Source organism: Neofelis nebulosa, chromosome 3, assembly GCF_028018385.1.
Source record: "Neofelis nebulosa isolate mNeoNeb1 chromosome 3, mNeoNeb1.pri, whole genome shotgun sequence".
NCBI classification, from domain to species: domain Eukaryota; kingdom Metazoa; phylum Chordata; class Mammalia; order Carnivora; family Felidae; genus Neofelis; species Neofelis nebulosa.
Genome location: NC_080784.1, coordinates 103,258,675 through 103,402,031, shown reverse-complemented (window position 1 = coordinate 103,402,031; position 143,357 = coordinate 103,258,675). Strand labels below are relative to the sequence as shown.

General features: G+C 35.8%; 2 protein-coding genes across 5 annotated transcripts; one reads left to right on the top strand and one right to left on the bottom strand.

The window, feature by feature from the left end:
• Positions 1-22,133: 22,133 nt before the first annotated feature.
• ADAD1 (adenosine deaminase domain containing 1) lies at positions 22,134-125,416 on the top strand. 4 transcript variants are annotated; one of them, XM_058721455.1, is made up of 13 exons: positions 22,135-22,235; positions 22,794-22,973; positions 23,703-23,891; positions 26,914-27,081; positions 33,226-33,294; positions 37,517-37,642; positions 45,078-45,201; positions 47,774-47,944; positions 49,753-49,982; positions 57,569-57,806; positions 62,548-62,680; positions 71,860-71,965; positions 125,078-125,416. In XM_058721455.1, exons 1-13 carry the CDS (start codon positions 22,184-22,186, stop codon positions 125,176-125,178), a joined length of 1,887 nt encoding a protein of 628 aa, XP_058577438.1. In that variant the 5' UTR covers positions 22,135-22,183; the 3' UTR covers positions 125,179-125,416. The 4 variants fall into 4 exon arrangements, with proteins under 4 accessions (XP_058577441.1, XP_058577440.1, XP_058577438.1 ...); XM_058721456.1 differs by lacking the exon at positions 22,135-22,235 and adding an exon at positions 22,272-22,447; XM_058721458.1 differs by lacking the exon at positions 71,860-71,965 and having other exon boundaries at positions 22,134-22,235.
• IL2 (interleukin 2) lies at positions 94,625-99,517 on the bottom strand. The gene is made up of 4 exons (XM_058721459.1): positions 99,361-99,517; positions 99,211-99,270; positions 96,910-97,056; positions 94,625-95,066 (listed from the first exon to the last, which is right to left on the bottom strand). Exons 1-4 carry the CDS (start codon positions 99,505-99,507, stop codon positions 94,956-94,958), a joined length of 465 nt encoding a protein of 154 aa, XP_058577442.1. The 5' UTR covers positions 99,508-99,517; the 3' UTR covers positions 94,625-94,955.
• Positions 125,417-143,357: the final 17,941 nt, after the last annotated feature.

The window sequence follows — 143,357 nt, the reverse complement described above, 5'->3', positions numbered from 1 at the left end:
CACACACACACACACACACACACACACACACACACAACGGAGTATTACCCGGCAATCAAAAAGAACGAAACCTTGCCATTCTCAACTACATGGATGGAACCAGAGGGTATTATGCTAAGCAAAATTAGTCAGAGAAAGACAAATTCATATGATTCACTCATAGAAGGACTTTAAGATACAAAACAGATGAACATAAGGGAAAGGAAGCAAAAATAATAAAAAACAGGGAGGTAGACAAAAACATAAGAGACTCTTAAATACGGAGAACAAACAGAGGGGTTGCTGGAGGGGTTGTAGGAGGGTGGATGGGCTAGTTGGGTAAGGGACATTAAGGAATCTACTGAAATCACTGTTGCACTATATGCTAACTTGATGTAAATTAAAAAATAAATTTAAAAAATTATGTTGCACTATTCTGTAGTGTAGCAAGTGTATAATACCATTTTCTAAAATATGAGCAAATCTCAGCAAGTTTAAGCTTTTTGGTTTGTGGAGGGTCTTGCCTTGATGTTAATGGTTGCTGACTAATCAGGGAAGTGGTGGCTGAAGTTTGGGGTGCCTATGGCAATTTTTTTTAATTGTGGCAATTTCTTTAATAAGACAACAATGAAGTTTGCCACATCGATTGACTCTTCATGAATGATTTCTCTGTAGCATGCGATAATGTTTGGTAGCATTCTGCCCACTGTAAGAACTTAATTTAAAACTGATCAATCCTCTCAAATACTGGTACTGTTTTATCAACTAAGTTTATGTAATAATCTAATTTCATTGTTGCTATTTCAGCAATCTTCATGGCATCTTCACCAAGAGTATATTCCTTCTCAAGAAACTACTTTCTTTGCTCATCCGTAAGAAGAAATTCCTCATCCATTCAAGTTTTATCATGAGATTGCAGCAATTCAGTCACATAGTCAGGCTCTACTTCTAATCCTAGTTCTTTTGCTATTTTCAGCACATCTGCAGTTACTTTCTTCACTGAAGTCTTGAAACCCTCAAGGTCATCCATGAGAACTGAAAGCAACTTCTTCCAAACTCCTGTTAACGTTGATATTTTGATCTCTTCCCATGAATCACATATGTTCTTAATGGCATCTAGAATGGTGAATCCTTTCTAGAGGGTTTTCCATTTATTTTGCCCAGACCATTGGTTGAATCTATCTATGGTAGCTATGGTCTTACAAATGGATTTCTTAATAAGACTTGAAAGTCCAAATTATTCTTTAATCCATGGGCTGCAGGACAGATGTTGTGGTAGCAGGTATAAATACATTAAACTTGTTGTACATCTCCATCAGAGCTCTTGGGTGACCAGATGCATTGTCAATGAGCACTATAATTTTGAAAGACTCTTCTTCTCTGAGCAGGTCTCAACAGTGAACTTAAAACATGTTGTAAACAGATGTGCTGTCATTCAGTCTTTGTTATACCATTAATAGAGCACAGGCAGAGTATAGTTAGCATGGTTCTTAAGGGTGCTATGATTTTTAGGAAAGCAAATGAGCATTGGTTTCTTTTTTATTATTTATTTTTTAATTAAATCAAAATTAGTTAACATATAGTAAGTATAATAATGGTGTCAGGAGAATTTAGTGATTCATCACTTACATATAACACCCAGTGCTCATCCCAACAAGTGGCCTCTTTAATGCCCATCACCCATTTAGCCATGCCCCTACCCACCTCCCCTCCAGCAACCCTCAGTTTGTTCTATGTATTTAAGAGTCTCTTATGGTTTTCTGCCTCATTTGTTTTTATCTTATTTTTCCTTCCCTTCTATGTTCATCTGTTTTGTTTCTTAAATTCCATATATGAGTGAAATAACATGGTATTTGTCTTTATTTCACTTAGCATAATACCCTCCAGTTCCATCTATGTTGTTGCAAATGGCAAGATTTCATTCTTTTTGATCACCAAGTAATATTCCATTGTGTATATATATACCACATCATCTTTATGCATTCATCAGTCAATGGACACTTGGGCTCTTTCCATAATTTACTATTGATGACAGTACTGCTATAAACATTGGAGTGCATGTGCCCCTTTGAATCATGAGTTTTGTATCCTTTGGATAGATAACTAGAGTGAAATTGCTGGGTCATAGGGTAGCTTTATTTTTAATTTTGTGAGGAACTGCCACAGTTTTTCAGAAAGACTCACCAATTTGCGTTCCCACCAACAGTGCAAAAGGGTTCCCCCTTCTCTACATCCTCGCCAACATCTGTTTCCTGACTTGCTAATTTTAGCCATTCTGATAGGTGTGAGGTGGGATCTCACTGTGGTTTTGATTTGTATTTTCCTGATGATCAGTGTGATGTTGAGCATCTTTTCATGTATCTGTTAGCCATTTGGATGTCTTCTTTGGAATAATGTCTGTTCATGTTTTCTGCCCATTTCTTCACTGGATTATTTGTTTTTTGGGTGTGGAGTTTGATCAGTTCTTTATAGATTTTGGACACTAACCCTTTATCCAATGTCATTTGCAAATATCTTCTCCCATTCCATAGGTTGCCTTTTAGTTTTGTTGATGGTTTCCTTTGCTGTGCAGAAGCTTTTTATCTTATGAGGTCCCAATAGTTGATATTTGCTTTTGTTTCCCTTGTCTCCAGAGACATGTCAAGTAAGAAGTTGCTGCAGCCAAGGTCAAAGAGATTGTTGCCTGTTTTCTGCTCTAGGGTTTTACTGGTTTCCTGTCTTACATTTATGTCTTTCATCCAGTTTGAGTTTATTTTTGTGTATGGTGTAAGAAGGCGGTCCAGGTTCATTCTTGTGCATGTCGCCGTCCAGTTTTCCCAACTACATTTGCTGAAATAAGTGTTTTTTTCTATTGGATATTCTTTCCTGTTTTGTTGAACATTAACTGACCCTACATTTGTGAGTCCATTTCTGGGTTGTCTATTCTGTTCCATTGATCTATGTGTCTGTTTTTGTGCCAGTACCATACTGTCTTAATGATTATAGCTTTGTAATTCAGTTTGAAGTCTGGAATTGTGATGCCTCCAGCTTTGGTTTTCTTTTTCAAAATTACTTTGCCTATTCAGGGTCTTTTCTGGTCCCATACAAATTTTAGAATTCTCTTTGATAAGCTCCTTTCCCTTGGCTTCAATGTCCATTATGAGGAACTTCCACCAGAATAATAACCTACTTTTCCTCCCATCACATGGTTTACTCCTTCCCAGAAGTTACTTAATCTGTGTTTGCTCTGGAGACAAGAAAATAAGCTTAGCCCTTTCTTCTCTTTTCATCTTTTAAAGCCAGCCTGCCTGCAAGGAGGATGCAATTCTGATTTCCTCTCTTGTGCATGCTGTAAGGGGCAAGCTGAATTTCTCCAGCTTGCATTGAGAGAATGTTTGTGTATTTAGAGAGCATTAGCACCCCATTTGGGCACACAACTGAGCCACATCTTCCAATATAGATTCTTTAAGCAATAAATTTTTTTTTGGCCTCCATATCTCTGATATCTGTGTCTTTCAATGAATTCCAGCCTTTGGAAAGGAGGAAGGAGATGTTTAATGATCTTACGCATCAAACACCAATAGTAATAGTGTTCTGTCTAAATAATTATTCTTTACTATCATGGTTTTCTATTACCAAAATGAAAATTAAACCTACCTTTAAGTGAAAAAAAAGTTGATGCCCAGGGGTTTCACTAGTTTTATCACTACCCAGATGCAGCTATACTTATAACAGTGGAATAGCTTACTAAAGATTCAGTGATTCCTTGGTTTGAGCAAGGTATAACTGGGGTGTTGCCCTGTAGGAAGTAGCAGATGTTCTAAACTAGTGATCCGTATCTCATACTATATCTCCCATAAACAGAATACATGGGTCCAGTCACTGAAGGTTGAAAGAGGAAGTATCACCTCTCATTATTATATCTAACAAGCTCCTTCAAAATATATGCTTTCTGTCCAATTCTGCTGTCAAGAGCTCTTAATATCCAAGGGAGGACTGTTTCCACTAGAAACACAGTATTTTTGTTAAATAAGAATGTGAGGCTGCCACCTAGTCACTTGGGCTTACAGGTATGAACTGGTTGAACTAATACAAAGGTGTGGCTATAGTGACTAATTCTAATCACTGGGGAAAACAGAGTTGCTGCTACACAATGGAGGCAAAGAGGAATGGAAATGGCTCCCAGGTGAAAAGTCTCTTAGTGCCCCTAAATTAGTTGTAGAGTAAAGCAACTTTACATATTTCCATTAGTGCTCAGATCTCTCAGAAACAAAAATCAGATTATGTTGGAAGGTATTCACAATGGGTCTCCCACATTTCTGTGTGCCTTGCAAACACATCTAACTACTCTTTAAGGACTATATTTTCAAGGATATTTGTATAACAAAGAACCTTGGAAAACAGAAATAGTATTTACTCTCAGTGCAAGGGTAGATTTGCTTATAGCCCTTGAAGATATAGTGACTCCTCTGCCCATTATAAAAAGTTAGAATTTCCTTAGCTCCAAGTTCTACTCTAACACACCCCTGCTGTGTGTGCAGCATTAATCTAGATGCATACATGCTACCTCTATGTGATCTGGGGACAAGTAGAACTATATAGACATGCAAATGTCTACACTGTGAATAATAAAGTTCTTAGTATCTGACCCAGGAGTCTCATGTCTTCTGTCAGCATCCATGAAACTGGGGCAGGCTAACTTTAAAACTTAAGTAGAGTAAAATCTCAAACCCTTCACAGTTCTTGACATACTATTCCACTGAAAAAGGAGTCTTAATCATCTGAGAGACTGAATGAAGGCAATAGACATGGAGTGGTGGTACAAGAGATAAATGACAAAGTCTAACAGCCTTATGACTAGTTGCAGAAATGAGGGTTCTTCCATATATTTTTCTGTCATGGAAATTATATGTGTTAAATTCTGTAGCAAACATTTAAAAGTTATCTTTAAAACTTTAGTACTTAATTCATATGTGAAGTAAAATAATAATACCAAGCATTTACTGGGGAGGAGGTACTATGCTATTTATCACTTAAAAGATTCCTCCCAATGAAGTAGATGATAATATGCCTATTTTGCAAACGAAGAAATTGAGACTCAGGGCCCAGGTAATTTGGCCAAGGTTAATTTTAATTTTCTTCAAGGCTTTAGCAGTAGTCTTCTCAGTGAGGTATTCTTTAAATACCCTATCTGAAATTTTAATCCTTTTCTCTATAAATATGATACATCTTCCTTCTCTGTTTTATCATCCTATTTTTTCTTTTAACTTTTTAAACTATAGTTAATATAGAGTGTAATATTAGTTTCAGGTGTAGTGATTCAACACTTCCATACGTCATCCAATCCTCATTACAAGTGCACTCCTTAATCCCCATCACCTATTTAAACCATAACCTCACCAACCTCACCTCTGGTAGCCTTCAGTTTCTTCTCTATAGTTACGAGTATGTTTCTTGGTTTGCCTTTTTTCCCCCTTATTCATTTGTTTCTTAAATTACACATATGGATGAAATCATATGGTATTTGTCTTTCTCTGAATGGCTCATTTTGCTTAGCATACTACTACTCTCCAGCTCCATCCATGTCATTGAAAATGGAAAGATTTCATTCTTTTTCATGGCTGAATAATATTCCATCATATGTGCATACCACATCTTATTTATCCATTCATTAGTCGATGGATACTTGAGCTGTTTCCATAATTTGGCTATTGTTGATAATGCTGGTATAAAAATCAGGGTGCATGCATCCCTTTGAAGTAATATTTTTGTATTCTCTACGTAAATACCTAATAGGGCAATTGCTGGGTCATAGGGTAGTTTTATTTTTAACTTTTTGAGGAAACTCCATACTGCTTTCTAGAGTGGCTGCACCAGTTTGCATTCCTACCAGTAGTGCAAGAGCGTTCCCCTCTCTCCACTTCCTCGCCAACACTAGTTGTTTCTTGGGTTGTTGATTTTAGCCATTATGATAGGTATGAGGTGATAGCTCACTGTAGTTTTGATTTGTATTTCCCTGAGGATTAGTGATGTCGAGCATCTCTTCATATGTCTGTTGGTCTTCTATATGTCTTCTTTGGAAAATGTCTATTCATGTCTTCTGCCCATATTTTAATTGGACCATTGTGTCTTGGGTGTCAAGTTGTAGAAGTTCTTTATAGATTTTGGATACTAACCCTTTGTGAGACATGTATTTGCAAATATCTTCTCCCATTCTGTAGGTTGCCTTTTAGTTTTGTTGATGGTTTCCTTTACTGTGCACAGATTTTTATCTTGATGAGGTCCCAACAGTTCATTTTTGCTTTTGTTTCCCTTGCCTCCAGTGATGTGTCTAGTGAGAAGTTGCTACAGCCGATGTCAATTTACTGCCTGTGTTCTTCTCTAGAATTTTTTGTAGTCAGGTCTCACATTCAGGTCTTTAATACATTTTGAACTTATTTTTCTGTATGGTGTAAGAAAGTAGTCCAGTTTCATTCTTTTGCCTATTGCTTTCCAGTTTTCCTAACACTGTTTGTTGAAGAGACCAACTTTTTTCCATTGTATATTCTTTCCTGTTTTGTTGAAGTTTAATTGACCATATAGTTGTGGGTTCATTTCTGGGTTTTCTATTCTGTTCTATTGATCTGTGTGTTTATTTTTGTGCCAGTACCATACTGTTTTGATCATTACAGCTGTGTAATATAACTTGACAGCCAGAATTGTGATGCCTCCAGCTTTTCTTTTTCAAGGTTGCTTTGACAATTTGGGGTCTTTTGTGGTTCCATATAAATTTTAGTTTTTTTCTAGCTCTGTGAAATATGCTGGTAGTAGTTTGATAGGGATTGCATTAAATGTGTAGACTGCTTTGGGTAGTATAGACATTTTAACAATTTTTGTACTTTCAATCCATGAGCATGAAATGCTTTTCCATTTTTTTGTGTCATCTTTAATTTCTTTAATTAGCATTTTATAGTTTTCAGAGTACAGGTCTTTCAACTCTTTGGTTAGATTTATTCCTAGGTATCATTGTTTTTGGTGCAATTGTAAATGTGACTGATTCCTTAAATTCTCTTTCTGCTGCTTCATTATTGGTGTAGAGAAATGCAACAGATTTCTGTACATTGATTTTGTATCCTGCAACTGTACTGAATTTGTGTATCAGTTCTAGCAGTTTTGGGGTGGAGACTTTCAGGTTTCTATATACAGTATCATGTCATCTGCAAATAGTGAAAGTTTGACTTCTTCCTTGCTGATTTGGATGTTTTTTATTTCTTTCTGTTGTATGAGTGCTGTGGCTAGGATTTCTAGTATTATGTTAATAACAGTGGTGAGAGCAGACATCCCTGTCTTGTTCCTGACCATAGAGGAAAAGCTCAGTTTCCCATTTAGGATGATTATTAGCTGTGGGTTTTCCATAGATGGCCTTTATCATGTTGAGGTATGCTCTCCCACAACCAACTTTGTTGAAGGTTTTTATCATGAATGGACTTGACAGAGTAAAATATCCAGACAATGATTTTTTTTGGATTTGACACCAGAAGCAAAGGTACCAAAAGCGAAAAGAACCTGCATACAGCTAGAGTGTATTATGCTAAGCAAAATAAGTCAGTCAGAGAAAGATAAATATCATATGACTTCACTGATATGTGGAATTTAAGAAACAAAACAGATGAATGTAGGGGAAGAGAAGGAAAAATAAGATAAAAACAGAGAGGGAGGCAAACCATAAGAGACTCTTAAATATAGAGAACAAACTGAGAGTTGCTGTAAGGGAGGTAGGTGGGGGGATGGGCTAAATGGGTGATGGACATTAAGGAGGGCACTTGTTGGATGAGCACTGGGTGCTATATGTAAGTGATGAATCATTAAATTCTATTCCCAAAACCATTATTATACTATATGTTAACTAATGTTGATTTAAATACAATTTTTTAAAAATTTTAATTAAAATTGAAAATAAAAAAATAAGCAAGTGGGACAACATCAAACTAAAAAGGTTCTACAAAGCCAAGGAAACTATGAACAAAATGAAAAGGCAACCTATAGAATGGAGGAAATACTTGCAAATCATATATCAGCCAAGGGTTAGCTAATATACAAAAATATATATAGAATACAACTCAATAACAAACAAAACATCAATCTGATTAAAAAATGGGCAGAGGATCTGAATAGAAGTTTTTCTATAGCAGATGAATGGTTGGACAAGAGATATGTGAAAAGGTGCTCAGCATTACTAATCATCAGGGAAATGCAAATCAAAAGCACAGTGAGATATCACTTTATAGGTGACAGAATGGTTATTAGCAAAAAGACAAATAGCAAGTATTAGCAAGAATATGGAGGAAAGGGAACACCTGTGCACTACTGACGGGAATGTAAATTGGTGCAGCCACTATTAAACAGTATGGAGGTTCCTCAAAAAATTAAAAATAGAATCAACATATGATCCAGCTTTCCACTTCTGGATTGTTGGGTAAGTCATCAAGAAGACATGATGGCTTCTTGACCCATGAGCTAGACCTGGGCAATCAGAGGCTCCTCACTCCCTCTCTTGTCCTGGAGTATGAATTCCACTTGCCTTCCCCACTCCCAGAACCTGACCCAAAGATACAGCCTTGAGATAGTGAGGTGGGGCTGAGATCATCTGGATAGTGTATGTGACTAAACCCAATTAGTGTCACTATACAAACTTGTAGGTGAAGAGATCCACTCATCTTGTCATCACCTAAGATAAGCCTTATATGTAAGTTCCCTTTGCTTATTAAAATTGCCATCTACCAACCTAGAATGACTTGACTCTTTGCTCTCTCCCTGCCCTTCGTGTATGGGGACCAGTTTGACTGGTTAGCCAGCCAGAAGACTGAAGATATGGGTTTTGGGAATGAGGCATCCATGGAGGAAATCCTGAGTTGGCTATCCTCTTCTATGAGGGGAGGGATGGACCATATGTCAGATATCTGTGGACTGTCATGTGAATATAGGAATAGCCCAAAAATGTTGGCTGTTTTAATGGGCTTGTGTGAGGAACTGCACATATTGCACTCTGGCAAAAAAAAAGGAAATAAATGGCTACCACAATGCACTGGTCTCTACTGTGGGTAGTTATTGATGCCCAACTACAGGCTGAATCTTGAGTTTGAAAGTTACAAGAGCTGAGCTTATTGAAGAACATGTGAGTACCCACTACTCTCTGCCAGTTTGGGGGCTGGCAGACAAGGTAGGAGAACAGGATAATAAATGAGAGACCTTAGTGTCTTGTTTGCAAAGCCAGAAGAGCACAAGAGGCCTCAGCTTAAGATCCAGGTACTTGTGACAAAGCCTGATTAGCACACTAGGAGCTGGAATCTCTGGGAAAGTGATCAGCATGAAGAGGAATTTGTGGTGACTAACAGTGAAACAGACAAAATACACTATGCTGTCCAACCCATAATACAGAGTAAAATTTTAAACAGTTAATTACCCCAAGGGGTGCCTGGGTGGTTCTGTCGGTTAAGGGTCCAACTTTGGCTCAGGTCATGATCTCACAGTTTGTAAGTTTAAGCCCCGTGTCAGGCTCTGTGCTGATGCCTCAGAGCCTCAGAGCCTGGAGTCTGCTTTAGATTCTGTGTCTCCCTCTCTCTCTGCCCCTCCCCTGCTCATGTTCTGTCTGTCTCTCTCTCTCTCTCTTAAAAATAAACATTAAACAAATTTTTTTAAATACTTATTACCCCAAAATTTCTAGAAAACTTGCATTATTTCCCATCCTTCATAAATTTTATCAAATTGTTGAAATGTAAACACCACAGATTAACTGAAACATTGCCCACAGAAACTGAAGGAAAAAAAGCAAGGTATGGGAGGGGCTGCTTTTTAAAACAGACTGCTGTAGAAGTTCCCTTGCCCAAAAATCTAGTCCACAGCCTCCGTAAGATCACAAATACCAAAAAACCCCCAAAACTTTAGCCATGTGAGAGGGTACCTGATTCATGACTAGAGTTACAGATGAAAGCTATGGGGTTTCTGCTTGTGTCTGTATCTTTGTGTATATATATGTATATATATATATATATATATATATATATATATATACATATATATACACACACACATACATATATGTATATATATATATATGAATATAAACTCATATATATATATATGAATTTGTGTACATTAAAAAATCTATGCATTCAATGCAATCCCTATCCAAACAACATCAGTATTTGGGGCGCCTGGGTGGCTCAGTTGGTTAGGAGACTGACTTTGGCTCAGGTCATGATCTCATGGTTCGTGAGTTCAAGCCCCACATCACGCTCTGTGCTGACAGCCTGCTTCGGATTCTGTGTCTCCCTCTCTCTCTGCCCCTCCTCTGCTCACACACTCTCTCTCTCTGAAAAATAAACAAACATTAAAAAAATTTGTTTAAAGAAAATAACATCAGCATTCTTCACAGAGCTAGAACAAACAATCCTAAAATTTGTATGGAACCACAAAGACCCTAAATAGCCAAAGTAATGTTGAAAAAGAAAAGCAAAGCTGGAGGCATCACAATTCTGGACTTTAAGCTGTAGTAGGATAAAATGAAAATTTTAATATCAAAAGTGCATTGTTGCAAAGTTAGATTTTGGTTTTCTCTCTGTTAAAAGAACAAAATTTTCTTAGGTTATTGCCTGCTCTTAATAAGAAATTGTAAACAAAAGTTTTTCTTTACCTTTAATGTAATCTGCTTAGAAAGCAAAGATTGTTTTGTCTTTATCAGGTCTTTAATTGCTTAAGAAAGCTGAGTCTTCTCTATTAAAAGAGCTAAGTTTTTTTACAACTATTTAACATTGTATACATCAAATCTCGTAAGAATCATTACCAAATAAGTGATGCTAAACTTATTGTGTATTTGCATGAAATTCCTAAAAATCTGGTATGTCCTGGTACAATGTTACCACTCATAATTTTAAAATGTATGTCACAGAAAATTCCCTTGTCAACAGCATTATACTGAGCTTTTGCCTGATCTTTAACCATGGCCATTTTTAAGTCTTTTGTCATTTACAGATAATTACTGCTTTACTTAGTTGCTTTGTTAAAAGTGTTCTTGCAAAAGTGCTCCATCTTCAAGGAGATTCATGGGAGACTTTGATAAGTTTCTGATAACTAAGATCAATCTGCCTTTATCTGAGAAGGACAATAAGGAGCCCTTTGAGTGCTTCCCCAATGTTACCTGCATAACCCAACAATATGTCATTCAATGGTAGTCCCAGACCCATCCCTGTTCCCCTCCCCCATATCAGTAAAATAAGCCCGTCACATTGATGATATAATGTTAACATGAATGTTTGCCTCTGCTGCAGGATACTCTGCAGGCTTTGCTGAAACATCTGCAGAGGAGAGAATGGGCAGTGGACCCACAAAAATTCAAGGACCAGACACTGCTGTAAGTTTTGGGAAATCATTTGGTCAGGTAAGATGCACACTGTCCCAAAAGCTACGATTCATAAGGTGCCAGTGTATCCAACCCCAAAGAATATGAAAGAGATACAGCCTTTATAGGGATTTTGGAGGACTTTTAATCCTTACCTAGCACAGTGTCCCCATCCTTTATAACAGCTGGTTAAAAAAGTTGGGTGTGGGGCATGTATGGGAGTAGAGATCAGAGCAAAGTTCCCTTTGAACTCTGGGCATCTCCCCAGCAGGGCTACCATCCGAGTTAGATGTGTCTGAGACTTCTCAAGTTATGGGTCAGGCACTGTAGCAGAGACAAAGAGAGTACCCTTAGGATTTTAGTCCCAGCTCTAAAAGGGGGCAAACCCCCCATACACCCCCATACAGCAACTGTTCCTAGCAGTGTTCATAGCACTCCTCCAAGGACAGCCTCTCCCACAGCAGCCAATGCATCAACCAATGGGCTAAACTCAGAGTGGTTTGACTGGTGATTATTCATGAGCCCTTGCCATTAACCCTCTGGATACAGTTGGGCCACTTTAAAGAGATTAACCCTATGGCTTGGACAATGGAACACCGAGAGGTGGATAAATCATGAGTGGGCCCTTTTGGGTTCAGGATGTGTGTGTGGGGTGGGGGGGGGGGGGAGACACCTGGGTTCATTTGCAACAGCGTGAGGCAGTCCTCACTGTTTTCCATGTCCCAGCTCATAAGGTACTGACAAACCCCTGACAATCAAGAAGCTGATGCCCTGGTTCAGATATGAGCCCTAGCAACTGATTGTTCAGTAGACACAGCAGATTGGGTACACAGAAAGTGTGACTATCACAGTGCCCAGGTGGGAGGACATATTCCAAGGATCCCTGATTCCAAGGATACTGCCTTGAAATACAGTAAATTGGTTAATGCAGTAACAGCATGTCCTGTGTGTTGTAAACAATGCCTAAGGCAACTGCCAAAGGAGTCTGGGGCCATCCACCAGAGTTCCCCACCAACAAGGGACTGGCAGACTGATTATATTGGTTCCCTCTGAGTGAGGGTTCTAAACATGCCTCGGTTTATGTGGACACTGCATTTGACCTAACACAAGCTTTCCCCTATCACTATGCAAACCAGTTTACCACCATTAGGGGATTAAGAAAGTTAAATACCATGTATAGATATCCTCATCAACTAGATATTCATCTGGGGGTCATATGTCAAAAGTCATGATTTGCAAGACTGGGCAAAAGAACATGACATTGAACACAGGTTCCATCTCCCCTATAATCCACATGCAGCAGGATTGGTAGAAAGAAAAAATGTAATATTAAAACAGCAGATAAAATTCCTACCAGGTAAACCCACCTTGGCCAAGTAGATTAAAGTACTGCCTCCAGACTTTATTACCTTTGAATGATTAACTATTAGGGCCTATTGTTCTATGTGCAGGACTAGGTACCTCTGCCAAGGCACCCAATATCATAAAGGCATGGACGTCTCAGGAAACAGCCATTGCCCTCACCTCTCACTATGGATCAATATGCTGTGCTGCTGAGAACAACAAACTCTATCAAGCCTAAGAAAGGAGTTATCTATTGAAATTTACATTGGAATGTCCTTCTGGTTGGGGTTAGTTACTTCACACCCCTGAGTGAGAGGAAACTTTGTCTTACTATAAGCTGGACCAGTTAAAATGCACTCAACCTGGCCTGGAACATGCATGATTGGAAGAGGGAATATGGGAGTCCTGGTCTTGTATATCCTATCCCCAGACCATCTCCTCTTGCCTGATAACCAGCCAACATGTATAGTATGTACAATCCAGTCAAGTTTCTGAAGCTTCCAACATCCCCCTCCTCAAAGCCAGGTGAGCACGTTTTTTTTTCCACTAGTATGGTCATTTGGCCACTGTCTTTGTTCCTTCTATTGACTTAGAGGACATTATAGCATACACAGAAACCCTTACTAAATTCACAAAGCAAACCCTGAATGATAGCCAACAAAGCCTGGCCTGACTGAATACTAAAATGTCTCTAATGAGAAAAGCCATCCTCCAAAATAGAATGGCCTTGGACATTACTACTGCCTTGCAAGGAGGCACCTCTACCACTATGCAAGCAAAATGTTATGTTTTCACACCTGATGAACATGCTAACATATCATCTATATTTAATCATATGAGGACACAAATGAATGCTGAGTGATCTGATCTCTAGACTAGGGGACATAAGTCAGTGGTTTGGATCATGGGCTCTTAGTAGAAAAGTTGTCACCGATTTTAAGAATCATTGTCTTAATCTGTGTTTTCCCTTAAATTTATCCATACTGTTGCTGTGGCATTTGCCTCCAATGCAGTCAGATAGCCACCAAAGGAGCCACCTCCATGCTAGTGAAACCCCTTGCTGGCCCAACAAGGCAAATTGTGAAAGAGGGAGGTATATGAGACAGTCAGAGTTGATCATAGGGGGTGGAATGTTGGAGGTCATCAAGACACGATCACTGGTTGACCTGTGAGCTAGACCTAGGCCATTAAAGATTCTTACCTCCTTCCCTGTCCTTGGAATATAGGTTCCACTTGCCTTCTCAACTCCCAGAAGCTGCCCCAATGACACAGCCTTGAGACAGTAATTCTGAGTAGGGTGCTGAGATCATCTGGATGATATATGCAATTAAGCCCAGTTAATGCCTCTATATAAACTTTTAAATTTGACAGGTGAGTGCAGAAATCTACTCACCTTGTTGTCACCCAAGATAAGCCTTATATATTAGTTCCTTTTGCTTATTAAAAATTGCCATCTACCAACCTGGAATGACCTACCTCTGTCTTTAGTCTCTCCCTGTCCTCTGTGTATGAGAATCAGTTTCAGATTACACCCGGGAAGCTCCCACACCAACACATTGGAGCTTGTGAACCAACATGGATATTAAGCTTGAGGAAATGAAGATTAACTCAAAGAGATATCTGCACCCCCATGTTCACTGCATTATTTACAATAGCCATGATAGGAAACAACCTAAAGTTCCATCAATATATAAATGGATAAAGATGAAGGGCACCTGGGTGGCTCAGTTGTTAAGCTTCTGACTTTGGCTCAGGTCATGATCTTGCAGGTCATGCTTTCAAGCCCCATGTGGGGCTCTGTGCTGATGGCTCAGAGCCTGGAGCTTGTTTCAGATTCTGTGTTTCCCTTTCTCTCTGCCCCTCCTCTGCTTGTGCTCTGTCTCTCTCTCTCAAAAGTAAACAAACATTCAAAAAATTTTTTAATTAGATGGTTAAAGATGATGTGATACACACATGCACACACACAACAGAAAACTATTCATCCATAAAAAATAAAATCTTGAGGAGGAGAAGTTAAGATGACAGAGAAGGAGGACCCTGGGCTTTCCTTACCCCTAAAACACAGATGTATTGAGGTCAGATCCCTTGGAACACCCAGGAAATCAATCTGAATACTGGCAAAAGGATCTCCATGGTTAGAGGGAGATAGCTTGGCAGGTTCAAGGCTTATTTTAACAAAAATATGAAAGCACACCTAGTTAAAGTTTCAAGCACTCCACCACTGCAAGCAAGGAGAAGCTCTGCAGAGGACTAACCAGTGAGAAAGAGCAGCTAAAACACAATAGCAAGAGGGCATGCACACAATATACACCAGAAACACTTCCTGGAGTGCCAGGCCCTAGACAGTGTATGACCCCCTTTTTAAAAAAATTTTCAAAAATGTTTATTTATTTTTGGGAGAGAGAGAAGGAGGAAGAAAGGGAGAGGGGGAGAGAGAGGGAGAGAGACAGGGAGAACAAGCAGGGTAGGGGCAGAGAGAAGGGGACAGAAGATCCAAAGCAGACTCTGCATTGACAGCCCAATGCAGGGCTCAAACTCATGAACCACGAGATCATGACCTGAGCCGAAGTCAGATGTTTAACCAACTGAGCCACCCAGGTGCCCTGTATGACTCCTTTTTAATATAGCATTACTCTCAGGTGTAGGAAACATAACAACCTTTTAAAACTTGCAAAACACAGAAACTTAGCCAAAATGACAAGATAGAGGAATTCTCCCCAAAAGAAAGGTCAAAAAGAAATCTCAGCCAGGGACTTGCTCAAAACAGATATAAGCAATAAATGTGAACAAGAATTTAGAACAACAGTCATAAGACTACTAGCTGGGCTTGAAAAAGCATAGAAGACACCAGAGAAACCCTTGCTACAGAGATCAAAGACCTAAAAACTAGTAAGGCTGAAATTAAAAAATGTTATAACTGAGAAGCCAAACTGACTGGATATAGTCACAATGAGAGTTAAAAAAGCAGAGGAGAGAAAAGGCGATACAGAAGATAAAATGATGGAAAATAATGAAGCTGAAATGAAAAGGGAAAGGAAACGGTTACATCACAAAAGGAGACTTATGGAACTCAGTGGTTCCATAAGGCAAAATAATATCCATATCATCGAAGTCCCAGAAGAAGAGCAGGAAAAAGGGGCAAATGGTTTATTTGAACAAACTTTAGCACAGAACTTCCCTAATCTGGGGAAGGAAACAGGCATTCAAGTCCAACAGGCACAGAGAAACCCACCCTCAAAATCAACAAAAACAGGCCAACACCAAGACATATCATAGTGAAACTTCCAAAATACAAAGATAAAGAGAGAATTCTGAAAGCAGCTAAAGACAAAAGGTCCTTAATCTACAAGGGTAGACACATATGGTTAGGAGAAAACCTGTCCACTGAAACTTCACAGGTCAGAAGGGAGTGGCAGGAAACATTCAATGTGCTGAATGGGAATGCAAATTGGTGCAGCCATTATGGAGAACAGCATGGAGGTTCCTCAAAAAAACTAAAAATAGAACTACCCTTCAATCCAGCAATTTCACCCTATGATCCAGCAATTAAATACTTAGGTATTTACCCAAAGGACACAAAAGTATAGATTCAAAGGGGTACATGCACCTCAATGTTTATAGCAGCATTATCAACAACAGTCAAGCAAACTATGGAGAAAGCCTAAATGTCCATCCAATGATGAATGGAAAAAGAAGATGTGGTGTGTATATATTATGGAATACTACTAAGCCATCAAAAAAATTGAAGTCTTGCCATTTGCAATGATGTGGAAATAGCTAGAATGTATTACACTAAACAAAATATTTGAATCAGAGAAAGACAAGTATCATATGATTTCACTCATATATGGAATTAGAGAAGCAAGACAAATGAACACAGGGGAAGCTGGGGGGGAGGGATGGAGAGAAGAAAGGGAAACAAACCACACAAGACTCTTAATGATAGAGAACAAACTGAGGGTTGATGAAGGGAGGTGGGTGGGAGTTGGGCTAGATGGATGATGGGAATTAAGGAAGGCACTTGTTGTGATAAGCACTTGTATGTAAGTGATGAATCAATGAATTATAGTTCTGAAACCAATATTGCACTGTATATTAACTAAAATTTAAATTAAAAAAAAGAAAAAGAAAAAATAAAATTTTGCCATTTGGGACAAGATGCATAGATCTTAAGGGCATTATGCTAAGTGAAATAAAGTCAGATAAGGAAACACAAATACTGTATGATCTCATGTAAGTTTGGAATTAAAAAAAAAAAAAAAAGACTCATAGATAGAAGAGATTGGTCATTGCCCATGGCCAGGGGTGTGGGGATCAAAAGGTACAATCTTTCAGTTATAAGTCCTGAGGATGTAATGTAGAGACCATGGTGACCATAGTTAGCAACACTGTATTGTATAAAAACATGACTCATTCTACTATGTTTTTGCTTTATCTCACTTTGCAGATATTGCATTTTTTTTTTTTTATAAATTAAAGGTTTGTGGCAACCCTAAGTCAAGCAAATCTATTGGTGCCATTTTTCCAAAAGCATTTGCTCACTTCCTCTGTGTCACATTTTGGTAATTTTCACAATACTTCAAACTTTTCAATTATTACTACATTTGTTATGGTGATCCGTTATCAGTGATCTTTGATATTACTGTTGTAATTGTTTTGGGGTGCCAAAACCTGCACCCACATAACACAGACTTAATTGATAAATGTTGTGTACGTTCTGACTGTTCCACCAACCAGCAATTCCATTCTCTCTACTTGGGCCTCCTAATTCCCTGAGACAAAACAATCTTTAAACTAGGACAATTAGGGGTGCCTGCATGGCTCGGTCGGTTAAGCATCAGACTTCGGCTCAGGTCATGATCTCACGGTCCGTGAGTTTGAGCCCCACGTTGGGCTCTGTGCTGACTGCTCAGAGCCTGGAGCCTGTTTCAGATTGTGTCTCCCTCTCTCTCTGCCCCTCCCCTGTTCATGCTCTGTCTCTCTCTGTCTCAAAAATAAATAAACATTAAAAAAAAATTTTTTTTTAATTAAAAAAAAAACTAGGACAATTAATAACACTACAATCGCCTCTAAGTGTTCAAGTGAGAGGCAGAGTTTCTGTCTCTCACTTTAAATCAAAAGCTAGAAATGATTATGTTTGGTGAGGAAGTGTTGGAACTGGAGACCGGCTGAAAGCTAGGCCTCTGGCACTAAACATTCAATTTGTGAATGCAAAGGAGAAGTTCTTGAAGGAAATTAAAAGTGCTATTCTAGGGAACACACAAATGATAACAAAGTGAAGCAGTCTTATTGCTGATATGGAGAAAGTTTCAGTGGTCTGGATAGAAGATCAAAGCAGCCACAGCACTCCCTTAAGCCAAAGCCTAATCCAGAGCAAGGTCCTCACTCTCTTCAATTCTATGAAGGCTGAGAGATGTGAGTAAGATGCAGAAGAAAAGTCTGAAGCTAGCAGAGGTTGTTTCATTAAGGAAAGAAGCCATTTTTATAACATAAAAGTACAAGTTGAAACAGCAGCAAGTTATCCAGAAAACCTAGCTAAGATAATTAATGAAGATGGCTACACTAAACAACAGATCTTCAACGTAGACAAAACAGCCTGCTGCTGCAAGAAGATGTTATCTAGGACTTTCAGAGCTAGAGAGAACTCAATGCCTGGCTTCAAAGGAGAAGCTGACATTCTTAACAGCTAATGCAGCTGGTGATCATAAATTGAAGCCCATGCTCATTTGCCATTTTGAAAAGGGTCCTTAAGAACTGTCCTAACTCTACTCTGCTCATGTTCTATCAAAGGAACAACAAAGCCTGGATGACAGCACGTCTGTTTATAACATGGTTTACTGAATATTTTAAGCTCAATTGACAATGCACTTGATCACCCAAGAGGTCCTATGGAGATATATAATAAAATTAATGTTACCTTCATTCTTGCTAACACAACATCTATTTTGCACCCCATGGATCAAAGATTAACTTTCACTTTCAAGTCTTATTAAGAAGACTTAATTTTTAAGGCTATAGCTGCCATAGATATGATTCTTCTGATGGATATGGGCAAAATAAACGGAAAACCTTTTAGAAAGGATTCACCGTTCTAGATGCCATTAAGAACATCCATGATTCATAAGAGGTCAAAACATCAACATAAACAGGAGTTTAGAAGAAGTTGCTTCCAACTTTCATGGATGACTTTGATGGGTTCAAGACTTCAGAGGAGGAAGTGATTGCAGACATGGTAAAAATAGCAAGAAAACTACAATTAGAGGTAGAAACTAAAGGTGTGATTGAATTGCTGCAATCTAATAATAAAATTTGAATGGATGAGGAGCTGCTTCTAATGGATGAACAAAGAAAGTAGCTTCTTGAGAAGGAATCTACACCTGGTGAAAATATTGTAAAGAGTGTTGAAATGACAACAAAAGGCTTAAAATATTACATAAACTAAGTTGATAAAGCAGCAGTAGGGTTTGAGAAGGATTGATTCTAAATCTGAAAGGCATGTGAGTAAAATGCTACCAAATAGCATTGTGTGCTACAGAAAAATCATCAGTGAAAAGAAAAGTATTGATGCACCAAATTCATTGTTATCTTAAAGAAATTGCCACATCCACTCAACCTTCAGCAAGGCCATCCTGATCAGTCAGCAGCTATCAATATCAATGCAAAACTCTCCACCAGCAAAACGATTATTACTCAGATGATGGTAGCATTTTTTTTTAGCAACAAAGTATTTTTAAGTTTGTACATTGTGTTTTTAGACATATTGCTATTGCACATTTAATAGACTACAGTATAGTATTAACATTACTTTTATATGCACTGGAAACCAAAAAACTCATTTGACTTTCTGTATTGTGACATTTGCATTATCACAGTGGTCTAGAACTAAACCTGCTACATCTCTGAAATACACTAAAAGTTGCTAAGAAAGTATATCAAAGTATATCTCAAAAGTTTTTGCCACAAAAAAAGAAAAAAGATTTGGGGGATGGATTTTAAATCGTCTTATTGTGGTGATCAATTCATAGTATATACAGATAATAAATCATTACACTGTACACCTGAAACTAATTTATGTCAATAGTATCTCAATAAAAAGGAAATTTAACTGAGAAAGCATATTAAAAAAAAAAAAACACCAGTGATAACTGCTTGAGGCAAGATCCAAAGATGAATGAAAATTAGTGAAACTCCAGGGTGAAACAAGATATTTGCATAACCTCAAAATATCTCCTTCAAAATGTTTATTAATATGGTGGTTTTAATATATGTCCACAAATTCTGTGATACTCCTCTCTGGGATGGAATCCTTCTAACAAAGAGTACAGAAAAGGAAAAATGGTAACTTTACAGAAGAGAAACCGGAGACACAACCTTAACCAAGTCATCAAAGTTAATATCAGCAATAGCTGCTAACATCATGTACTCCCAAATATGCTATGAGAAGTGAACTTCATCTAGTCATCTCCCCAAATACTCTTAACTCTTGCATAACCATGAGAAAACATTAGGCAAACCCAAATTTAGGGCCATTCTACAAAGTATTCAATCACTACTCTTCAAAAGTGTCAAGGTCATGAAAAAAAGCAAAAACTGAAAACTATCACAGGCCACAGAAGACGGGACCACTAAGTGCAATGTAATATCCTGGATTGAATCACGGAACAGAAAATGGACATTAATTGAAAAACTAGTGAAATCCTAATGAAGTGTATAGTATAGTTAGTAGTGTTGTATTAATACCAATTTCTTAGGTTTGAAAATTGTGCTATTGTTACATATAATGTTAACAATAAGGAGGGGCACCTGGTGGCTCAGGTTAAGCGACTGACTTTGGGCTCAGGTCATGATCTCACGGTCTGTGAGTTCAAGCCTGTGTTGAGCTCTGTGCTGACAGCTTGGAGCCTGGAGCCTGCTTCGGATTCTTTGTTTCCCTCTCTACCTCTGCCCCCTCTCCTGCTTGCCCTCTCTCTCAAAAGTAAGTAAACATTAAAAAAATAATGTTGACAATAAGGAAAACTGAATGGAAGAGTATAAGGAAATTCTGTGTTATCTTTACAATTCTTCTGTAAATCTAAAATTATTTCAAAATAAAACATTATATACACTTTAAGAGTAATTTTTATGCATTCCTTTAACTTCTTGGCCCTCTATTTCCATTCCATGTCCCTCCTCAAATTTGATCCTAATGTAATTACATGTTTTTGTACTCAGAAGTTTTATTCATCCCTATCATACTTCTTGGCAACACCATTTGAATTTTTTAATTTCCTGTAAGCAAAAGTCTCTAAATGTTAAGGCAAAAGAATTCTGCTTTGAATTATCATTACAATTATTAATGGGCATTTGATCAAAGCGACATATCAATACATTTTGGTAATCACTAAAGAAAAATATGCCTTTACTGAAAATGCATTACTTATAAGAGGAATTAAGGGGTTTTTTTTTTCTTCCAATTAGCCCACGTATTTGTGGACGGATATTACTCCTTGCTACAATGAGGTAGAATACCATCAATTCTATTGTTCTTTTTCTTTTAAAATGATTTAACCCTTGAGAAATCTTGCCTATATAAAAAAAATAGGGGAGCATTTATATATTGTAATAATTCTATCACTCAATTCTTCAATTCCTTCTGCGTTACATGCCAAACTCCATTGGTAATTTACTAAAGAAAAATAGAGCCAGGCATTAGCCAGAAGGTAAATTAAGTAGTCACAGGTATAGTGTGGTCTTAATATTCTCCTTAGGAAAGAGGGGAGGGCTTGAGTCTTTACAAGGTGATTCTTTTAAGGTTATTTCATTAAAAAAAAAAAAAAATCAGCTCCCTTGGATTTGGGCCAAAATGGACTTAGCATACATCAAAATCCTATCTACAACACCATAATGTATATAGATTAAAAAACAAATTGCCTTCATGGGTAAATTTATTTAATTTACCGTCTGTCAGCTAACACCTCCATTAGGGTCTCCTTCAACCTTCACGAGTGCAAAGAATTGAAGAAAACACCCACAATGGGTTTATCACTCAGATATTACAGCCATTAGCTTTCAATGTCCCCACCTGTTTTCATGATTGTTCATTGTTTGGTACCAGCAGTGAAACTAATGCAAAGTCCAAAGTTTTTTTTTTCCTGTAAACAGTAAAGGCACTGTTGAGGCCAATCCTTGTCCACAGGGGCCTTCTCAGCATAACCAGAGATAAAACGAAAAGTTTCTTTGAAACCATCCACACATTGATACCCCAGGGACACCCCCAAGCACCCCAGCTCTAACACAGTGCTTCATGAAAATGGTAGCACCAGGTGTGTGGAGGGCATTGGGTACGACAGTAGAAAGGCCTGGCTGCGCAGCTTTACCTGACTTCCGTGGTTGTGAAGGCCCCTTAGGGGGTACTGGGTACCCACGCTCAGAGAGAACAAGGTCGGCATCACAGGACGTCGAACGCGTGACGCCTTACGTCTCTCCGTTTGTTGACGCAGGCCGCACAGCCCAGAGGGCACCGCCATGGCGCTGGCGCAGGCGCGAGCGCGGGGGCGGGAGCACAGCCCCGCAGACGGTTGGTGATTGGATGAGGAGGGTTGTGGGGTGTTAGTCTGCGTACTGCTGGGACGCCACCAGGCAGCTTTTGAAAGATGTAATTCTGGCCTCGTGAGCCTTGAAGCCCGAGATCGAACCGGGAGGAGGAAGCAACGGCGGCGGCAGCTGCGGCTGGCGAGCCTCCGGCCTGCCACTAGGTCTCTGACCTACAGGGCAGGAAGGACAATTTTGGTGGGTGGGAGTTGGGCTGGAATCGGCCTTTGAGAGTCTTATGTTTTTATGTTTTCTTTTCTGTTTTTCTCTGACCCCCGGGTAGATGTAAGGGCTTTTCCTGCCAACTGTTTTGACTCTTCGTTACCCTTTTGTAGCAGCACTTAGGGAAGGGCTGTAGGTGGGACGAGCCCCGTGCCTGTTAAAACTCTAGTTACAAAGCAGTCATGACATAAGTTAACGAGATTTAGTTCTATCTCGTGTGTGTTCAAGCCATTTATGGGAATATACATTATTTTTAATTTCAGATTATTTTTATCTAGTACTTTGTTTTTTTGTTTTCTGCCAATTTTCGTATGATTTATAGGCGAGAAAATGTCTGGCAACAATGACTGGTTTCAGAGTTCCCGGGTCCCTAGCTTTGCTCAGATGCTGAAAAAGAACTTGCCAGTTCAGCCATCAGCCCAGACGGTAGCTACACCCACAGGATATTCTTCAGAAAGTTACAGCCTGTCGAATATGGCATCCAAAGTTACGCAAGTGACGGGTATGACTTCTTTTTCATTTGCAATAATGTCTGAGTTAAGAATCCGGGATGGCCAGTAAGTATTGTTGAGCCTCCAGTTTAAATGTTCCCTGACTATATATCCATATACCAGTGGCTGTGTCCCATCTGGAACTCAGATTTGACTCTGAACACTGAAGGAGGCCTGTAGAAATCCTTCCCCTTGCTATGCAATTAATTATTTTACTATTTAACCACTCAAAGGGTGTCTTGCTTTTTTGAGGTGCAGTTGTGTTAGCCCCTTCAGGGAAGAGACTGAACTTACACTGGTTTCTATTCCATATATCACTGAGATTAAGTATAAAGCAGGGACAAACACCTAAAGTCAATTGAATTCGAAGTGAAAAGTAATATAAAACAGTGAATGGGAAACAAACTTGTCTTAGTCCCAGGACTATGTCCTCAGTCTAGGTCTTAGTGACATCATGTGTAAAAAAATGACTTTTGAGAGACTCTGAAAACCTTGACCTCACTTAATGTTATGACAATGATAGTACTTCTTTGCAAATAGTTTGAGTACTCCAAAAGGTATTTGCTTCAACAGGTTGCACTTGTCATGTGTGCCAAAATTTTTTAGTAGAAACTTACCTGTAATGAAAAACAATTAGATATATCAGGGACAATCTTCCATTTTAGTGGAGGATTTAGTGCTTTTACTTTTTTTATTATTATTATTTTACAGAACTGACCACTGTAAACATTTATTTTTAGGTAATTTTCCAGAACCATTGCTTTCCAAAGGTCTTTCATCTACTTCAAATCCTGTCCTTCCTCCAAAAAAAATACCCAAGGAATTTATAATGAAATACAAACGTGGAGAGATAAATCCTGTGTCAGCTTTGCACCAATTTGCACAAATGCAACGAGTTCACCTTGACCTTAAGGAAACAGTAACAACAGGCAAGTGGAAAGTTGTATCTGGTTATTGCAGTACTGGAAAATACTTTCCTATGAAAAGCATAGCAAACGGGCGCCTAGATGGCTCAGTGGATTAAGTGTCCAACTTCAGCTCCGGTCATGATCTCATAGTTCATGGGTTTGAGCCCCATGTTGGTCTCTGTGCTGACAGCTCAGAGCCTAGAGCCTGCTTCAGATTCTATATCTCCCTCTTTCTCCACACCTCCCCTGTTCGTGCTCTGTCTCTCAAAAATGTTAAAAGAACATTTTTTTTTTAAAGCAGAGAGTACAAGTGGTACTAAATTTGGTTATTTTCTATATTCATGTAATGTTGGGGTTAGGTAACTAGTATGTTTTGACAAATATACTTCAGAAATTTTTATATTCATACTTTTCTGCAAATAACGTACATGTACAAAATTTTTCTAATCACTGAATTTTAATTTTTTGAGTGTGGCTAGTTGAACTGAAATCCCGTTAGTGAAATTCAAGTGAAATGAACTGAAATTCAAATGAAATTCTGAATTTCACTTCTAAAAGTGAAACTAGGACTTGGATAGTATATCGAAAATAGTATATGATGGATACCCTTTCTGCAGATGTGTGTGACTATTTTCTCCATTCTCGCTTAAACCACCTCCCAACCAGAAGGATCTTTTACCACATTGTGCCTGTGGAAGGCTGCAGGAGTAAAGATCAAATAAAACGCAAACAGCAGCCCCTGCTCTCTTTACCTTATGACCAATGATTAGATAGAACTTTCGGAAAGTAGAGGGATAAAAAAATCAATGCTCTTGGGGTGCCTGGGTGGCTCAGTTGGTTGAGTGTCTGACTTCGGCTCAGGTCATGATCTCGCAGTTCATGAGTTCAAGCCCCACGTCGGGCTCTGTGCTGGCAGGTCAGAGCCTGGAGCCTGCTTCAGATTCTGTGTCTCCCTCTCTCTCTGCCCCTTCCCCACTCATGCTCTGTCTCTCTCTGTCTCTCAAAAATGAATAAATGTAAAAAAACTTTTTTTAAGAAAATAAATGCTCTTAACAGGTATTGACAGGCTAAAAGTATGAGTCAAACACAATCCTTAAAAATATATATATATGTGTACACATATGTGTGGGTTCCTATGGGTATTTGTATATAAAAACATTATTAAGTAGCTTGGTTTTTAAATTTTCTCTTACTGATACTAACTTTTGCCAACATGGGTCTCAAGGTATCTTTGCAAAAGGATTTAAAGTTTTTGAGATTTTAGCAAAGATTGTCATAGTGAAGTCAAGTTTCCAGTCTGTTGTTTTGAATGAAATAACTGGTAAACATGTGACAAAAATAGAGTCTTAATATCGCAGGTGGGAGTTTTCCAAGGTCTAGTCACTGTAGGTGGGATTACTTCATGACTGGTACTGTGGACTTAATTTTTGTGTCACCAGTTGTATTTCCCTCCATTCTTCTCAGAATGCTCTTAGAAAATGTAAGCTGTTGGTCATAGTAAGAAAAAAAATGTGAGGGCAAATCTTCATTGAACTTAGTAAAAGCTGCTCACAACTACAACCCATTGATAAGTAATGATATTTACTTTATGTGTATACTACTAGTTGAATAATCTGAATGAGTAGGTTTAGTAATGACACCAGAGTATATTTTAACAACTCTACAGGTGATTTAGATACATACTAAAGTTTGAGAACCTGAAGCATGATGGGATGAAGCTTAAAGGCTCAGTACTCTGACACAGAGGTCTTATTCACAAATTTGATGGGTCATATCTCACACATAATAATCTCACCCTTGTTAAATAAATATACAAAATATTACAAGGTTTAGTAAGTTGGGACGGGAACCTAGGTGATCATAATGAAGGAATTTGGGAAACTGAAGTCATAGATGGTGGGAGGAAAGCAATTTACTCAAGTGTAGTCAGGAGTTACTTGTAAAACTTTGATATATATGGAAACCCAGAAGTTAGTGTAATATGTAAGGAAGTAATAATAACAGTGATGATGAGGCTTATGTGGAGTGACGCTGTACCTAGCCATCCATAACGAGTAGAGACTTGCATTAACTAGAGAACTTCTAAAGTCTGAATACCAACAAGTAAAACTTGAGCTGGAAAAATCTTTGGCCTATAAATTTAGATGATTCCACTTCAGTTTTCATTAGGCAAATATGAAAACTAGGTAAAAGTAATTGTGTAAAACTAATCCTTCTAGGAATTTTGGATGACTGGACATTCAGTATAAAACTGTTGTTTGTTTTGGTTTTCCTCGTGAATTCTCTCCCCTCCACTTGCCTTTAAAGTTATGGTGGTTTGAATTGCTTACCATGACACCCTGATTGGTTCACAGGATTTCTTCAAAGGGATATTTTTGTTCTGGGGCTTACAAGAGTATCAGAGTACTCAGAAGGTGGGAGAAGAGAGATGTTGCCAGAGGCTCCACATTTTACCTCTTGTTGGTCATTCAGTAGATATTTGGGTGCTTGCTATTGCCAGGTATTTCTTTATACAAGACCCTGTCCCTCCATGTATGATCTATACTCTAAAGCTGGCCCTACTGTTCATGCTGAATTTGGAGCTAACCTGGCTGCTTGATGAATTCCTCAGAACTGCTTTGCTTTTAACCTGCATTGGCTGTGGGGCATCTGGGCGTCTCAGTCAGTTAAGCGTCCGACTTGAGCTCAGGCCACGATCTCACTGTCCATGGGTTTGAGCCCTGCATCAGGCTCTGTGCTGACAGCTCAGAGCCTGGAGCCTGCTTTGGATTCTGTGTCTCCCTCTCTCTCTCTGCCTGTCCCTCTGCTTTGCATGCTCTCTCCTTTGCACTCTCTCTCTCTATCTCTCAAAAATAAAGAACATAAAAAAAATATTTAACCTGCATTGGCTGTAATAAATAAAATAAAATAAAATAAAACACAAAACTAATAGGCCAAGATAGTTTTCCACAGTGTTTGTACTAGGATATTTTTCTTTATAAAATGTCATTTGCAAGAACATATTATGAATTGTTGCAGCATTCATTCTGACTTCTTTTTCAAGGTAACATTATGGGACCATATTTTGCTTTTTGTGCTGTGGTGGATGGTATTCAGTATAAGACTGGACTGGGACAAAATAAAAAGGAGTCTAGATCCAATGCAGCAAAATTAGCTCTTGATGAGCTTCTACAATTGGATGAAACTGAGCCAAGAATTTTAGAAACATCAGGTAAATACTCTTGATTATAAAGTGTTTGTAAAATTAATCTTTTTCCAGAAGGAATCACCGAAGGATTTGTTAAGAATTATTTGGCAACTACAGGAGAGAAATGGCAGAATTTATTTTCTTCCATTGCTGATTGCTGACATATTTAATATTAGTTAAAATGCTCCTGTATAGGGGATTGAGTACACCCGTTGTGATGAGTACTGCGTAACAAACGTATAGAATTGTTGAATCACTATATCATACACCTGAAATTAATATAATGCTGTATATTAATTATACTTGAATTAAAAACAAAATAAAAATAATAGCAAAGGAAAGAATACAAAGATTTTATATAAAAGAAAAAAATACTCTTGTGTATTTCAGCACCAAATTATATGAACATGTTGGCTGAATTATCTGATAATTTGTCAGATTCTCAAGAGCTTCATATCCAGAAATTTGATTTTCTCTGTAGTTCATTGGATTCTTATTATGCACTTTAATACTGTGCATTTAATGCTTAGAATTTTTAAATGCAATTTTTGTGAAGTTGGCTTATATTAAATTCAGTGATGGTAGAGTTATTGGAGAAAATAATGGCCTAAAGTAACACAGCAAATAGGTTAAGTGTAAATTCCAGAATTAATTGCTGAAGTTGGAATATTGACTCTGAACAGACAAGTTATTTGCCCTCTAAATGCAAGCTTTATCATTTAAAAAGGGAGGACATTAAAAAAAAGAATAAATAAAAAATAAAAAAAACATAAAAAGTGGGGGCACCAATAGTAACTACCTCCTATGCTGTTATTAGAATTAACTAAGTAATGTATGCAAAGCCCTTACCTAGTGTTTAGTGAATAATTTGTAATAAAATGATGGTAGCTTTTATTACTATTAATCAATTTGAGGAATATGTTACCATGTTATATATGCTAGCATAGTAAGCAAATTTTGTCATAGTGAGCAATTTTTGCTCATTTAACGGTAGATTACATTTTGGTTCATCTGTAAATGATAACTTTAAAAAAAGAAAAATCTGATTTAAACAGTGATCATAAACTCATTCTTTTTAAATACAAATCATCACTTTATTTATTTTACTACTGGGCTTTTTTTTGGTTTGTTTTTAGTCTATTCATTTTGTCTTTCTTAATACTTAAACTTTTTGTTCTATGTTCTTCTTTCATGTATCTTTATTTTTGTTGTTTAAAACTAATAATTAAAAATGATTTATTTTGCCACATCTTGTGAGTTTTGATGTGTGGTTTTTTTCGTTGTTTTCAAATAGTTTGTCATACTTTGGATTTATTAAGTACTTAAGAATGTACTTTGTTAATTTTTACGTTATTTTCTCTTCACTATTTTTCAGGCTTATTAATTAAAGGGCTAGGTATGATGATTCTGGTATATGTCTTATACATGCTGGCACTATAAATGTCATTATCCTTATTTTATTGAAATGCTTTCATTTTTACATGTTATTTGACCTATAGAGCAGTGATGCAGTGATTTCATGTTGTTACAGTGTGTATTTTTTTAATTCAATATAAAATAACTTTTTTATCTTGTATATTTTATGTTATATATGTTTTGGTCTTGAATTTTTTAAAATTCTCAGATTGATACTTTGTTACATTTTGTATTGGTCCAGTGTCTTTATCCTGTTGTTTTGTTTTTAATGATTTTCTTTTGTGCATAAAATTAGATTTTTTGACCTAGTCAATAAATATTTCAATAAAAAGCTTTAACATTTGCACTTATTATGAATGTCTGATGTCATATTATGCATTTTTTTCCTTTTGTCCTGTGGATAATGTTTTGACTTTTTTTCTTTTAAATATTTAGAAGGTACTGATTTTAACCTAGAAATTCCTTCCTAATATTAAATCACTTTTGATAATTTTGAGTTCTGATTTTATCATTTGATAATTTTGTCATCTTTACTAGTATTAGTTTTTGTCCATCATTCATTTATCCATTCTCACACTGCTTTATGCCCTGAGTGAACAAATTTTACTCACCTAGAGCTTAGTGTGACAAGTGATTTATTTAGATTTATTTTTTTATAGATATGCCTTTGCCTTTCCAGAGTCTTTAACAAATTAATGTAAAATGTAGAACCTGTGACAAATAATATTCTTAAGACATTCTTTCAGTTTATTTATTGAAATCCTTTATATGTGATTATTTTATCAGCTATCAACCCATCTAGGTACGTCCCCAGCAATATTTTGCCAGTTTCCTTCCAATAGTAGCATGCAGCAGAATGAATAAATCAATAAATGTTTTCAGGATGTACTATGTTCCAGGGCCTGTGGTAGGTGCTGAGGATCTAGAATTACATAAGACCTGTCCTCTACTCTCAGGGAGCTAAGATGTAAAATGCTTTGTTGAAATTAAGTTAAAATCTATCTACACAATTTCCCAAGCATCTAACTTAATCATCGGAAAATGTTTATGGTTAGCTTCTAATGATAAATACTTCAAAATGCTTATTTAGGGCTAGCAAATGTTTTGCCTGGTGGGATACAATTTTTAGTTTTTAAATATTTATCTTTTCCATTTTTTGTGAAAATTAAAACATTTTCCCATCTCCACTGGTACCACTTTTATTTTCAATACCATTGTTTTCTCAAAAAGTGCCAATAGTGCCTTAATTATGACTGAAAGTTTTTAATAATGTATTTTCTGTGGTCACAGAGCCTGGTAAAAATTTAATTAAGTCACCTTTTTCTTTACAGTGAGTTACATTTTCTTTAAAATGTCCTAAACATTTAAAAACCATATTTTTAATTTTTTCAAAATTCTGAGCTCAAAAAAATTATTTTCCACGTATTGCTTCTTTCATATTTTGTACATGGTGTTTTTTAAGTATAATCATAATTGTTAATTGACTGTATAATGTTGCTCTAAGTTTTTTCAAGGACAGTGTTATTAATAATACTCTGTTAGGTTTTGAAAATCTTAACACTTTTTATACAATGATTTAAGAATCTGGTTCTAAGTTTAGCTTATTTCAATACTGCTTTTTTAAAAAATTGAGGTTTTTAGTGTGGTAAAATAAAATTTTGTACTGCATATATATAAAATATAAATTTTAGTATCGTAATTAAGTGTACACTTTCGTGTTAAATATATTCACTTTGTTGTGTATCCAATATCCAGAGCTCTTTTCATCTTGAAAAACTGAAATTCTATACCCATTAAAAAATTACTCATTCCTTCCCCACCCCCACTCCACACCAAGCTCATGGCAATTACCGTTCTATTTTCTATGTGAATTTTTCTAGGTACCTCAAATGGAATCATACAGTATTTGTCTTTCATTGCCGGCTTCTTTCACTTATCATTATGTCCTCAAAGTTTTTATTGTAGCATGTATCAAAATTTCCTTCCTTTTTAAGGCTGAATAATATTCTCTTGTATGTATATACCATATTTTGTTTATCCATTCATCAGTTGATACATACTTGGGTTGCCTCAAATTTGGCTATTGTGACTAATGTTGGTATGAACATAGGTGTACAAATATCTCTTTGACATTCTGGTTCCAATTCTTTGGGATTTATACCCAGAAGTGGAACTGCTAGGTCATATGATAATTTTATATTTAAATTTTTAAGAGCTGCTGTACTGTTCTTTATAATGGCTGCACTATTTGACATTCCTGCCTACAGTGTGGAAAGGTTCCAGTTTTTCCACATCCTCACCAATGCTTGTTATTTTCTGGGTTTTTTAAATAGTAGCCATCCTTTTGGGTGTGATGTGGCATCTCATTGTGACTTTGATTTGCATTTTCCTACTGACTAGTGATGGTGAGCATTTTTCATGTGCCACTTTGTATATCTTCTTCAGACATATGTCATTCTCCATTCTTTTGCCCATTTTTGAATTGGGTCATTGGTCTTTTTGTTGAGTTTTAGGAGTCCTCTATCCAGTAGTTCCCTTCTTTATTCACAGTTTCACTTTCTGTGGCTTCACTTACCTGTGGTCAACTGTGGTCTGGAAGCAGATGATTCTTCTTCTGACATGTCATCAGAAGGTCAATAGTAGCCTAACACTGCATCACAATGCCTGTGTCATTCACTTTACTTCATCTCATCACATTTTATCATCTCCCGTTGCAAGAAAGGTGAGTACAGTACAATAAGATATTTTGAGAGAGAGGACTATATTCACATAATTCTTATTACTGTATGTATATTCTATTATTAATTTCTTACTATTATTAATTTTTTTCTAGTTTATAAATTAAACTTTATCATAGGGATGTGCATATAATATACATATTAAAACATAGTGTGTTTGGGGCGCCTGGGTGGCGCAGTCGGTTAAGCGTCCGACTTCAGCCAGGTCACGATCTCGCGGTCCGTGAGTTCGAGCCCCGCGTCAGGCTCTGGGCTGATGGCTTGGAGCCTGGAGCCTGTTTCCGATTCTGCGTCTCCCTCTCTCTCTGCCCCTCCCCCGTTCATGCTCTGTCTCTCTCTGTCCCAAAAATAAATAAAAAACGTTGAAAAAAAAATTAAAAAAAAAAACAAAACATAGTGTGTTTGTGTGTGTGTGTGTATATATATATATGTATATATATATAGGGTTCAGTATTATTTGCAGTGGAACTAATCACCTCAGATAAGGGGAGGACTGGTGTATATTCTGGATGTCAATGCCTTATCAGATATGTGAGGTACCTATGTTTTCTCCCTTTTTGTGATTTACATTTTACTCTGTTATTAGTGGTTTTTGATTCACAAAAGTATTTAATTTTGATAAAATCGCAGGTTTTTATTGCCTGTACTTTTAGGGTCATATCCAGGGAATTATTGCCAAATCCAGTGTCATCATCAAGCTTTTCTCTTTGTTTTCTTCTAAGAGCTTCATGGCTTTTGCCCTTATGTTTGGGTCTTTGATCCATACTGACTTAATTTCTGTATGTAGTGTTAGGTAGGTGTCCATCTTTAATCTTTTGCATGTGAATATCCAGTTTTTACAGCATCATTGAAAAGATTGCCTTTTCTGTTTTTGAATGATACTGGCACCCTTGTCAAGAATCATTTGACAAAATAAGTGAGAATTTATTTCTGCATTCCCTGTTCCATTGGTCTGTATGTCTTTATGCCATTACCATACTGTTTTTATTTACTGTCACTTTGTATTAAGTTTTGATATAGGGAAGTGTGAGTCTTCCACCTTTGTTCTTTTTCAAGACTATTTTGCTTATTTATGCAGTGCCTCTTAAGATCCAGTGCAACTGGTACAGTCACATTTTCTTTATTGAAATTATTTGTGCTTGATAAATAGGATTTAATATCTGTGTTTTTCATTCCACTTGTGCCTAGTGCACTAGTAAATGGAAAAAAATCATCTTTCTTTGAGTTTTTAAGGTTCTGCTTTTCTAAAGTCCAGAGTGTATATATCTATAGTTAGCCTTTGCTTAACTAACAAGATGACATCGCCAATCTTTCCTTGCTAACTTTTATGTATTTGGCCAGTATTTCATTTTAGTCAAAATGAAGTCCAGAGGAGGAGCTTTTTTGCTTCCTTTGTCTTTATGAATGATTCTTGAGAGATCTAATATCTTGAACCTTTGCTCCTGGAGCCTCTTCATTTAAACTTTTATGATCTTTTTTTGTTTCTTTGGTTTAGTGTTCTTTTTTGGTTTGTTTTTCCTAGATTCCCTAACTTGGGAAACAAATTGGAAAGCCATTGCAAAGAATGAGACTAACAGCTTTGAAAACTTTGAATGAAGTATCCCCCAGGAAAAATGATAATTCTCACATATTAAATTTTTGATAGGATAATAATTTTAAGTATTTTGCGTAGTATTACTGTAAATAGAGAATTGTTCATGGGCATCTAAAACAAGGTTTCATTTTAAATGTTTTTCAGAACGTTGCATCTATTACAACACCAACTATATAGTAGCAATTATGCCTGTGCTGATAAATTAGGAAATCCAGAAATGTGTTTGTATAATTTCAGTAAGGCAGGACATTTACTAAGGCTGAGCTAATAGAGATTTGATGGCCTAGAGTTGGCAGAACTATACAGAAAAAATAATCATTTTTAGATAATAATCTAATATGTGTGTTACATAATAGTAAGGTACCTGCTTTTTGGAACATGGAAGCTTCACGTTTCTTTACATTTTTATTTTATTTACAGGTCCTCCTCCTATCCCTGCAGAACCTGTTGTTTCACCTGAACCAGTCTATGTCTCAAAAATACATTATGGTAAGAAAGTCCTTCATAATGATATTTTTTTAGAAGGGGAGCCCAATAAAAAGTTATAACAACATATAATTAAAATATGCTCAGGTGGGGTGCCTGGATGGCTCAGTCAGTTAAGTGTCCGACTCTTGATTTCAGCTCAGGTCATGATCTGACGGTTCATGAATTCAAGCCTGACATCGGGCTCCATGCTGACAGCACGTAGCCTGCTTGGGATTCTCTCTCCCTTCTCTCTCTGCCCCTCCCACACATGAGCTCTATCTCAAAATAAACTTTAAGATAGTTTAGGTATGAAAATACATTAGTATTTTATCATTCAAACCTATCAGACTTCTACAAGGAGAAGAATTTCCTTCTATATTGTGCTAAAAATGAGAAATGAGGAATGGAGAGGAAAAATTGAAGAAATGGCTTTTTTCATATGAGGAGATGGTTCATCAATTTCATATATCTTCTCTTTTGAGAACGCTTTTCTTTGGTAGGCTTGTCATTAATGAAAACCAACAGCTTTCTGGTAGTGCTTAATGGTTGGGCATTCATTTTAAATAATCAGTTTCTTAATGGCAGTTATTTGTCACACAAGCTCAGGAAAACTATGACTGCAATTGCAGTTACTAATTACATGACCAAAGATCAACTACTTCTCCATGCACCTTAATTTTTCCATTTGTAAAATGTCCATAATAATAATTACCTTATAGGGTAATTGCGAGGATTCCGTGTAATCATATATGTAAAATACTTAAAGCAGTGCCAGTAGATGCTTCCTAAATAGTAACGTTTTATTATAATACTTTGTCATATTCAATACTGTGTGGTAGTTATTGTATACTTTTCCCATTCATTGGTTTATGAATCCTCTGAAAGTCAGGGAATTACTCTTTACTTCTTCATTGCCTACATAGTGGTAACATTTCAGACTTCAAAGTTTAGAGTATTTATAGAATTAAAATGAAAAAGAGCCTACCTTTCTCTTTTCTATATCTGCAGATTAGGATTTGAAAAATGGGTTTTATGCTTAGTCAAACTTGTTTTCTGTTGTCTTTTTTTTCTCATTGTTATTGTTATATCTCTTTCTCTAAAACAGAGAAAGACCCTGCACATTTATGAGTTTGTTTGCAGTAAAAGGACCAGACCAGGGAAAGTAGGCACATTCAAATGGCAAAGTCTACCAACAGTTTAATATAGTCACTTGATCTAACAGTCATAAGAATTGATGAAGAGAAGGGAAGTGAGGGATCAATCCAGCAATAGTCATCTCTTAATATGGGAAAGGGCTCTGGTCTGTCTTTTCAGCCTCTGTGGGCAATTTTAATGAATAGTGGGGTAGAATCTCCAGTCAATGATTGACAAATAACACAGATTATGATTACCCTGAGAAAACAGATCAGTCTGTGGGGAAGAAAGAACATATGTTAACAGTATGTTTAAAGAAATACAAGATTAGGGTCAGCTTTGGTAGGCTCAGACAGGAGTCAAGTATCAGAAAAAGGAGAGCAAACATTATCCTTCAAACACAGGAGTTGGATGTTATTGCCTTTGAAGAAAAAAGATTTGAGACTCACAATAATTTCCGAAACAGATTCTGCTATGCCAGTTATAGAAGATACCACTATTTCACAGCCTGTTTGTTCTGCCATATCTCTGACTGGACCATATCTTCATTAAAAACAGTGATATTTTGGGAGGCACCTGGGTGGCTCAGTCTGTTGAGCATCCGACTTCAGCTTAGGTCATGATCTCACGGTTTGTGAGTTCAAGCCCTACATCAAACTCTGCTGACAGCTCAGAGCCTGGAGCCTGCTTCAGATTTTGTGTCTCCCTCTCTCTCTGCTCCTCCCCTGCTCACTCTCTGTCTCTGTCTCTCAAAAATGAATAAATGTTAAAAAATGATATTTTGGCTTTGAAGATAAGTTCAGGTTACACATGATACTAAAAACACATGACACTTGAAATTGGCAACTTGAAATCAAAGAAATGGTGTTACTTGGCATTATGTATGTCATGTTCTTATCTCATTCTTCATTTTCAGTAATTTGTGAAATCATCTTATTTCCTCAATAGCTGGAACACATGTATAAGGAAAATGATACTACTTATTTTTTTACATGCATGGTATGAAGAGATACAATTTAGTACCTAAGATTTGATTATATTCACGATATTATTTCCTTCAACACTGAATGAAGATCAAGAGGATTACTGATACGTTGTTAAGACCCAAGGGTTCTTTATGATATTTAGGTGCAATCTTTTAATGGGTAGCAAAACATTCTCTTGCCCCATACACGATTCTTACTCTAGCAGTACTAATTGCAGTGTGGTTTTCTACTCCATATCGTAATACAAAATAATTGCTAACTACATGTGGTATAATTAAACAAATTATAGTACATTTATTCTATAGATCCATTAGGAAGGATGTGGTAGTTACTATGTCTATCCTTGAGTGATGGCCAAGACCAAGTAAATGCAAAGGGTGCATTTCAGCATGTCCCAGTTTTTATATTTTGAAGTGATATATGTTTATAGATTCTAAAAATTTCTGTTAAGAACTGAAATAGTACCCACATTTGGTGAGGGAACCTCTGAATGTATATCTTTATATTGCTGTTTCAGTTTAAAAAAAAAAGTAAAATTTTAAAATATCCTTAAATGAATACTGCTTCTGTATGATGAGTGTTTGGTGATAAGCAGAGCCAAGATGCTGAGAATTTCTCATTTGTATTTTTACTGCATAAGGACCAAAAACTAATTTATACACCACACATTGATGGTTTTGACCAATTTTAGGTAAATGTATGCTAGCATGCAATTATAATAATTTTTATCTCCACATTGTATGCTTTGTGATGAGATAAAAGAATATAGCCATTACTTTATTCTTTTTTCTCTCAGAGCTTCATTTTGTGATTAATTTTATGATTGTTCTCATTCTTCTTGATAATGTGAATTTGGAGTTTATTTTGGCCAATAAAATAGCATTAACAGTATTAACAGAAAAATTAAATATTAACAAATATAAACAAAAACATGCAAATGACCTAACTACAATGTGTTGTATCCAGTTAGCAGAATGTTAGCTGAGACCAACATCAAATTTTTATTACTTGTGTGCTTTTAATGTAATTTATTATTGAGCAGGTCAAAAGAATTTCTATGAAAATTATAATCAATTATTCATTTCATATATACATAATGCATGATAGAAAAGTTCTTTCATTGCTTTTTTTCCTCTGAAAATATGAAATGGGCTACAGACTACTTGGTAGACTGCTTAGCAGCCATCATGAAACATGAGGAACCGTCAGCGTCTTACAACTAAACTTTGAGAAACACTGTATGGTATCAGGTGATTCTGCAACCTCTCATTCTCTAAAACAAGGGTCCTTCAGTAGGGATACACAAAGCAACAAATGGCCAGGGCCCTACCCCAGAATCTTAAGTTCTGTCATGTTTTTAAAAATTTTTTTAAATATTTTTATTTGAGAGAGAGAGAGGGAGGAGGGGAGAGGCAGAGAGAGAATATGAAGTGGTCTCCACACTAAGAGTAGAGAACCATATGTGGGGCTCGAGCTTATGAACCATGAGATCATGGCCTGAACTAAAGTTGGACGCTTAAGCAGCTGAGCCACCCAGGTATCCCTCTGTCATGTTTAAAAAAAAAATCCATGGGTAACTTCTGATGTATATTCTTGATTATAAACTGTTCTTTGGTAATCCTGGTTACTTAACACTGTCTTTATCCCCTTTCAAAGTTTAGGACTTTTTAGTAGGAACATGGAACTATATCAAGGGTCTAAGTGCTCTGTGTTTTTCAGTGGTTCTCAGTGGGGCAAATACTAAGGAATGTATTTCAATTATCACAATGATGAGGGAAGACTACTGGCTTTCAGTGAGATGTTGGTTGTCTGGCAATGTAGAATAATCCTATACAACAAAGAAGTGTGTCTTATAGGACTTTTGAATATTTCAACAAATATAGATCAGTAACTCTCTAGTGTGTAATATGAAGACATTAAGAGAAATTTTCTATAAAGCTCAATAACGTGTTTTATTTGGAATGGAATGCTTTAAAATATCAGTCATGATGTAAGTTATAATTTGTTTACACATCTGTAAGTTACAAACTCAATTGTTAAGGTTGTAATTGGAATAATAGAGGTCTCTGCAAGAAAGCACAGTGTTTTTCAAATTCATACTCCATTTGATTTTTTTTTTCCAGAAGGGAGACATATTCAGCGTGGAAAGATATCACAAATTGTTAAAGAAACATTTAATCAACTAATATCCAATCATTCAGAATATCTGAAATGTAGCAATTCATTGGCTGCTTTTATAATTGAAAGAGGTAAGTCCAAATACATGGGATGTGTTGGTTTGTAGAAAAGCTATTAAATATCCTAATTTTAAGATGTGTATAGTAGTATTTTAATTAAATAACTTTGACCCTTTTTACAGTGGTATTGCATTGATTTGAAGTGGCCTTTTCTAGTGGGTGTGTATCATTTTTTTAAATATAATTTATTGCCAAATTGGCTAACATATAGGGTGTAAAGTGTCCTCTTGAGTTTTGGGGTAGCTTCCCATGGTTCATCACTTACATACATAGTGGGTGTATATCATTAAACACAAAGGCTCTCAAAGTTAAAATATACTGACCAGAAACTAATAGAGAACTGCAGAATGGTAAAATGCCTAACATTTTAAACAATAACTCTGTTAGAACCACTACCAGACTGAATTCTAATTTCCATTATGACAAAGAGAAAGACTCTATATAATAAATGACCAAATTTTCATTTTAAAGTAAGAAAAGATTACTATGGAAAATCATGAGCTTCTGGTTTTTCTTGTGGATATTATGATGATTCCAACTACATTTTATCTTTTATTTACCCTTTAATGTTCTATGTTGATCATTAAAAGTATTTAAATCTTATATTTATTTCAGTTAAGAGATTATAGATGATATAAAACAAATTTGAGGTTTGGTTCCTGGTCTTAAAGAGTTTTTATAATTTAAATAGGGAGAGAAGATATATATACTGTTGTGAAAGTCTAAGATGATAAAAGTTAATTATTTTCTATGATCAAAAGATATATGAAAAATTCATAGACAATAGAAACCTGATAGAGTTAAAATCTTTGGGAACAAGTGGGACTTAAGCTGAAACTTTAAGGATTAATAAGGCTTATTTAAATAGAGGAAAAGAAAACACTTCTGCAGAAAGATATGAGGGAAGAAAGCAGCAGTGAGAAAACTTTTTATGGAACAATGAAAGAAATTTATTACTAGTGTGGAAGAGATATACATATATACATATACATAATGTATATATGCACACACGTGCATGCGTGCACACACACAGGAGTAATACAAAATGTTGTTAGGTTGATAAGATGTTACCAGATTATGGAGTCATTTATTTATTTATTTAAAAAAATTTTTTTGATATTTATTTTGAAGGAGAAAGAGAGACAGACTATGAGTGGGGAAGGGGCAGAGAGAGGGAGGCAGAATCTGAAGCAGGCTCCAGGCTTCAAGCTGTCAGCACAGAGCCCCATGTGCGGCTCGAACCCATGAACTGTGAGATCATGACCTCCAATCAGGAAACAAACAAAAATGAAAATACAACAATCCAAACGCTTTGGGATGCAGCGAAGGCAGTCCTGAGAGGAAAATACATTGCAATCCAGGCCTATCTCAAGAAACAAGAAAAATCCCAAATATAAAATCTAACAGCACATCTAAAGGAAATAGAAGCAGAACAGCAAAGGCAGCCTAAACCCAGCAGAAGAAGAGAAATGATAAAGATCAGAGCAGAAATAAACAATATAGAATCTAAAAAAACTGTAGAGCAGATCAACGAAACCAAGAGTTGGTTTTTTGAAAAAATAAACAAAATTGACAAACCTCTAGCCAGGCTTCTCAAAAAGAAAAGGGAGAGGACCCAAATAGATAAAATCATGAATGAAAATGGAATTTTTACAACCAATCCTTCAGAGATACAAACAATTATCAGGGAACACTATGAAAAATTATATGCCAACAAATTGGACAACCTGGAAGAAATGGACAAATTCCTAAACACCCACACGCTTCCAAAACTCAATCAGGAGGAAATAGAAAGCTTGAACAGACCCATAACCAGCGAAGAAATTGAATCGGTTATCAAAAATCTCCCAAAAATAAGAGTCCAGGACCAGATGGCTTCCCAGGGGAGTTCTACCAGATGTTTAAAGCAGAAATAATACCTATCCTTCTCAAGCTATTCCAAGAAATAGAAAGGGAAGGAAAACTTCCAGACTCATTCTATGAAGCCAGTATTACTTTGATTCCTAAACCAGACAGAGACCCAGTAAAAAAAGAGAACTACAGGCCAATATCCCTGATGAATATGGATGCAAAAATTCTCAATAAGATACTAGCAAATCGAATTCAACAGCACATAAAAAGAATTACTCACCATGATCAAGTGGGATTCATTCCTGGGATGCAGGGCTGGTTCAACATTCGCAAATCAATCAACATGATACATCACATTAATAAAAGAGAAGAACCATATGATCCTGTCAATCGATGCAGAAAAGGCCTTTGACAAAATTCAGCACCCTTTCTTAATAAAAACCCTTGAGAAAGTCGGGATAGAAGGAACATACTTAAAGATCATAAAAGCCATTTATGAAAAGCCCACAGCTAACATCATCCTCAACGGGGAAAAACTGAGAGCTTTTTCCCTGAGATCAGGAACACGACAGGGATGCCCACTCTCACCGCTGTTGTTTAACATACTGTTGGAAGTTCTACCATCAGCAATCAGACAACAAAAGGAAATCAAAGGCATCAAAATTGGCAAAGATGAAGTCAAGCTTTCACTTTTTGCACATGGCATGATACTATACATGGAAAATCCGATAGACTCCACCAAAAGTCTGCTAGAACTGATACATGAATTCAGCAAAGTTGCAGGATACAAAATCAATGTACAGAAATCAGTTGCATTCTTATACACTAACAATGAAGCAATAGAAAGACAAATAAAGAAACTGATCCCATTCACAGTTGCACCAAGAAGCATAAAATACCTAGGAATAAATCTAACCAAAGATGTAAAAGATCTGTATGCTGAAAACTATAGAAAGCTTATGAAGGTAATTGAAGAAGATATAAAGAAATGGAAAGGCATTCCCTGCTCATGGATTGGAAGAATAAATATTGTCAAAATGTCAATACTACCCAAAGCTATCTACACATTCGATGCAATCCCAATCAAAATTGCACCAGCATTCTTCTCGAAACTAGAACAAGCAATCCTAAAATTCATATGGAACCACAAAAGGCCCCGAATAGCCAAAGTAATTTTGAAGAAGAAGACCAAAGCAGGAGGCATCACAATCCCAGACTTTAGCCTCTACTACAAAGCTGTCATCATCAAGACAGCATGGTATTGGCATAAAAACAGACACATAGACCAATGGAATCGAATAGAAACCCCAGAACTAGACCCACAAACGTATGGCCAACTCATCTTTGACAAAGCAGGAAAGAATATCCAATGGAAAAAAGACAGTCTTTAACAAATGGTGCTGGGAGAACTGGACAGCAACATGCAGAAGGTTGAAACTAGACCACTTTCTCACACCATTCACAAAAATAAACTCAAAATGGATAAAGGACCTGAATGTGAGACAGGAAACCATCCAAACCCTAGAGGAGAAAGCAGGAAAAGACCTCTCTGACCTCAGCCGTAGCAATCTCTTACTCGACACATCCCCAAAGGCAAGGGAATTAAAAGCAAAAATGAATTACTGGGACCTTATGAAGATAAAAAGCTTCTGCACAGCAAAGGAAACAACCAACAAAACTAAAAGGCAACCAACGGAATGGGAAAAGATATTTGCAAATGACATATTGGACAAAGGGCTAGTATCCAAAATCTATAAAGAGCTCATCAAACTCCACACTCGAAAAACAAATAACCCAGTGAAGAAATGGGCAGAAAACATGAATAGATACTTCTCTAAAGAAGACATCCGGATGGCCAACAGGCACATGAAAAGATGTTCAACGTCGCTCCTTATCAGGGAAATACAAATCAAAACCACGCTCAGATACCACCTCACGCCAGTCAGAGTGGCCAAAATGAAGAAATCAGGAGACTATAGATGCTGGAGAGGATATGGAGAAACGGGAACCCTCTTGCACTGTTGTTGGGAATGCAAATTGGTGCAGCCACTCTGGAAAACAGTGTGGAGGTTCCTCAGAAAATTAAAAATAGACCTACCCTATGACCCAGCAATAGCGCTGCTAGGAATTTACCCAAGGGATATAGGAGTACTGATGCATAGGGGCACTTGTACCCCAAGTTTATAGCAGCACTCTCAACAATAGCCAAATTATGGAAAGAGCCTAAATGTCCATCAACTGATGAATGGGTAAAGAAATTGTGGTTTATATACACAATGGAGTACTACAGGGCAATGAGAAAGAATGAAATATGGCCCTTTGTAGCAACGTGGATGGAACTGGAGAGTGTGATGCTAAGTGAAATAAGCCATACAGAGAAAGACAGATACCATATGTGTTCACTCTTATGTGGATCCTGAGACACTTAACAGAAACCCATGGGGGAGGGGAAGAAAAAAAAAAAAAAGGTTAGAGTGGGAGATAGCCAAAGCATAAGAGACTCTTAAAAACTGAGAACAGGGGCGCCTGGGTGGCTCAGTCGGTTAAGTGTCCGACTTCGGCTCAGGTCACGATCTCATGGTCTGTGAGTTCGAGCCCTGCGTCGGGCTCTTGGCTGATGGCTCAGATCTGGAGCCTGCTTCTGATTCTGTGTCTCCCTCTCTCCCTGCCCCTCCCCATTCATGCTCTGTCTCTCTCTGTCTCAAAAATAAATAAAAACGTTAAAAAAAAAAAACAAACCTGAGAACAAACTGAGGGTTGATGGGGGGTGGGAGGGAGGGGAGGGTGGGTGATGGGTATTGAGGAGGGCACCTTTTGGGATGAGCACTGGGTGTTGTATGGAAACCAATTTGACAATAAATTTCATATATTGAAAAAAAAATAAATAAAATCCAATCAGAAGTTGGATTTAATGAGATGTAGATAGTAAGTGGTGAAAGATTTTTGGTCATGGATTGATACTGTACTATAATTGTTGGAAACAGCATCAGACGTAGCTCTGAGACTTAAATGACTTGGGCACATTTTGTACTTAACATCTCTCTGCTTTAGTTTTCTTTTAATTAAAAGTAGAAGTTATAACAATCTCTACTTCATAGAGTTATTAGGATTAGGTATAATACTGTAAACTCTTTGGCAAAGTACTTGGTATTTAAGAAAACATTGATTTATATTTGTGATAATTAAAATAAGTTGATGTCTAAGCAATAGTTGCCAACAACTTTTTAAAAATACTACACAGGTTGTACCTGAATTAGGGAATCATAAATTAGATGGTTATGATGGAGGTGCTTAGAGTTGAGATAAGTATGAACAGGGAAAGAAAATAATATTTTTTTAGAAGTTGATGCGATAAGATGGAGTGACAAATGATAAATGAAGTGGGATGAGTAAAACAACATTTCAAGTTTACATAGGGGAATGGTGTTTCCACATACACGGGAATCTGGAAGCTGATGTGAAGTTGAGCGAATAGCATGAATGAGAATAATAAGTCTGGTTTTAGAAATATGATTGCAAATATGGGTTGGGGAAAGCCTAAGTAAAATTAAGTACCTGTTGCTGGAGTAACTTGTACAGTCAGTACCTACTTAAAAGGTATTAGAAAATCTAATTGGTGTTCCTCGCTGCCCAGCCAGCCTGTGTCTCCAGTAGGGTGTCTCACACACTCCCTGGAATGGCTGTTTCATACTTTTCTTTGTCCTCAAGTACCCTACATCCTCTTTTCCATCCTTGCTTTCAGCTTTTGGCCTTGCCTCATAATTTTTAATTTTGTTTGTAAGAAGCTTTCAAATCCAAACTTCCTTCCATCCTCTTCCACCAACTCTGTGCACTTCCTTGCAATTGTGCTCATATTCTCTACTGTGAGAGTGGAGGCAGGCTCTCTCATAAAGCCAATTCCTTCACTTAAATTTTGGTTTCATTCCCTCGCACATCTTAATGAATACCTTCTTTGGGTTATTCCCTTCTTTTTTCTGCATTATCAAACTAGCATCTCCCTGAAATATGGCAGGTCAAGTTAGAGTTGCAATAGAAACTGACTCTATATAATTCACTTTTCCCACCACCATCCACTCCTTCCTGGAGCAGCTACATTTATGATAATGGAACTTTTTATTTTTCTTGTCTTATTTTCTTTTCTCCAGCTTTCTCCATCTCAGTAAATGACATAAGACAGACTGAAAATCTAAGTGCTTTCCCTAAGACCCAAAATTTTTCTTTAAGTTCTATTGTATCCCCAAACTTTATCTCAGATCTGATTATTCTTTTTCCAACTACCCTTCATTATTTGAGTCTTAAGTCATGATCTCTGGTTTCTTGGACCCTACATATAGCATTTTCCAAATAAAGGAGTGATCTTAAAATGTAACCCAATACGGTTTTCACTCCCTTACCTCAGTAACTTCACCACAGCTCCTGGGTAAAATCCACAAATCCTTAGCATGTTTTATGATGCCTCTTTCTCTAACCTCATCTTATGCCATTCCCTTCACTCTTTACTGTAGCAACTGTACTGGTCTGTCTTTTAACTCCAGTACCTTTTACCTCCTCATGTTGCTCACTCCTCATACTGAAACTTAAATTTCAGTTTCATAGGGAGGGATTCTGCAACTAGTTTGCATAGGGTAACCTCTCCCCCCCCCCCCGAAACTCACTTTTTCTTACAATAAGAATGTAATCATTCTTTACATTTGCCCCATATTTTTTCTCCTCAAAGCACATATCACAGTTTGTGGTTTGTCTTTTTTTCTGTCTCTCCTATTAGAAGCTTCATGAGGGCATATCTTGCTCAATATTTTATTCTTACCATCAACCTCAGCATCTGGAACTTGGTAGGATCTCAGCTGCTTTTGTTGAATTAATGAAAGTCCTTTAGGTATTTGCAAATGTGAAATTGAACTTTGTCTGAAAGACTAAGACTAGAGATTTTTTTAAATCATCAACAGAGGTAAAAGATTTAAAAGGCACAATGTTCAGAAGAGAGTATCGAGAGAAAAGAGCTAGTGACTAGGCTATAGAAAGGCCTCATAGGATGTGAAAGGAAAAAAGAATTGTGTAATTTGAGCATAGAGTTTCAAGGAAATCTCAAATGAGGTACAGCAAAAAGTAAATGGAGAAAAACTGTTAGAAAAAGCATAAGGTGCTTGTTTCTCTAAAAAAGCAGTTTTAGTAGAACAGAAACTATAATTTTATTTGTAGAGAGTTTGAGTATATTAAGAAAAAAGGAACCACTATGTGTAGATAACTTGTTTAAGGCAGAAATAGAATGGCCAGTGAAATCTCTAGTAAGCCAAACAAATCTAGATGTAGAAGAAATAGATGAAAGTTTTAAAACTAAGGATATCTAATGATTCTGTTGATTGTAGTAAAAGTTTAGATGAACTATCATAAAATATCTGAATTTTTAATTGAAATTATTGAACTATTAAAAAATTAGTTCTTAGAAGACTCTCAAACTCTTACTTGAAATTGAAATTGTAAGTTTTGCATCTCTTTGGTCAATATATTTTAGTAACTTTAAAATGGTAAGGTAGAGGTTGAACATAGGTAAGATGGAGGTGAAAATAACCTACTATTCTTAACCTTTTCCTTTCAGCTGGACAGCATGAAGTTGTAGCTGTAGGCACAGGTGAATACAATTATAGCCAGTGCATTAAGCCAAATGGAAGAGTGTTGCACGATACTCATGCTGTTGTTACAGCAAGAAGGTCTCTCCTTAGGTAAGGTGACAAATATATTTAATGCTATCAAACATTAATGCTTTCAGCCCAAAGTAACCACATATCAGTGTCTTTATTTACAAATCACTGAGCCATGGATATGACATTCTTTTCCTTATGCAGGTCATCTGATTATTTCCATGTCATTTTTGAAAACCTTACTGTAACTGCAGTGTCTATAATCTGTGGATTTTAGTGGCTTCTATTATCAAGACCTTATGAGCTCCATTTTAAGTCCTGCAACTTTTTTAATATGACATGTTTATCACTGATCAAAGTAATTAAGAGTATATAGCTTTAGATCTGGGCCAAGTTGGCTTGGTAATATTTCACCCCTAAATTAGCCATATTTACCCAAAGTATTGCCAGAAAACAATAAGTTTCCATTCATGAAGTCTATGCAAAGTTTACTATATAGCAGAATATAGATAAGGTATTCTTTTTTTAAGTTGTAATATAGTTGACATGTACAGTATTATACTATTTGCATGTTAGTTTACAACACTCACTGCACCCACCACCACCATAGCAAATATGGTTACCATCTGTCACCATACAAAATTATTACAATATTATTGACTCTGTTCCCTATGCTATATTTTCATCCCCTGACCTATGTATTTTATAACTATAAGTTTGTATAGGCTGGCAGATCTTAAAGAGAAATAAGGGGAACTTGGATGGCTCAGTCAGTTTATCGTCCAACTCTTGATTTTGGCTCAGGTCATGATCTCAAGGTTTGTGAGATTGAACCCCACATCAGGCTTTGTGCTAACAGCACAGAGCCTGCTTGCGATTCTCTCTCCCTGCCCCTCCCCAACTCATGCTGTCTCTCTGTGTCTCAAAATAAATAAATAAACATTTTTTAAAAGAGAGAAGGAAAAGGGCTGAGGTGAGGAGGCCTACTTTCTTCTTCCAAACTCATCAGTCACTCTGCTCCTTGTGAAAGGAGTTAGTAGCAGGTAGGAGGGAGAAGTCAGGAAGGTTACTCGTTGGAAGTCCCTTCATATGAAAACATTAAGAAATGTGTTACTTTCTCCAGTGTCTGCCAGATTTTGGTTCCATTAAGACATTAAGCTTACTTTTTATAAAACTTTTTTGTGGAAATATTCAAACCCTAGGGAGAATAGGATAATGAGTTCCATCATTCAGTTATCAGCATTCTCATACCAATATCCAATGATCAGCATATCCAGTTATAAGCTTCCTTTTTATTAATTAAAAAAAAAACTTTTTAAAATGTTTATTTATTTTTGGGAGAGAGAGAGAAACCGAACATGGGTGGGAGAGGGGCAGAGAGAGGGAGACACAGGATCTGAAGCGGGCTCCAGGCTCTGAGCTGTCAGCACAGAGCCCCACGCAGGGCTCAAACCCACAAGCCGTGAGATCGTGACCTAAGCTGAAGGACACTTAACCAACTGAGCCACCCAGGGGCCCCCAGTTATCACCATTCTGCATTTAATCTCTGCATCCTCATTTTTTGTTGGTGGTATTTTCTCTGCTAGAGTATTTGAAAACATATTTAGACATTAGTTTGTCTAAAAAACTTAAGCACGTATCTCTAATTATAAGGAAAGAATCCTATAATCTTAAAAGATAAGTTTGGGGCGCCTGGGTGGCGCAGTCGGTTAAGCGTCCGACTTCAACCAGGTCACGATCTCGCGGTCCGTGAGTTCGAGCCCCGCGTCAGGCTCTGGGCTGATGGCTCAGAGCCTGGAGCCTGTTTCCGATTCTGTGTCTCCCTCTCTCTCTGCCCCTCCCCCGTTCATGCTCTGTCTCTCTCTGTCCCAAAAATAAATAAAAAACGTTGAAAAAAAAAATTAAAAGATAAGTTTTAGGGAAGTCCGTGAAGGTAATGTAACTCATTGTTCTCTAATCCCCATTGGTGCTTATTGAATTATTTGACCTCTTTAAAATTATCTGATATGTGTATTTCTTCCCATGCTTGGCCTTGTTATATACTGGTGCTTAATTTTTCATTATTTCTGAAGAAAGTACTAAAATCATGTTTTTTATTTAATAAGCAAAATAATATCTGTCTCCTGATTTGATTAGTATTAGTTTTTCAGGAGATCGTTTCACTTCTATAACTTACGGTCTTCATTGTGCTGTTCTGTACTCTTGTGTTTTTGTCTTCACAACCACTAAGAAACAGGAACCACAGTTGTTTGTCTGTTTTGGCAGGAAGAGGAAATAGAAATAAGACAGAATATTGACACCTCATGCAGGAGGCTGAGAACAGAACTTGTGAGAAAAGGAGGAATCAGTGGAGAAATGTGTATTTTGCAGGATATGACAGTTGCAGACTCAAATGTGAAATGAGTGGAGTGGTAATCAAGGAATGGTGCTTTAAGGCAAATCACATGGCAGACTGGGCTCCAGCTGAGGAGTTCCCATACAGTTTAACTCTTCATTAAATAAGACTAAAGTTATTTTAGGAGCTCTTATCAGGTATCAAAACTTTCAACACATAGGGAGAGACATTGCTCACAACACATGTATAGATATGATACTTAAGATATATAATTTAAAAATTCTATTACTTGATAAAGTTATAACCCCTTTATTTTAGGTACTTTTATAGACAACTTCTGCTCTTCTACAGCAAAAATCCTGCTATGATGGAAAAATCAGTATTTTGTACAGAGGCAGCTTCTAATCTACTCACTCTCAAACAGAATGTCAACATTTATCTCTATATGAACCAGTTGCCTAAAGGGTCAGCCCAGATTAAGTCACAATTGTAAGTATTATGGAAGTTATTTTTCAAAGCAGTGAGGATGTCTATGTCATATATTCTGTATACATAACAGCAATAGAACAAGTAACTTCATATCTATCCTTGTTCTCCCTCTGCCTTGAGGTGTTATTTGTGGCTAGCTAGAGGCCACAGATTCTTTCTCCCTCCCCTCCACTTAATCTCCTCTACCTTACCACTTTCTTTCTATGATGTTGAAAATTTCCTTCAAGTTTGAAGGCTTCATAAACGGTAGGGAAGCATGGATTTATGCACTCTTCACATGTTATTACAGAATCAAGAAATGCGGTTTGCTTTTCTGGTCAATCTGTGGCCAAAACTTCATTATCTTGATGAATGGGTAGCATCAGAAATTTAAACAGTACAGACACGCACAAAGGAGAAAGCAAAATTCACTTCAAGTCTCACCATATAGAGAGAATAATGGTTAATATTTTGTTAAAAATTCTTACAGTTATACCTTTGAAAACAAGGGCAAGGAGTATTCCTGGAGGGAAAATTCAAGAAAAACTATTTTACATTTTTTAACATATTTTATTGGAAAAGATCTTGAACACAAATTGTCAGGATTTTTTTTTTTTTTTTCATTCTCTTTGTAGTTTAAAAAAATATTCATACAGAGAAAGAAAATAGCTTAGGAACTGTGGTAGGAACAAAAATTAGGTATTCATTTGATTTTAAGGGACACAAAGATAGTAAAAAGAATTTATCTTTGCCAGAAGCTCTAAATATGGTTAATTTATGTTTGGTATTAATCTTGTAGAACTATGTTACTCCATTCCTACCTTGCTTTGGTTTTGCATCTATTTCTGTTCGTGAAATTAAATGAACACTGGCAAGTTAAACATGTCTGAAAAAAAACTCTATTATTTTAAATAATAAAATTTATTATTTTGAGACAGAGCATGCACGTGCGAAAGGGGAGGGGCAGAGAGAGAGAGACAGAATCCCAAGTAGGCTCCACGATGTCAGCACAGAGCCCGATGTGGGCTTGAACTCACAAACTGTGAGATCATGACCTGAGCCAAAATCAAGAGTCAGATGCTTAACTGACTGAGCCACCCAGATGCCCCCCGTTCTTTTTTTATTTTTTTTATCTTTTAATGTTTGTTTATTTTTGAGAGAGAGAGAGAGACATAGAGCACTAGTGGGGGAGGGGCAGAGAGAGGGAGACACAGAATCCAAAGCAGGCTCCAGGCTCTGAACTGTCAGCACAGAGCCCTATGTGGGGTTTGAACTCATGGACTACAAGATTATGACCCAAGCCAAAGTCAGATGCTCAACCAACTGAGCCACCCAGGCACCCCACCCCCAGTTCTTAGGTACATAAAGATTTTTACTTTGTCAACTTTTTAAAAACATTTTTTAAAGTTTTAATTTAAATTCCAGTGTAATATTAGTTTCTGGGGTGCAGTATAGTGATTCACAATTTCCGTTCAGCATGCAGTGTTCATCACAAGTGCACTTCTTAATCCCTATCACCTATTTATTCCATCCCCCCATCCACCTACACTCTGGTAACCATCATTCTCTACAGTTAACATTCTGTTTCTTTGTTTGCCCCCCCCCACCTTTTCTCGCCTTTGCTCATTTGTTTTGTTAAAACACTGAGCTTAAATTCCACATCTGAGTGAGATCACCTGGTATTTTTCTTTTTCTGACTGACTTTCACTTAGCATAATACTCTCTAGCTCCATCTGTATTGCTGCAAATGGCAAGATTTTGTTCTTCTTTATGGCTGAGTAATATTCCACTATTTTTTTTTTAAAGGGATAAAACTTTTCTTTTTCTAGGCGTCTTAATCCACATTCTATATCTGCATTTGAAGCCAATGAAGAGCTGAGTCTCCATGTGGCTGTTGAAGGCAAAATTTATCTGACTATCTACTGTCCTGCAGATGTTGTTAATAGAGTAAGCAGTATGTCTTCAAGTGACAAATTGACAAGATGGGAAGTGCTTGGTGTACAGGGAGCATTGCTGAGTCACTTTATACAGCCAGTTTATATCAGCAGTATACTTGTTGGTGAGTAGGATTTCAGTACCTCCTGACCTCTTTTACTAAGTAAATATATTAATCAGTGTAAAACCAGATTTTTGCACTCTTGAGCCTTTATTTAAGGTAAAAAACACATTCACTGTTTTGTTGAGATTTTCATTTCATGGTAGCTTATAATCATACTTAGTATAATATGACTTCTGCTTTCTTATCAGGAGGAGAAAAATTAATATTTTAAATTAGCCATTTAGATATATTATACCTTAGATACATTATACCTTGAACTTACACTTTTGTTTGCACAATATTTAATTATTTTTTCCTTTTCTTTTGGAAAAAGGTGTTTCCTTAAACTTCTCAAATCTAAAAGTTTGTCTTTAGTTATCCTTGAAATAAGAAAAATATTAAGTGCCCATTTTGGTTTTTTTCCTACCTTTTTCATACATTTGGTTATGATCTGGATCCTTTAAATTGGTCAAATGAGTAGGAAGTAGCTAGAGCACAAGATAAATAACGTGAATTAGCAATTTACTTCTTTCTGTGGTGGGAGGTATTACAGAATGCTGTATTTATATTTGAATGGTTATTTCAGGCATTATTTCAATAAACAGTTTTGGGGCTCAGTTTTATAGTTTTCATAAAGCCCTAGGTATTGTAAAACTTTAATTCCCTTGTGAAACACTTTAAATTATACTGTTACTTGGTTCTTCTTTGCTTACCATTTTTAATAACAGTTGCATGTACAAGCTTTAGATCCTCACATGGGTAAAATTTTTGTTTTTAGGTGGTACTATTTCTTATATTTTTTTCTTGTTTTTTTTTTTTTGTTTGTTTGTTTAGATATACCATTTCTTAGAAATTTCTCTTATAGGTAAAACTTTTTCAGTTCCATGTGTATATAAGATTCTGTATTTTCTTCCTATTTTTGTTTGGCTTTAATAAATTGTAAAAAGGAAAATGGTTATTTATTTTCTTTTTTTTTAATTTTCTAATATTAACCTTATTTTCTTTGTATAGGAAATACATTATTTGATTCACAATTCAAAAGATTCAGGAGGGTTTTCAGTAAAGCTTCCCTCCCATCCTAGAGCCCCAGACACCCAATTTACTTCTGTAGCATTCATTGTTACTAGTTTTTTGTTTTTCTTTCCAAAGATAGTTTATGCTTATAGAAATAAATGAATACATTCTTTCCCTTCTCTTCTCTTTTCTTTTCTATTCTGTATTTTATGTGAATAGATGATAACAGCTCATATTGTTTGCATCTTTTTTCATTTAATAGTGTATCTTGGAAGTTTTTCCATGTTGAGTATGTAAAGAATTTCCTCATTATTCGTGGCTCACTGTAATATTTCTTTGTATAAATGTATCATAATTTATTTAACCATTTTTAGGTTGTGGTAATTTTAGGTTGTTTGTAGGGTGTTTTTTTGTTTTTGTTTTTGTTTTTTTTTTGCCACTGCCAAAATGCTACAGTGAATGACCTTTTTATATTTATTATTTATGCATGTAAAAGTATATTACTAAGATGAATTCCTGGAAGTAGAATTGCAGGCAAAGAAGTATGCATTAGCAGTTTTGAAAAATATTACTAAGTTAACCCTCCAAATCATATTGCCCCTGGTAAATATGGCAGTGCCTGCTATTCTTACCCTCAAAAGTGCTTACTTCTAAATCTACTTTTTCCAAATACATATTCATATAGATGATACATTTCTTAGATTTAATTTAGTTTCCAAGGTTCTTTGCAATATTTTCTTTTAGTCAGGTCAGATACTCTCTCAGACACTTAAACTTTCCTCAATCTCCTTTAAGAAAGGCTCTTTTTCTTTTTGAATGTCTATTAAGTATCTAAGAATTATCTATGCTTTCTCTAGAATCACAGCTTTCTTTGACTCTGGTGAAGAAGGTATTTTAAAATATGTCATTTATATGACATAACTCCATACTATAGTTTCTCAAAAGGATGGATATAGGTTCTTGTAAAATTACTTGGAATTTAGCTAGTGGTTGGGGCGCCTGGGTGGCTCAGTCTGTTGGGCGTCTGACTTTGGCTCAGGTCATGATCTCACAGCTTGTGAGTTTGAGCCCCATGTCGGGCTCTGTGCTGACAGCTCAGAGCCTGGAGCCTGCTTTGGATTCTGTGTTTCCCTCTCTCTGTCTGCCCCTCCTCCGCTCACGCTCTCTCTCTGTCTCAAAAATAAATAAATATTAAAAAACATTTTTTTAATTAAAAAAAAGAATTTAGCTAGTGGTTTAGGATAGGAACTTAAAAATTAAATCTTGTCATTTTGAGTTCATCTTGCACCTAGCAATGGGGAACACCAGGTAACGATAAAACACTATATAAGACTTTGTAAAATTGTTTCTGCTCTCTTTTCTTGGCATCTTTGTGAGACACATCTAAAGCTAACTGATGTTCTGTCTGGTATAGTCTAAATGATTTTAATGTGTATACGTTTGTAACAAAGGCACATTTTTGGACTTCTTATGATCTCTATTTTGTGTCTGGTGGAGGAGGTAGGAAGTTTTGAGGCAGAGAAATATACATTTTAAAAGAGCACCACTGGGTGATTCTTATACAGATGATGTGAATGGCTCTTTGAGAAATACTCATTTAAAGTGTCCGTACACTAAAAGAATGTGATTTGGAGAGCTAAAAGAATCCTGAGTTCACTGAACTGTATTAGTAGTCTAGTATAGCTGCTCATTTAATAATAAACTCTTTTTATGTCATTCCTGATAGAGGATCATCTGACCTTAGTTTAAAAGCATCTAGTAATGTGGAGCATAGGATTTAAAGCCAATCTATTCTATTAATTGAATAGCTCCAATTGTTTTAAAGACGAATTTCTCCGTATTTAGAATTGAAATTTACTTCCCTTTAATTAAATCTAGTTCTTTGAGAATAGTGACCTCATCCCATTCTCTTTTAATAAGTCTCATGAAAGTTTTTACAGTTCTTTATTTTGATTCTTAAAAACCTAATTTACTAGATCAGTTACCAATGGAGAGTATTATATTTTAAGACTTATTTAACATTTTAAAAAGTTTACAGAAACAAATTTTATGTTCTAGATATTGTCAGATATTTATCACTTTATGGTAGTATTCTTTTTCTTTTTTAGGAAAAAGTCTTAGACTTGCATTTAAAAATACATTTACTATTATTTGAATAGAAAGCAATCCAGACTAATATGGAAGAAATTTCACTTTGCTTAGGTACTTAAAAACAGCTGGATTTATATTTTCAAGGTTTTTAAGATATATTTTGCAAATTTGGTATTCTGTTAAGGTAAGGTCATCTGTCTAAACATTTCAAGAGTGTTTGTCCAGAGGTATTTCCGTCCAGGAGTGCTTTTCATATGCTGATTTGAATTGTACATTTGGATTATAAAGAATACTAATTGCTGATTCCCTCCTAGTGAAACTGTTTTAAACATAGATTTAAACATTTCATAACCTTAGAGATTATGTTACCCCCCCCTTTTTTTTTTTTTTAAGATCAGCGATTGGAGGTTCACAATGTTAATAAAAGACTTGCCCAAAATCATTCAGTTTGCCTATTGGCAGAGCCAAGACTCAAACCTAGTCTTATAACTTCTCATGCTGGTGCTTTTTTTTATTAAATTGAGCTCTGACAGCTTTGTCTGAGCATAGCCAGTGACTAGAATTTCACTGCTATGTCTCTTAAACTTGACGGTCTTGAAGGCAGATGCTATGCCACACTCATCTTGGTCTGGATTATGTTCCCTAGCACAAATGTAAATGTTTCATGAATAAATGGTTTGAGTCAGCATGTTTTATTGTTGAAAGTGCTTTTATTTTTCTACTTAAAACGTATTCTGTCTGGAACAGTTAAAAATAATTTTTTTTTTTTAATTCTTTGCTCTTGTTACATTTGATGATCATCTGGGAAGCTTTTAAAATAGTATGGGAATTAAGCATTGGTATTAATATTCCAATCCCTAGTGATTCTAATGTGCATCTAGAATTGATAATTATTGCTTTCTGGTAATCTAATCTTTTATATTCCTTTTTCATCAGATATTGATTGAGCCACCTACTAAATGCTAGGTGCTGTGTACTGTTGTGTTACCCTCAGGGGTGCCCTTTGTGTAAAATACAGAGTGAGTGTTATGAATACACACGCAGGATGCTTCTTGCCTTATGTCTTCTTCTAGCCACACATTTGTGTTTCACAGGAACATGATTTGTTTTCTCCAGATGTTCTGTGGTATATGGGTGGTGGTGGTAACAATGTAATGCTTCAGACTAATTACAATGTTCCAGATGTGGTAGGACCAGTGCACAGTTCTCTAATGTTTGATTTAGATACTTCATTCTTATTCACGCAGCTTCAGTTTTTATTAGCTATTTCAGGAACTATTTCCTTTTTTTTTAAATATATGTAATTTATTGTCAAATTGGCTTCCATACAACACCCAGTGCTCATCCCAAAAGATCCCCTCTTCAATGCCCATCACCTACCCTTCCCTCTCTCCCACCCCCCCCCCCCCCAATCAACCCTCAGTTTGTTCTCAGTTTTTAAGAGTCTCTTATGCTTTGGCTCTCTTCCACTCTAACCTCTTTTATTTTTCTTCCCCTCCCCCATGGGTTTCTGTTAAGTTTCTCAGGATCCACATAAGAGTAAAACCATATGGTATCTGTCTTTCTCTGTATGGCTTATTTCACTTAGCATCACACTCTCCAGTTCCATTCACATTGCTACAAAGGGCCATATTTCATTCTTTCTCATTGCCACGTAGTACTCCATTGTGTATATAAACCACAATTTCTTTACCCATTCATCAGTTGATGGACATTTAGGCTTTTTCCACAATTTGGCTATTGTTGAGAGTGCTGCTATAAACTTGGGGTACAAGTGCCCCTATGCATCAGTACTCCTGTATCCCTTGGGTAAATTCCTAGCAGTGCTACTGCTGGGTCATAGGGTAGGTCTATTTTTAATTTTCTGAGGAACCTCCACACTGTTTTCAGGAACCATTTCTATTGATTTACATTACACTTATGGTAGATTACGCTCCTGAGAATCTTTTCTGTATAAAAAGCTGTCAAGTTGGGGTGCCTGAGTGGCTCAGTCGGTTGAGTATCTGACTTTGGCTCAGGTCATGATCTCACGGTCTGTGGGTTCAAGCCCCGCGTCAGGCTCTGTGCTGACAGCCCAGAGCCTAGAGCCTGCTTCAGATTCTGTGTCTCCTTCTCTCTGCCCCTCCCCTACTCATGCTCTGTCTCTCTCTCTCTGTCAAAAATAAATAAAAATTAAAAAAAAAAGCTGTCAAGTCAGGTCTGCTTCAGTCTTTGATTAGATTTATTTTTTGACTTACCTTTCAAGTTTTATGTTGTTATTTTAGATGATTTTAAATAAATCAAACTTTTCCTATTATATGACATAATTTTAGAGCCGTATTTTTCCAGGAACAAGATTTAGTTTCAAGATAGAACCAAAACCACACCTCAGATTTAGTTAATAGTTAAAGCATACATATATAAGGGGGAAAAGTAAAATTTCTAGTATCAATATCCTTGATTTTTTCTATTAAATTATTGCTTTTATACCACCCTATTAAAACATCTAGTTGAAACAATTTGGTATTTAAGGAATCTTACATGGAATTTGACTTGCAGTGTTGTTGGGTTCTTGGTTTTTTTTGTTTTTTCCAAAATATGTCTTGGTACCTTGGGCACAAATAGTATCCTTATCTTATTACAGTATGTCTTACTCTGTTTGGGCTACTACTCTGTTTGTGGCTACCCACCACAGATTGGGTGTCTTAAGCACCTAAACATATATTTCTCACACTTCTGGAGGCTAGAAATTCTAGGATCATGGTGCTGACAGATTCACTCTCTGGTGAGGGCCTGTCTCCTGATTCATGGTTGACTGTTTTCTTACTGTGTCCTGATACTGTAGCAGGGGTGAGAGCCTCTTTTATGAGGGCACCTCACAAAGGCCCACCTCCAACTACCATCACATTGGGAATTAGGTTTCAACATATTAATTTTGTCGGAATACATTTAGTTTGTAGCACAGTATGTAATATATAACATTTTCTTTTGAATCTGTGTCTTCTGTCCATTATAGATACAGTGACTATTCCACAGACCACAGACCTTCCTTCTTACCAATATTTTATGTCCAAGCAGCTTTTTTTTTTTTGTGCCCAGCATATCTTTATCCTAGACTTAATTTGTCAGTATTTCTTAATTTGGAATATTCAGAGGAGTGCTCAGTGTCTATCAGTAGATGAATAAAGAAGATGTGGTGTATACATACATTGGAATATTATTCAGCCATTAAAAAGAATGAAATCTTGCCATTTGCAGCAACATGGGTTAGATCTAGAGGGTATAGGCTGAGCAAAATAAGTCATAGAAAGACAAATATCATATGAGTTTACTCCTGTGGAATTTAAGAAACAAAGAAGCAGGAAAAAAAAAAGACAAACCAGAAAACAGACTCCTAACTATAGAGAAGGTACATTGGAGGGAGTGTGAGTGAAATAGGTGATGGGGATTTTAAGAGTACACCTCTTGATGAGTGCCAAGTAATACACAGAATTGTTGAATCACTATGTTAAATACCTGTAACTAATTTAACACTGTGTGTTAACTATACCAGAATTAAAATGAAACACACACACACACATACACACACACACACACACACACACAAAGGAGTGCTTAGAAAAAGGGTGACAAAAGCAACTCATGCTCTCTTTACATCATTTTCTAGTTTCCAAGTAGTCATAATGAGTGTAAGACCAGTAGCCATCCATCTCAACAATTTCAGTGATACGGAAACAACTTTTTTCTGAAGTATTATCTAGTAGTTTATAAAATTTCTCTTGTGAGAACCTCCGACCCACTAAGGAGAAAAGAGATCTACTTTAGAATTCTTAATTTTTAAATAGGAATGACTTGTTTAACTTCTGTTTTAAGTTTGCAGCCCATTATTTTATACCTTACTAATGACATTGCATCTCTTTGAGCTCTCTTTCAACAGTTATTTTAACCAAGAACTCTAAAGGTTTGATATTGGTCAAAATTTTAACCAGAAATGGCCATTCTTTAAATTACTTTGTGTTGTGAAACTGGACTATTACAGTACTAGAATAGTTGTAATTTGTGGTCCTTAGATATACAAAAGTAACTTACTCTCACCAACTATTTCTCAGCCACATTTATCTCATGTATTAGGTGTTGGTTTCATGCTGTCATCTGAGAAATCAAGACGAGTCAATTGTCTTTGGCAGAAACCTGTATAAAGTACTGGGATTTTTTTCTTTGTTTGCTTGCTTGTTTTTTTCTTTTTTCTTTTTTTTTTTTTTTCTGGGTCAGTTCTGGCTCTTCACTGGAATTTCAATTTTTTTTACTTTCTGTATTTTCTGTAGATTCTTTTTTGAATAGAAATCATGACCTTGATACCTTGTCCTAATTCTGGTAAAGAATATGGAAACAGGTGCTAAGAGAGAAGTAGGAAAGGAAAAGTAGCAAGATAAAAGATAGACTTTAGACTCTTTCCAATTTTTTTTTGGTGTATAGTCTTTTAATATTGAACTTCTTCTGAGTGTTTTGTTTTTACTTTTTAGGTAATGGGAATTGCAGCGATACTAGAGGTTTAGAAATTGCTATAAAGCAACGTGTTGATGATGCACTGACTTCAAAACTTCCAATGTTTTACTTGGTCAACAGACCTCATGTTAGTTTAGTACCTTCTGCATATCCACTTCAAACAAACTTGGAATATAAATCCCTGAGTCTGAATTGGGCACAGGGGGACATTTCTTTGGAGATTGTGGATGGCCTAAGTGGAAAGATCACTGAAAGGTTAGCATTTCTAATTTCTTTTAAAACCGCATATTAAGCAGGGCACTTGTGATGAGTACCGGGTATTATATGTAAGTGATGAATCACTAAATTGTATACCTAAAACTAATATTACACTGTGTCAACTAACTGGAATTTAAATAAAAATGAAAAAATAGAAAAAGAAAATTGTAAGAGAAAATACTGTATTTATTAGAAAAGAACATCTGTACATAAATCTGTACATAAAAAGAAAAACTGTACATACAGTTTAAACCTGTGTTGTTCAAGGATCAGCTGTATTTAGAAGTGCAAGTGTAAGGGGCCCAGAAGTTAAGCTTCACAGTAAATCTCCCTCTGTCTATGCTATAATAAAAACAAAGTCCCTCCCAAAAGCACATATAAGCAAAATAATACATTTTAATACAGTTTTTAAAATTATTGTAACTTTTTTAGGTAAAAAATTTTAAATTATGAACAGTAATGAGTGTGTTATCATTGAGTGTGGCTATACTAATTTAAGGAGAAAAAAAACCATTTTTTTTTTCTGATGAGAAAACAGACCTGGCGAAGTTCTATAACTTACTGAAGTTACATAGTAAGTTGAATGGAGCCAGCATTCAAAATCAGTCTCCAGAACCTATATTTTTCTAAGTATCATTTCATGATTTTAAATACTTAAATTTTTTTTAAACATTTATTCATTTTTGAGAGACAGCATGAGCGGGAGAGCAGCAGAGAGAGAGGGAGACACAGAATCCGAAGCAGGCTCCAGGCTCTGAGCTGTTAGCATGGAGCCCAACCCAAGGCTCAAACTCATGAATTGTGAGATCATGATCTAAGCTGAAGTCAGATGCTTAACCAACTGAGCCACCCAGGCACACCTCATTTCATGATTTTAATTAGCGCTGGAATCATATAATGTGTTTGTATTAAAAATTCATTTTCTCTTACTGAAGCTGAATTTCTGGATCTAAGACTCAAGAATCTGTATATTTGATATGTGTTTTCAAATATTACTTACTTACACTTAATTTTTTATTTTTTTACTTTTTATTTTTGAGAGTGAGAGAGACAGAGCATGAGCCAGGGAGAGCAGAGAGAGAGAGGGAGACACAGAATTCAAAGTAGGCTCCAGGCTCTGAGCTTGTCCACATAGAGCCCTACACGGGGCTTGAATTCACGAACCACAAGATCATGACCTGAACTGAAGTCGGATGCTGAACCGACTGAGCCACTCAGGCGCCCCTATTACTTACTTACACTTAAATGTGAGAACTAATGTATTGTGTTATACTACCTTCTTGTAATAACCCTGTAGATTAGGTTGTATTGTTGCTCTTTTACAGGTAAACTGTCAAGTAGGTTAAATATCTTGTTTAAAGTCATCCAAATAGTAAGTGACACAGCTGGGATTCTGATCTGGACATTGTATTTCCAAAGCCCTTGTCTTTAGACACTATGCCTTTAGACATTTCTTTGTAACATCCCTGCCACTGATTGTCAAGCAAAGCTAAAACCCTTCTTTTTGTGTGACCATAGGTTTATAATGAAGTAATGAATAATGTTAAAAGTTTAAATGCTTAATCTTGCTTTCTTTGTGAAAGATGGATTTAAATCAAGACCACATACAAACATTTCTTGGTATGAACTCAGTCAAGCATTCTGTTGATTAATTCAACTAATGTGAATTAAACCATTGCTTTGCATCATCAAAAAGTAATATCACTGTTAATTATGAACAAACTATACACATAAAAACAAAACAAATCTTCGATGAAAGACATTTAAAAATCTTTTACTGAAAACAGAAAATAACGCAACAAGACTAAAATCAATAGATATAAAATGAGCCTAATTCTTTTATTGTAGCTATATCCTTGCCAGGTGATTACAAATGGAGAGAGCAGATGTGATCTAAATATTAGACAAAGTATAGTTCAGCCTCAAAGCATTACGTAAGGCAAAGGATACTTTATCATTGAAAGGTATAATTTACAAGGAAGACAAAAACAGTTAATGGATATCTATGCAACAAATAACATAGTATCAAGGTTCATATAGCAGAAGTTACAGAAAAGGAGGAAAAATTAAGATCCACCACTAGTTGAGACCATAATTGACCTCTTTCATTAGCAAATAGACAATAAGCAAGGATATAGTGGTTTTTAATAACAAAAAGGTAGATTTGCTTAACTTACGAAACTTTGCACCATAAAAATGCAAAAAAAGAACCAAAAAAAGATTCTACTTTTCAAGAACCTGTAGAATATTGAAAAAAATTCATCCTATGTTAGGCCACAAAGAAAATTTCAAATTCTAAAAGAAGCAATGTGTAGATAGTATTTGTAATATAGTAAATCTATAAATACTAAAATCAGGATACTAGAAATTTATTGGGAAAAATACTCTTAACTTTTGGCTCAAAGAGGAAATGTAAAATGAAACTTCAGAATATTTAGAAAACAAGGATATTGACAGCATTTCATGTAAGAACTTGTAGGATATAGCTAAAGCAAAGCTGAATAGAAAATCAGTACTTTAAATGCTTATATCAACAAATAATGGAAATCAAGCAGAATGAAAAAAATCAATAAGAGAAATGTAAATTAAAGAGCTAGAGCACAAACAAGTTGTAAGTAATCATAAGAAGCTGATTCTGGTAAATGTCATTTATTAATCTCATTTAACAAAAAGGGAGTAATTAACAAAAATAGAAGATTGAAAGAATCCTAAAAAACTTCTTTGGTCAACCATGTAAATATATTTGAAAATCTTGTGAAATGCATACATTTCCAGGAAAAAATTATTTCTATAACTGGTACAGAAGAGGGAAAAATCTAAACACTGTTTTCATAATAAAAGTTATCAAGAAGATGCCCTAACTATTCTCAAAGAAGGCACCAGTCTGCGGTGGTTCAGAGGAATTTTTTAAATCTTAAATAGTAGAAATTTCCAGTGCTATCTAAAGATAGAAAACTTCAAAATCCTTTTATGAAGCAGGTATACCACTGTACTTAAATAAGATAGAAGATTGATGCCCTCCCCTCACAAAAGTTACAGGCTAAACTTTCTTTTATATCTGAGTAAAATTTATGTATAAAATATTAGGAAGCAGAATGTAGTAGTATATTAAAAATATATATATATTTTATACAGCAATACCAATTGGTATTTTTTCTAGGAATTTGAGGATAGTGCTAACATAATAGAAATAATACCACATTAGAAATTCTTATTAAAATAATTTGTCATATTAATTGATCTAGGGAAATACCCCAAATATTCCTCTCTATAAATTCTAAGAAGGCACATAATACAGATATTCAACTATCTAGATAAAGATAATAAAAAAGGAATATTTTGATACTTTTGTTAAAGATAAAATGTGTCTTTATTAGAAGTATCATCATGATTGATGAGGAAATCTCAGAAGCATTTCCAGTAACATCCAGAACAAGACATTATTGTTTACTGTTACTGCTATTTAATCTTTTACTGAAAGCATTTGGACAAGAGAAAGAAGTGAGAGCCTATAAAATATTGAAAAGAAGGAGGTAAAATTACCTTTATTTGCATATGGTATCATTTATACCTGAAAAGCTGAAGAATCATTGGAAAAAACTACAACAAAAGGTTATCTTGGTGAAAATATTAATAAAGATATCACACAATAGATTTCATACACCAGAGGGTACGTTAACTATTGCTTTATATAAACTACCTCAAAACGTGGTTAAAACTACCTCAAAACTTAAAATAACCATTTATTACTGCTCACAAGTTTTTAGGTCACCTGAGCTGGATTTGGTTAGACTCCCTCATTCGTCTGGAGTTAGCTCTAGGTCAATTGAAAGTCAATTTGGCTGATCTTAGAGGGATGACGGGACTCTGGTCCATGTGTTATCTCAACCTCTTGTAGATTAGTCCCAGCTGGCTCATTTGGCAGAGGATTCCCTAGAGAATGAGAACACAAACCTATGAGGCCCAGGCTCAGAACTGACACATCATCTATTCTGTTCACCAAAATAAGTCACAAAGGTAGACCAAATTCAAGGGGAGGAGAAATTAACCACAGTTATTGGGAGGAAAATTTGAAAAGTCACATTATAAAGAGCATGAACACAGGGAGGAAGAAAGGATTTGGGCAATTTTTGTAATCACAAGAACAGCTAGTGTGAGAAGATACAACGAAGAGAGAGTTACAATAGCAAAAACTTTCATAGTCTGTGGACCCGCTTTTATTAGAAACAAAAAATATATCTACATGCATGTATGCAAATATGGGAGGTCATGAGAAGGGGTGTAGATATTTTACTTTTTAGTGAGTTAAATTTACATACAGTGAAATGCACTGCACAGTTTCATGATTTTTGATATATGTATATACCTGTGTAACCATCACTCCAAAGTGCAGGACATTTTCATCAGTTCCAGAAAATATTTCTCTGCTTTTTTCCAGTCAATTCTGGTAAAACCGTTGTTTTAGTTTGGATCAAAATAGATTAATTTTGCTTTAAACAATAAAATGCTCCAATGTCCATCTTCTTTAATTTTTAATGCAACACTATAGTAACTAAAACTGCAATTTAATAAAAGAAATAAGCTTCAGAAAGTAATTAAATATTCAGAACAATTTTCATGTAAATTGCATTGTACATAACTGAGAAAAATATTTGTAGATTCTGTGTTGATTTTACTCTCTACAGTGTCAACATATATCTTTGAATAATGATGAATGTTTCATTCCTTCCTACTTTAGTTCCCCATTTAAAAGTGGTGTGTCAATGGCAAGTCGGCTTTGTAAGGCTGCAATGTTAAGTCGATTTAACCTGCTTGCCAAAGAAGCTAAAAAAGAAGATTTACTTGAAGCTAGTACATACCATGCAGCAAAGGTAAGTCCTTCAAGGAATGAAAATGATTATAGAAATCAAATTTAAGACAACAAAAATGTAATTTTATGATGATGATACACAGCAGAAGTTAGTTGAATAGTACCTGACAATAAGGTATTGCCATGTACTGGTAAAATTCATTTTTAAATGAATATGCCAGAAATTGGATGTGTAAATGAGTGTTGCCACTTAAAGTAGTGACCTTAGTTGGTAGGTACATACTTTGATGATATCAATCAAAACCTGCTTTCATATCCAGAGAAACAAAATGGTAATGAATTTTTTTTCTGTAGGTGTTAACTGTGTTAACTTTAGAGGTTATGTATTTTAAAATAATACATTAAAATACCCATATAAATTAATTTTCCTATTTCAAAGTTGTGAAATAGCTTTAATTTCAGCATGTGACTTGGACCTGATTAGGTTGGTGATTCACAGAGCCTTTTTCTCTCTTTAAAAATATTCTGTTTTTAGTATTACAAATGTAACATATAGAGAATTTGCCAATGTTTTTAAATACAAAGGAAAAATATTACTTGTAATCATTCCTACTATTCAAATTATAATGTTCTTAATCTTTTATAAGATTAAGAGGTATTGCATGTTATAAGCACATTATTTCAGTTTTTCTCACCTGTGTCATGCATATATATATATGTGTGTGTGTGTGTGTGTGTGTGTGTATATATATATATATATATATATATATATTTGCATAAATTTTAAAATATTAAGTTAATACTGGATGTTTTTGAATCTGCTTTTTTCATTCGGAATAGTCTGACATGAACCATGTTATCATAATGTGACATACCTATGACATCAAGTTATTAAATACAGATTGTTTCTGATGGCCTAATTCAGTTAATAATCTAGTATTGTATGAAAGTCCCTTAATTTCACCAATATCTTAATGCTCACACTATAAATCCCCACCTGTGAAACAAATTATAATAACTACAGATTTGTGGGTATGTATACACATTTTTAAGTATAAAGGCTTATCTACACAATTTTTGGGTTTGGTGGCAAGAAGAAATTGCAGATCATTTTTATAAAAGAAAGTATGAAACTGGACAAAATTCTCAAAAAACCACCTTTCACAACTCTGGGAATCAAAGACAGAAAAACAGCAGAAAGTGTATATTCTTGGAAAACTGCTAGAACTTTGGATAAGAATAACAGGAGTTTGTGGTGCCTTCACCAGAGCTGTCCCTCTTCTTTCTCCCTCCCCTCTGCTAGTTTGAATGGCAAAAACCGTAGTTTTTACTAGAGGGAGGATGCCACTGGAAGTAGTTGATTTGCTACTTAAGAGTGGACTTGATTTGGTGCAGGGGGTGAAAATTTGAGGCTTTTTCAGCTAAAAGTGACAAACCTAGTAACAAACAGATGAGGAAAATCAACAACTTTTCTGGCCCAAGATTGCAGTCCTGGTTGGGGCAAGTGATGCACCAACTAGTAACTTAATAGGTAGGCTTTGGAAATGAAAGAGTCATAGAAGAGCTGAGATAAATTCTCCATATATCCTTGGCTGAATGAGAAACTACACTTGTGCAGGGAAGATCCCAGAGAACCCAGTAAAGAGTGAAAGTGTAAAAGAGAACTGGCTATGGCATTAAATTCAGTAGTCCCTCCTTATGCATGGGGGATACTTCCAGTAACCCCAGTGGATGCCTAAAATGGCAGATAGTACTGAACCCTATATATACTGTTGTTTTCTTATACATACATACCTGTGATAAAGTGTTTTATAAATTAGGCACAATAAGAGATTAACAACAATAATATTAAATAGAACAATTATAATATACTGTAATAAAAGTTGTGTGGTCTCTTTCTCAAAATATTTTATTGTGCTGTACTCACCTTTCTTTTTCTTGGGAAATGATAAAATGCTTATGTGATGAAATGAAGTAAGGTGAATGATGTAGGCATTGTGACATAGCATGAAGGCTACTACTGACCTCCTGATACCTCAGAAGGAGGATCATCTGCTTCCGGAACGCGGTTAACTACGGGTAACTGAAACCAGGGAAAGCAAAACCATGGATAAGGTGGGGGGAACTGTGGACATAATCTCTCTCTCTCTCTCTCTCTCTCTCTCTCTCTCTCTCTCTCTCTCTCTCTCACACACACACACACACACACACACACACACACACACACACACACACACACAAATTGATCAGAAGAATGTAGATGCCTTGTAGGTTTAAGGTGTTTGAGCAGTATCAACCGAAATCATTTGTTTATCATTAAGCTATGTAGATAGAGGGTAAGCATTCAGAAGCCAGGCTAAAACACAAATATAAGAATAAAAAAACTTGGGAGAGATAGCAGCAGTTGCACACCATGGAGCAAACAAATGTCACAATTTAAGCAAGGTAAATTAAAAAAAAAAGCTTTAGAAAAACTAAAACTATATCCAGATTTGCTACAATATATTATTTAAAAAGTTTAAGTTTAAGCCAAAAGTTCTGGGATATGTAAAAAAAACACAAAAGTGAAACCTATACTCAGGAAAAAATAACAGTCCATAGAAACTGATTTTGTTGAGTCTAGCAAATGTTGGGTATAGCAAACTTCAAAGTAGCTATTATAAATATGTTTGGAGAATTAATGGAAAATATAAGTGTATTAATAAATAGGCAATCTCAGTGGAGAAATAGAAATGGTAAAACAACAAATGAAAATTCCAGAATTGAAATAATATGTAATAAATGAAAAATTATTTAGATGGGCTCAACAGTACATTTGAGATGACAGATAAAAATCAATAAACTTTGAAGATAATTGAAAGTTTTTTTGAAAGACAGAATGAAAACAAATGGAAGAATGAAAAACAGCATCAGAGATCTGTGGAAAAATATTAAGCTCACCAACATATGTGTATTAGGAATCTCAGAGGGAAAGAAATAAAAAGGGCTGGGAAAAATATTTGAAGAAATAATTACTGAAAAAATCCCCAAACTGGATGAAAAACATTAACAGATCCAGGAAACTCAGCAGACTCCCAAGAAAGGAAAAACTATTTTAAAAGATCCATGCCCTCTAAATCCAACCATACGTCAGAGAAAGACAAATACCATATGATTTCACTCATGTGGAATTTATGAAGCAAGACAAATGAACAAAATAAAAAGACAGACTCTTAAATATAGAGAACAAACCAATGGTTGCCAGAGAAAAGGTGGGTGGGGATGGGTCGAAAAAGTAAGGGGATTAAGATTTATCTAATGATGAACACTGAGTAATGTACAGAATTGTTGAATCACTATATTGCACACCTGAAACTAATATAACACTGTAATTGGAATTTTAAAAATAAAATTTTTAAAAAGATTTATATCTAGATATGTCCTATTCAGACTGCTTAAGACGAAGACAAAGAGAAAATCTTGAAAACCGCAAAAAAGTTGCCAACCAAAGAGCAGTACATCTAAAGGCTGACTCCTCATTAGCAACAATGGAGGCCAACCTAAAATAACCAGAACAGTCTTGAATAAGAATAGAGTTTGACAGTTCACACTTCCTGATTTCAAAGCTTACCAGAAAGTCACAGTAATCAAGACACTGTAATAGTGGCATAAGGATAAACATATAGATCAATAGGATATAATTGATAGTTGAGAAATAAATCCTGGCATTTATGGTCAGTTGATTTTTAACAAGAGCACCAAGATAATTCAGTGGGAAAAAAATCGTCTTTTTGGCAAATAGTCTTGGGACAACTTGAAATCTACATGGAAAAGAATGAACTTGGACCTCTACCTCACACTATATACAAAAATTAACTCAAAATGGATGATCTACGTAAGAGTTAAAACTACAAAACTCTTAGGAGAAAACATAGAAGAAAATATATGTATTCTTAAGTTAGAGAAAGGTTTCTTAGATCTACCAAAAATATCCATAAGAGAAAAAATTCGTATTTTAGGCTTTATTATAATAACAACTTTTGCATTTCAAGAATTATTAAGAAAATGAAAGGGCAAGCTACATACTAGCAGAAAGTATTTGCGAATTATATACCTGATAAGGGACTTGTGTCTACAATATACAAAGAACCCTTGCAACTCAATAATAGATGACTCCTTTATAAAATGACCAAAGTTTAAATAGACATTTCTATAAAGAAGATAAACGAATGGCCAATAAGAATATGAAAAGATGTTCAGCATCATTAATCATTAGGGAAATGTAAATGAAAACCACAGTGGCTTGCTGCTTTACATATACTAGGATATATCTATAGTAAAAAAGACACTAATTAACAAGTGTTGGCAAGGATGTGAAGAAATTGGAATCATCACACATTGCTGGTAGGAATGTAAGATGCAGCTCCTTTGGGAAATAATTTAACAGTTACTCAAAAAGTTAAATACAGAGTTAGCATGTAGCCCAGGAATTCCCCACCTAGATACATGCATAAGAGAAATGAAAACATATATTCATAGAAAAACGTGTATATGAATGTTCATAGCAGCAGTGTTCATAATGTACAAAAGGTGGAAACAACCCAAATGTTCATCAGCTGATGAATGGATAAACAAAATATGGCATATCTCTTTAATCATCCATAAGCAACATGGATCAATCTTGAAAACATGATATTAAATGAAAGAAGCCAGACACAAAGGCCACAGATAATATGATTCCATTTATATGAAAATAGTCAAATTCATAGAGACAGAAAGTGGATTAGTGGTTTCCAGGGGCTGGTGGGGAGGAGAGAATAAGGATTGACTACTAATGGGTATAGGATTCCTTTTTAGAGTGATTAAAAATTTCTGGAATCTGTGGTAATGGTTGTACAACTTTGTGAATATACTGAAAGTCATTGAAACATACACTTTAAAAGAGTGAGTTTTATGATACATGAATTACATCTTAAAGCTGTTAGAAAAGAAATAATGGAGACCAGAATGCAGTGAAATGCAGTGAAAAGTGCTGAAAGAAAAACCTAGCAACCAAGAATTCTATAGAATTACAGCAAAATAATTCTTCAAAAATAAAAGCTATGGCATTTATAATTATATAACAATTGTATGTGTTAGTAACAACAGAACTCCAAAATATATAAGCAAAAACTGACAGTATTGAAAGGTGAAATAGATAATTCTACAATTATAGTAGATTTTAATATTACTGCTTTAGCAGTTGATAGAACAACTAGACAAAAATAAGACTATGTAGAAGGCTTAAATAAGAGTGCCAACCAAACTGGCCTATACAAAACACTCTACACAATGGTAGAATATATGTTCTTTTTAAGTACACATGGGACATTATCTAGTATAGGCAATAAAGCAAGTCTCAATAAGTTTAAAAGGATTAAAATCATGCAAAGTATGTTCTTACCACTTTGGAATTAAATTAGAGATCAACAATGGAATGAAATCTTAGAAGTTACACATTTGAGAATTATAACAACTTCTGAATAATCCAGGAGTCAAAGAACTTATAAGGCAAGTTAAATATCTTGAACTGAATGAAAATACAACATAATAAAATGTATGGAATATAAATCAAAGAAGTGGTTAGAAATTTATAGTTTAAACCCTTACATTAGAAAGAAAGAGAATTGTAAAAAAAAAAAAATGTTATTTGAGCTTCCACCTTGAGAAATTAGAAGAAGAGCAAATTAAAAGTAGGAGGGAGGAAATAATATAGTATGGAAATCAGAGAAATAGAAAACAAAAAAAAAACAGAAAAACTCTGAAATCAAATGTTGGTACATTGAAAAAAATTGACATTGATAATCCTTTACAGTAACCAATAAGAGAATACACAAGTGATCAAAATTTGTAATGAAAGAAAGGTCATCACTATAGACCACAAAGAGCTAAAATAATTGTAAGGGAATATCATGAACAAACTTTTGTCAAAAAATTAGACAAATTAGATGAACACATTCCTAGAAAGACAAAAACTATAAAACTTGACTAAAGAGAATATCCAAATTGAACTAAAGAAGTTGAGTTATTAAAATTGTTTTCCTAAGAAGAGAGACAAACCAAGAAATAGACTCTTATAGAGAACAAACTGATTGTCACCAAAGGGGTTGGAGTGAGGGATGGGTTAAATAGGTGGTGGGGATTAGGGAGTGCACCTGTCTCCATGAGCACTTGGTGATGTATGGAATTGTTGAATTGCTATATCGTACACCTGAAACTAATATAACACTATATTAATTGGAGTTAAGATACAAACTAAAAAAAAAATCTTTCCCTAAAGAATAGCAGAGTGAATTCTATCAAACATATATGCAAAAAAAGAAAAAAGAAAGAAAAATACAAATCCTACAAAAACTCTTTCATGAAATGGAGGAGAGAACACTCGCCAATTCCTTTTATGAGGTCACTATAACCCTGATACTGAAACTGGATAAACACATCACAAAAAATGAAGACTACAAACCAGTATCTCTTAGGAACATAAATGCAGAATTAAGATATTGGCAGACTAAATCCAGCAACCCATAAAAAGGATTATACACCATCACAAAGGAGGTTTATTCCAGGAATGCAAGGTTGATTTAGTATCAGAAAATTATTTGATGTAATGCATTATATGAATAGATTCATGTTTAAAACCCACATAATTACCTCAAAAGATGTACAATATGTATGTACATGTATGTATGTACAATATGTACAATTAAATATGTATTTGACAAAATGAACGGCTGATGTTCATGATAGAAACACTAAGAAATAGAAGTAAACTTCCTCAAATGAAAAACCTACCATTGACATCATGCTTAGTGGTGAAAAAATACTTTTCTCCCTACCTTCCCAAGATTATGGAAGAAAACAAGAATGTCTGCTGTCATCATTTCTGTTCCACATTATTCTGTAGGTCCTAGCGAGTGCAGCAAGTCAAGAAAAAGAAATAAAACCCATCGAGACTGGAAGGGAGAAGAAAAACTGTTCTTCTTTGTAAATGATATAATCTTGTATGTAAAATATCCTGTGGAATCTACCAAAACAAACAATTATATGATGTGTAAATTTAGTACACAGTATAAGGACAGTGTAGAAAAATAAGCTGTGTATTTTTGTACTAGGAATGAACACTCTAAAATTAAAATTGGGAGAACTGTTGGGGCGCCTGCGTGGTTAAGCATCCGTCCAACTTTGGCTCAGGTCATGATCTCAAGGTTCATGAGTTTGAGCCCCACATTGGGCTCTGTGCTGACAGCTCAGCACCTAACTCCTGCTTTGGATTCTGTGTCTCCCTCCCCTGCTCACACTCTGTCTCTCTTGGTCTCTCAAAAATAAATAAATGTTAAAAAAATTAGGAAAACTGTTTCATCTAAAATAATACAAAATATACTTAGCAGTGAATTTAACAAAGTAAGTGCAAGATCTGTACACTGAGAATGAAGATGTTGCTGAGAGTAATTAAAGAAGACATAATTCTGGGCTCCAGAATTAAAAACTTGCTTTTCAAAAGTCATCATTAAGAAAATGAAAATACAAGCCATACAGTGGAAGAAAATACTGGCAAATCATGCATCTGATGAAAGGTCTTGGATCTGTGATACACAATGAACTCTTTACAACTTAGTATTAACAGGGCAAACAACCCAGTTGGTTTTTTTTTTTTTTTTTTAATTTTGGGGGGTATTTTTTAGAGACCGAGCAGAGGAGAGTGGCAGAACGGGGGAGAGAGAGAGAGAGATCCTTTTTTTTTTTTTTTTTAAATGTTTATTATTGAAAGAGACTGCATGCAAGCAGGGGAGGGGCAGAAAGAGAGGGGTACAGAGGATCTGAAGGGGGCTTCATGCTGACAGCAGCATAATGCTGGGCTCAAGCTCACAAACCTAAACTGTGAGATGGCGACCTGAGCCAAAAGTGGATGCTCAACCACCTGAGCCACCCAAGCGCCCCAGGAGGGAGACTCTTACTCAGGCTCCATGCCCAGTGCAGAGCCCAACATGGGGCTTGATCCCACGACCCTGGGATCATGACCTAGCTGAAATCAAGAATCAGATGCCCAACTGACTGAGCCACCCTGGCATTCCAACCCAGTGCATATATAGCAAAGAATATAACCTAGTACACAGATAAAAGATGCTCAGCTTCACTGGTCATTAGGGCGATGCAAAATCAGACCACAGTTTGATACTGTAGCACATCCACTAAAATACAAAATAAATACTAGGTATTGTTGCAGAGAAACCGGAGACCTCTTACACTGCCAATGAGAATGTAAAATAGTAGAGTCACATTGGAAAACATTTTGACTGTTTCTTGCAAAGGTAAACCTATAGTTAACCATGTGATCCAACACTTCCACTAGTATCTGTCCAGGAGAAACAAAAACTTATACCCACATAAGACTTGTACATAAATGTTTACAGCAGCATTATTCATGATAGGCAAAAACTGGAAACATTCAAATGTTTATCAGCTTGTGAATGCATAAACAATATGATAAACCCATATTATGGAATCCTAATCAGCAATAAAACAGAACCAACTGTAAATACATGAAACAACATGAATTAATCTGAAAACATGGTAACTGAAAGAAGCATGACACAAAAGAGTTCATATTGTGTTAATTACGTTTTATGAAATTTCTAGAAAAAACAAAACTTTAAATACAAACTAGCTAGATTCAGGGTTGGCTGGCACTGGGAATACAGATTGACTGCAAATGAGCACAGTGGAACTTTTCGCAGATGATGGGATTGTTTTACCACTGGACTATAAGATGGTTGCATGCCTGTATAAATTTACAAAAAATCATCATAACTGTATACTTGCAGTGACTCCATTTATGGTATGTAAATTATACTTCAGTAAAGCTTTTTTAAAAGTTCATCAATATGTTCATTTATAAAAAATTAAAGGAAATAAACCAAAATAATAATGGTGGTTATCTATAGTTTGGGGAATACAGGTGGTTTTTATTTTCTTTTTAATATTTTCTCTACTTTTCAAGTTTTCTGTAATGAGTATGATTATTTTAATAAAAAATGTTTAAAAGATGTCTTTAAGGAGTGTTGGAAAGGAAAATGTTTAGTTTCAAAAATAATGAGAAAAATAGGAATGCAAAAACATTTTCAGTAGTTTTTAAAATGTCAAAGAAACAAGATTAGGGCTACTTAGTTTTCATAAGCCAAATTCTGCCTATATCCTATAATTCAATTTTTTTTCTTTCTATAGTGTATGTCTGGATCCTATCAAGAAGCTAAAACTTTGTTGAAATCCTACTTGCAGCAACATGGCTATGGCTCCTGGATTGTGAAATCTCCCTGTATAGAGCAATTTAGTATGTGATTTAGGCAATCCATTGTCATATTAAAAATCTTTTATTTTTTGGTGTCTTTGACTAGTAAAAATATTTAAAAATTTTTGGTGGATTTCAGCTTTCAAAACCAGAGTCTTTGCAAAAGCAATGTCCAGAGATTGCTTGAAAATAATAATTTACATGAAAGCATTGGGGTTCTTAATTTTTTTTTTAATTTTGGAAAAATTACTACCTGATTAATTATGCAGCCATTTTGTATTTATTTTCACAGGCATTATAAGGCCATTACCCTTTTCATAGTTTAAAAGAAAATTCTATTTCTTTTAAGTTTTTGTTTTAAAGTTATCCATGTAGCAGATATATTCAACATTGTGACCTGGTATTTCACTCCTGTTGTTTCTTTTTCAATTAAAAATTAGAATACAGGAATACAAATAATAGTCCTTGCTCATTTGTTGATTAATTCAACAAACATTTGAGTGCCTAATATTTGCTAATCACCATGCTTGTGTAATAGTAAAAATCAGTAACTGTCATTCCTCACATCAAAGAAGTTTATGAATGCAAACTGCACATATACATGCAGAAAAATGTTAAGCATGTTAGAGAATAGTTTCATAAATTAGTTATTCTGATTAATAGTATCATCATAAATACTTTAAAGAGTGCCCATTTTCCAGTGTTCTGTAATTCCATCCAAATGTGATTTAATACCTTGTAATTTAGATAAGTAGGGATTTCTGATAATCAACCAAAGATTATTTAGCTTTACATTTATATTTGTTTATAATATGATTGGATCAAAAGGAAAAGTTTAGTTACCACCTGAGTTAGGATATCTATCGTTAGTGAAATTGTGAGTTTGTTCTGTAGTTCAACCTATTTCTTAGTTTCAGTCACAGATGAATTAAGCATTATTGGTTCTCACACTCTGTTCCTCCTAGCTTGGATCTTTATAATCTCTGATGATGTTGATAATGTTTTTTTTAAATTTGTTTTATCTATTCTAAAAATATCTTTTCAAGATTGCAGTTGATACCAGTAATTGTCATTCTTTGTTCAGAGATAGAAGCTTCATCGAAAGGACTCTAAACTGCCCTACATCAAAAGCAGCAATACTTATTGCCTCTTTTATGTACTCTGTGTTATGATTATATAAGATACTTTGCTTGAAGAAAATCAGACTTCTAAATCCAAACTTACGAACTTCAATTTTAAAAATTCTTCAAAAACTAAACTAGTTGCATCTAAGTCCTCTTATAGCTCTAAGGTTCTGTTATCTGAGATAAACATTAAAGGATAGATAAAAGTGAGAAGGCCGAAATGGAAGAGAGAATATATTCCAGTTGGAAATAATAAAACAAAAGATTAGATGGGAAATGTTACAGTGTTTGCACCTAGAGAATAGAACACTGGATGGAAAGTTGAGGGTTGAGTCTAGCAGATGTTCTGATTTGGGTAGGCAGAAGGGAACCCTTGAAGGGTTTTGTGTAGGGAAGTGACATACATTAAGACACCATCCACAACATTTTTATGTTCACTTACTATGGAAATTTCTAAACATACGAAAATAGAATAGTAAGTGACTCCCATGTACCCATCACCCAGCTTCAATAATTATTAAAACATAGCAATCTTCTTTCATATATACTTCCCCAAGCTGGATTATGTTAGAACAAATACCAGACATATTATTTCTTTTTTTTTTTTAAGTTTTAAATTACTGTTAACATACAGTGCAATATTAGTTTCAGGTGTACAACATAGTGAATTCATTACTTCCATATATCACCTGGCGCTCATCACAGCAAGTGCATCCCTTAATCCTTATCATCTATTTAACCACTCCCTTCTCTCCCCCCCCCCCCCCATAACCATCAGTTTGTTCTCTAGGAAGAGGCTGTTTCTTGGTTTCTCTCTCTCATCTGAAAATACTTTCATGCACATCTGTGAGATATGAGAACTCTTTAATACACACATATGTGTATAACCACAATCTATTTAGCAACACCTTAAAAATTAGTAGTAGTTCTCTAAATATCTCATAAGTGTTATATAGATTGTTGGAATCAAGATCAAAATTACATTATATTGGAATTTGTGTGTTAAATATCAATCTATAGATTTTCTCTCACTTCTTTTTCTTTTAATTTAGTTCTTGAAGAAACTGTTTTTAGTGGAGTTTGCCATAATCTCATTTTTGCTACTTACATCTCCATGATATTATTTAATGTGTTCCTCTGTCTTATTTATTTCCTGAAATCAATGGTTAAATCTAGAGGCTTTCAAATAGAGGTTCGTTATTTTTTGTTTTTGTTTTTGTTTTTGTTTTGTTTTAGCAACAATACTTCATAAGTAGTACTTACGAAGTAGTACGTATGAAGTAGTACTTCATCACAAGACACAATGTCTGGGTTCTTTTATTTTTGTGATATTAGCGGTCAGTGATCATTGCCTTATTTTGTTAGGGGTTGCAGAGTTTGATAATCACATTCTCTCATTAGCTGGAATGTTATTAAATGTTTGCTTATAAATGGTCTGATTACCTGGGGCGTACTTGATAACAAAGCCTGGATTATTTCTCTGTCTTTATGTTTTTCAAATAGCAGGTTCCCTGTCATTTTTTAAAGTTCACCAATGAGAATTTTTTTCATTATCATTGTGAATTTACATATTTGGGTTTCAGTCCTTAAAATTCATATTGATATTATTCTTTTGTGTTAGTAGAAGCCTATTCTAGGGGTGCCTGGGAGGCTCAGTCAGTTGAGCGTCCAACTTCAGCTCAGGTCATGATCTCACGGTTTATGGATTTGAGCCCCACGTTGGGCTCTGTACTGACTGCTCAGAGCCTGGAGCCAGCTTCGGATGCTGTGCCTCCCTCTCTCTCTGCCCCTCCCCCGTTCATGCTTTGCGTCTTTCTCTCTCTCTCTCTCTGTCTCTCAAAAATAAATAAAAGTGTTTAAAAAATTTCTTAAAAAGAAGCCTATTCTAAACCTCTCAGTGGTTTTCTTCTAATTGATATTTCTAATGCTCTTTTAAGTAATATCATTTTGTATATTTTATTTTCTATTTGTTGCTGATATATAGACATAAAACTAGTTGGGTTTTTTTTTTTTTTTTTTTTTTTTATGTTGGCCTTCTATCCAGTACCCTTGCTAAGTTAATTCTAATTGTTTAGAGCTTTTTGGATTTTCTTCATACACAGTTGTGTCATATGTGAATAATGACAGATGTATTTCTTCTGTCCCAGTCTTTAACTTCAAATGTCTTTTTCTTGCTTTTTTGTACTGGCTGTAATTTCCTAGTACAATGTGAACAGAAGTAATGAGCAGTGTCCTTGTCTCATGTGAGAACCTTGTCATGTTTGTGCCTTTGTCTTCTGATCATGATCCCAATAGTCTTTGTGAGCTTCTCTTAGAACAGAATGTTCTTGCCTCATCTTGTGCATTTGTTGCCCCATACTTGGAAATGGCCATTTCTCTCTTAAAAAGCTCCATTTCCTTTTTGTAGAAAGTGGTTAGAAATTATAATCTGGATGCTAAGGGTACGTATTAATACTGAGGTTTTTCCCCTCAAGGTCTTTTCAGAGAAAAATACCTTAGAAATATGTACATTAAGGTAAAATAATATGTTTATTCGTTCCTATTGATTATTTTAGTTCAAATTCAGGTCCACAGAGTTTTTTTAATCAACCTTTTAAATCTTACATTTGTATCTCCTTCCTCTCACGCCAAAATCCTGATTCCTAGTGATAGCAATATAACTTCTTATTCACTTTTTTCTACAACTCATACATAGTAGTCTCAGAATAACAATACCATCACTACCATCAATAGAATGATTGCTGAAAACAAATTTTTTTGATGTTATTTATTTTGAGAGAGCATAAGCAGGGGAGGGTCGGAGAAAGAGGGAGACACAGAATATGAAGCAGGCTCCAGGCTCTGAGCTGTCAGCACAGAGCTCCATGCAGGGCTTGAACCCACGAACTGCAAGATCATGACCTGAGCCAAAGCTGGACACTTAACCAACTGAGCCACCCAGGTGCCCCTGATTGCTGAAAACAATTTAAAATTGTTTTTGTCCTCCGGACGTATTCTACCAGATATGTACAACCAGTTTGAACTTCTTTATATGAGTTGTGCCTCCAGCCTATGACACACTTCAAATTATTCATTTAATTTAGCTCTTGATATTTAAAATTGAGATTTAAAAAATTATTACATAAAAGTATAACAAATCTGTAATACATGGTATATGCAGAAACGTCTAGCATTTATCCCTGTTCCTTCCTGAGAGTGTGTGTGCATGTGTACGCCCTCTGTCTTTATATAAATACACATAAGTATAATAGATGTGTACACACATATACACACACACACATATATATATATATATATATATATATATATATATATATACACACACACACATATATATATAATTATTAGGTTTTTCATTTATCCTTTATTTTCAATGCAATCACATACCTGCATAAACATATGGATAGACATTTGGGTTGTTTTCTATTCTTTTGCTATTATAACATATATTGTAGTGGCAGGTTTTTTAGGTTGTTCAGAATAGAAGAGCCTAAAAGGTCAGGAGGCCATGACAATAGCCTAATAAGTAATAATGATTCCAGTCAGGGTTGTGACTGGTTATTAAGGGGAAGACAAATTCAAGCAATGGTGGGGAAATAGGACCAAAAAATAGAATATATAAGACAAAGGAGATAGACAAGTTGAAAATGATACCATGGGTTTGAGCTAGAAACTGGAAGTACTATAAATGTAAGTAGAGTCAAGAATGGAATCTGATTTGGCTGAAAATATTTGAACCTTTGACATATTTTTAAGGTGGTAATAAGATTATAAAGTGGAGATATTCAACAATTAGAAATACAGTAAGAGACTTGGAGAAAGTTTTGGAGTAAAGGTAAAAAACTAGGAATCACTTTCAAAGAGGCAGTTTTCAAATTGTGAGAAAAGGTGTTTGCCTCTTTTTGAGGAGTATAAAAAATATATTAGGACTAGATCCCCAAGGAACACTTATATTTTGCATTAGGAAAAATAAGAGGAAGCAATATTTGGAGTTGTTTGACAGGTGGGTGAAGAGTAAGGTTGGCAGAAAGAGGAATTTCAAAGAATAGAATAAGCATTCTCAAGTGTTCTACAGGTCAAGGAGAATAAGAACTACAAAAATACTGCTGAATTGGCAACCAGGAGTCTACAGATGACTAAAATAGCATTTCCCCAAACTGATTGCTCAGAAGGAGCATCACTGAAGGGTACACTGATTGAGCAGATCTGGGAAAAGCCCACAAATCTGTATTTTAACAAGTTATTGCAGATGATTTGATGTGGGTAGTACTTTGACCACACAAAACACCACCCTGTAAAGTAATAAAAATTTGCTGGTAGCGGAAGGATTGACCACAATTAAGTAAATGAGAGATGCGGATTTGGAGTCAGTGACCGAATTCCATTCTTTCTAGAAGCTTAATGGAGGGCCTAATATAGCTGTGGTTGGTTTTTTGTTTGTTTGCTGATAAGATGAGGGAGACTTCATCAATGTGCATAAATTTTTAGTGGAGCCAGCTAATGTGACGTTTATGACTCGTTTTAGGGAATAGTTGGCAGTCAGGTCAGATAATTGGCCTAGTTGGAGTCAGATCAACTCTCCCTAGGGAATTTTGGGTGCTATGAATGAAATGGCTCAAGCCAAAATGGGGAAAATAAACTGTGAGTAAATAGAATTAAGTGAGTAAATAGAATTAAGTGGAAGTGAAGCAGTTTCACTGAGAGGGAAAATATGAGATGACAGGGGATTGTGTTCAGGGTATTTTCAAAGTTGAAATTCTTAGATATATAACTCTCACCTGTATTTTGTCAGGTTCCCTTCACCTTCAGTCTAACTCAGTTATTAGGAGAAATAATACAATAGTTGAAATCTAGTTGAAAAGATGTCTTATGAATGGAAATTTAGTGTTCATTATATTCAGTCTTTGAGGGATCTATCTGCATGGTGCCAGGGACAGCTGGAGCCCAGGACAGTCAATTCTGACCTTTGGCAGTCTATTATTTACCCACATGTTCAGGAATGCTGTTTTCTTATCTGTGCCACGATGTGACAAAGGTTAGAAAACAATATTCCAAACTTTTTAATAAAAAAAAAATGCAGTGGTGATGATCATGTATGTATTCAGGCAGTACCTATAGAGTTGGAAAGGACATTTAATTATATCTGTGTTAGAGTTTCTTGGTTGGTTGGTACTTTTAGATAAATATATTTCATTTTGCACATAAGGTGAAGTGAGATGACTGAGCACTATTTTAAGGAAGCCTTACATGAAACTTGTGAAAAATAATTTGAGTACAATATGTATATTAAATATGTACAAATACTTTGAAAATATTGATGGGGACTGGATATGAATGTTGTCAAGCTTCAGTAACAACAGTTAATGAAGAATCACTGTTACTTTGAAATGCAAGTTTTTATTTTTTTGAAAATGAGCTCTAATTGATGGTTCCTAGATAAAGAGAATTGTTCTTTGATGTGAGAAGGGAAAAAGAATATTGTTAAGTAAACAGGAAGCATGAGAATTTCCTCTTTAGAAATCTTTTGATCCTGACACCATCCTATAAATTGACTTGAAATACAACTTATTCTGTCACTTCTTGTGTTACAATAAATGTCAAAAATATCTGATTTTCTTTAGTTTAATAGTTTTAGTACTACTAAAGGAACATCATTACTACCAAAACAGGTTTGTTTTTGGAAATAACATGTTTCTCTTTAAAATTCTGCTGAGCCTGAATTGCCTTTCTTTATTGGTATTTTAAGTATGGATTGTTTTCTGTTTTCATAGAAGCTATAATTTTCATTTGTTACATGATCGTAGAGGTAAAAAAGTATGCTAATCCTAGTAGGCTGGTGTTATCATTTAAAACTTTAAAATGAAGTATTTCCTGGGAGTTATAGTTTTATCTACATATATTAGTGTATTTGTCAAAGTTTTGCTTTGAACTTTGACTATAATATAGAGGAAATTCACTATTGTAGAAGCTTTCTAAAATGTTATTTGTTTGGATAGATGATGTGGTAAGATAATTAAACTACATCTGTGGGTGCTTTTCCAAAATTTTAGTGATTTTAAAGTTTTTTCTATCCACTCTTTTTGAGTTGTTCCATTAATAGAAAAATATTTACAGTACAGTTTTATATCATTTTCAAATTAAATTTTGAATATCTTAGCTCTGAGACTGTCAAACTTAACTATATTTGAGAATTGACAAATATGGTGGTGACATTGTCTGCAGAGTTCATAGGAAAATCCATGATTTTGCTTTTTGGAGTCTACCGTAATCATTCTTTCAGTTTATTCACTGCTCCCTACTTCTTTAATAATATCCTGGTTTTTAGCCAATTAGAATAATTCTGTGTGGTTTTTTTTTTTAAGTATAATCTGTCTTTCCTGCTGTATTGTCATACTCTCTTCTCGCAACTCTATGAGACCAATATTTCCAGTTCATCTTACATGTAACAACTTTTTATAGCAGTCTCTTTTAAATTGATAACAATATAAGTTTGAATGCATTCTGAAGCTCTACATTTTTACTCCCCACCCCATATTTTATGTCTTTGATGTCACAACTTACATCTTTTCTTCTTGTTTAGCCCTTAATTATTGGAGTTAGCAGTTATTTTTACTACTTTTGTCTTCATATTATCTTTAAAACTGATCCACTACCTTTATTATATATTTAGCTTTACCAGTGAGATTTATACTTTCATATCCTGTTACTAATTAGTGTCCTTTCATTTCAGCTTTAACAAATCCCTTTAACCTTTCTTATAAGGTGTTTAGTGGTGATGAACTCCTTTAGCTTTTGCTTATCTGGAAAACTCTTTATCTCTCCTTCAATTCTGAAGAACAATTGCCAGGCAGGGTATTTTTGGTAGACAGGTTGGGTTTTTTTTGTTTTTTGTTTTTTTTCTTTGAGCACCTGGACTGTATCATGCTACTCTCTTCTGGCCTGTAGAATTTCTGTTGAAAAATCTGCTGATAATCTTATGGGTGTTTCCTTGTACATAACAAGTTGTTTTTCTCCTGCTGCTTTTAAGATTCCCCCACTGCCTTTAGGTTTTGACATTTTAATTATAACATGTCTTCATGTGGGTCTCTTTTGGTTCATCTTAGCTGGAACTCCTTGGGCTTCTTGGATCTGGATGTCTGTTTCTTTCCCCAGGTTAGGGAAGTTTGCAACCATTATTCTTCAAATAAGTTTTCTTCCCCTTTCTCTCTTCTCCTTCTGGAACCCCTTCAATACAAATATTGGTCTGCTTAATACTGTTCCATAAGTCTCAAGCTGTCTTCATCTTTTTCACTTTTTTCTTTTTCTTGCTCTCATTGGGTGAGTTCCACTGCCCTGTGTTCAAGTTCACTGATGGTTTCTTCTGCTTCATCTAGTCTGTATTGAGCCCCTCTGTTGTAATTTTTAATTCACTTATTGTAGTCTTCAGTTCTCTGACTTCTTTTTGGTATTTTCTTACATTTTTCTGCCTCTTTCTTAAAACTCCCACTTTGTTTATGCATTCTTCTCCTGAGATCAGTAAGCTTCTTCATGCCCATTGCTTTGTACTTTATCAGGTAAATAACTTATCCCCATTTCATTAAGGACTTTTTTGGGTTTTATTTTGTGCTTTCATTTAAAACATATTCCTTTGTTTCTTCATTTTCCTTGACTCTGTGGTTGATTTCTATATGTTAGTTTTAAAACAGCTACCAGTGTGGTAGAAATGGCCTCAAGTGGAAGATGAACCTTACTGTTTAGCCTTGCCTTAGTTCTTGTTATCTCTTAAGTTTTGGTTATTGTTCAAGCAGTCTATTTGATTTTTTTTTAAGTTTTTATTTAGAATCCAGTTAGTGGTACACCCTCAACTACTGGGAGCTATTCAATATTATATATATATATATATATATAGTATATATATGTATATATATATATATACATATATATACTATATATATTATAGTATATATATTATAGTACTATAGTATAGCATATATATTATAGTATAGTACTGAAAGTCTATTTTATTTTTATTAGCTCCCAGTAACTGAGGGTGTGCTAAGACCTCTCAGTGTCCCAGAGGGGAGGATGTCAGTCAGATCTGACTGGAAGCCAGTCCCTCAGGCAGCAGCTTTTAAAGTTTGCATGCTTGGGACACCTGGGTGGCTCAGTCGGTTAAGCGTCCGACTTCAGCTCAGGTCATGATCTCATGGTTCGTGGGTTTGAGCTCCCTTTGGGCTCTGTCTGACAGCTCAGAGCCTGGAGCCTGCTTTGGATTCTGTGTCTCCCTGTCTCTCTACCCCTTCCCTGTTCATGCTCTGTGTGTCTCTCTCAAAAATAAACAAACATTAAAAAAAAAATTAAAGTATGCATGCTTATGAGCAGCCATCATAAAAACTGGGGCTCCAGACAAGTGTATAAGCTCCTTTCAGGGAGATACTCATGACCTGAAGTAAGGGAATGGGAGACTGCAAAGATGGCGTCCCCCAACCTGTGCTCCCTGAGATGACCTCTGTAGTTTCTAGATATATACCAAACCTGAAGCTGCTACTAAGGCTGAAACTCCAGGACTAGCAAGTAGCCTCTTTCACAGAAAGCTTGGAGGTAGAATTTAGTCTACTATCTGTGTAGTGCCCTGGGAGTGGTAGCCTCCCAAGAACTCTTTCCCTGATTGTTACAGTCCCAGAGGACCCAGGAATGCAAATTCTCCCTAACCCCCACTGGCCACCAGAGTCAGGTGAGCAAGGAGCGGCATCTCCTGGGTAGCAGCCACAAAAACTGCTACCAGATATAAATATCAGGATACCAGATGTATAGAAGCTCCCCTCCAGCAGACCTGGCAATCTGGAGTGTTGTAGAGGGAGAACACAAAGATGGCACCCTCTGGCTGGAGTGAGGCAGAAAGGGAGTACAAAGATGATGGTCACTGCAGAAAAAACAAGAAAAAGAAGAAGAAGAAGGAAAAAAGGTGATACTCATTGCCTTTAGCAAGGCAGTGGGAGGGCAGGAAGATGACACCCACTAGCCTCTGTCTTTAAGAGTATTGCAGCAGGCCCCTGGCCCTCAGACCAATGCGTTAAAATTAAGAAATAAGTCTTCTTTCACATAAAGTCTGGGAACTTTTCAAAAGGTTGCTTCTGTGCTGGGCCTGGGAGCAGCTGAAGGTGTGCATGAGCCCTTTAAGAACTGTTCCTCATTTGGCCACTGGCCCCACAGGTCTCACGGGCAAGAGTCCTATTGGTCTTTAAAGCCAGACATTTTAGGGGCTTGTCTCTCAGATGCTGATCTTAAAAGTTGGAGTGCCTGATAATGGGGTATAGACTCTCTGCTCCTCAGGGAGAAGCTCTAGGTTTTGAGTTCCCTTCCAGTTGTGAGTCACTGTGCTGGGAATGGGGTAATGGTGAGATTGTGTCTCAGCTTTTCCCTACTTTGATATGGTTTCCCTCCCACTTGCCCAATATGAGGGAATTGACCTGCCAATCTTTAGTTTTTTTCCGGGGAAAATTATTCTATACATATATTTGTAGGTTCAGTGTATCTGTAAGAAGAAGTGAATTAAGGATCTGTGTTGCCGTATTGAACTGGAAACTCTCCAATCTTTTTATCCAAATTCTTCCCATTTTAGCTACAGCTTATAACAGTTATATAAATATAACTGCCCATGAAATTTTTCTGAAACCTTTTAGTTTTAAATATCTCTGTCTCTAACTCTTATATATCCTATCCCTATCTTATTACATTTATTTATACATATTTACTGCTAAATAGTAAATATATTCAATATTTACTCGTTGCCTCCTGGACAATGACTTTTCTGTAGTAATTTGTTTATAAATATTTATTTATTGAAAACTATAATCAATTTTTAAAAAATTTTCCCAAGAATGAAAGGTATAGCTGTCCTCATGTCTACCAGCAATGAAATTTACTACTACAGAAATTTGGAGCATTTCTGGCCCCCTTATATATATATTCTTATAGATGAATTGTCTTGTTTGATCATTTACTGCTAGAATTTAATGACTGCATCTCCTGTATAACTGCACTTACCAACATAACTTTTATTTTTAAAAACCAAGAATTTTTTAAATTTGGGTATATGACACCAGCTTTAATGTGTGTTTTTTAAATTTTTTTAGTTTTTTTTTTTTTTGTTTGTTTTTTTTTTTGAGAGAGAGAGAGCATGAGTGAGAGAGAGAGAGGTGGAGACACAGAATCCGAAGCAGGCTCCAGACTCGGAGCTATCAGCACAGAGCCCGGTGTGGGGCTCAAACTCAGGAGCAATGAGATCATGACCTGAGCTGAAGTCGGACACTTAACCGACTGAGCCACCCAGGTGCCCCTAATGTGTTTGTTTTTAAATAAAAGAATTATTTTTCCTCTCATAATTTTAAAACTTCTTTTTTGAAATAATTATAGGCTCCTCAGAAGTTAGTTGCAAAATTAATACAGAAGGATCTGTGTACCCATTACCCACTTTCCTTTAATGGTGCATTTAAATAATTATAGAGCATTATCAAAACCAGGAAATTGACATGGGCACAATACAATTAACTAGACCACAGAGTTTACTCAGATATCATCGGTTTTTATGTATACTCCTTTTTAATGTGTATAGTTTTATGAAATATTTTCATATTTATATATGAATAAATATGACCACAAAAGACCAATTTTACATCCCACAAAAGAACTCTCTCAGACTTTATAGCAAGCCTTCTCCCCCAAACTCTGACAACCTTTGTTTCTTCAATATATATATTTGTTTCTCTATATATATAATGTTTTCATTTTGAGAATATTATAAGAATGGAATCCTATAGTATAATGTGAGGAAATTGGCTTTTTTCACTCATGATGATGACCTTGAGATCAATTTTACCAATTTAATCTTTTTTAGGTGTACAATTTAATGGTACTAAGTACATTCACAGTGCTGTGCAACCATCACCGTTATTCATTTCTGGAACTTTTTAAATCATCCCAAACAGAAGTTTTGTACCCATTAAACAATAACTCCCTACTCCCTCCTTCCCCCAACCCCCAGGTGAGCACCAATCTATTTTCTGTCTTTATGAGTTTGCCAGTTCTAGGTACCTCATATAAGTGGAATCATACAATATTTGTCCTTCTGTGTTTGGCTTATTTCACATAGTGTTTTCAGGGTTTGTTTATGCTGTTGCATGTATCAGAATTTCCTGTTTCAGCCTGAATAATATTTCACTGGATATACTGCATTTTTTGTTTTTGTTTATCTGTCTGTGGCTTGCTTCCATATTTGGGCTATTGTAGATCATGCTGCTATAAACATTAGTGTGTAAGTGTGTTTGAGTCTCTGCCTTCAGTTCTTTTGTGCATATACCTAAAAGTGGGCTTGCTTGATCAAATGGTAATTCTGTGTTTAACTTTTTAGGAACTACCACTGTTCTCCACAGTGGCTGCACCATTTTGCTTTCTCACAAGCAGTGAACTGGGGTGTCAATTTTTCCACATTCTTGTCAACCCTTGCAATTTTTCTTTTTTTTTTCTTTTTGACATAGTGTTCAAAGACTTTCTTAAAAATTTGTCTATTCAGTTGACCTGGCAGTATTTATTGAAAAGACTATTCTTTCCTCACTGAATTATGGTTGCACATCTCATGTAATATTATATATGTTGGTCTTTTTCTTCTCCACTGCTCTGTCCTTAAATCAGTGCTACACTCTCTTATTTACTAAGTAGCTTTTTAATGTTTTGATATTTGGTAATGTGAACCTTCCAGCTTTGTTTTTCTTCAATACTGTCTTGGCTATTTTATTTTTTATTGTGTATTTTTATAAATTTTAATTATAAAATCAGGGGATTATCTGTTTGATGCTGGCATATAAAAACATAATTGAATTTTTGCATGTTAACCTTATTACTAGTAATTTTACTACGTTCATCCATTAACTCTAATAATTTGTAGTTGCAGATTCTCTTGGATATTCTATTTATACAATCACATCTATGAGAAATGATAATTTTAGTTCTTCCTTTCTAATACTTCTTTTTCTTGTCTTATTAAACTTGTTAGAACCTCTACTACACTACTGAACAGAAATGGTGATACCCATCCTTGTCTTAGTCTCAAACTTAGAAGGAGAGTTTTCCATATTTCATCATTAACATATTAGTTATGGTTTTTGTGACAAAGATACTCAGATTAAGAAAATCCCCTTCTGGTCTTAGTTTTCTGACCACCGTTAATTTTTATTTCAGTTTTCTTAAATGATATTTATACATCAATTTAACTGATACATGTAGTCTATCTAAGTTTATATATTTTTTGTATGCAATGCATTGCATTTTATTTTTTAGCATCAAGCCAGTCTTACATTCCTAATTTGGATATGTATATTACTCTTCAATATAACCTTGATTTTTATTTGCTAATATTTTGTTAAAGCTTTTTGAATCTGTGTTTATCAGAGATATTGGCTAATACTTCATCTTTTTTTGTAATGTCATTTGGTATTAAGGTTATGCTAGCCTTATAGAATGATTCTTGAATGATTTTTAATCTCTTTCAGATTGCTTGTGTAGGATTGCTTGTATTTATTCCTTTAATATTTGTAAAAATAAAACAAATGCCATTAGACCTGAGGTTTTATTCATGGTAAAAATTTTTAATTGCAGTATCATTTTCCATTATTTTTTATTATTTTTTCAAACTCTTTTTGCTCTCCTATTTTTCTGGTATTCCTATTTCCTATATGTTAAATCATTTGATATTCTTCAACAAGTCATTGAATTTCTAGTCACTTTTTATTCAACCTATTTTTTTCCTTTGTGCATTAGTTTCATAGTTTCTCTGGAATTTATTTCAGAGTATATTTAAGTTCATTGATCTTCAGTGTCCAGTTTTTAAATTCATCCAGTGAATTTTTCATCTGTTTTTCAGTTGTAAAATTTCTGTTCTAGAACTTTGGTTTATTTTTGTAGCCTTTTAAATAGTTTCATTTTTTACAGTTTTCATTTCTCTGTTGGAATCTCAGTTGGTCCCATCACTGTGTTCTGCTTGTCCTTTAAATCCTGAACTTATTTATAATAGTGACTTCCATCTTCTCTGTCATTTTTTTTTTGTTTCTATTGAGTGATGCTTTTTTCTCCTTATCACATTTTCATGCTTCTTCACGTGCCTGTTCATTTTTTATTTATGCTGGAGTGGGTTTTGTTATTTTAGTTTTCATTTTTTTGCTTCAAGTTTTTATTTAAATTCCACTTTGTTAACATATAGTGTAATATTAGCTTCAGGAGTAGAACTTAGTGATTCATCACTTACATGTAACACCCATTGCTCATCACAACCAGTGCCCTCCTTAAATATCCATAACCCATTTAACCCATCCCCCTTCCCACCTTCTCTTCCCACCTCCCCTCCAGAAACCCTCAGTTTGTTCTCTATAAGTAAGAGAACTGTTTTATGGTTTTGCTTCTCTTTTTCCCCCCATGTTCATCTTTTTTTGTTTCTTAAATTCCATATATGAGTGCAATCATATGGTATTTGTCTTTCTCTGACTGACTTATTTTCCTTAGCGTAATACACTCTAGCTCCATCCATGTCATTTTCTTATTTCAGACAATGTTGAATTTGATTCTGGAATGGAAGTAACTTGTGGATTATTTGAGTCTTTCAAGACTTGCTTTTTTTATTTTTTTTAAATGCTTATTTATTTTTGAGAGAGACAGTGTGTGAGCAGGGGAGGGGCAGAAAGAGAGGGAATCTGAAGCAGGCTCCAGGCTCTGAGCTGTCAGCATAGAGCCGGACGTGGGGCTTGAACTCACAAACCATAAGATCAAACCATGACCTCAGCTGAAGTCAGATGCTTAACCAACTGAGTCACCCAGGTGCCCCTTTCAAGACTTGCTTTTAAGCTTCGTTAGGGCATGTCTTGAGTGGTCTTTACAGTAAGCCTGAATTGGTCCAACCTCTAATGCATAGTGTCTTTTTAGTGTTTCTATGAAATTCCCAGAGGATTCAGCTTCTTAGAATTTGAGCATCTTCTAATCTTATACAAACTTCAGTGGCTGTTTAGACTACAATTTTTAAGGATACATACTTTCCCTCTTAATTGTTCTTTGTCCAGCCTTGCAGAATCACACCCCTAAATAGCCACAGCTTATTATTCAGTTTGGGAGTTGGAGCCCCTCATCGGGCTCTGTGCTGAGAGCTCAGAGCCTGGAGCCTCCTTAGGATTCTGTGTCTCCCTCTCCCTCTGCCCCTGCCCCGCTCATGCTCTGTCTCTTTCTCTCTCGAATATAAACATTAAAAAATAGTAATAAAGAATAAAAATGTTTATTTATTTTGGCGGGGGGAGGGGCAGAGAGAGACAGAGTAGGCTCAATGCTGCCAGCACAAGATCCTGACACAGGGTTCTGTCTCCCAAATTGTGAGATCATGCTGAGCCAAAATCAACAGTCTGATGCTTAACTAACTGAGCCACCCAGGCACCCCTTCATTCTTTACTTTTAATCCTTTCTTGTCTATTTAAAGTATATTTTATATAAACAATGTAATATTTATTTAAAAATATTTAATTCAAGTTTTTATTTTTATTTAATGAGATTATTGTGATGTTTGGTTTAAGTCTCTCTTCTTGCTATTTATTTTGTCTCATTTGTTCTTTCTTCCTTTAGTTTCCCTTTGTCCTTCATTTCTTACCTTTTCTTTTTTAGGTTAAATGTTTCTAATATTTTGTTTCCTGCTATATTACTTTTTAGTTATACTGTTCTTTTAGAGGTTACTTATAATATGAAAATTTGACACATGTCAAAAGCTGAGAAATAACAGAAATAAAACTATAAATCACCAAAGTAGTAATAAATATATTTTGCACACATCAGAAAGACAGTTTGCAAACTGGAAACACTCACCAAAACAAACCAAAACATGGAATGAGGCTTAGGGGTGTATTGTTATAAATCACTTTGGGTATTTTTTTATTGGCCTGTCTTTGGATCACTAATCCAGTCTTATGCTATGTCTAGTATGCTGATATACACATCTAGTAATTTCTTAATTTCAGATACTATATTTCTCAGTTGTAGAATGTCTCACTCGATTTTTTCAAACAGATTTCAGTTCTTTGCAGAAATCTATATTTTCATCTATATGTGCCAAGTTCTTTTCTTAAACATATTAGTTACTTTAAATAACTTCTAACTATCTGACTTCTGTATTGGAGATTTTTTTTTTTTTTTTACTGGTTTTGCCTCTTAATTTTGAGTATGTGTGTGTGTTAGCAGGTATGCCTCATAATTTTTTAGGTAATGCCACATGTAAGTGAAATATTATAGAGAGTCTGGATGATAATATCTTTAAAATTTTATTCAGGGAGGCAAGTAGGATCTGGCAGATGCTTTTGATCCTTTTGAAGTTTGGTTTTAGGCTTTATTAGAGCTGTTATATTTTAGATTCATCCTCATTTCAAGGCTTGTTTACTTAGAACATTGTACCTTCTTTTTTCTCATCTTAAATCCTTACTTACATGCTTACTAGACCTTTTCCCTGTGGCAGAGCTTAAACTCCAACCTGTGTCTCCTCAGCACAGCACAGCTCTCTACACAGCTCATTTGCCCCTTACATGTTCTTTTCTGCCATTTTTTAGTGGTCAAGTGGTTGTTTGTGCATGTGCAGCTGATGGCTCAGCCATTGGAAAGAATTTTTATTTGGATGTAGTGGCTCCTTATCCACAGTTGCCTTTGCTTCTCAAATCCCATCTACTTTGACAACCCTGAATTCCTACTTTTATTTCCTTGTGGAACTACCATTTGAATTCCATTTCTCTGTGCCATAATTTGAAACATACCCTCAGATAAAAATCCAGGATGTCTCCTGTGTACATTCTTTCTCTTAAGGAATGTAATCTGTAAGACCTGCCTGTATTGGTTGCTGTCCTCACATAGAGAAACTGCTACCATGCTTAGGCCTGAGGGAGGAGGAGTGAATAGATTACTAAAACTTAAGGACAGGATCATAAAGGACCACCTTGAGAGGAGAATGACCTTTGGTCTAGTGATGTAGCCATCCTGAGGTGATCCTTCATCTAGCTCTTACCAGGGATCCCCTTTGGCCAAACTCAACTAGAAACCATAAAGCAAGAAAATGCCTTAATGTAGCCTACACAAGCCAGCTTAGGAGAGCGGGAAGAGATGTAGAGTTGTCAAGAGGAAAATGGAAGATATCTGGCACAGTTTACCTCTTTATTCTTCAACATGTACTCTCTTCATTTGGAAGAAAAGTGTCCCAAGCAAAGGGGACACATGAAGTTCTACCAATTCTGATATCATTGTGAATATCAATTCAGGAATACTTTTCCTGAAATTACAATGGTGGACACCACCAGTATTTTTCACATGAAGAAAGTGAGACTATGTGAAGTCTTATTTCACATGACGTGGGACAAGAAGAGAGAAAAACAGGTAAAATAAATGTACTTGAGTCTCTGCTCAATAGCTAGTCATGAGAGTTGATAATCATAGTTACCTTCTTCCAATATTCTTTGCATATTCTTCTTTACCCTCTGCCATTAGTTTGGCTGAAACTCTTTACCTAGTGATGGACTATAAATCTCAATTCTGGGGAATCTGAGTCTTTGGTATTCTTGAATTTGGGGGATTGGTACAGTTTTCCATTGACCAGTACTATTGGAAAGAGAGTCCAAAAAATGCCCTGCTGGATTTCCTGGGTTCCAAATATAGTGCTACTTATTGTGTAGCTGTTGCATCTATTCTATAGCAGGAACTCAATTTCCCCTTGTCATCAAAATCAGTCACTCTGGACAGTATAGTAGTCTGTCATGTACCTGTTAGTTCAGCTGCATGGAAAGTCCCCACATGGCCAAAACATAGTCTTGGTTTCCATTTAATCAATTTTCTGGTAGTAGTCAAGATTCCTGGTAGAAACATGCCTACTTGAGCACTAGGACCTTAAAAATAACAAAGCTAAGGTCTTGTTGACTGTAGGTAAAAATTCTCAAGTGGGTCGTTAAGTATAATAATGAGAGGGACTACGTTTACTTCTGCCTCTTGATTGCCAGACCTGTGCAATTTGTGGAAGGAGATTATCATATTTTGGCTGTGGTTTAACACGAATAGTGCATCCTGTAGGACCACATGTCCTCTTCACAATATTGTTTTCAAACAGATATGGTAGCTGAACCTTTATCAGGCCATTTCACTCTCTTTTCAAGCCTCTTCTGAATGATGGAGTATATAGTGAAGTCAGTGAAATCCATGAGCGTGTTGCCATTGCCACACTTCTTTTGTAATAACTATATTCTTTGTTTGGAGGCAGTGTTGTGATAGATAAGGCATTCCATAAATCTAAAAGTCATGCTGCACTACATGAGGCAGAGAAAGAACATAAGAATTAGAACACAGATCTATCCTTTAGAGGACAAAACAGTGTTCACTCCATAGGGATAGGGATCCATATAATCAATCTACTATCAGATAGCCAAGTGGTTCTTCTGGGGAATTGTGCCATGTTGAAAGCTGAGCATTGGCTTATGCTTTTGGGAGGCTGAGTACTCAACAGTGGCAGTAGTCAGATCAGCATTTGTGAGTGAAAGACCATATTGGGCTCATACACACTCTCCATCCTTGTGGCCATAGTCACTTTGTACATGGGTCTATTGAGTAAGCACTGGATTATCCCGGGAAAGAGACTGGGAAAGAGTCATCTTCCCCACTTGAATAATGATAGCCTTTTTTACAGTGTATGTTAATATTTTTATATTCTCTGCCCATTTAAGAGGTCCATTCTCATACCTCTTCCCCAGACCGCTTTTTCATCATTTTCCCATTTTCTTTTACAAATCTCTGATCATTTACCAAACTCATTTTGTCACTTCTCATAAGTCAGTCTATTCTAGATCCATATCTCTGTCCATTTATCCTTCCACATGGTATAGACAAATACACAATTTTGAATAGGGTTATAGTTTTGGGATCATCCATCTTCTAGCTGATCACAACATCGATTGCAAATCTATTTTTAAACTAGGATCTTACTCCTTTCTTTGTATTAAGGAAGTTCGCCAGTAAACCAAAGGAGAGGACTGAGGAAGAGGGGTTAAATCAGGTACCATGAGATTCTAAGCTGCCTGATTAGGAAGTTTAGTTATCCCTCCTGGACCTGTTCAAACCTACTCCCTTCCATTATACGATGAAATGCTGCTTTGTTTGCCCACTATTATGTTTCAGAACATCAGTAACTAGTTCATGATGTGAAGTTCAGGTTGCATAATCATTTGGTGTTCTGTGGTCAGGCATTTTTCTCTACCAGGGTTTTGTCATAAGCCAGGTGATGTTTTTAAATGAAGTATTACCTGCACAGTAGGGCATGGTCTTTTTTGAAAACTATCCAGGGACTTTCTAGAGACTTTTAACAGTATCTGTGTCACAATACTTTGAATATCCCTGGATCTCCTGGTCATAAAGCCCATTTGGCTGGGGAATTTGAATTGAGGCCTATACCTGTTATAGAGCCCTTTCTTACTGTAGGTCAGATTGAAAACTGACAGACTAATGGGTTACCTCCCCTGACCAAGTGGGTCAGACTAACGTATGTAGGGTATTTCCAAATTGTAGAGGCCCACCAAGATTTGTACCTCTTTGTAGTGGGCTGTTCAGGCACAACATCTCATCCTCCACTTTAGAAGAATTTCTTAATTTGTATGAAACTACTCAACCCCTAGAAACTTCATTTTCCTGTTACACCCTTGAACTTCCGCAGGACTTCTCTCCCTTCTTCTACCAAACATGTTCCTTGCCCAGGCACTACCACTATTAGTTCTCATCAGATCCAGTTGGCATAACATTACCCATGTAATGGGCCAGCATGATATTCTGTGCAATAATAAAATGATCAAGTACTCTCCAGACTAATTATAAAGGAGCAAGAACTGATTATATCCTTGGGACTAGACAGTTAAGGTATTCTGTTGCTCATGCATGTAAATGCAAATGGCAATAGCTAAAGACTACCAGTCAACTATGCCGTCTTGAAGGTAGTTCTGAACAGTGTGCCTCCCTAGCCACTACAGAGGTATGGCATAGATAATATCTGTGATCCCTTTGGACCCTCTTGAGATGGATTCAGGGTAATGTTGCATGTTCACTTGATCCTCCGTAAGCTCTCTGACTGGAGGCTGTCAGTGGAGTTTCAGAATTACTGGGTACATTCAGAGCCATTAACTAATAACCACCAGAACATCTAGACATTACCCATTTCTCAGTGAATGATCTCCTTGGAAAATATCTCTTCCAGCATGGTTTAGGGGAAAATTTCACAGTATATATCTGTGGCCATATTATGGGGTACTTCCTTAAAGAGATCCAGCCTTCTTGGAGACCAGGTCTATGAAATGGCTCAAGTCTGGGAACTGGAAACAGGTCATGAATCCCAATTATGATTTTCATTCACTTTTTGCCCAGCAGAATTAGAATCTTCTAATTTGGGGGGATCTTGTAATCAGTCACCATTAAGGATCATTTTGAATCAAAATGCTTTGATTGGCACTTTGCCCTGTTGTTTATTTAGTGATTGCTTCCACCTTGTCTCTGAGGGCTAAATGCTGTCACCTGGCCTGTAACAGTCCAGGATTCCATTATTCTCAGATCAGGGAAACCAATTCTATTGCAGCACCATCTGTCACTTCTGGCTTAAGAAAGAAAAACCACTACAGAACTGTGGTGGGTGCTAGTGTACCCCTTACCAGTGAATTTCTTAATGTCTTGCTAGGCAAGAGGAGAAGATTGCACATAATAGGTCCATTCCAATATTTCTAATTCCCTGATTCTTTGGACTTTTCTTCCAGAGAAGCCTGGCATTTAAATGTCACTTTAAAAGGCCACCGTGGAGTCCAAGAATTTACTCAACCAACTATTAATGCCCTTTGCAAGTTCTCATTAAATTCTGAATCCCAGGGAATTTGCACTTCTCTAAATTGTATCAGCCCAGACATGACTTAATTTTACCCCTGTTGGTTTAAACACTTTTTATCTCACTGCCCCAGCAATGTTGAGATCTTAACTTTCATTTCAGGCCTAGAGGCAATTAAAGGTGGTAGAAGTGAGTTCTAAGGAAAATTTCCCTTAATTCATGAGTCATTGAAAAGTTTTTATGCAGAGGAATGATTTTTCCTCAGAAAGTATACTACTAAAGAAAAGGTCTGCCAATAGGATGCTTAAAATTCTCAGCTTCTATGTCTGGCAAAATGTCCACATCCCATATCTCAGGGTCTCACTTCTCCATTCATAGTATAAGAAACCTGGAAGGCTTAAGCTTTTTTTTTTTTTTAATTTTTTAAGTTTATTTATTTTGAGAGGGAGAGAGAGAGAGAGAGCACGAGTAGGGTAGGGGGCAGAGAGAGAGGGAGAGAGAACTCCAAGCAGGCTCTGCACTGTCAGTGCAGAGCCCAACACAGGGCTGGAACTCGCGAACTGTGAGATCAGGACCTGAGCCAAGATTAAGAGTCAGACGCTTAACCAACTGAACCACCCAGGAGCCCTTGGAAGACTTAAATTTTAATTGGCACTATATCTTTGCAGACCTTACATCAGACTCTTGGCTGTGTCTTCCATCATAGATGTTCTGTGACTGCAGGGGATGAGGGACTTCTTCAAAACTGCCAACAAAAACTTCTGGTTGTTCATGCATGTTTTAAATTGTATATTTATGATGTTATTTTTAACTCCTCTTTGAGACCATCAGAAGAATCTAGGTAATAATCACAATTTTTATAACTCTTGCTACTCTCACAATTAAATGTCATGGCCATTTGATCTCACACCTTGCCCTTCATCTGCATTTCATCCTGTGCTGCCATTGATAATCGAGTAATCAGGATGTTAGTACATCTCAGAGATTATTGTATTCCTAATGAATCCAGTCCCAGATCTCATTTTGATGGTCTATTTGTTGGAGCTATTTCTGGTATAATTACTGTCTTTGAGCCAGGAAAGAGATAGCATATCAAAACAAGTCAAGGAGGATCTACTAGAGACACTTACCAAGCTGTGGTCATGGTACAGGGAAGCTGTGAGAGAGAATGCAGTACCCTGGGTCTAGTGACAGTAGAAGTGTTACTATCCCTAGCATTGAAGGTAGGAATGGATGGAAGAATTAGCAGAACCCAGAAGGAAAAAGTCTTGAGAGAAACTGGGTTCTTTGATTGAGAAGTTACTTCACTTGGAGAATCAGGGAATCTCTTCTGTCCCTCAGACATCCTACCAGAGCTCCCCAGTGGCAGGACCTCATGAAAAGCCAGAGGACAGGGGAGAACTTTGATATATATGCCATACAAGTGAGGCTCCTGAGGGCAGAGTGCAAGTGGTAAGATGTTGGAGAATAGATAGGGAGGCGCACCAATTGTATGAAGAGTTTCAGTGTGTTTGACATCTTCTCTGAGGCATGTAGGTAATTTGATAAGGTTTTCACAGACTAGAACTAAGGATCTGACTACCTGAGGAAAGGAGAAAGCAAGAACTTTGAGAAGCCCATTTCCCTATTCCACATACATCTTCAAGGGAAGAATGACTCTTATAAGCATCTTAAACATTTTATGAGTTCACATAAGTAATTCAGAAATCTTTTACTTTGTGCTATTCCCAGGATAATAAATGGCTAGGCTTGTATTATTTTTATTAAATAATTTTATTAATTGATCTACAGAGACATTATATGTAACAATTCAATATAAAAAATAAATACTTTGGGATAAATAATTTAAGTGAATTTTTAGAGCCCCTAGGGCTTACAAAAAGAATCTTAAAAGATCCATGTTTATCATAAGAATAAGAATAATAATTACAAAAGGTAGCAAACCATACATCAAAAAATAAATATAAATTTTAAATATTTAAATAAATAACCTGATACATTTTAAATAGGAGACACTCAATTATCAAGTCAGTGTTGAGAAGATGCTTTGACAAAAGGTAATCCATTTGTTCAGAAATTCTACAATGGTTGCTGTCTCATCATCATATTTACATGTGAATCTTGTTTCAGATCCCTGTAAGAGAAAAATTTAATTTTTTTTAGTTCAAGGTAGTTTCCCTTATATATAGTTATTCTCCATTGAAATCTTACAGGCTTATGGCCTTTATTTTCAAGTATGCTAAACATATTAATCATTCACATTTTCTTGAGATGGTCAAAATGGCCTACCAAAAAATTGTATGTTATGATACCAAGTGATAGTAAAATGAAAACTAGAATTTTCTTCATTTGTCAATTCTGTCAATCTCAGTGAATACAAGAATTTTTTTCCTGAATTGTATAAAAATAAACATTTTAAGTAAAAACAGTTCCAGACAAATATTTTATTAAATGCTGCATGCAAAAGAAAGTTATTAAACCTCTTTTTCTGTGGGCATATGTCTGTATCCTTATCTAAGTGTAGGTTACAGGTATGCAGTCATATGCACATTAAACTTTTTCAAACCATAAATCTTCTCTTAACTTTAGTGAATCTCCTTATTGTTCCCCAAAGAAAGATAGAGCCAGCCCAGAATAAGTTAGGATAAGCTTTTGTTTGGGGAAAATTTGTGTGAAGAACATTTTCATAAATACTCATACCCACTCCACCTTAGTATCAACGCAGGTGAGTTTCCCAATTTTAAAAGTCTAAACATTAGAAATTTTGTTCTATGGACTGAGTTTTTAGAAATTAACCTCCTCTGCTCATAGGAGCTGTTTCAACTCTGCCTCTAGATGAGAAAGAAAATACTTTAAAATATAGCAAGATAGAAGAGAAGGCTTTTTTAAACTGAGGTAATTCCTATCCTGGAAACATATTTCCTTTAAAGATAAGATAAGTATTTCCTTTAAATAAATTGTTGCAGTGTTATATATCTTCTTACATATAATTATTTAAATTTTAACATTTTAATTATTTAAATATTAAATATTAAATAAACCTCCCCTCTTGGGAAGGTTTAAATTTTTAACAATAGATTGCTTTTGAAACACATTTCCTGAATTTCACATAATTTTATATTAATTTTGCATCAAGAACTGAGAATGAGTTTTCTGATGGTCAGAAATTTCAGAGCAAACCTCTTGACATAGATGTCAGTCCATCAATGTCTAGATGGCATTGATCTCAATGTATTTTTTTTAATTAGTTGGAAAGAAACAGTCTACTGTTTCTTATTTGGAAACAACTAGAGTTACATAATTTTATAAACTTGGTTCTACTGTAATTAAAATTATGCTATTTCTTTAGGATTCCTGTTAACTCATGAAGTTTGTACTTTTGGCAGATGAAAAAAAAGAGCCATGAATCTCTACACATCCCAAGTCCCTTGTATATTTAATATTTCCTGTGCATTTAAAAATACTTAAGTCCCTGAAAGTATTACCTCTAAATAAAGTTACCTATCTAGCCGCCTAAATTTTAGCGATTACCATTTTTTAGGTAAATCTCTTAGTCCTTCAACCAAATAATAGGGAAACCCCATTTTAAAAGCCTTTCAGGTAATCAGTATTGGTTGTTCTGAAAAACAATCTAAAAGAATTTTAAAATATGTAACAAAACCTGTCTTCTTTCTGTGAAATTTAATTGTCTTCTCCCACTCCCAGTTTTGTGTTAATGTGAGAGAGAGCTTAAAAAAAGTGTGAGAAAGAGATGACAGAGTGCCAGGGTAGGGGCTTGTTAGTGGCTGGATGGTGGGCAGAAACCCTTTAGCTTTTACTTCTTAGCTCCACAATGTATCATCTACCATAAAAATGATTCATGTTCATAGTGGTCTTAAAATGCATGAGTACTTCACAAATAACAAAACCGTTATATCACTTTAAAATGCGATTCCATTTGTTTTATTTTCAGGAGAGCAAATACAATAATGCCTTACCTTTAGTTTCAGAACTGTTACATTGATATTGCTCATTAATTCCTTGATGTGATTCAAGTGAAAGTTTTTGCTTTGAGCTAAATATAGCACTTCCTCCAGAGGTTTGAGTTCTTCTACTAGACACTGAAGATGTGTCAATTCTGTGGCCTTGAATAATAATAAAAATAATTATTGGATCAGTTTTCCCTAAAGGTCAGAATCAGAAATTAATCTCAAGTTTATTTTATTAGGAGTAGCAGTATAGTTCTTAGTATTATCCCTGTTCTCAGCATTACTGTAAAGATGGACCAATATAACTTACATTATAAAATTGGAAGAACTTTAGTTCAACTACCCATGTTTTGCCTTAACTGTGAGCAAATAATGAGTCATTAACTTCAATTTAATTTGGCCTTGCCAAAAGTTAGCATTTCTGCACCTGAATGCAAATCACAGATATAGGCAGAATTCTTTTCCAGTCTGTGTAGAAATTATTAGAACCAGAGTAGTCACAACATGGAAGTATAGGATCACATTATATGATTCTAGTATTTAATAATCTAAGAGTTGAGAATCATAGAAAGTTAAGGACAGAGGAGCTCTTGGATATGCTGTGATAGTCCCAACATTTTATAGATTAGGCAGTTGTAACTATATAGTTAAGATTCTCAATACAGCAAGTCATATAACTGCGTCAATTTTTTATTTTTCTATAATAAGTACATTAAGAAGCACTTTTTAAAAAATTATGTGTCCCAACCAAATAAAAGGTTAGAATTTTTGAAGGACTTTTGGGTGGCCCTCCACACTTAGATATATACACCCACCCATCTACTTACGTGGTCTACTATATTGATAGTATTTCACACTTCTGTGGTACATTATAATTTTAAAGTGTCTTCTCCCAAATAAACCCATTTAAGTCTCACAGCCACTTTTTGAGATACCAATTCAGCACTGTTATTTCCATTTTACAGATAATGAAATTAAATCTCAGAATTTAAGTGTTTTTCCCAAGATCACATGACTAGGTGGAGCCAAGATTAAATTTTATTTATTTATTATTATTATTTATTATTTATTTATTAACATAGCATCCTTTGAATTAAATGTTTTTATCCCTTCCTAAAAAAATTTTTTTGCAAACAGAATGGTGGTAAAATGGACAAATGAATGGAATTTATCACATTACTTTGGGCTTCAAATAGATTTTGAGCTGTCATTTAGAAACTGTTAGATTTCAAAGAATTTCACCACCTTCTAACTTATGCACATAATCTTATCTTACCTTTCTAACAATCTCTAAAAAGAGAGAGGACTACACCACACACATTTTATGACATTTCCATCCATTGCCCTTTCAACTTGCTACTACAAATGCAGGGCTTAACGTTTTTGGCATGAGCAACTTGGAGCTATTTCCTTCAAAAACCAGTCTAGTGTCGTTATGTTGCTCTAGTTACATGGCTCTAATTAAGTTGGAGAAGCATCTCTAAGTTATTTTCATTTTTCAGAAGAGTAGTTTGAAGCATACCATGACCTTTAAAAAGTTTTGAATCTTGGAAACCAAGTCACATAGCATCGTAAGTCTCTAGGTCTATTGGCATAAAAGATGTGTAAGTCCAAATTTTTACTTTATACTCCCCAGGGAGAATTTTGTTTTTACTATAACTAATAGCTAATTCTTATATGTTATTTATTCTATGTTAGACACTGTTATGAGTACTTTACATCTACTCATTAATCCTCACAAAACTATATGAAGTATATATATAATTATCATTCACATAAGTAGATAAGAAACTGAGCCACAGACTAGGTAATTTGCCCAGGGTCACAAAAGCTAAGACATGGCAGAGCTGGGATTTTAGTTTGGATAATCTGGCTCTAGAGACTGTGCTATTGGTCACTCTTATGTTGCAGCTCAAAGGTAGACCCTTAGGAATCTTTCCCAAAACAATAAAGGATTTTTTAAAATAGACTTCTCTGAAATCAATTTTGATAATTTGTATGGTAAAATGATATAATCAAATATCTCTCAAGTTTTACATTTTTCAGTAAAAGTCAACATAATCTTTTAAAACTGTCCCAGCAATAAACTGTCTTCTTCCCACTGCCTCTGTCCCAAAACACAAATACACATAAAAAATATATAGGCAAAGCTATTTTCCAGAAACTTCATTGCAAAATTGGTTTAAAAAATATTGAAGTTATTAATTTCTTTTCCTCAGATGAGGTGCTACTAATCTAATTAGCATGCAGATTTTCATATCGTTTTGAATTTTATTAAGACATAAATTGAACATAGAAAGTTGTACTTACCTTCTTGGGCACGTAAAATTTAAATGTGAGCATCCTGGAGAGTTTGGGGTTCTCAGGATTCTGAGAAAGCATAATATATTTTCATTAAAAAATGATCTCCAGTTCAAAACTTATATGTAATAATTTTGGTAAGAAAGAAAGTATACTTACATTAACTCCATTCAAAAGCAACCGTAAATCCAGCAGTAATTGCTCCAGCTGTTGCTGTGTTTCCTTTGTAGAGCTTGAAGCAGGTGCACTGTTTGTGACGAGTATAAGAGTCAGTGCAATGCAAGACAAGAGTTGAATTTTGTACATTGTGGCAGGAGTTGAGGTTACTGTGAGTAGTGGTTAGAGAGGCTGATAGAAAGCTCTTGAACGAGAGAAGCAATTTATACTGTTAATTCTGGAAAAATCTTATGGGGGTGTCAAAATGTTTTACATATTACACATATTTTCAAAGATTCTACCTGTGTGGCAAAAAGCATTACCTTTATTTTTCCTCTTCTGATGACTCTTTGGAATTTCTTTAAACCCCCATAAACTGACTGAATGGATGTAGGTAAAATCCCTGTTGGTTACATTAGCCCACACTTAGGTGGCAGTTGTAATTCAGACAACTAACGCCTTCTGTATGAAACAATTTTTCCTCCCTCTTTCTTTAAGGGGGTGGGGATACAAAAGTGGCTCATGAAAATTTTCTCTTTGTCATAAAACTGTGTTGAACATGTGGAGCACTGTGGTATGGTGGACAAGAGTAAATAGTTGCAAAGAATAAATTTTTAGATTTGTTGATTACACAGGAAGAATATTGGTTTCCTGTTCAGGATGGTTTTACCTTTTGATCTACACAATGACTGAGCTAATGCATATGTGATAGATTACTTCTTAAACAATCAGCTAGAGAAATATTAAGACTAGAATACATAAAATGCTCATTGAGCTTAAGGTGCTGTCTTAGTTTTAATGTTTCTTGTATCTGTTTTAATCTCTTAATATCTGTTGCACATTTTTAATGGATATGATGTTCAGCAAATAAATACCCAGGAAAGGATTTGCATGCAAGAGTACTAATGCTGCTTTTGGGGAGGGGGTTTTGGACAAATATATTTTTGCTGCTTTATGATTTTTTCTGGGCATCAAGGGGATGTAAGGTGAGTTGGAATGTCACCAGAACCAAGGATGCTTTTTCTTCCTCTTGTTCTCAAGGACCACCTGAGCTATTAGATCTTTTCCTTCAGTTTATGTCCATTTCATTTCTCTCTCTCTTTATTGAACAGATTGCTTATATTTCTTTAACTATAAGGCAGAAAATGAGAATAATAGGGATCCCCAAGTTTGTTTGTAGAAAGCCACTAACTAAAATTTCTGGACATTATTTAGGAGAAAGATAATATGATCTGGCAAGCATGAGGTGTACCAATCCTGGCCTAAGTAGTGGGGCTGGGGCTGAGAGAGGGATGGTAGTAAAATAGCCCAGGAGGCTGTGGTGGGTCATAGGGTAGGGGTGTTTGTGTGTGCATGCTCCTTGTGGAATAAGAGCTGTCCTCAGAGCAGGGATATCAGGACTCATTTATTCCAAGATGATTCTTATTATACAGAGGTCAGAATTGAATCAACAGAAGTTACTAAGAAGGGGTATCCATTACAATTTTGGAGTGCCTTTTACGAAAAAAAATAAAGTACTACAAACAACTCATGACAAACAAATATTCAGAAAAGGGTTTGCATCCAAGAGTACTGATGCTAGTTTTATAATAGACTTTATATGCGCTGTATGTAAACCAATCCTTAAGTTTGTACTTGTTATGTTTTCACCTCTCTAATAGATTTGGGTTTCTCCACTACAGCATCTAGAGCACTATGAGTGTAACAATAGTAGTTCTGAAATAAGATCAGATCGATATGTTTAAAGTTAGTAGAATGGGTAGGATACTTAGGATATGTGTTAATGTGTCCTCAGTATAATGCACTAACTGCCCCAGTATGATGGTAGAGGCATAAAGTTCTGACTTAAATTGGAGATAATTGAGAAAATTCTTCCTCAAAGAGTTGCTGGCGACTCCTCCAATTTTACTAATTCATTTTGTGTCTAGTCTTTAAAAAGACATTTATCTAGCACCTCAGGTATATAGAAAGAGAGAAAAAAGAACATTGTGAAAACACATAGCCTAGTTTAAGCCTTACAGCAAACCTGTGACGGGATGGTTCCCATTTTGCAGATTAGAAAACTGAATCTCAGATATGTTAACTAATTTATTATAGGTCATGAAGCCCTGACTGCCAGTCAGGGGCAGAACAAGGATTTGAAACCAGAATATTCTGACTCTATAGCCCACTCTTCTCACTTGTATTCTTTCTTAAGGAACCTGATGTGCCATAGGGAATAATGTACACAGACCAGTGTAATCCTGGGTAAAAGGTAAAAATTTCCACCTCAAGAGAGGTAGATATAAAGAATTTTGAAGAAGGAACATGACTTGAAACTGGATTTTGACATGTTTAAACTATAGATATGTAAATTTAGGATTAGGAAGAAGGTGGTGGGCAGGAACGGTTAACCATTCTTAGGAACATTTATACCTACAAAAAGCAGAGAAAAATGGTTTAGGACTATGTGGTAGACAACATTCTGAAGAATGTAAAACATCTTCTTAACATTTAAAAATAAGCATTATAGTTCCTCGGGTGGAAAAAAATGAAGGAAAAGCCAGATTAGCGATCAGTGATCTTTTAGGAAACATTAGAGACAAGTTAGAGACAAATGATCATGATCTTTTCTTTTTATTACTAAAAAATGCAAAGTGCCTCTCTCTACCTCTCAAATCAAAACCACAAAGTGAGCATTAGTTCTAAGGGAAAGGCTATTTAATGATCTGTGTGTCAACTTTATAATACTTGTTTTGCTCTCTAAAGACTTCGGTGTTTCATCCCAGCATCATCAGCTCAGGCCTTTACCCTTCCAGAATGGAAGAATTCAGGCCCACACATTTTTCTGTGTGGGGGCTTTTCCAATGAGGCTTTTGATGTTCTCATAGTCTTGGTATTTCTATTTCTCCAGCTATTTCCATTAGAGAATGGGTCAATATATGCTACATTTTTGGGACCCTGTAGAAAATTCGTTCCTAAGCTCCTGGCTTATCCCTATTAGCACATAACAGACACCATTATGGAAGTTGGTCTTATAATTTCTTTCTTGAAATGCCTGAGGATAAAGCTACCATACGCTGTGGCATACTTTCACTTTTTAACATGTCTGACACATCAGCTGGCTTTTTTGGCTATAGTGGTGGTAAAGTCAGTAGTAGACTGCTAGCTACTGCATGTGTCACACCCCCTACTTCCCCTTTGAAAATAAAATTCTACTATTCAATAAGCTGTTTTCATTGCTTAGCATTGTTTGTGACTCAGCCTCTTAGACTCGAGTAGCCCAAGTTCTTTAAAAAGGGAAGCCTCAGCAATGCTTAAGTTGGTTAAGCATCTGACTCTTGATTTTGGCTCAGGTCATGATCTCACAGTTCATGAGTTCAAGCCCCACATCGGGCTCTGTGCTAACAGCTTGGAACCTGCTTGGGATTCTTTCTCTATCCTCTCTCTCTGCCTCTCCCCTGCTCTCTCTCTCTCCCTGTCTCTCAAAATAAATAAATAAACTTAAAAAAAGGGAACCTTCAATCCCTGAAGCTGTCTACCGAAGAGACTGGTCAGTCAGTTGCACACATTGTCCATCCAGCAAAGCTGACTTTCAAGGACTCCAAGTCCTGTGAGAATTTTCTCTTTCTCACCCTTTCCCATCACTTTGTAAAACTTAAAAATGTTTTTTTAGTGTTTATTTAATTTTGAGAGAAAGCGCAAATGAGAGAGAGGCTGAGAGAGGGGGAGACACAGAATCTGAAGCAAGCTCCAGGCTCTGAGCTCCCAGTGCAGAACCTGACGTGGGGCTCAAACTCACAAACTGTGAGATCATGACCTGAGCCAAAGTCCAACGCCCAACTGAGCCACCTAGGTGCCCCCACTTTGTAAAACTTTAATTTGGACTGGAGCTTGATGCCCATATTAATGTGTCTCTTGTTAGTTTCTCTACAGGCCTCTTGGCTTTTCAAGATACAGTTATCTCCCTGTATTTAGGGACATATTATTGAATTCTCTCTATACCACCTAGAGAGTATTCAGCTATGATCTCTGTGTTTTCCATGAGAAACTGAATTTCCTCAGGCATAGGTTGGTGCCCAGTCTTTGTCTTTATCAGACCTATAGTCCTCCATGATAGATTTACCTCTGTAAATCTATCTGTGGATCACAGTTAAGTCTCACTCTTGTACTCTTCCATGTGGTAAATTTTAATGATGTTCATAATCTTTTGGGATGGAAGAATTAGTTCCATGGTACTTTTAATTTTGCAAAGTATTTTCAAATTCATTATCTCATTGAGTCATATTTTACTGATAAGAAATTTGGTGTTTGTGCAGGTTAAGTGACTTTCCCAAGATCACATTCTTAAGTTAGTGGTGAAGTTAGAGCAAAACCCCAAGACTTCCTGGCCCCTAATGATCTTACATATTTCCGGTGTAAACTAGTGAGATGCCAAATTCTAGGTACATTAGACTACACAGAGAAGGTTGAATTAGATTGTGCCTACTATTCCATCTCACTTCACTCTATCAGTGATAGCTGATGAGTCAGGCAAGGCATCATCCACCTTCGCCTACCCAACACCTTGTCTGAGAAATTTCAGGATTTCTAAGAAGTTAGAGCAGCTGAATTCACACAGCTACAGAAGCTAGGTTTTACTCATGTTTTTCATTTCTTTCTGGGCCTTTTAAAAGCACCAGAGCATTTGATGTTTCCTAACAATTCTATCATGTCTGAAGAAAGAATGTGATTGCATCCACTGTGAATTTAAGTTGAATTGGACATTCAGAGTATAGTGTTTTAAGGCTGACATGGGAGTATCACACTAGGCATTTGTCTGCATTTGGCAACCAAGAGGCACCTCACTGCCTAAATGTAACAATAATGGGAGTATCTTCCAAACCCTTGGAACTTTACTTTTTGTGTAAATATAAGACCCATGTCAAGTCACACAGCAGTTACCAGAAGTAGAATGGAACAGTCTGACAGTAATAGCAATAGATTTGCAAGGCATTTCATATTTATAAAGCACTTTCACATCCATTTATCTCCTCTTATGGCAAAACAGGTAAGGAAATTTTTTTCTGGTTATATGTATTTCACTAAGGACTTTATTTTCTTTGTACATTAAAAATTAAGCCTTGCAACTTACACATAAATATTAGCTTTCTTCTCTCCAATATAAGTGCTTTAATTAAAATCTTGTAAAAATATATTATTTACATTTATCTTCATCTTTCCTGCCTAACTTTGTTTCTAAGCTCTCTGTTAATCATTTGTTCTTCCCTCTTCTACAGTAGCTTTGAGTGTATCATTCATTTACAGTCCATTGTCCCATCATTCATAATGTTAAAAGATAAACTGAGGCATATTTTAAAATTTAAGAGTTTATTTGAGCAAAAATCTATTTGAATTGGACAGCATCCCATCTAGCAAATAGAAGGGAGCTCTGGGGAATTATACAAAATGAAAACCTTTGATATCCAGAGAAAGCAAGAACAAGGAAGGTATACTATGCAAAACAAAACAAAACAAAACAAAACAAAAAAATGTGTTGGTTATTACAAAGCTACTTTCTTTTAGGGATGGCACTGGTCTATCAGGTAGATTATCTGGTGCTGATCAGACAGTTCCTGATTGACTGGTTTAAGATTCCATTCCTGGGAGAAATGAAGCTAGAATTAAGTCTTGGTTTAATGACTTTATTTTGGGCCTGTTGTTTTGTTTTTAAAACTAAATGATAATTTTTTAAAGAGTATAGCCTGATTTAGATTTAGATTGTGTGGTACTGTTTCCTAAGGAATTCAAGTGCCACACCCCACTGGTGAGAATAGAACCACACCAGGGCCCCCATTGGCTGGGGCATCAGAGCCTAACTAAAGGAAGAACAAGCTCCATATCCATCCAGTCAGTCCCGTAGGGGCAGCTACAAGACACTGAATCACCTCAGAGCTTCCTAAATCCCTCACTTTCCTCAGACCCAAAGGGGTTGTGAAAAGCTATTCTTCTATTTTTGTTGTAGAAAATTCTAATTTCATCCTAATATCTATTCTTCCATCCTGCTTAGAAAAAGAATCCTGATTTTTAGCTAGATATATTGCTGCTCCTCATAATGACCACGTTTCCTACTTTCCCTTTGCAATGAAGTGTGGCCATGTAGCTATAATGGCTGGAGCTCTAGTAACTCTTCTGGACCTTAAGGACAGGGGACCATACTCTTGGGATGTTAAAGCTGAGAGCTGTGATAGTGAATATTTTAGGTAGCTGCCAAATCACTCTGATTTCCTAGTTCCTGACTGCTTTTATGTAAAAGAGAAGCAAGTATATCTTGTTTAAGCCACTGTTATTTTGGGTTTCTCATTACAGTTGACCCTTGAACAATGTGGGGGTTAGAGGCACTGACCCCTGCACAGTTGAAAATCCATGTATAACTTTTGATTGCCCCCAAATTTAACTAATAGCCTGCTACTGACTGGAAACCTTACTGATAACTTAAATAGCCCATTAACATATATACTCTATATGTGTTGTATGCCATATTCTTACAATAAAATAAGCTAAAGAAAAGACAGTGTTGTTAAGAAAATCATAAGGAAGATAAAATACCTTTACAGTATAATACTGTATTTATTTTTAAAATCTTTATATAAGTGGACCTGTGCAGTTCAAACCAGTATTGTTTAAGGGTCAACTGTATATGCAGTTAACAACACTGTATGAGCACATTAGGCCATGTTCTTTTTAGACAATCCTATTTGGTGTTTGTTTTTTTTTACTACAAAATATTTAAGGTACATTGTTGAACAACATGATGGGCTATGGGAGTACAAAAATAAGTAGCTATCCCTAGCCTACAAAATTTCACATTTTAGTAGGAAAGACAATATAAAACTGAATTTAAAGGGTGGGTGGGTAAGTTAATTGGTAAGTTTACAATTTGCTAACCTCTACTGTCATAAGAATAGACTTATAGACTAATGGAATAGAATTGAGACTCTAGAAATAAACCCTGTAATTTATGATCAGTTGGTTTTGGCAAGGGTGCCAAGACAGTTCAATGGACAAAGAATAGTCTTTTCAACAGCTGGTGCTGGGACAACTGCATATCTATTTGCAAAAGAATGAAGTTGGACCCCTACTTCATGTGATATACCAACATTAACCAAAAATAAATCATAGAACTGAATTTTAGACCTAAAATAACAAAACTTGTAGAATAAAACATAGAAGTAAATATTCTTGGCTTTGAATTAGTCAAGGTTTCTTTAATATGTCACTAAAAAAAGCAAAATCAACAAAAAAATTAGACTTCATTAAAATCTACAACTTTTGCCCTTCAAAGGACACCATAAAGAAAGTGAAAAGATAACCCACAGAATGGAATAAATTATTTGCAAATCATGATTCTTATAAGTGATTTGTATCCATAATGTATAAAGAATTCTTGTAACTCAACAATAAAAAGGCAACTCATTTAAAAATGGAAAAATTATTTGAATAGACATTTCTCCAAAAAATATGTACACATGGCCAAAAAGCACATGAAAAGATGTTCAATATCATTAATAGGTAAAAACAAACCAAAATCATAATGAGGTGCCACTTCATACCCATTAAGGTAAGTAAAATAAAAAAGACAATAGCAAATGTTGACAAGGATGTGAAGAAATAGGACCGTAATGTATTGCTGGGGAGAATGTAAAATAATGGTGCAGCTTCTTTGGAAAGGAATTTGGTAGTTGGGTATATATATATATATATATATATATATATATATATATATACACACACACACACACACACATGTATATATACACACATATATATACACACATATATATGTATATACATATGTATATGTGTATACATATATATATTACATATATACATATACGTATATATACATATATATATGTATACACATATACATATGTATGTACGTATGTATACGTATGTACGTATGTATATATGTATATGTACTCCCATACATATATATATACAATATACATATATATTGTATATATATACACATATGTATATATATATGTGTGTGTGTATATATAATATATATATATTAAACTTGGAGTACTGTATGACCCAGCAGTTCCACTCTTAGATATATGCCCAAGAAAATGAAAACACATCGAAAAGCTTGTAAACAAATGTTAGCACCAACATTAATTAAAATAGCCAGAAAGTGGATAAATAAAATGTAGCATATCCATACAATGGAATATTATTTGGCAATAAAAATACTGAAGTACTGATATATTCTGCCATGGGTGAACCTTGAAAACATAATGCAAATTTCAAAAAGCTGATTGTATGATTCTGTTTATATAAAATGTCCAGAAAAAGCAAACCCATCGTGGCAGAAAGTAATTTATTCATTTCCAGAGTTTGGGATAAGAGAGAATAGGAAGTGAGTGCTAGTGGGTATGGGGTTTCTTTTTGGGGTGATGAAAATGTTCTCAAATTAGATAGTAGTGAGTTTCCTAAGTTCATGAATATACTAAAAACCACTGAATTGTACATTTATGGTGTGTAGATTATATCTCAAAGTTGTTACTTTGTTTTGCAGGTTTCATAATTGTGGTTGAAACACATGCAGTATGCTTTTGGTTTGTGGCTGTACTGAAGTAATGTCCCTATATGAAGCTATATTTATCTCTAAGAATTGCATATATAACCAGCATATATAAAACAATTGTATTATTACAATTAAGAATGAAATCAATAGATTAAAATTTTAAATTTTCATGTAAATAGTACAAGATACCACATGGCATCCAATCACTACTCTTGCTGCCAATTATCATCACCAAATTAAGGTCCAAACACTGAAGAAGCAGTAATGCTTTTTCTTTCAGTAGCAAATTAAAATGGTATTCTTCAACACTTCGGTATATTTGAATGTTTAAAAAATATATTTAAGATAAATAACTGCACCAACAAATACTATAGAAATGTGGCAATGGTTCCAGAAAAGGTGGTTCCACAGGTCTTCCCTGTCACTCATTATTAGGAATTCCATAGTCTACTAACTGCTCAAAACAAAAATCTATGCAATCATCTTTGTTTTCTTTCTTTCTTTTGTACACCATATTCAATCTGTCAAAAAATCTTACTGGTTCTAGCTTCAGAATTGATCTTTAATCAAGCACTTCTAACCATAGCTATCTCTACCATTCTAGTCTAAGGCATGTTCAACATTTGTTTTAATATTTCAATCATTTTCTTAAATGGTGCTCCTTCCCTCAGTTCTTGTTCCACTAAAAGCCTCTTTTCACACAGGAAATGGAATGATCATTCTAAAATATAAATCAATTTATGTCATGCTTATCAGAATCTTCAAGTGGCTTCCTATCTCCCCAAAAGTAAAGGCCAAAGTCATTAATTGGCTTACAAGACCCCTCTCATCTGACCTCAATAATGTGATTTCTCACTACTCTTCTCTCTTACCTCCAATTCACACTGGCTTCCTTACTGCTCCTTGAACAAAACAGCATGTGACAGCCAAATACCATTGCATTTGGTATTCTGCGTGAAATGATGTCTACTCCAATATCCACTTGACTTATTCCTTCACCTTCTTCAATTCTTTGCTCAAATGTTTTTCTTTGAAAGACTTTTTCTGATCACCTTATTAGTATTGACCTCTGAAGAACTAGCTACCTTCCTTCCCTGCTTTTTCCCCCTCTATAGCTTATTGTCACCTTCTAATTACACTGCATAATTTCTTATTTATTCTTTAATTGTCTGAGTCCTCCCACATTAATATATACTCTGTGAAGCCAGGGATTTTATGTGTTTTGCCCATTGCATTCCTACCAGCCATGCAAAAGGGTTCCTCTTTCTCCACATCCTCACCAACATCTGTTGTTGCCTGAATTGTTAATTTTAGCCATTCTGACTGGTGTGAGTTGGTATCTCATTGTGATTTTGATTTGTATTTCCCTGATGATGAGTGATGTTGAGCAGTTTTTCATTTGTCTGTTAGCCATCTGGGTGTCTTATTTGGAAAGGTGTCTACTCATGTCTTTTGCTTATTTCTTCACTGGATTATTTGTTTTTTGGGTGTTTGATAAATTCTTTGTAGATTTTGGATACTAACCCTTTATCTGATATGTCACTTGCAAATATCTTCTCCCATTCTATAGGTTGCCTTTTAGTTTTGCTGACTGTTTCCTTCACTGTGCAGAAGTTTTTTATCTTGACAAAGTCCCAATAGTTGATTTTTGTTTTTGTTTTCCTTGCCTCTGGAGACTTGTCAAATAAGAAGTTGCTGCAGCTGAGGTCAAAGAGGTTGTTACCTGTATATTTCTATAGGATTTTGATGGCGTCCTGTCTTACGTTTAGGTCTTTCATCCATTTTGAGTTTATTTTTGTGTTTGGTGTAAGAAAGTGGTCCAGGCTCATTCTTCTGCACGTTGCTGTCCAGTTTTCCCAGCACCATTTGCTGAAGAGACTGTCTTTTTTCCATTGGATACTCTTTTCCTGCTTTATAAAGATTAGTTGGCCATATGTTTGTATGTCCACTTCCCGGTCCTTTATTCTGTTCCATTGATCTATGTGTCTGTTTTTGTGCCAATACCATACTGCTTTGGTGATTACAGCTTGTAATACGGCTTGAAGTGTGGAATTGTGATGCCTCAAACTTTGGTTTTCTTTTTTAGGATTACTTTGGCTATTTGGGGTCTTTTCTCGTTCCATACAAATTTTAGGACTGTTTGTTCTAGCTCTGTGAAGAATGCTGGTGTTATTTTGATAGGGATTGCATTGAATATGTAGATTGCTTTGGGTAGTATTGAAATTTTAACAATATTTGTTCTTCTAATCCATGAGCATGGAATGTTTTTCCATTTTTTTGTGTGTGTCTTCAATTTCTTTCATAAGTTTTTTATAGTTTTCAGTGTATAGATTTTTTCACCTCTTGGGTTAGGTTTATGCCTAGGTATTTTATGGTTTTTTGTGTAATTGTCAATGGGATTGATTCCTTGATTTCTCTTTCTGCTTCATTATTGGTGTATCAGAATGCAACCGATTTCTGTACATTGATTTTATATCCTGTGACTCTGCTGAATTCGTGTATCAGTTCTAGCAATTTTTTCGTGGAGTTTTTTGGGTTTTCCACATAGAGTATCATGTCATCTGTGAAGAGTGAGTTTGACCTTCTTCTTGCTGATTTGGATGCCTTTTATTTCTTTGTGTTGTCTGATTGCTGAGGCTAGGACTTCCAACACTGTGTTGGATAACATTGGTGAGAATGGACATCTCTTTTGTGTTTTTGACCGTAGGGGGAGAACTTTCAGTTTTTCTCCTTTGAAGATGATATTAGCTGTCGGTCTTTCATATATCGCCTTTATAATCTTTAGGAATGATCCTTCTACCCCTACTTTCTTGAGGGATTTTATCAAGAAAGGATGCTGTATTTTGTCAAATGCTTCTTCTGCATCTATTGAAAAGCTCATGTAGTTCTTATCCTTTCTTTCACTAATGTGGTTTATCACATTGATTTGCAGATATTGAACCAGCCCTGCATCCCAGGTATAAATCCTACTTGATCGTGGTGAATAATTCTTTTAATGTATTATTGGATCCAGTTTGCTAGAATCTTGTTGAGAATTTTTGCATCCATGTTCGCCAGGGAAATTGGTCTATAGTTCTCCTTTTTAGTGGAGTCTTCATCTGGTTTTGCAATCATGGTAATGCTGGCCTCATAGAATGAGTTCGGAAGTTTTCCTTCCATTTCAATTTTTTGGAACAGCTTCCAAAGAATAGGTGTTAGTTCTTCCTTAAATGTTTGGTAGAATTCCCCTGGAAAGCCTTCCAACCCTGAACTCTTGTTTGTTGGGAAATTTTTGATTACTGATCCAATTCTTACTGGTTATGGGTCTGTTCAAGTTACCTATTTCTTTCTGTTTCAGTTTTTCTAGTTTATATATTTCTAGTAATTTGTCCATTTCTTCCAGATTGCCCTATTTGTTGGGATATAATTGCTAATAATATTCTCTTATTATTGTTGGTATTTCTGTGGTGTTGATTATGATCTCTCCTCTTTCATTTGTGATTGTATTTATTTGGGTTTTTTTTTAAATTTTTGATCAAACTGGCTAGAGGTTTGTCAATTTTTTTAATTCTTGCAAAGAATCAGCTCCTGGTTTCATTGATCTGTTCTACTATTTTGTTTTATTTCGATATCATTGATTTCTGGTCTAATCTTTATTATTTCCCTTCTTTTGCTAGTTTTGAGATTTATTTCCTGTTCTTTTTCCAGATTTTTTAGGTCTAAGTTTAGATTGTATATCTGAGACTTTTCTTCCTTCTTTAGGAAGTCCTGTATTGCTCTATATTTCCCTGTTATGACCACCTTTGCTGCGTCTCAGAGGTTTTGCACTGTTGTGCTTTCATTTTCATTGGCTTCCATGTACTTTTTAATTTCCTCTTTAATTTCTTGATTACCCCTTCCGTTATTTAGTAGAATGTTATTTAATCTCCAAGTATTCATGGTATTTCCAAATTTTTTCTTGTGGTTGATTTCATGTTTCATAGTGTTGTGGTCTGAAAATATGCTAGGTATGATCTTGATCTTTTTGTACTTGTTAAGGACTGATTTGTGACCCAGTATGTGATCTATTCTGGAAAATGTTCCATGTGCACTGCAGAAGAATGTGTATTATGCTTTTGGATGAAATATTCTGAATATATCTATTAAGTCCATTCAGTCCAGTGTGTCATTCAAAGCCCTTGTCTCCTTGTTGATTTTCTGCTTAGATGATCTGTCCATTGCTTTAAGTGTGGTGTTGAAGTCCCCTACTATTATGGTATTATTATCAATAAGTTTCTTTATGCTTGTGATTAAATGATTTATATATTTGGGTGTTTCACATTGGGGGCATAAATATTTACAATTGTTAGATCTTCTTGATGGATAGGCCCCTTAATTATGATACAATGCCCCTTTTCATCTCTTGTTACAGTATTTATTCCAAAATCTAGTTTAGGAGCACCTGGGTGGCTCAGTAGGTTAAGAGGCATGACTCAGGTCATGATCTCATGGTTCATGAGTTTGAGCCCCACGTTGGTCTCCGTACTGACAGCTTGGAGCCTGGAACCTGCTTCCGATTCTGTGTCTCCCTCTCTCTGCACCTTCCCCACTCGCTGTCTGTCTCTCTCTCAAAAATAAATAAGCATTAAAAAAAATTTTTTTTAATCTAGTTTAATATTGGTATGGCTACTCCAGCTTCCTTTTGATGACCATAGCATAATAGTTGGCTCTCCATCCCCTTACTTTCAAACTGAAGGTGTCTTTAGGTGTAAAATGAGTCTCTTGTAAGCAGCATATAGATGTGTCTTATTTTCTTATCCATTGGGATACCCTATGTCTTTTGATTGGAGCATTTAGTTCATTGACATTTTTTTTTAATTTTTAATGTTTGTTTATTTTGAGAGAGAGACAGCATGAGTGAGGAAGTGGCAGAGAAGTAAGAAGAGAAAGAGAATCTCAAGCAGACTCCACACTGTCAGCACAGAGCCCGATGTGGGGCTCGAACTCACAAAACCGTGAGATCATGACCTGAGCCGAGATCAAGAGTCAGATGCTTAACTGACTGAGCCACCCACACATCCCTAGTCCATTGACATTTAGAGTGAGTACTGAAAGTATGAATTTAGTGCCATTATGTTGCCCATAGACTTTGTGTTTCTGGTGATGTTCTCTGGTCCTCTCTAGTCTTTTTGCTTTTGGTCTTTTTTTTGTTTTGTTTTGTTCTGTCTTTTCTCCAGATAGTCTCCCTTAAAATTTTTTGCAGAGCTGGTTTAGTGGTCAAAACTCCTTTGGTTTTTGTTTATCTGAGAAACTCTTTATCTCTCCTTCTGTTTTAAATGACAGTCTTGCTGGATAAAGAATTCTTGACTGCATATTTTTCCAATTCAGCATGTTGGCTATATCTTGCCACTCCTTTCTGGCCTTCTATGTTTCTGTGGATAGGCCTGCCGCGAACCTGATCTCTCCTCTTCCCTTATTGGTTAACAACTTTTTTTCCTTGCTGCTTTTATAATTCTTTCCTTGTCTGTGTATTTTATGAATTTGACTATGATATGCCTTGGTGATGGTCAGTTTTTGTTGAATCTAGTGGGAATTCTCTGTACTTCCTGGATTTTGATTTCTGTGTCCTTCCCCAGATTAGGAAGGTTTTCCAACATAGTTTGCTCACATCAACCTTCTGCCCTTCTTTCTCTCTCTTCATCTTCTGGGACTCCTCTATGATTCAGTTGTTATTCCTTTTTAATAAATAACTGAGTTCTCTGAGTCTTGTATCGTGATCTTTTTCCTTTGTTTCCCTCCTTTTTTCTGCTTTATTATTCTCCATAATTTTACCATCTATATCGCTGATTCACTGCTCTGCTTCATCCATCCTTGCCTTCGTGAAACCTATTTGAGATTGTGTGTAGTTTATAGCATTTTTAATTTCATCCTGACTAGATTTTATTTTTTTATCTCCACTGAAAGGGATTCTATGTTTTTTTTCAACCCTAGCTAGTATTCCTGGTAATATGGTTCTAAATTCTAGTTCAGATATCTTGCTTATATCTGTGTTGATTAAGCCCCTAGCTGTCATTTCTTCCTGTTCTTTTTGGGGTGAATTCCTTCATTTTGTCATTTTGGAGGAAGAAAAAAATAAAATAAAAAATAAGGACTTAAAAACAAATCAAAAAAATCAAATAAAGGATGCTAGATCCTAGGTGTGTCTTGGTCAGCATGTCGAAAGAAGCTTGATAGAATAGAGCAGAAAGGGGGGAAAAGGTAAGAAAAAATTTAAAAACTAAAAAATATTACATAATAAAATAAAAAAATGAAATAGAATAAAAATTTAAAAATAAAGTAAAAGTAAAAAAAACAGAATAAATTTTTCTCTTTCTGTATCTGAGAAAGAGGAAGAGAAGAAAGAAAAAGAAAACAATTTAAAAATAGAAGCAAAGAAAACAAATAAATAACCCAGCAAACAGAGTGAAACCTGAATGAAGTTACATCCAGTTTCCTCTAGAAGTGAAACTATGAAGTCTTACACTAAGCAGGTGGAGTGACTTGTGCTGGTCTTCTAGGGGATGTCCTTCTAGGGTGCAGTTGGGTGGGGCTTGGTGTAATGGCTCCATTCTCCCCTAGGTGGTGCTGCTTAGCTTAGCTTACTGGGGTGGATTATTGTGTTGCGCATGTCCGTGCACCAACATGCTCATATGTGGGAGAGGTGGAAATGGCTTCACCCAGCTCCCTAGTCTCTGTTACAGGAATTTGGTGCACTCACCAACCTGTGATCAAGCCCTATTCCTTTGTCTCAAACCTCCATCCACTCCTTGCCTCTACCCTGTCCATGTCCAAGCTGTCCACCTACCAGGCAGCACCTCCCTCCAGAGTTTTATCTCAGATGGGTTTGTGTTCAAAACCCCATGCTTCAGAGATCCCTGAGGCTTGGACCTGCACCAACTCTCTGGGGGAGGGTCTTGCTGAGCAATAGCCAGGTGCTGGCTTGCCCCAGAAAATGTTTGTGTGATCGTGCAATGTCAGATGTTCAGAGATTATGGCAAATCACAACATAGCCAGCTCTAGGTTTCACCACCCTCTCGTGTCTTTGTCCCAATACCAACAAATGTGGCTGCTCTCTGGGGTCCACCTGGTACCCTTGCCTGTGGGGAGGCTTTATGGCCTCTACAAAATGCACTCCAAGCAGGGGAACCACTTTTCCCTGTGTGGCACACGGATCCCTCAGACACTGCTGCCAGCTCTGGGGAATTTACCCTGCTTCCTCACCAGAACACTGCCAGACACCGAGCTCCAAAACTTCAGACTCTGCACTCCACTGTTTATAGAATCCTGATGGTATTAAAACCCTCTCCTTTCTGCCTGTCAATGGTTTGGGGGAAGAAATTTCTTGTTCAGCCCCTTGTGAGTGTTTTCACTCTTTCTCTCCAGCTATTTTTGGGGGAGTGCTTTTCTTGCACAATCCCAATGTGCTGCACTCTCCCCCTTTCTCTCTCTGTCTCTCTCCAAAAAACAGCTCCCTACCCTCCGTGGCTTTTTTCTCATCCAGTTCACCTCTCTGCACCATGTACCTGGAAAGTTCTGGGGCCCAAGTTATTAAGATTGTTGTGTTAATTCTCAGATCAATTTCTTAGGTGTTCAAAATGGTTTGGTGCTGATCTAGCTGCTTTTCAGGGACAAGACAAGCTCAGGGTCTCCATGCTGCTCCACCATATTAACTCCTTTCCCTGATTTTTTTTATATTTATATATAATCTGAAATGAAAAGTTGACCTTTCCATGAAACTTTTCCATCTTAATACTACTATTCATAGTTAAATGACATGCTTTTATGATGTTCTCTTTGTGATTATGCTATATATTTTGAGAGAATTATGATGTGTATTTAAACTGGGATAGATAAAGTTTGTATTTCACAGTTACCATAACCATTTAGTGTGATATGTAGTTCATTCCCTAACATTGAACTTTCTATTAATCTACATATTGCTAATTTTCTGGCCAAAAAGAACTGAAGAGTTGTCTTAGATAGCTGAGTGAAAGACTATTTCTTCTGCCCCACTGAGCAGATAACAATCAAAGAAAAACTTAGTCACCCCATTTGTCATATTTCTTCTTGGGCTTATTTTTTCATACATGTTCCTTCTTGGATTCATGTAGTTTACAATTTAAATAACATTACAAACATCTTTAATTTTGTAAGACATGAATGCCAGGATGGTAAGAGTAGATTCATGGGTGAAAGGAAATAATGTTTATTAATTGAAGGTTGTGTTAACATGACTGAGAGACACCTATTTTCATATTGCCTGAGTTATGTGGACTGAAGTTTGCACTTTCAATCACACAAAAGAATGATAACTGCAGAGAGAAATCTCATTTTCTACCTTCCCTTTCCTGTGGAATAGTGTATTTATGGGTTGAAGCGTTATCTCCATTTCATCAAATAGAGGCAAACCAATCTTTTTATCATCTACTTTTACTTGTATCTGCAGTTTTTGTAGAATTTTGGAAGAAAATAGCCATACTAAAATCTTTAACATTCTTTCAAATATCCACCCCATAACCATTCTACTGGCTTTCAGTGTTTGCTTGGCAATATATAGCAGGCTTAAAATTTCTATCCAAATAATAGTAAGTAGGCATTATATGAAATTTATTAAATTAAGTTAGTGGGAAATGGTTGACCTCCCACTGTCTCCAAGTTTACTATTCAATCTAAATTATCAAACAAGATATTTCTTTTGTGTCTCCAGATAGACAATAAGAAAGCTTGCAGGGAAAATTGGCATCAGTGTGCTTGGATTCCCCGTACTCAATTGTTCCCAATTGCTTCTATTCAAATGTTCATCCTCTGAGAGAATCACTTTCTGAGAAAAAGTAACTCTTTCCTGTTTTAAGTCAGTATGAGATCTACAATGGGAAAACAAAGATAAAACCACAAACCCATGGTATACAAGAGAGATTTAGATATTCTATGAATGATCAGTCATAGAAACAACCATTATATCTTAATTCTGTCAGTAATATGTGTGTGAATAAAATATTTTATGGACAGGCACTTCATTAAGTTGGAAATTTTTCCCACATTTTATGATTAACCACACTAAAGAGATAGCTCAACCATATCTAATTTCTAACCTAATTTCAACCATATCTAATTTCTAACTAATTTCTAAGAATGCAAATGCTTTTAAACTTTATAAACTGTTTTCCCCCACAACTTTATTGAGGTATAATTGGTACACAAAAAATGCATATATTTAATGCACAAAATTTGATGAGTTTGGACATAGGCATACCCATGAAACTATTACAATTAAGGTAATAAACGTGTCTATCTTTGTACTCTCCATGCTTTTTGTAGTAATAACACTTAATATGAGATATGCCCTGTTAACAATTTGAGCATACAATATCATGTATTAATCATATTATTAACCATATTAATCATATTGTTAACAGTGGGCACTATATCTTACAGCAGATCCCTAGAACCTATTCATCTTGCACATATGAAATGCTATACTAATTCAACAACAGCTTTCCATTTCCCCTGCTCCCCTAGACCCAGGCAACCACCATTCTACTCTTGGTTTCTATAAGTTGAACTATTTTAGATACCTCACATAAGTGGAATAATGCAGTATTTACCTCTCTGTGATGGACTTATTTCAATTAGCAAAATGTCCTCCAAGTTTGTCCATGTTATTGCATATGGTGGATATCCTTCTTTTTTAAGGCTGAATAATACTCTGAAATATATATATATCATATTTTCTTTATCCATTCATTCATTGATGGATATTTAGGTTGTTTCCATATCTTGGCTATTGTGAATAATGCTGCAGTGAACATAAGAATTCATATATCTCTTTGAGATCCTGATTTCAATTCTTTTGACTATACCCATAAGTGGAATTGCTAGTTCATATGATAGTTCAATTTTTAATTTTCTAATGAACCACCATATTCTTTTCCATAGCTGCTGCACCATTTTACATTTCCACCAACAGTGTACGAGTGTTCCAATTTCTCCACATTCTTACCAATACTTGTTATCTTTTAGATTTAAAAAAAAGCCATTCTAGCAAGTGTGAGGTGATACCTCATTGTAGTTTTGATTTGCATTTCCCTAATAATTAGTGATGTTGAGCTTCTTTTCACATATATGTTGTCATTTGTATGTCTTCTCTGGAAAAATGTCTATTCAAGCCCTTGCTCATTTCTTAATTAGGTAATTTAATGTTGATTTCAGCAATTGAGTTATAGCAGTTTTTTAATGTATTTCAGATACTAATCCCTTATCAGATATATGGTTTGCAAATATTTTCTCCCATTCTGTGGATTGCCTTTTATTCTGTTTACTGTTCTTTGTTGTGCAAATGTTGTTTAGTTTTGATGTCGTCCTACTTGTGGATTTTTGCTTTTGTTGACTGTGCTATTGGTATCATATCCAAGAAATCATTGCTAAGACCAATGTCAAGATTTTCCCTTATGTTTTCTGCTAGGAACTTTACAGTTTCATGTCTTTTTCTTAAACTTTTTGTATTTATTTTGAGAGAGAGAACATGTGCACAAGTCGGGGAGGGGCAGAGAGAGAGGGAAAGAGAGAATCCTAAGCAGGCTCTGAGCTGTCAGCACAGAGCCCGACACAGGGCTTGAACTCACGAACTGTGAGATTATGACCTGAGCCAAAATCAAGAGTTGGAAGCCTAACTGACTCAGCCACCCAGGTACCCTGCAGTTTCATGTCTTACATTTAAGTCTTTAAGCCATTTAGAATTGATTTTTGTGTATGGCATAAGATAAGGGTCTAATTTCATTCTTTTCCATGTGGATATCCAGTTTTCCCTACACAGTTTGTTAAAAAGATTATACTTTCCCCATTGTGTATTATTGGCATTTTTGCTGAAAATTAATTGACTATATATGCATTCGTTAATTTCCAGGCCCTCTATTCTGTTCCGTTGGTCTATATGTCTGTCTTTATACCAGAATCATACTGTTTTAATTGCTGTAGATTTGTGATATATTTTGAAATCAAGAAGTATAATGGCTTCAGCTTTGTTTTTCTTTCTCAAGATTGTCTTGACTATTTGGGAACCTCCGTCGTTCCAAATGAGTTTTAGGATATTTTTTTCTATTTCTGTAAAAATGTAAAAAATGTCAGGGCACCTAGGTGGCTCAGTCAGTTAAGTGTCCAGCTTCAGCTCAGATCATGATCTCATGGTTCATGGGTTCAAGCCCTGCATTGGGCTCTATGCTGACTGCTCAGAGCCTGGAGCCTGCTTCAGATTCTGTGCCTCCCTCTCTCTCTGCCCCTCCCCTGGTCATGCTCTGTCTCTTTCTCTAAAAAAATAATAAGGAAACATTTAAAAAAATGTTTTTAATATAAAAAATGTCATTGGAATTTTGAGGAGGATAACATGGAATCTATAGATTTCTTTGGGTGGTATGGATATTAAATAATATTATCTTCCCATGTGTGATTGGCATGTTTCCATTTATTTTTGTCTTCTTTAATTTCTTTTACCAGTGTTTTGTAGTTTTCAGTGTGTAAGTCTTTCACCTCTTTGGTTAAGTTTATTCCTAAGTAATTCTTTTTGATACAATTGTAAATAGAATTGTTTTCTTAATTTCTTTTTCAAATAGCTCATTGATAGTTATAGAAACACATCTGATTTTTGTATGTTAATTTTGTATCCCACAACTTTACTGATTTTGCTTATTAGTTTAACTGTGTGTGTGTGTGTGTGTGTGTGTGTGTGTGTGTATACACTTTAGGGTTTTCTGCCTATAAGATCATGTCATCTGCAAAGAGAGACACTTTTAAATCTTTTTTTCTTACTCAAATGCCTTTTACTTCTTTTGCTTGCCTAATTTCCCTAACTAGGACTTTTAGTACTGTGCTGAATAGATGTGGCAAGAATGGGCATCCTTTTCTTGTTACTGATCTTAGAGGAAAAGCTTTTAATTGTTCACTAGTATGATGTTAGCTATCGCTTATCATAGATGGTCTTTATTGTGTTGAAATTAATTCCTTTATTATTTCTTTAAATAAGCTTTCTGTCCCTATTTCTCTCTCCTTCTTTAATGTGCATATTGGTACATTTGATGGTGTCCCATAATTCCCTGAGGGTTTCTTACACGCTTTCTCATTATTTTTATTTTTTGTGCCTCTGACTAAATAATCTCAAGTGACTTGTCCTCAAGTTCGCCCGTTCTTTCTTTTGCCTGGTCGAGTTAAATGTTGAAGTTCTCTATTGAATTTTTCAGTTCAATTATTAAATTCTTGAGCTCCAGAATTTGTTTGGTTCTTTTTTATAATTTCCATTTCTTTGTTAACTTCTTTTTTTTTCATATATTGGTTTTCTAATTTCATTTAGTTATCTGTGTTCTTTTGTGGCTCACTGAACTTATTTAAGATGATTGTTTTGAATTCTTTATCAGTAAATACATAGATACCCATTTCTTTAGGGCTGGTTTATTTTGTTCTTTTGATTGTGTCATATTTCCCTGAATCTTTATGTTCCTTGTGGCTTTGCATTGGTGTCTGCACATTTGAAGAAACAACCACCTCTCCCAGTATTTATGGATTGGCTTCAGCAAGGAAGCTGATCTTCACTAATTATCCTGGTTAGAGTTTCTGGGAGCCTCTCAAACCTTGTCTAAGGATATTTACACTCCACTCCTCTTCCTCCCTCTTGGGAGAAAACACTTGGATGGTTTTGTTTGTTTGTTTGTTTGTTTTTTGGTTTGTCTGTTTTCAGCATGCAAGGGTCAAAATTATTGGACTCTCAAAAAACTTAGAATATGGGTTATAGACATAAAAGGTCTCTCTTGGAAAAGATGTGTATTCTCTTCTTTTCTGCTATCAGATGAACCACCTTTAGTTCCATAGGCAGCAAGAAGCAGCTGATCTTCTTGATTTTTCCCATCATTTCCTCAAATACTACAGCTTTAGTGGCATATATCTGTCCCCCAGGTGAAATAGTTTTACTAACCGTTTCTCAAGCAAGTTTCTAGAACCTTTCAACTAGGAATAATAGCATAGTGCCCATTGTTACTGGTCCCACTTTTCTCCATTCAGCAAATTCCACATCACATTTTAGGGTCTGAGATTTGTAGCACATCAGTATCAGGAACCAAATTCCATGTCAGATAGAATACCCCCAGTCATAAGTAACAGAAGGGCTGCTTTAGATTGGTCTGAACACCAAAGACATTTATTTCATATATTAGGAATTCTAAAAGTTGGGTAGACTCCAGGGCCAATTGATTTAGCAGCTTAGAGATGTCATTAGGGACCCCAATTCTCTGCTGCCACAGAGTTGGCTTCCTGCTAAAACTGGTTACTCTCATGGTCATAATATGGCTGCTAGCATAATATACTAGAATAATATTCTTCTTTGATTATTTCTAGCAGGAGACTGAAACTAGCCCTTTTTCCCGGGAACTCCAGTAGGTCCTTGATCCATATTGGCTTTAGTCTACTCATCCCCCAATTAGCCAGTTAAAAGGGGGCATAGTCTTATCATAATTGGCTTACACTAATTTACTGAGGTAAAATGAATGTTGGAACATTATCTCCAAGATCCTCTATAGACAAGCCTTTGCCAGGGTACACTGATATGCAAATGAAAGTTCTAACTTCCTAATACCTTTTCTCTAGCCAACTTTCTTTTTTCTTTTTCTTTTTTTATTTTTATTTAAGTACAGTTGATACACAATGTTACATTCGTTTCAGGTGTAAAACTGAGTGGTTTGACAAGTTTATGCTTTATGCTGTGTTCACCACAAGTATAACTACTATCCGTCCCATTACATAGCTATGACAATATCATTGACTGTTCTTTATGTTCTGCTTTTTTATTGCTGTGACTTTATCATTCCATAATGGAAGGCCTGTATTTCTCTCTCCCCTTCACTCATTTTGCCCTACCCCCACCCCCACCCTCCTCCAATCTGGCAACCATCAGTTTGTCTCTGTATTTATAGTTCTGATCTGCTTTTTGTTTATCCTTTTTTTTAAAATTCCATTTATGAGTTCTAGCCAACTTGCTCCCTGTGCTCTGCTACTTCAAAAGTCTGAGTAGGGACTGACAGAAAAATTATTTGACAAAGCTATGCATTTGTCATTTTGCTTTTGGCTTAAGTCATTGTCAGCAACCAACACTTTATTTATTTTTAATATTTATTTTAATTCCAGTTTAGTTAATGTACAGTTCTATACATTACTCAATGCTCAATGATAAGTGTACTCTTAAACCCTTTCACTGTTTCACCCATCCACCCTATCTACTTCCCCTGTGGTAACTATCAGTTTGTTCTCTATAGTTGAGTCTTTTTTTTTTTTTTTTGGTTTGTCTCTTTATCCCTTTGTTCATTTATTTTGTTTCTTAAATTCCATGTACAAGTAAAATCATATGGCATTTGTCTTTCTCTGACTAACTTATTTCACTTAGTATTATATTCTCAAAATGTGTCCATGTTGCTGCACATGGCAAGATTTCATTCTTTTTCATTATGTATATATACCACATCTTCTTTATCCATCCAATCATCTGTGGACACTTCAGATGCTTCCATGATTTGGCTATGTAAATAATGCTGCAATAAACATAAGGATGCATATATCTTTTCAAATTAGTGTTTTCATATTCTTTTGCAAATGCCAGTAGTGGGATTACTGAATCATATCATGATTCTATTTTTAATTTTTTGAGGAACACTTTTCCACAGTGGCTGCAGTTTGCATTCCCACCAACACTGCAAGAGGGTTACTTTTTCTCCATATCCTCACCAACTTGTTGTTTCTTGTGTTTTGATTTTAGCCATTCTGACAGGTATGAGGTGATATCTCATTGTAGTTTTGATTTGCATTTCCTTGATGATGAATGATGTTGAGCATCTTTTCATATGTCTCTTGGCCATCTGTATGTCTTTGGAGAAACGTCTATTCATGTCTTCTGCCCATTTTTATTTGGATTCTTTGGGGTTTTTTGGTGTTCAGTTATGTAAGTTCTTTATATATTTTTGATACTAACCTCTTAATGGACATTTGCAAATTATCTTCTCCTATTCAGTAGGTTATGTTTTAGTTTTGTTGGTTGTTTCCTTTGCCGTGCAAAAGACTTTTATTTTAATGTAATACCAATAGTTTATGTTTGCTTTTGTTTCCCTTGCCTCAGGAGACATATCTAGAAAGATGTCATAGCTGACGTCAGAGAAAATAAAGGCCATGTGTGAAAAACCGCCTGTGCTCTTTTCTAGGATTTTTATGGTTTCAGGTCTCACATTTAGATCTTTAATCCATTTTGAGTTTGTTTTTGTGTATGGTGTAAGAAAGTGGTTCAGCTTTTATTCCTTTGGAAACTGGAGAGTTTCCAGTTCTGTTAAAAATGATGTTGGTATTTTTTTTAGGAATTGCATTGAATCTGTAGATCGCTTTGGGTAGTATGGACATTTTAACAATATTTATTCTTCTAATCCATGAACATAGAATATCTTTCGATTTGCTTGTGAGTTCTTAAATTTCTTTCATCATTGTTTTATAGTTTTCAGAGTATAGGTCTTTTACGTCCTTGGTTAAATTTATTCTGAGGTATTTGCTTATTTTTGATGCATTTGTACATAGGATTATTTTCTTAATTTGTCTTTCTGCTACCTCACTACTAGTACATAGAAATGCAAAGGATTTCTGTATATTGATTTTGTGTCCTGAGACCTTACTGAATTCATTTATCAATTCTAATGTTTTCTGGTGGAGTCTTTAGGGTTTTCGATATATAGTATCATGCCATTTGCAAATAGTAAAAGCTTTACTTCTTCCTTGCCAATTTGAATACCTTTTATTTCTTTTCTCTGATTGCTGTGGCTAGGACTTTAGTACTAAGTTAAATAACTGGTGAAGGCAGACATCTCTGTCTTGTTCCTGACAGTAGAGAAAAAGCTCTTGGTTGTTCCCCATTTAGGATATTAGCTGTGGGTTTTTCATATATGGCCTTTATTATGTTGAGGTATGCTCCCTCCAAACCTACTTTCTTGAGGGTTTTTTGTTTTTTGTTTTTTGTTTTTTGTTTTTATCAAGAATGGATGTTGTACCTTGTCAGATGTTTTTTTCTCATCTACGGAAATGATCATATGGTTTATATACTTTCTCTTGTCATCAGCCAACACTTTAATAATTCTGGACTCCCTGGATCATTTAGGAAGTCTTTAAGGTTGAAAGTAACATAACCCTAAAGTAGTGGCTTAAGCAAATAGACTTGTATTTGTGTCACATAAGAAATCTTGACATATGTATTTACTTGTATTGGCTCAGTAACATGACAATATCAAGGTTATCATCTATGATTATCTGTCTTTTTATATATGTCTCTCACCTCAGGGTGACAAAATGGCTGCTGCAATTTCAGTTATCAAGTTTATATTTTAATCCAGAAGGGGGAATGGTGACCCATATAATTAGCCAGAATTCATGACCCATGGCAACGCCTGACTGGTGGGTGTCCAAAGAGAATGGGTCTGCATAAAGCAAACATATTATCTTCTGCACACTGCAAACTGGATAATGTATGTAAGCATTTAGACTTCAATGCAGAGTAATTTACTTTCTTCCAGCATATGGAAATGAGTTAATAGGTGATGATAGGCATAAGGATCTAAATATGTCCAATCAACTACCCTGTTCTGTAGGAATGCTTCAGGCTGTCTACTTGTAGCGACTCTCCTAGACATGGGAGACCCAGTGCTATCCATAGCCCCTTGTTTCAGGTTTTCAGCCCAACTTCCTGGGTTTCTATCCAAAAGACTCCAGTTGGTTTGGTGAATTGAATCACAATTGAGGCTGCAGGAAGTTGTGGCTGACCTGTTTTTTTGTTACCCACAAAAGCCTGTATGATCTATTCTCATAACTTCTTCACAGTGTCCATGTGAGGAATAAGGGATTCCTTGAATCTATCTTTCTTCTTCTGTCTCCCAAAGTGGCCTTTGCCATTTTGGATTGGCAAGCTCTGGCAGACTGTGGAGATGACTTTGTCTCCTTGCCTAAGCCTCAAGAGTTGTCCTGTTCTTTGCTTCAACTCTCTTATCTTCCCTCTTCATCTCTTATAACTCACTGGACAGAGGGTGTGAAGAGGCTATAGTAGAGGTAGAAAGGATTATAGCAAAAGGGACTCCATTTTGGCCTTCATTAAGTCCTGCTTTGTTCCCACAGCATCTAGGAGCTGGATGCAGAATAGGGCAAGACTAGAGGATCTACTTCCCCCACCTCCACCATTCTCAGACTCGTCCTACTCTGAACAAAGAAAAGACTGAAGCCCTCCTGATGACGCCTTGGAATCTCAGACCTACTTGGAACCAAGGCAGCAAGTAGGAGGTAATTGTCTTCTGTTGCCTCCAGTTCCTACTCTCTTCACTGTTAGAACAGAGCATCACTCTCCTCCATATGAACTTCCCTTCTGAGCCTGCTTCCTAAATCCTGTCACAGAACTCTCCCCTCCCACACTGGTGGTTCTGTTCTAAGGCAAACAGAAATAAAAAAAATTACTCTAGATTTCTGAGTCTAGGGAACTGGCTAATGGTTTTTCACAACTGGCGCTTGAAGGAATATGATACATATTTTCACTTTTCGATGGATACTGGGCATTCATATATATAGAAGTGATATACATGTAGAAAGTCAACACCAGAGACCCAAATACAACTCATGAACAGATGTGGCTTCCCAGGCAATGAAGATTAGGTAGTAGGAAGTGTTCAGATCCAAAGAAGCTAAGTGGTGACAGCATTTTATATGTATCCAGGACCCCCTGTGCTCCTCTTTTCCAGACACTTCAGGTTTTGGCAAAAGGCTTAAGGTAAAATAGGCACTGATTGTTTGGAAGGGCAGAATTTTTATAGGGTTTTTTGTTTGTTTGTGTGTGTGTTTTTTTATTTGTTTTGGTTTGTTTGTTTTTGGGTTTTTTCCAAGCATATTATTGTTAGCAATACTCAAAAGCAGCCATGTGTTTTCCTAGATCCTTCACTTGCTGTTGTGTCCTAGCAGGCTCTCAGTGCTATCTACTTTGGGAGAGGTGTATAGTATCCTTGGCTCTAAAACACATCCCTGGTTCCCTGATTAGGTTATTGGCTACTCAAGAATGACTCTTAAAGATGCTATAAAGGGAAAAGTGAAGGAAATCATGGGCTTTTGGTAAAAGGAAGTCACTAAAATGTTTTAAGTAGAGAAATATAATAGAATTTTCTACTTGATGTGTAAAATACAAGTTTTAAGGTAGCAGAACTAGCAGTATATTAACTGGTTAGGAAGCTATCAAAATAGCCATGCAAGAGACAGTGAGGGAAGTGGGGTGTACAGATGGAGAACAGGGTACAGGTTTGAGGAATGTTTGGAAGAAAAACTGATAATTGAATTGATATAGAAAATGAGTGTCAGGAATGAGTTCAGAATGACTGTCAGGTTTGTGTAATGGGTAACCTATGAATTCTGTCCTTTTAACTGAAGTTTCAGGACTTAGGACAAAAGACGGGTTTGAGAGAAAGAGGTGTTTTGAGTTTCAAGTACTGACAAGTACACATCTATGAGTATATGCATCCACGTTCAAGTGTCATTTCTTTTTTTTTTTAATTTTTTTTTAATGTTTATTTATTTTTGAGAGAGACAGAGACAGAATGTGAGTGGGTTAGGGGCAGAGAGAGAGGGAGACACAGAAGCAGAAGCAGGCTCCAGACTCTGAGCTGTCAGCACAGAGCCCGACGCGGGGCTTGAACTCACGAGCTGTGAGATCATGATCTGAGCCGAAGTCGGACGCTCAACCGACTGAGCCACCCAGGCGCCCCCAAGTGTCATTTCTTTAAGAAAAGCTCCTGTGACCAGTTACAGGGTATGGGTCTCTATCTCATAACATCCTGTGCTTTTCTGTTGTGCTAATCTCAGTTTAAGGAAGTAACCAATTGTTCAGTTAACCGTTTAGTATAATCTTCAGCAGGACAGCCTCTATTTCCCTGGCCTATGCCAGAGCCCTTGTCATAGTAGACACTCAGTAATATCTAATGAGTGAATTCTAGGTGCTTTTCAGTCACCTAAGAATTAGTTATTGTTATCTCACACTTTACATATGTAGAGCTGGAGATTCTGAGAAATAAAGTAACTTATATGTGGTCATACATGGAGTGAGTGTAGGGATGCCAGATTTAGCAAATAAAAATACAGAATGCACAGTCAAAATTGCATTTCAGATAAACAATAAATTATTCTTTAGTGTAAATATGTCCCAAATATTGCATGCGATATATAATATACACCCTTAAGTGAGTGGCATTTGACTCAGAACTATGTGACTCCAAAGTCCAACTCTTTCTACTCTCTCACTGAGAGGGAACACCACTCCTATACTGAAAACCATGTGAGAGATTATACCAGCATCAGTCCTCTTTCCCTGTTAATAAAAATTTTTGTTTTATATCAGGTTATGTTGTTTTTAAATTCTTGCTTTGATGAAAGTAACCCAGTTTACACCTGTCAGAATAGCAAAAATTAACAACACAGGAAAACAAGAGACTGGTGAAGATACAGAGTAAGAGGAACACTTTTACACTGTTGGTGGGAATGCAAACTAGTGCAGCTACTCTGGAGAAGAGTAATTTTTGGTCCCCCCAAAATTAAAAATAAAACTACCCTATGATCCAGCAATTCCACTTCTGGCATTTACCCCAAGGATACAAAAATACAGTTTGAAGGGGCATGTGCACCCTGATGTTTATAGCAGCAGCATCAACAATAGCCAAACTATGGAAAGATCCCAAAAGTCCATTGACTGATGAATGGATAAAGAAGATGTGGCATATATATACATGGACTATTACTGACTGAGCTATCAAAAACAATGAAATCTTAAAAAAGGAGAAAAAGAATGAAATCTTGCCATTTGCAGTGATGTGGATGGAGCTAGAGTGTATTATGCTAAGTGAAATAAATCAAAGAAAGACTAATACTGTATGATTTCACTCATATGTGGAATTTAAGAAACAAAACAGATGAGCATATGGGAAGGACAAAAAGAGACAAAGAAGCAAACCATAAGGGACTATAAAGAACAAACCGAGGGTTGATGGAGAGAAGGTGTGCAGAGGATGGGCTAAATGTGCAATGGGTATTAAGGAGGGCACTTGTGATGAGCTCTGGATTTTTTAATATGTATGTGCTGAATCACTAAGTTCTACACCAGAAACCAATTTTACCATATATGTTAACTAACTAGAATTTAAATAAAAACTTGGGAAAGGAAGAAAAAGAAAGAGAAAGAAAGAAAGAAAGAAAGAAAGAAAGAAAGAAAGAAAGAAAGAAAGAAAGAAAGAAAGAAAGAAAGAAAGAAAGAAAGAAAGAAAGAAAAGAAAAGAAAGAAAGGAGGAAAGAAAAAAAAGAAGGAAAAGAAAAAAGGAAAGGAAAGAAAAGAAAAGAAAGAAAAAAACGAAAAGAAAAAAAGAAAAGAAAAAAGAAAGTTTATCCTGGGTGCGAAGCAGCAACTAATGGATTCCAAATGTTTTGTTAGAGTCCTTCTGGAATGCCTTCTCCAATTATAAAGGTAAACGAAAACTACTTGGACTTTCTGCAGTATCAGACACAGGGAAATGAGGTTAAAGGACTCTCCCTGAGTAGAAGCACTCCCCACCCACTTTTGTGGTATTTTGAGCCACTCAAGAGTTGTGGCCTCTATCAGATGACTATGTACGTCAAAGACAATGCTTTATAGTTTATGAGTTTCCTCATAGACGTTCTGTAATGCTCTGGAAACAAGATAACAGTGTGGTTCTAGCAATTTTCCTGAGTGATCTTTAGGGCTGTCCTGTGTGGTTAATTTGATCTGTGGAGCTGCTATGTTATGGGTAATTTTGAAACACGGGGTTTGCTTATCTGTCTTTCTTCCCTAGGTGACAACATTAAGGCGCTGGTTCAAAGGGTAGTACCAGGCTTTTCTCAAAGGACCTAGAAAGGCTCTTGCATACATTTTCTCTCTCCCTGTCTTTTTTTCTGTCTGTCTGTATATACATGGAGAGACAACATGTAAATTCTATTCTAGAACATTAATACTGGTTCTCTTCTGAATAGTGTGATTTCAAAATAATTTTTACTTTTTCTTTACGTCTTTCTATATTTTTTGAATTTTTGACAAAAGCAGCATCACCTTTAAAATAACAATAAACACTATTCTGTCCGTGGGAAAAAAAGTCTCAGCTTTCCCTTTATCAAGCATGGATTATCCTCATAACTGATACTCTCCTGTTTGTTTCTCTTCTCCTCTTATGAAAGAAAGATAAAAGAGAAATAAGATAAAGAAAAAGAATCTTCTGACAGTTTATTCAATTAAAAGGCAAAAAAAATCAAAAAAGCTCATGAAAAAAGAAAATAAAATATTGGTCTTAACACAGAGAGACAGTTACCTTTGGTTTAAATTGTAAGCAATGAAATCATGTAAGGTCAGAATTTGATGTACAAGTTCTATTCAAAAGAAATTTGCAAGCAGATATTCCTAAAATTGACATTTCTAAGCAGTAAAAAATTTCAGGACAGAGAGCACCTGTTAGAACTTTGAGCCTCAGGCACGAATAGGTATTACCACTGACAACACAAAGCCATCTTCATCATTCAGTTCCTAACAGTTGATTCTTACCCAACAATATAAGCCCATTGTTCAAATTGATTTCTTCTCCCTGCAGCCCCCAGAAGCTGCTACCATTAAGAAGGGTTCTTCTCAAATAGTTTTTGAAACATTTTTGTCTGTAGAAAACCACTGGAATGCAGAAGAACTGGTGAGGTTCCATGGAACAAACATTGAAGCTTCAATTATATTTTAGGCTTTGTGTCACCAGCCCCAACTCTGTGGTACAAACAGAGGCACAGTAACCGTCCCCAAACAGTATTTTTCTTGCTTTCCTTCTACCTGCTTTGCAGATATCCCTCCCAGCTAATTCTGAAAAGGCTGGTGGGAGGTCACTAGTGTTTGCTAACTCACTCTGCTCCCACCTAGCACTTACCATACCTGCTCTCTTCTTCATCTCACTGTGATGATATCCTGAAGCTGCCAATAATGTATTGCTTCTGACAAAACTCCCTTCTCCTGATTTTCCTCTGAAAAGCACAGCCTTGGGTTTCTTAAGGTCTATAAATGTTAGTGAAACAACTCTTTAGTTTTTCATACTTTATTGTAGCCCCTGCTGTAACCCCTAGACAATCTGAGTAGTAAACACCTTGGTCTACTTCCTCCCTTGACTTTCTTCCTTCCCCACTGCCCATCTTGATCCTTTGTTCTTGAACTAAACTTGAGATGTGGACACTTGTGATTGTTTGAATAAATTTTTTTCTTTCCTGAAAGGTTCTTCAGTCCTATGGTCAAATAAGCCCATTGTGGGCCACCCTTGCTGGCCTTCTAGATTTACCCAGATATCCCTGCATTCTAAGATGAATGTGGCATAAGCTATCCAACCCACTCTATTTTCCATGAATTTATATTTGTGGTTCCAAATATAACAAAGTGCTATGGGATAGAAATGTTAAGAATTCCAGCCAGTACTTGAAGTTGCCAGGACTTATAAGCAAGCACTCCAGATCTTCTTTTTCAAGATAGCCATGAGTGATGCCACATAGTTATGTAGGCAAAAAGCACACAGATACCCATTGCCCCAGGAGAAGGGTGAAACAGAATCTCAATATGGCCTGATCATAAGACCTCTCCTAAAACCTTTTGATGTGCATGGCTGGTTGCTAGAAAAGAGGCAGACAGATTTGTATAGATGCCAAGCAACCTCCTGGGAGAAAAAGGGGGTGGAAAGCCTTTTAAATAAAGCTCAGTTAATTAGAGGCACCTCTGTGGCTCGGTCAGTTAAGCATCCAACTTCAGCTCAAGTCATGATCTCACAGCTCGTGAGCTCAAGCCTCTTGTCAGGCTCTGAGCTGACAGCCTGGAGCCTGCGTCAGATTCTGTGTCTCCGTCTCTCTCTTGCCTCTCCCCTGCTCATGCTCTGTCTGTCTCTCTCTCAAAAATAAATAAATACTAAAAAAGATTTTTTTTAAAAGAAACCTCAGTTAATTAGAACCTTCTGATGAATCAGGATGGTTCTAATTGAGATTCTTCTGCAGTTTGAAAGGATGACAGGTTCCAGTGGAAAGCATACCATATGGGTTGTGGAACCTGGTCTGAAGGGTTCATGGGGCAGGGAGATCTATACCACATAGCTGAGGCTGGAAGGCCTCCCCAGGGAACCCCTCTGGCCTAGAACTCAGTCTTTAGAACAAAGACTGTGGACATGTGGACTGGCTGGCTCTCTCCTTAGAGCCCAGTGTGGCAGCACTTCAGCCTGGGCATGCTCTAGGACAGCAAGAACATCATTTCACCAGGAGGTAGTGTCCATTGGCCTCTGTGGAACCCACAGCAGCAAACTAAAGCAAGAGTTTCTTCTACCTGGTGCTTAAGAGTCAAGATGGACCTTTCTGAACTGAGTAGGCACCTAGCTTTCATGGTGATTCATGTGGGTTGGGGGTTGAGGAACTGGGAAGGGCTCAAGACTCAGATATTGGACTTGTTGATGAATTGCAGGTGAAGCTAAAGTAATTAGTGGCTAAAATTAGAGCTTTATGAGAGCTTTAAGAAAGGGCTTACCTACTTGTTGTTAGTTTTACTAACAGAGAGAGGGCTCACTCATTTCCATTTTTGTTGGTTTTGGGGCATCTTGGTAGCTCAGTCAGTTAAGCATCTGACTTCCGCTCAGGTCATGATCTCACAGATTGTGAGTTCAAGCCCCTCATTGGGTTCTGTGCTAACAACTCAGAGCCTGGAGCCTTGCTTCGGTTTCTGTGTCTCCCTCTCTCTCTGCCCCTGCCCCTCTGCTCTGTCTCTCTCAAAAAATAAATCAATATTAAAAAACAATTTTTTTTGTTAGTTTTAAAATTATTGTCCACTGTAAGTCAGTGAGATTGCAGATGTATACTTTTAACTTTAATTTCTAAAATATTAAATAATTCTGGGTTTTAAAATTATAAGTTAATATGGTTGTTTGACCTACCCTGGTCTCTTTAATAAGCTGGATCCATCCCACACAGGTTTTTGGAATTAATCTGGATTGCCTCCTCTTCGGCTGGTTCTACTTGCCAGTTCTTGCCCTGTGATTCCTGGCTCTTTGATTTGAATCCATCTCCAAAACTTAGCCCTCCCTGTGTGCCCAGCCCTCCCAGACTGATTCCCTGTTCCAGGTCAGGTTTTTTAGGCTGACAGAGATATACTCTCTTTCCAGCCAGGACTTTAGCAAATACCCACCTTTCTCCTGTCCTCAGCTTCCACTCCCAAGCTGCCTCCTTGTTAGTGGAGAAGTAGGAGCACTGGGAAACAGAAGCCACAGTTCACCCCAACACTGTGTGTGTCTGTGCTGCAGCCTTGTCTTTTCAAGCTATGTCACACACTGATGCTTCATTTATGAATGGCAAGGACTAAGCTAGAGGGTCCCACTGTGCATTATGAATTAAGGAACAAACATTATTTTTTGTGTAATAACTTTGAGATGCATGTAAAAAATGTTTCCTTCAAATCAAATGTGAATTTTGGCCTTGGAGTACTACTCACAGTGCATTCATAGCTCTCAGTTTTTGACAGAATCATGATGATGCAAAGTTTTATAAAAGTTAAAGCCTTGAAAAAAATGGAAATTTTTAACAAGTAACAAAGCATTGTATCAAACATTGGTATGCATTTCCCCTTCTGAGGAGGGAAAGATGGAGGTTGATTAGAGTTGATATAATGGAAAGAAATGCTGAAATCCTGGCATTAATTTTACCTTAAAAATCTGGAGTTTTTATTCACATCAACTTGGTAATATAAGCATAGCAATGGAGAAATTTGCCCAAGACTTGGTCTTCCCACCTTTATTCAAATTACCATCTTTATTACTTTCCATATCTTAACAAGGGAAAAACTGAAAGTAAGAGAGGTGTGTGCACCACAATGACTGCAGTCATACCTTCCATCACTGAAAATGAGAATGAGCAAGCAATTTGTTTTTCCACATTCAGAATTTTATTTTTTAAAAAAGCACAATTTTCAATGCCATTAAGATGAAAAGCAATCAACAAAGGTAAGAAAATTCACTGTGGAGGAAATGAAATTCCTTCTTAAATCACAAACCCAAGGTTTGATCGTATCAGGAATCCCCTGCCCATACTCAAAAACAATCTTTTTTCCCTGTAACATATCCTTTTTAGTCACGCATGATGGTGTGTCTCATGCACACAATCATGAACAGATTTTTTTAAATCAAATTCTTAAGAGACTTGTTAAGTTAGGACTGCTTGTATCTTTCTTTGAGGTTCTTTGGCAAAAATGATCAAATTACAAAAGCTTTCTAAGATTTCAAACCTAAAAAGATTGTGTTTTAATTTGGGGTGGGGAGGGGTAGTAAGGAAAGACAGGTCTAGTTTTTATCTTTAGCGAAATCAAGATGAGCAAACTGAAAGGAAGATTGGGTTGGGGTTTATGCAAACAGTCTCTTCCTCTCTACCCCCTTCCCTGCCCTGCCTGCAGAGAAATTCACCTGTGCATTTCTATATTTTATCCCTTCATTCCCAGGGTGCTGCTAGTCAGTCCTGGACAATTCTAGAATTTTATGTAAGTCTTAGATTGAATGAACAAGGTCAATATTTCTTAGGGTCAACTTCTAAAAGCAGAGTCCAAATTGAAAAACATAACAAGACTCACTATTCATTCAAACTGACATGAACAGAAATCATTTGGAACCATGTGGCCATAACTGTCCAGAGATATTTATTAGGGACCCATTTATATCTAAAACTGAACTAAGTAAAATGTACAGTCCTAACCTAACAGGCATGGTTGATAACAATAGTGATGATAACTACTTAACAAGTAATTACCATATGCCAGGCATTTATATTCTCATTCAATCCCTATAGCCATTCTAATAATTAGATATTATTGTGACTGGTTTATGGAGAGGGAAACTGAAGTTAAGAACCATTAAGCAATTTGCCTGAGGCTGCACACATGCACTGTCCTGGTCTCTGAAAAACACACTACTAAATTGTATTCTTCTTAAGCCTAAGTAAAGATTGAACATATAGGACTGGAGACAGCCTCTTCCCCCTTATTTGCTTGATCGTAAATGTGTTAAGTGCATGGGGTCCTTGGATGGAGGAGGAATTAGAGAAAATAAAAAAAATCTCTTCTTCAGATAGCCCAAGATACTAGCTTCCTAGAATGACTTTCTAGAGAGAAATAAGGAGGAAGCAGAAACTAAAGGAACCATAAAATATGTATATTGCTTTTTATCCCCCAGATGACCAAAGTTGACAGAAGAAATATACTCTAGTTAAAAATTGAACAAAGAAATGTATAAAATAATCCCACCAGAGAAAATTGCTGTTAATGGTTTGTGTATACTTTCCTGGATTTCTCCTACATATAAATATATAATTATTTTAAAATAAGATCATTATAGGGGTGCCTGGGTGGCTCAGTCAGTTAAGCATCTGACTTTGGCTCAGGCCATGATCTCCTAGTTCATGAGTTCCAGCCCCACATTGGGCTCTGTGCTAACAGCTCAGAGCCTGGAGCCTGCTTCAGATTCTGTGTCGTCCTCTCTCTCTGCCCCTCCCCAGCTCACACTCTGTCTCTCTCTCAAAAATAAACATTTTTAAAAATTTTTAAATAAGATCATTATGTACACACATACTTTTCATTTAATAATATGTTACATCATTTTTTAAATATTTTAATTTTTTCCTGGGAGTTCTTGGTATTACATTGTATGGATCTACAATAATTTATTTATCTAATATTTGTATTGATTTGGACATTTAAATTAGTTTTAAATTTTTCATTCTAACAAATATTCTACAATAAATATTTTTATGGAAACTTTTTTCAATGTGTATAAAATAAATCTAGAAATGCAACTGTGCAAGTCAAAGGAAAGGCATATTTAAATTTTTAAGAACTATTGTCAAATACCCTGTGTTTTCTATTTCTAACCCAACACTGTACAAAAGTGCCTATTCCCTTCATATTTTTGCCAATACTGGGTATTATTAATCTTTTTAACATTTGCCAGTGTGATGAGTGAATTGTATCTTATTATTTTTTATTTAACTGTTAAGTTAGTAAACATCTTTTCATTTGTTTATTTGGCCACTTATATTTTTTTCCTGTGAATTCCTAAATCTGTTGTCTTTTTCTATTGGTAATTTATTAATTTTTATGAAGTTCTTAGATATTAGAGATACTTTCGCATTTGTCTGCTATACATATTGCAAATTTGGTTTCCTAATTTATCTTTTGACAAATTTTTCTTCTCCTCCTCCTTCTGCTCTTTTTTTCTCCTTTTCTGTCTCCTCCTTTTCATCCTCTTGTCTCTTTCTCTCACTCTCTCTGCCATATAGATGTTTGTAATTCTTGTGTCAAAAGTTTATGACCTTTGGACTTCATGTATTTATTAGAAGTGGCTTTGGTAGTCCCAAGAGTATACAAATACCAATTCATGTTTTCTTCTAGTACTTTAATTTTTTTTTCAAAATAAAATATTTAATCTAAGTTGATTTCATTCAAATTTAGCTAGGAATCTAGGTTTTCATGTAAAATCATCTGTTTTAAAATGTCTGCTTTAAAAATATATGTGTTACTGTATGAGTCAAATAAAACAACCTTGGTGGCCAGATTTGGCCATAGAATGACAGTTTGTGACTTTTCATTATAAAAATTCCACATAAGAAATTAAACAAGACCAGACTGTTTTTGTTACATTGCTGACAGATAAAAGGAGTGCATACAGTCTGTAATTAAATGCAGGAAAAACTGTGTAACTGCCACTTTGAAAGTAATGACCTTCAAGCTCCATCTCCTGAGGAAAATTACTTAAACTCTCTCTTACTTAACTCATCTGCAAAATGGAGATAATAGTTTTCAGAAGGCATTAATTGTACTTTGACCTTGTATGGGGTCTAGCACATGGGATAAGTCATTAAGTAGTTATTATGAAAACACAAATAAGGATGCTATAATTAAGTACTAAACTGATATAGAGATATGTTTTAGGTCATGAAGATAAAGTTGTAAGAGAGATGGAATTGAAGGCCTTGAAGAATGCATAGGATTTGTCCGTGCAAATAAAAGGGCATTCCAGGTTTGGGAAACAGCATGAACAAAGCCATAGATATAGGATTCTTGTGTGTCAGTTGCGCATCTCTGCAGAGGAGGGGTGTGAATGAGGAGAGAGAGGAGGGGACATGGCTTGGGCAGAATTGTTGGGAATAGGCTGTATTAGACCTGTTGAACTCAGTAAACAAGGGTTACAGCTGTGGACTAAGTACTTTGGAGACAGACCACAGGAGTCTATGACAGTATGAAGTTTGGTAACAATGGCTGAGCAGTAACTGGGAACTCGGAACATTCACATGGAAGTTGCTGTGACTATGGATAAGAATGTAAAATTATTAATGCCTAATATTTATTGTCACTAACATTATCAATAATATGTCACTAATATAAAACATATTTCAAGAGGTTTTTAAATCTTGTCATTTAAGCTTCCTTATCACTTGACATTACAACAACTGTAATAAGGTAGGTGCCATCCTTATTCTTGTTTAACAGATGAAAACACTGAGGTATAGAGAGGTTAAGATACTTAGAAAGAGAGATATCTTCAATAACACTAACAGGTCTGCCACTTTGGGATCTTTAGAAAAACTACTCATGAAATCAATCCAAAGGCCACCTTTCAAGGATAAACACCAAGCTCTCACCCTCTTCTGAATGCACCTCAGGACATAGATCAATAGGCAAGATGAAGATGGGGTCACAGTGTCTTGGTGACATCTGCACCCTCGGAGTGTGATGTATCCAACAGCCTTTCAGATTAGAAATTAGTGAAAAAGTAAGGCTCCCAGACCAGAGAAGGTCTATTCAGGTAAAAAAAAAAAAAAAGTGTTCATTTTTGACTCATTGATTTTCTCTGCTCATTGAGTCATGATTGCTTAATGTTGCCAGTTGCTTCAATAATTCCCTCTTTCCTCTTTTGACTATTAGGTACTTTCTCTCACTTTTCCTTTTCAGTTTTGGGGATTTTTCAGATTGTAATTTGCTACTAAGAAGCGGGGGAAGAGAAAACCATTGATTTTTATAACTATTTAACATTTAGGTAAACCAAGTCTCAGAATAATCAAGAATCTTGTCCAAAAAAACAAAGTTAATCTCTGTTAGCAATAGAACTCAGTTGTCTTAACATTCCTCTTAGGATCTTTATCATCCAAACATTTTTTAAGTTATCAGCTTCTAGGATGTTGTGCTAATTTCATTCCTGACATCCAGTAAGTTCAGCTTTAATTTTTCAAGCCCCTAAAAGCAAAGCAAGTCATTCTCTTGATATCCCTAGGTGAGTTAAATGACCACTCAGTAAAAAGTGGAGAAGACAGGAAGTCTGACAGATAATTAATCCTGAAGCTTATATATTCAAAGGGCAATTATGGGAAAGTTCTTTCATATAATGAGCAGAAATCTGTTTTCCTGGAATATCAACTCACAAATCTAAGGCTGAATCAAACTAATGTTTTATAATGTGAACCCAGAATGAGCCTGGGATCCACTGTTCCATTCCAGGGAGCAGAGAGCATAGCCCCAGTGACTGTTTTAGATTACCCTTCTTTTTAATTCATGTTTTCAGAATACACGGTGCCAGATGTTTCACATCTGAAATATGAACAGCTACCTCCTATCAGTGCAAACAGAAACTCTGCTACATGTTGGGTTTCTTTTGAATTTTAAAAGACAACAAAAAATCTTATATATTTGATGTGCCTATGGTTTGCATGAAAATACCTCTCTTTGGTTTGTGAGAATTCATGAATAGATGCATATTTTTTGATAGATGGTATATCAGCAAACTTTTGTTAGCATCTCCATAATATATCTCAAATTTATCAACTTATCTTCAGCTCTACTACAGCCACCCAGGTCCAAGTTACTCATTATCATCTTTTTTCCTGAACCACTACAATTTCCTCCTGGCTTGGTTTCTAGCAGCCAGAATATTTTTAAAATATTTTCTACTCTTGCCCTGGCCCTCTGGCCTCTGGTTTTAAAACAACCTAGGTTATTCTCCCTAATATTGTTGCAGAATTGGTTTCCTCTTCCTAGAAGACTGTCTTCCTTGTTTGGTATGGCAACCTCTTTTTTTTCTTTAGATCTCAGCTTGATGTCAGTACCAGAGAGAAACCTTACCTTACTACCCTATCTGAGTAAGACCCACCATTTTTACTCCATTTCCTTATCTTGTTTGTTTTATAACAATTGTATTAATTTGAAAGCTCTTTGATAGCAGGAGCCATCTCTTTTCAATACCATACACCTAGCACTTGGTACTGTGCAAGGAATACAGTGGGTTTTACTACATTTTGATTTCCTTGTGTTCCAAAGAGGAACTGCAATGCATTTTTGCTAGTCATTTTTTTTTGAATAAAAGAATAGTTTGTGATTTGATTCTTGTCAACAAGCTTGACTTTGAGAAGACAGCTAAGACTGGACTGGTGATGTAGACCCTCCCCCCCCCCCAAAAAAAAAAGACATACCTGTGTGTCATTTGAGATACTGGCTAAAATGTTAAAGTACCCTGATTAATCAACAGCTACTTGTATTGGTAATATTCCGGTGATACTTCCATATCCATAAAGGACTGTGGCAAACTCAGGTGTCTTTGGAAGAAGACAGCCTAGAGGAGGAAGGATCTATAAACCTTGGAGTTAAAGTAGAAGATGAACAGTGAAGGAGGAACAGAAGATGAAGATTTTAATATCAGCTGGGGATAGAATTGGGGATAGAATTTTTAAAAATTTAAATGAGATGAACACCAAAGGATTGTTATATGGAAGAAATATTAGATTTATTCTAAATTGTTCCAGAAACAGAATTAAGATCAGAAAAACATACTTTATATCATCATAAAAAAGAACTTTCACAGCTGTCCAAAACTAATATAAATCTTCTTGTGAAGAACTAAGCTTTTATGACAGATATTCAGGTTGAAGAACTTCTTCAACCTCTTCAAATATATTAATGTGAAAAATTTTACTCATATTGCCTTATACAAAATAAACCCTCAATTCATATCGGTAAATGATTGCAACTATGTGAAGTGAGATATGTTAATTAGCTTGATTGTAGTAATCATTTCACAATTTATTCATATGTCAAAACATCACATTATGCACCTTGAATATACACAATTTTTATTTGCCAATTAGATCTTCAATAAAGCTAGGAAAAATTTATGTTTGGTAAATAAATGAGTGTATTACTACTATACAAAATTAGACTCAATGGCCGCAGAAGTCTAGAACAGTGCTGATATTCCTTGATTTTTCTAGTATCTACTCTGCACCATGTGAGAGATACAAAGACAAGTCAACCCTGATTCCTTCCCTTAAAAGTTGCTGAAAAAATAAAGGAAATGCTTGAAACAATGGTTGTAATAAACAATAATTGTAATAAAGTGTTTTTACCAAGGATGTTAGAGAAGGTAAAACCACCTGAGCTGCTGTAGTTTTCTTAGAGAAGATATATGAGTTGGTTCTTGAAGGGCTAAGAAAAACAGAATAAAGAAGATATAGCATTTTAGAGAATTAGTTCAAAGGTCTAGAAATAAAATTGAGCATGACCTAAGGGACAGATAGTGAGCAAATAAGCTGGTTAAAGTGATGTGTTCACCTGGGGAGGAAAAATGAGACAGTGGGCGCATAGAAGCCAGAAAAAGAGATGAGACATGATTAGAATGTGTCTGAGAAACACTCACCTGATAGATGCATGCTGGACAAAATAAAAGTGTGCTTTTCAAACTGGGGTATATACTACCCCCTCACATTCACACACCAAACTGTTCATGAGCATTAATTTTACTTGAAGATTTTGTGGTAAAGATAATTTAGCCTTTAAGTAATTGAAAACATTATTTTATATCAAACAAATATGATAAAACCTGATTTCCAAGAAATGACATTCTTGTTGCAGAATGGCCATGGGTTCAGCTCAAGGGTCCTGGGAGCTCCATGGCAGGTGGTCCTCAGATGGGGAAGTCTGAGCAGCTTGTGAGAGAAGGCAAAGGAACAGAAGACAATGCCCAATTAATAAACACTGAGAACATGCTGCTCCAGACACTTAGGTGCTAAATTCTGCGGGAAGGCAGGTAAAGATAATGCTGCCCTGGAGTAGATGTTCATCTCCTGGAGGAGGAGATAGATACATAAGATGGTAACTTAAATATATTTTGGAAACAAAAACTGGTTATGCACAGAATGAGGCCCTGGGTAAATTAGAGGAAACAAGTGGAGAATATAATGGCAAACAATGCAGAAGCTAAAGGCGGATGAAACAAAGACCAGACCAAGATTTCTGTCCTGGGATGCTCAAAGGATGAAGCTGTTTCTAACAGATATGTGATTAGGTACCCAAAGTGGTAACGGTTACTAAACGATATCTGTTTAAGTACAACAGACAACTCATGCCTGGGAAGAAAATTGCACATGAAAAAGACAAACACCCACTGAAAGAACTTGTTGTTTGAGCCCACACTGTCTTACCTCGTTGTACAGCTCTCCCACCTACCTGTGTACATGAGTTCATTTCCATCAATGGTTCTAAGACACAAGTTCTGATATTTTCCAATTTTTAACCTACCCTCCTACTGAGAATAAAACGAATTGAAAACTCCAGAATAAACTTTTCAGTAAAGAACCCAGAATCTTCCAGCTCTTAGTAACAATTACTATATAGATCTAACTTACAGAAATAGAATAATATACCTTATTGAGGTTGGTACTTGAACTGTACACATGACTTAGATTTTTAGTTTTATCAAAGAAAAAACTTGTAGCAAATTCAAAACACACAGTTTCTACCTGTCTCATAGAACATGGTTTATATTCATTGAATTGAATTGAATACCAATGGCACCCAGGTAAATGAACTCATTTGTTACGAATAATAGTTTTAAAATAATCATCACAAGTAATTAGCTACTGCTAATAACTAACAATTATTGAATGTTTAGTATATTTCTCACACAACCAAATTTGGTAGGTGTCATTACTGTGTTTTATGGATAAGGTAAAATGAAGCAGAAGGGTTGAAGATATTTGTCCAAGTTAAAATCATTAGAAAGTAGAAGTTGGGTTGTTTAAGAACTCCAGAGCTCAAATGCTTAAGCACTGTACTTCACTCTCTTAACAATAATAGAACTCATTTCATGTGTGTGTGTGTGTGTGTGCGTGCGTGCGTGTGTGTGTGTGTGTGTGTGTGTGTGTGTGTATGCAGTTATCCCTATGTGGCTCTCTAGTAGACATTCTCTTGAGTAAGAGAAAGAGAGAGAGGGAGAGAAGGAACAGGTTATTTCGAGTACACCAGGGGTTAAACCCCATCTCAGGGAAGTCCATGGGAATATATGATGCCCTGGTATATCATCTGGGTATGCATCTTAGTAGAAAAAAACATTTCAGACTTCTGCCATAGATAATGAATTGATGTTCAGTTAAAGTCTACTCCATGAAATATTTGAGAAAACTCAGCACCTTTTTGTGTATTGCCAATAAATAGCATATGAAACATTTTTGAGAAAATTATCCCAAAAGATTTTTAAAAACATGGGCCAAATGTTAGATGGGTATTTCAAACTGTCGGCAGATTACCCACAGCAATTACTCCTTTGGAAACTGCATCAGACCTGATTTATGCACCTCTCCAGATTTACTCAGGCCCAGCTGCCCTCTGGGTTTTTGCTGGTTGGTCACTAGAGTGCTCTGGCCACCATTACAGTCACTTGGGAAGTCATTGCCTAACACCACCTGCTGTCACCACTTCCTCAGGGTGATTGCTGGGCTCCAATATGGTCTCTGTTGTGCCTTTTGAGGACACAGATGTGATCTGACCAAACCTACTGAGAATCTGGCTCCTCCTCTTACTCTGGTCTCAAATGAAGCATCTAAGTGTAAGGCGTAGTATCTGACTTTTCCAGCAGCACCTGCCTGAACAAGTGGGACAGGACAAGAAGTTCAGAGGAGTTAATGTATTATGTATGTGCCAAACTTTGACTGTTGAGGCATAGAAGATGGAAAGTGGTTGGCTGATAATTCCTCTCCTCAATGGATTGTTTGAAAGCACTATGATTCCAAAGAGCCTGTTTGAAATATGTCCTATGTGACTGAGCAGTCATCTGTGTTTTCTTGTGAAACTGGTCAGCTTGTTAATACAATAGCTTGTATTTGCTTTCTCTCTTTCCATGCCTCATATTATCTTTTCCCCTAACTCGTTCTGCCCTAATATTGTACCTCCAAATAGTCTTTACATAGAAACTTTTTCTCACCCTCCATTTTCTAGGAAATGTAGGCTAGATCAAACTAATTATCCAGTATATAAATGGCTATTGATCTTATGCACACATGTGTGTTTAGATAACCCCTTTCCTCAAGCAACTCCTTGCTCCTGAAATTCTGTTTTATTTTTCTATTTCAGCCTTTCCCAAAATGTGGTTGTACAGGAGTTATGAAGCAATGACACAAATTTTTAAGATAGCTGGGAAATGAATGAAGTTTGGGAAACACTTAGGTCTTTAAGAACCTGTTAAAATATGAAAAGAAGTGGTAAAGGTGGACATCCTTGCCTTGTTTCAGATCTTAGGGAGAAGGTATTCAGTCTTCTATCATCAAGTATGATATTAGATGTAAGTTTTTCATACATGCCTTTTATCAACATGAGGATGTTCTCATCTATTTCTGAGTTATCTGGGTTGTTTTCATGAATGGGTATTGAATTTTGTCGTGCTTTTCCTGTATCTGTTGGAATGATTATATGATTTATTACTTTAGTCATTTATTAATTTTTGAATGTTAAGCCAACCTTGCATTCATAGGATAAAACTCACTTATTCATAATGTATTTTTGTTTTTATATTATTACTAGATTTGATTTGCTAATATTTTGTTCAGGGTTTTTGCATTTATGTTCATGATAGATATTGATCTATAATTTTTCTTTTCTTGTGATGTCTGACTGGTATTGGTATCAGTAATACTGGCCTTGTAAAATGAGTTTGGAAGTGTTCCCTTATCCTTAATTTTCTGAAAGAGATTCTATTAAATGTTTTATAGAATTCTCCAGTGAAAAAATTGGACCTGAGGCACCTGGGTGGCTCTGTCAGTTAAGTGTCTGACTTCAGCTCAGGTCATGATCTCGTGGTTTGTGGGTTCGAGCCCCACATCAGGCTCTGTGCTGACAGCTAGGAGCCTGGAGCCTACTTCAGATTCTGTGTCTCCCTCTCTGTCCCTTACTCTTTCACACTCTGTCTCTCTCTATATATCAAAAATAAATAAACATTTAACAAATTATTTTTAAAAAAGGAAAAATTGGGGCTAAATATTTTTTATTGGAAGGTTTATAATTATGAATTCAATC

What these genes read in the sequence shown, in the direction of transcription:
- ADAD1 (XM_058721455.1), top strand. Translation starts at nt 22,184, where the DNA reads ATGGCGCTGGCGCAGGCGCGAGCGCGGGGGCGGGAGCACAGCCCCGCA. An exon ending in GCAAGAAGGTCTCTCCTTAG is followed by an intron (nt 45,202 to 47,773) that starts GTAAGGTGACAA and finishes CCTTTATTTTAG; the next exon opens with GTACTTTTATAGACAACTTC. An exon ending in TATCAGCAGTATACTTGTTG is followed by an intron (nt 49,983 to 57,568) that starts GTGAGTAGGATT and finishes TTTACTTTTTAG; the next exon opens with GTAATGGGAATTGCAGCGAT.
- IL2 (XM_058721459.1), bottom strand. Translation starts at nt 99,507, where the DNA reads ATGTACAAAATTCAACTCTTGTCTTGCATTGCACTGACTCTTATACTC. An exon ending in TGCTTTTGAATGGAGTTAAT is followed by an intron (nt 99,271 to 99,360) that starts GTAAGTATACTT and finishes ATGCTTTCTCAG; the next exon opens with AATCCTGAGAACCCCAAACT. An exon ending in AATTTTACGTGCCCAAGAAG is followed by an intron (nt 97,057 to 99,210) that starts GTAAGTACAACT and finishes TTATTATTCAAG; the next exon opens with GCCACAGAATTGACACATCT.